This window comes from Melozone crissalis, unplaced genomic scaffold (assembly GCF_028551555.1).
Source record: "Melozone crissalis strain CALT ecotype California unplaced genomic scaffold, PUWL_Pcris_2 ptg000006l_1, whole genome shotgun sequence".
NCBI classification, from domain to species: Eukaryota; Metazoa; Chordata; class Aves; order Passeriformes; family Passerellidae; genus Melozone; species Melozone crissalis.
The window spans coordinates 55,158,282-55,280,177 of NW_026535784.1; the positions used below are offsets into that span (position 1 = coordinate 55,158,282).

The 121,896-nt window shown below is 45.1% G+C and overlaps 5 protein-coding genes and 1 long non-coding RNA gene across 10 annotated transcripts in view; 5 read left to right on the forward strand and 1 right to left on the reverse strand.

The window, feature by feature from the left end:
• The window catches only part of LOC128950917 (uncharacterized), a 3,012-nt gene extending 2,541 nt beyond the window's left edge, over positions 1-471 (forward strand). For all 3 annotated transcript variants that reach the window (XR_008484400.1, XR_008484399.1, XR_008484398.1), the window contains 2 exons: positions 1-16; positions 193-471. The exon at positions 1-16 is cut by the window's left edge and continues 222 nt beyond it. This is a non-coding gene — a long non-coding RNA (uncharacterized LOC128950917). The remainder of the gene's footprint in view (positions 17-192) is intronic.
• A 12,952-nt stretch (positions 472-13,423) lies between these two features.
• On the reverse strand, positions 13,424-23,534 carry LOC128950912 (ras association domain-containing protein 6-like). Its single transcript, XM_054295962.1, has 10 exons — positions 23,464-23,534; positions 19,347-19,425; positions 18,834-18,985; positions 16,954-17,045; positions 16,345-16,529; positions 16,140-16,241; positions 15,042-15,093; positions 14,407-14,525; positions 14,223-14,320; positions 13,424-13,508 (listed from the first exon to the last, which is right to left on the reverse strand). Exons 1-10 carry the CDS (start codon positions 23,532-23,534, stop codon positions 13,433-13,435), a joined length of 1,026 nt encoding a protein of 341 aa, XP_054151937.1. The 3' UTR covers positions 13,424-13,432.
• Positions 23,535-48,775: 25,241 nt separating this feature from the next.
• On the forward strand, positions 48,776-50,641 carry LOC128950613 (interleukin-8-like). The gene is made up of 4 exons (XM_054295479.1): positions 48,776-48,839; positions 49,014-49,149; positions 49,931-50,014; positions 50,611-50,641. The coding sequence occupies exons 1-4, from the start codon at positions 48,776-48,778 to the stop codon at positions 50,639-50,641; spliced, it is 315 nt and encodes a 104-aa protein (XP_054151454.1).
• Positions 50,642-53,636: 2,995 nt separating this feature from the next.
• LOC128950915 (interleukin-8-like) lies at positions 53,637-56,214 on the forward strand. Its single transcript, XM_054295967.1, has 4 exons — positions 53,637-53,700; positions 54,373-54,511; positions 55,459-55,542; positions 56,139-56,214. The coding sequence occupies exons 1-4, from the start codon at positions 53,637-53,639 to the stop codon at positions 56,212-56,214; spliced, it is 363 nt and encodes a 120-aa protein (XP_054151942.1).
• A 6,054-nt stretch (positions 56,215-62,268) lies between these two features.
• On the forward strand, positions 62,269-64,672 carry LOC128950916 (interleukin-8-like). The gene is made up of 4 exons (XM_054295968.1): positions 62,269-62,329; positions 63,114-63,249; positions 63,999-64,082; positions 64,642-64,672. The coding sequence occupies exons 1-4, from the start codon at positions 62,269-62,271 to the stop codon at positions 64,670-64,672; spliced, it is 312 nt and encodes a 103-aa protein (XP_054151943.1).
• Positions 64,673-82,184: 17,512 nt separating this feature from the next.
• On the forward strand, positions 82,185-119,814 carry LOC128950910 (bifunctional methylenetetrahydrofolate dehydrogenase/cyclohydrolase 2, mitochondrial-like). Of its 3 annotated transcripts, XM_054295960.1 has the most exons (11): positions 82,185-82,368; positions 84,641-84,825; positions 85,125-85,247; positions 89,871-90,023; positions 90,737-90,844; positions 94,482-94,574; positions 98,531-98,656; positions 110,260-110,349; positions 114,734-114,854; positions 115,583-115,735; positions 116,019-119,814. In XM_054295960.1, exons 1-11 carry the CDS (start codon positions 82,235-82,237, stop codon positions 116,071-116,073), a joined length of 1,341 nt encoding a protein of 446 aa, XP_054151935.1. In that variant the 5' UTR covers positions 82,185-82,234; the 3' UTR covers positions 116,074-119,814. The 3 variants fall into 3 exon arrangements, with proteins under 3 accessions (XP_054151935.1, XP_054151934.1, XP_054151933.1); XM_054295959.1 differs by lacking the exons at positions 110,260-110,349; positions 114,734-114,854; positions 115,583-115,735; positions 116,019-119,814 and adding an exon at positions 109,466-109,689; XM_054295958.1 differs by lacking the exons at positions 110,260-110,349; positions 114,734-114,854; positions 115,583-115,735; positions 116,019-119,814 and adding an exon at positions 105,971-106,318.
• Positions 119,815-121,896: the final 2,082 nt, after the last annotated feature.

The following is a 121,896-nucleotide window of genomic DNA, read 5'->3' on the forward strand; positions in this document are numbered from 1 at the left end:
CCTGCTGCAGCTGCAGGTGAGCTCAGCTCTCCCTCAGGGACGCCTGTGCCTGTGACAGCTCCAGCTGATGGACACCGGACAAGAGCTGTTCCTGGTGCTCACAGCTCCTGCTGATGGACCCCTGCTGACTTATTGCTCAGGATATCTGAGGGCCCAGGTGATGTCTGTTCCTTCTGCTTGTTTCACTTGCAGGTGTTACCCAGTCCAGCTTGCTGAACCCCCAGCTCTGGCTGTGGCGTGTTCTTCATTCCAGCTCTGGAACTGAGATGCTGCAGTTGATGGCTGCTCCAGTTCCTTCCAGCTCTGCCTTAATAACTGCTGCTTTTTGTTACAAGCCACTTTAAAGCTCCAGCTAATTGCGGTTATCTGGGCTTTTGGCCAAGTTGTACATGACTCACTGTCATCAATTACATATAGCTATTGACTTTGTTATAACTATTAACTATTTATTGTCATAAAGTTATTGTTTAAATAGAAATAGAAGTCATAACTGTTGGTTGTGCACAATAAACAGTTGGACGTGGAAAAGGGGCTGAAAAGTGCTTTTCTTTCCTGAGACTGTCTCAGACCCCTGAAACAGCCTGGGCCCTGCTGGTGTCCCTACGTTTGGGGACCAAGGCGACCGGACCCCTCCTCCAGAGAGGGTCCTCATCCCCAGCCCTCCCCCCAAAGGCCCTCCCCAGCCTCTGCTCTGGGGGCTGAAAGCAGCCAGCTGAGCTGCTGTTTCCAGGTTTCTGGGAAGTGCCCCTTGGTCATTTTTCTGAGTCCCAGAAACACTGGACTAGACCTGCATCCCCCCTCCCCCCGGGACCCCCTCCTAGTGAGGGGGCCCCTGTAACTCGGACCCCCCACTCCAGGACCCCCGCAGTGTGATTGATGTTGGGAAAGCCGGAGCCCCGGCACTGCAATGGGGGGACCCCAGCGAGGGCGGGGGCGCCGGGCTCCGGCCCTCAGGGCTTTATTATTGCCCAGCACCCCGAACCCCACGGCTGCGAGGGAAGGAGAACGAGAATAGGGGAGCAGAGGGGTAGGTCAGGGCAGGTGGGGAGAGGTCGGGGTGTGCAGGGCAGCAGGGGACGGGGCTGGGGGTAAGGCAGGGTGGAGGAAGGAGCAGGACTGAGGGCAGGTGGGGGGGGGGCGAGGGAAAAGGGGCAGGGGGGAGCCCAGAAGGGGAGGGAAGGAAGAGGGAGAGAATAGAGCAGTAGGGTAGGGTAAGGTTAGGGTGCGGTAATAGAGAGGGGGCGGCGGGGGACGGCCGTCGGGGGGGAAGGAGGGGGGGTATTTGGGGAGGAGGGGGTGGGGGAGGAAGGGAGGGTTGAAGGGAGAGGTATAGAGAAAAAGAAACACAAAAGAAAAGAAACGCAGAACAAAAACATAGAGAAAAAGAGCTATAAGGCCCCGGCCGGCAGCATCCCCAACACCCCCCCCCCCCCCTCCCCCCCCGAACGCCGAGGAGCAACCAGCTCTGCCGCGCCCTCCCCGTGCCTTAAATCCCCAAGGCCCCGCCCCGCGCAGCCGCACTGGGCTCCCTCACACCTGTGCCGGCCCGGCCCCGGGGCCCCGCCTCCCCCCGCCCATAAATCCCGGCGGATCCGCGCCTGTCCCGCTCTCTGCGGGGGATGCGCAGCTCGGGATGCAGTGGGAGCCGCGGTCGGAGCGCTGTGCGAAGATCCGGATCGGGGGCTGCTGCTGCGCGGGGTCCAAAGCGCTCAGGTGGCACCCGGGGATTTGGGTCCTGATCCTGCCGGTATTTCCTGTGGGAGCTGGGCCGAGCCACTTCTTCCTCGGCGGGCAGGGTGCGGGTGCTGGGGCTGGAGGATCAAGGTGGGATTGGGGCTGGGATCGGGACCGGCATCGCCGCGTTCGGAAAGAATCACTCCGGGACAGGCGCTGCCGCTCCGGCTGTGGCGAGCGCAGAGCTGGGTCCCGCCGGGGCTCCGGCTCCGGCTGCGGCAACAGGGAGCCCGTGCTGTGCTACTGCCATGCCCGCCAGGAGGACGACGCTTCCTGGGAGCAGCCTCTGGATCGCGGCTGGAAGCGGGAAGGACACGGACACCGCCCGTACCGGCCCCGGGACCCCATCGGTATCGCCGCCCGCCCCGCGTGGCGCCCCCTGGCGGACGCGGCGCCGCCCCGCAGCGCCCCCGGCCCGGTAACCCCGGGGGGACACCGAGCCCCCCCGGCCCGGTAACCCCACGAGCACCGCGCTCCCCTACGAGCCCCAGCGCCCGCAGCCCCTTCTCCGTGTCCGCACCCCCGGGGCTGCAGCGCCCCGGCCGGAGCAGCCGCTCTGGGACGGCCGCTGGGGCCGAGGCGTTGCTGCTCCCGCTCCCATTGTGCCTGGTGTGGGACTGGAGCCCCAGGGAAACACGAGGGAAAAAACCCCAGTGTTAAAAAACCAGTGACAACTGTTTGTTCTTTATTTCCAGAGCCTGGAGGATCATGGAGTCAAATGCTGAGAAGTGACTGGCCCAGCTGCACACTGAACACAGAATTTTGGTGTTCTCAGTACCCTGCTCCAAACACCTGAGCCAATCCCAGGGTTGTTCCAAAGGTCCTATATGGGATGGGGATGACTGCTGCCAGTAAGAGACCTCCTCTACAAATGCAGCTCCTTCCCCTCTGCTAATGCTGCTTTACACACCAGCCCCTGCAATGGCTGTAGGGTACAACTGGCTGGCACTGAACACGTCAGCACCAAACTCTTCCCCATAACCCCGATTCTTCTGCCCTTTCCAGGATTTACCCAGCAGCTGTAAATGTGCTCACGCAATGTCCCTTTGTTTCCCCAGGAAGAAGCGAACAAGACAAGTCCTGAGGGTTACCCTGCTCCGTGGGGAAGTTCCTCTGGAGAGTGGCAGGGGCCGTTTCCTGCAGGTGAGCGCTGCCAGGCCAAAGCGACGGTGGCTGCTGAGGCCGGGGCTGTTTCTGGGCCCAGAGGCCTCGGTGTCTCCTGCTCGCTGCCAGCCGTGCTCCCTCGTGTTCCCTCGGGGTGTCCCAGCTGGCCGGGAGCGCAGGGCAGGAGGAGCAGAAGCTCCTGAAGGCAGCAGCCCCTCGTGTCTGTGGGAGCTGCAGGAGGAGCTGTGCCTGCACCGTGGCTCCTGGGCCAGGGGCTGCTCTGAGCAGGCCCGTGGAAATGCTCCAGCCCACACAGAGCACCAAGAGCCCAGGAGGAGCCCAAGGAGCAGCTGGCATTACCTGGGAATGGAGGCACGGCCCGTTTGCACAGGGGCTCACGCAGCAATTCCCGGTTCAGAGCTCCCACACAGCTGCCAGCCATGTCCCAGCCACCCCAAATCCCTTCCCTCCTGCCCAGCCTGAGGCCACCATCCATCAGCAGCATTGAAGCCAAGGCAATCTTCCCCCACAGGTATTAAATCCCAGGCAGTAGCCCTCAGAGATACCTGAAAATCCAATGGGATGGAGTTTGGAGTTTTTCAGGGATCCAGCTGCAAGTGCACAAGTGGTGGAAAGCTTTCACAGGTAGGTCCCACTGGAGATGTGCTGAAGACAGGGATGTGCATCCCTTTCCTGAGAGAAAGGAATTTGGAGAGGCCACTGCTGAGGCTCTGAAAGGAGCTGAGCTCCTGCAGGGAGAGATGTCCCCCCCTGGGCACAGGGGCTGCCCCAGCACAGGCTGGGAGCACATCTGGCCACTGCCTTCTCCTGCTTTAGACACCAACTGGATGTTCTCCATCCTGGAGCTCAGGGGGGTGAAATCAGCTCAGTTCCAGGCAGCTCTGTCCAGTGACCCCAGGGACACCATTGGGGTGAGGGTTATAAATGCCAGTTCTATGGAATGTAACCCTGTCCTTGTCCCTGTGCTGCTGAGCTTCCTTGGAAGCTCTGCTGGCTCCTGGCACAGCTGCTGTCCAAGGCAGCAGCTCTGCATGGGAATGCCCACACTCCATGGGGCACTGGGAGGTTACTGCAGTGGCAATGGAGCAGGGAATTTGGGGCTCTGGGTGTAATTCATCACAACTAGCACAGCTGACAGGGAACCCCAAATCTGGGCCCCACACAGAGAACAATCTTAGTCCTGCCCTGTCAGCTCAAACCCCTGGGCTGGGAAGTTTTGGGAATTAAATGTATGGAATTATACAAATCACAGCAAGTGGCATCACCCAGAGGGACAATCCAGGTCCCAGACAATTCCTCCACCATCCACTATGAGGGAAAACACCCTGTGCCTGCCAGGAGCTCTGACTCTGCTTTTCCTACCAGCTCCTGAGCAGTGTCAGGGCCACCATGAGAGCTTGAAAATCCAAATAGACCCCATATCCCACACAGTGATATAAATAAATAAATAATCCAAATAAAGAAATGCATTCTTGTCATCAAAGCTCAAAACTGTGTCAGGAGTTCTGACAACAAGTTAATGGGATTCCCAGCAATCTCATCAATGCTCTTGGTTTCATGTTTATGTATTTTTAATCCATCAGTGGGCAGCCTGTACAACTTATCCAGGGATTTAGAGGTTGAGCAGGGCTGGCTTTGGATTGACCTTCACCTCTGGCCCCAGCCTGTGCAAACACACCCTGTGCCAGGGTGGGTGAGCTCCTCACCTCAGCTTTTCCCTCCTAAATATCCCCTACTTATTTCCCTGTAGATTAACTCAGACTTTGCCCCAAACCATCCACTCCTCACCTCCATGTGGCCTCCAAGTGTCCATTCTGCTCCTCACAGGTGCCCTGGTGACACCACGTTGGTCCCTCTGCCCTTCTCCAGCCCGAGGCTGCTCCTCTGCTCGCTCTCTCCAGCCTCATCCCACAGGGATCCTCTTGTCCCTTCCCTGCTGGCTGCTGCCAAGGAAGGAGCACACAGTGAGTCCCAGGGCTGCCCCCTCAGCCCTGGAGAGTCCTGGCTGTGGGCCCTCGGATTTCCCAGGGGAATTGTCTGCTGGGCTCCCTTCAATGACCTCAGCAATTCCCTCACAAATGCCACCTCACTGCCCCTGACATCCCCTCACATTGCATTTTCCTACACAAACAGTTCTTGTATCCCCTCTAGACTACACCAGGTTTTCAGCTACATGAATGGCATCATCTGTGCCCACTGCTCGTTATTCACCCAACCAAAATCAAGAGCAAATGTTGGTTGGGCTTTAAGAACTTGAAATAAATTTAAATCAAAATAAATCACCTTTTTCTTCTGGGTTTTTGGGTTTTTTCCCTTTGGATGCTGGGCTTCCCTCTGAGGATGTGTGCTGAGCTCTGGGTGGAGGGGCCTGTCAGGCTGAATGGCTGAGTTTGTGTTCTTTCACTGGGCATCAGAAATTGCCCCAATCCCTTTCCCAGGCTGTTCCCAGGCTGTGCTCAGGCTGTGGCAGCACAGGCAGACGCAGCTCTCAGCACTCCCTGCTCCAAACACAACTCTGGCCTCCACTGCAATCTGTCTCTGCTGGGAGGTTTTCTCCTAGAGAAATCAAAGAATTGCTCATGGCAATTGGGAGAATGAATTTCCACAAAGGAAGTAAGGAATAAAATCCTGCTCTAGGAGCCCCTGGGATCTGCAGGGCTGCTCAGGGAAGGGGACATTCACTCCCTGCAGTGCCCCCAGCCCACCTGCAGCCCCAGCACAGGCTGCCAGCTGGGCTCTGCCAGCCCCTCTCTGTCACCCTCCCTGTGCTGCTCCCTCTCAGTGCCCTGGGCAATCCAGCCCTGAGCCTGAGCAGCCCAAAGCTCTGGCTGGCAGCCCAGGGACAAAGGGACACTGCCAGGGATGAGGCACATTCCCAGCAAACGCTCCCAACAGAGCACAGAGGCACCCCTGGAGCTCCTGGCTGGGGCTGGCAGGAGGGCACAGCCCCGGGGGGTGGCAGTGGCAGTGACAGCAGCAAAGTGCCACGGTCTGGTGGCACAGCAGAGACACCAAGGCAGCAGTGCCCACGGGAGGGGCACAATCAGTGCTGCTCCCTGTGCTGCCCCATCCCAGCAGGAAAGCTCCAGGGGGGATGGAAACTCCTCCCCTTCCCCCAGCCCCAGGTAAGCACTGCTCAGTTTCACACACCCAGCTCTCACCTCCAGCTGCTCTGGGGCTGCTGCCACATCCCTGCCAAGGTGCCAAAGCCACTTGGGACAGGGCTCCCTCTGTGTCCCAGGGGATGGCAGGGACCAGGGTGCTCCAGCAAGGACAGCCTGAAACCAGAGCAGATGTCTCAGGGTCAGCAACGGGCTGGGGACAGGAGCTCTAAACCCAGATTGCTGAAAACAGCCCCAAAATGTTCTATGATCACACCTTTAAAATGGCTCCAAAGGGCAGCAGCTCCACTGCCAGACCAGCACCTGCACCATTCCCTGTGCCAGCCCTGGCTCACTGAAAAACAAAACAAATCAGCCATCACCCAGGCCTTGTTTGCAGAATTCCTGCTCCAAACCCTCACCTTTCCTGCCCAGCACTGAGGGAAATCTGACACAGCATTATAAGTAACCTTTGCTGAGAGCAGCCATCACCCCAGTCCCCCAGCCTTGGCAAGATTTGCAGTGAATGGACCTAAGTTCTAATCCTGAACCTAAATTCCTGTCAGTTTTTGTTAGAAAGATACTGGACAGTAAATCCTGCAACAGAATTGAAAAATTGCACAAGGAATAACAAGGCCCAGAGCAAACCCAACCACCCCCATCACTGCTGCACCCCAGTTTTGGGAGAAACGCTGATATCATTTCTAAATACTCCCCTTCCCTCCCACTCAGTCTCCAGCCCAAAGCCCACTTCTCACAGACACAAACTGAGCAAGCCTGAGGCATTGTTCCCAGCAGCAGATGCAATTGCTGAACTCCCTTTTCCCTGGACTGCTCTTCTAAGCACTTGCAGGAAACTCACCTGAGCCCAGAGACTGCTCTGCTTTCCCAGAGGGAAACAGAGCCCGATGGGCCCCAGCTCTGGCACCACATTGCCCTTGTCCCTGCTGACCTGGGAGGCCACAGGTGAGCCCAGTCCCTCAGAGCCCATCCCTGGCACCAGGAGAGCTGGAGCTGTTCCCAGATGCCAGTGCCCTGCAGGGCTGTGCTGACAGAGCACAGGCTGAGCACTGTGCCAGCCCCATCCCTCATTCTCCTCCCGCTGCTCCCAAACCCTCCCAGCCCTGCCCCTGCGTCCGTGCCAGGGCCAGGCCCTGCCCCAGCCCCAGCAGGGGCTGTCACCCAGCCCTGCCCCAGCCCCAGCCCTGGCAGAGCTGGGAATGCACCGAGAGCTCCTGACCCCAGAGCAGCCCTGGGGGCACAGGCAGTGCCCAAGCTGCCCCTCGGGGCACGGCCAACACCACAGCTCCCTCAGCCCCAGGAACTCTGGCATTTGTCCCTTCACCTCTGCCCTTGTCCAGCAGACACAGCTGGGGCTGGGCTGTCAGGAATGGCATTCCCATGGCAGACAGTCCCAGCAGAGAGGAAAAGAGGAGCCCTGTGTCCCTCTGACTTACCCCACAGCGTGGGCAGGCCCAGAGCCCTCCAGCGCAGAGCCCGGTGCTGAGGCCTCTTGCCTTTGGCTGCCCAAACACCAAAGCTTTTGGCAAAGATGGGAGGAGTTTGGTGATTTTTCCTGCCCTGAAAGAGAGGAGAAAAAGAAAATTAAGTCCACTGTGGAAGTCAAAGGATCCCAGCTCTCATACTTCTGCCCTGATTGCTCCCTATGGGGTTTTATCCATGAGAGGTGACACCAATTCAAACATCAACGTGTCCTTTCCCAGCATTTTTATTCCTGACTATTTCAGACAATAACAGGATGCTCATTTTCCATATTGCATTCTCTGCCTAATTTGAACAGAACCATTTTTATCCCAGACCCCACGTGTCAGCCATTCCATCCTTTACCACTGGACTTGGCACAAAGGCAGGGACACCCAGGAAGCTGCATCACAAGAAATCCCAGAGAGAATCCCCTCCAAACCTCACAGACAAAGGTTTTTGCGTTTGGGACACAAGAAAGGCCTTTGGCCATTTGCATCCACGTGCAAAGCCCACACTGAGCACTTGGCTTTAAAGATGTTGCACTTGAAGTTACAGACATGGAACTGCTCTGGGATTTGGTATTTCCTGCACCCACACAAACACATTAAAGGAATGAAGTGCAGAGCCCTGAAGTTTGGTTATTCCAATGCTGTTTTGGTAGTGCCACTTGACACACCAAAATCCACAGCAACACTTCAAAAAATGAAAAGCAACTTTCACCCCCACATCCCCCTTCCTTTAGATTTTGCAGGTTTGGGGTCCTCTTAAGAACAGGTTAAAGGAAAGAAGAAGAAAAGCCCAGGACCTGCTACCAGCCAGTGCACCAAGCACCTGTTTCCCACAGATTCCCCTCACAGCTGATGGCTTTTCTAGGAAAGCTTCAGTTCCCCTATCACAATCACCTGGCAGCACTCAGTGCCAGCCCCAAAGGGCAGTGCCCATCTCTGAGCTGTGCCAGGGAGCTCAGTCCCTCTCTGTGGGACAGAACCTGCTCTGGGCCCCAGAGCTGACTCCAATCCCTGCTGGCTGAACTGTCCGGCTGTAGGATCCAGCTGGGGGCTGCAGGGCAGAGTGTGTGACCCTGTGTGACAGCCAGGCTCCAAAGGCAGCCCCTGGTGCCCCAGCACTGCTGCTGGCAGCGCTGGCAGCCCTGGCACGGATGGGATGGAGCCTCCCCACAGCTCTGTGCCCTGGCACCGAGGGTGGCACAGCACAGAGGCTGCTGGAAGTGAAACCAACGCTGCATTTCCACGGGCACTGATGGCACTGAGAGCCCAGCCCAGAGCTGCTCCTGCCCAGCACAGCAGCCCCAAGTGCTGCTGCGGGCCCGGGCTCTGAGGGAGCCCTGCAGCTGCGACAGCAACGCAGCAACAGCAATTCCCAGGCACAGAGAGATCCATCCCCAGCTGCTCCAACAACTGAACCTCTGTGGCTCAGCCCCAGGGCTGTCCCTGCTCCAGGCAGGAGGAGCCACACAGCCCCGAGCCCGGGGCACACCCTGCCCTGCCCCAGGAAACAAGGGGCTCACGAACCTTTGGGGACACTGCTGTCCCCAGAGGGGTTTGACAAAACATCCAGCAGTGTGGATCTGTAATAAAGACAGCTTGTACCTATCCTTGCAACAGACTCACCTATGTTATTTCCTCAAAGTCTCTGTTTTAATGTATTTTGCTATTCCAAGCGTTTAAACGAGATTGACCATGAGCTCTGCACCCTTGCCACGCTCCCAGCCCTAAGGAAGAGCTGGACATCCTCACACCCATCCAGTCTGAGGGAGCTGCTGCAGCATTAAAACATTTAAAAGCCACCCCTGCCCCGAGGGTGTCCAGCCCTGGGAGGTGCCCGGGTGCCAGCCCAGCACTGGATATGGGACACCAGGAGAGCAGCAGCAACAGCCACTGCAGCCTCGGCACTCTCAGCACTCCGGCTGCACCGTCCTCACTGCCCAGCCACTCCCAGCTCTGTTCCCAGGACTCCCAGCAGGAACCTGAGGGCCCTTTCCAGATGCAATCCCCAAAGAACCACTGCTCTCCTCTCTGCCCACCCTCCTGCCCCAGCTCTGACCCCTTTGATCTCCACCACCCACACAGGACACAGAGGAGGCTCTCGGTGCCAGCTGAGACCCAAATCGTTCCAGTGCCTCAGGAAATAAATACAAACAAACTCGTCCCCTCTAGGGTAACAAAATGTCTCCGTGCCCAGCTCCTGTTTCCTAAGGCAAAACACACGGAGCAGGGGAAAATGGCAAGTCCCAAACCCAACAAAACCTGGTTTGCCATCGGTTTCCATCAGGACTGCTCAGGGTTCCCAGTGCCCCTCAGCTGCAGCCACAGGAGCAGCTTCTCTCTGGGACCCAGGGGTGGGCACAGGGACACCCATCCCGCTGCTTCCCGGGACACAGAGCCCAGCCCAGCCCAGAATGAAACACAACAAATGCAGTTATTGTCTCTGCCATTCGTGTATTAGCTCTGGCACATGTTATTGACCACAGAACTCCTGAGAGAGCACAATCTGTAACTACTGCTCCTGATAAAGTATCATCTGTCAGTTCGTGTGTGCACTGCAGAGCTTTTGTAAATAGCAGTGTAAGAGATACTATTTTAGACTGTAGCATAATAGAGACTCTGAAATGTTAAAATGCTTTTACATGTAAGGAACTCAGAAAATGGTGTAAGATAATTAGGTGATTTCCCACATTTGGGGACAATCTTATCTGAAACACAAGATAACAGAAACAGAAAACAGAACACCGAAAAAAGAGGAAAAATTTATTGACCCTCGTTATCAAATAAGGAGGGAGTGAAAATAAAACAGGATGGCACCACAGGAAGAAATAAAGTATATTGGTTTAATCCACAAGATGGCATGAAGGTTAAAACCAAGCAAAAGAACACCTAAACTCCAAGGACTGTTTCAACATGTATAAACTCTAATGAATATGCACACAGCACTGCAATGGAACAGAATCTAGAGAACACGGTTTAAGGTGACCGGGTGCTCCTGGCAAACAGGAGCACCAGCGCTGCCTTTTATCCCTTAACAAACGTGTAAAAATTCTAAAGAGTGAACTTTGTTTCTCACACAATAAAGCGCTGCCCCCGCAGCCGGGACGAGCCCCAGCTTTATTCCACGGAACGCGATCCCAGAGAGCCGCAGGGCCCGGGACAGCCCCGTCCCACCCACAGCGGGTCCCCCGCAGCAGCAGCGCCCAAAGCAGCCCCGTCCCGCTGTGGGCGCCCCGGCCCCGGTGCCCCCGGCCCCGCTCCCTCCGCTCCGGCCGCTCACCTGAGGGCACCGCCCGCCGCCTCCCGGCGCCGCTGCCGAGCCAAGGCCATTGGCCCCGCTCCAGGCTCCGAGGCCGCGTTCTGCGCTGCAGGGCGCGCTCCGGGGGACGCGGGCCCGGGCAGGGACACGGTGACCCGGGCTGAGGCGGCTGTGCCGGCGCTCTGTCCCCTCACGGGGCTCAGGCCGGGGAGCGGGGCCCGGACACCGGCCGCCATTGCACCGCGGAGCAGAGTCAGGGACGGCCGGAGAGCCGAGTGCGGCCGAGCGGAGCCGACAACAGCCGAGTGTGGCCGAGAACAGCCGAGCGTACCCGAAGGGCCGACCCTGGCCGCGATTTGTCGATCCCAGTTTAGCTGAGGTGAACGGAACGGAACGGGACGGAACCGCGGTCAGCCGAACCGAGCTAGATAAGCGGAACCGAACTAGATAAGTGGAACCGAACTAGATAAGCGGAACCATCCTGAACATTACGGGGTCGGTCGAACCGAACCGAGCTGAGCTCCGAATGCAGCGAGCAGCTCCGAGTTCAGCCGAACCGAGCCGAGCTCGGCCGAACCCAGCCTGCTGCTCTCGTGCCCATTAATTAGCGCGAGTGCAGCCCCAGCCTAATGAGCACTGAACGTGTCACAGACACACCAGCCACCCTCCTGACACTGATGCTCCCAGGGATTTTCCTTTTTCCAGGGTCCAGAACTCACCCAAAGGAGTGAGAAAATGCTGTCGGCATAAGGAGCTGCACAGTTCTTGGGAAGGTCCTCGCTGGACAAGTGGCACAAAGGGCACAGGGAGCATTTAAAGCAAACCAAGTGACAAAAAGCCACCTTTAGGTCAGAGAGAGGCTGAATGCCCATAAGGAAATCCACTGAAACAATAAGCTAAGTGATGGAAATTCAGAGTTTGGCTGTGGCCACCACCTTCTGGTAGGAAATGTTATCAGATTATCTGAAATAGTCACAGAACAAGACAAAGAGAGGCATTTTAAATCCTAAGCTTATGAAGTGCAAATGAGATCAAATGCACAAATTCAGGTAAGATATGGACTGTAATCACTGTTTCTGTAGTCAATGACTTCGTGTTCGAACCTGAGTGACCTCCCTCTCCTCTGTCACCTGTGTGTCCTTGCTGTGTTTCCTTGAGTGTCCCAGAATACCCTGGAAGAGATTCTTCCCCTGCTCCTGCCTGTATTTGTCAGAAATGGTTCATTTAGACAGCACAGCACTCACAAAGAACCAGCCCCGCAGGAGTCACAGCACCATTGCCCTCACCCTGAAATCCTGGCCAACAGCACCAGGACTGTGCCCTATCCCCAAACTTCTGTCTGCCCAAAGTTTTCAGTCCCAATTCAGCAAGACAAGAGAATTGAAAAGGATTCAAGCCTTGAACATCAGATGGTGACAAAAACGGCCTATTTAATTCCTACCTCTTAACCATGAGTTATTGTTATTTCTGCCCTCTGTGCTCCCTTGTCCCTACCCATTCTCCTGGGCAGGATTATAAACTGTACTTTGAAATAACACACTTGCTGCAACCTGAGGAGCTTCAATATCAGCACCTTGACCTTTACTTTCTGAATTCTCATCCCAGTGACAGGATTTTGGGCAGTGTAAAGTTTTACAATTTGATTTACTCCATACAATTTCGAGGCCACATGTTCTGCACATCCCTTTCCTCCCTCACAAGCATTTGTTACCTGCACGAGACAAAGGCAGTGAGGTAAGGCACAGACACCAGGTAAGGACAACCAGGTAGTGCAGGAGGACAAAGAGCTGTGCACAGCTTTATTTTATTTACATCTCTGTAACTGGAGCTCTAAGATGGAGCACAGCTCAGGCAGGAAGGACCTGGCAGGGGCTGCAGTGCCCTGTGTGGGGCTGGGCTGGAGCCAAACTGCATCCCTGGGGGGGCCGTGGGCCCAGCCCTCCCTGGCTGTGACACGTGGCCTCTCACTGAGCACCTCCATTCCCCGTCAAACAGAACACTCAGGAAGGAACACAATCAGCAATTCCAACTGCATAAACCACTGAGGTGCCTTCCAGGAGCCCACAGTGTTCAGCCAGTTCTTACTTTGCAGTGCACGAGGTATTTCAGCAATAAATTCCCTGTCATTGCTAAAAGCTCAGCAGCTCCTCAGTGGGAGGGTTTCCAGTTATGTTTCTGTAACAGCAGCTCAAAGCTTAAGCAGTTTCAGCATCCACCAGCCTGAAGCCCGTGGATTTCAGGCATCTTGCATGCATGTTTTATAACTTAAATGGAAATCCTACCTGCAGTCTTAAATACATAAATATCTTCTGCCACTTGGCTCTACTGAAAAGCTTTCTGCTGATATAACACAACATTTCTTTAACAGAGGGATAACCATATTCCTAGTTTGCACATTTTCTATCAGCACATTGGTTATTGCAGCATTTTTCTACGCCAGCCTCTTGGTGCCAGGTCACACATCAGCAGGATTTAAGGCCTTGGGCTTTTCAGGGGAGTTTTTGCCCAAGTTCCAAGTCAGAGCCAGCATCTGCAGTTTGGGCAATGTGCATCTCTGTGGGTGCTTGCAGCCCGCACCCCAGCGCTGCAGGGGTTAATGGTGAGGGGACACTTCTCCCACGGGGCACTGTCACTGCTCAGTCCCAGCCCAGAAGGCAGCAGGACTGTCCTTCAGCAGCCCAGGCGTTCCAGGGGCATTCCCAGTGCTCTCCAGGGCCGTCCCCTCACACCGTGGTCTCTGTTTTCTGAACGCTCCGACTGCGCAGGTGCTGCTGGATCAGCCTCTTCTCTCGTGTGTACCTGAGAGGGGGAAGGCATTGAAATAACCTCTGCAAACCTTCAGCCCAAATTCCAACCAGCTGCGCACATGTGGGTCCATTCCCAACCTTTCTGGCCCTGTCCCACTTCCCCAATGCAGGCAAGTCTGGTATTTTCTAAATGTTTCCTGACACTTGGATTCAAGGTGATTATCAGCCCATCGTGCAGTAACAGATCTGTGGCTGCTGCAGCCTCTTGGTGCTCCTGGACTCAGGAGAGGCTCACAAATATGGCAGCTCCTCTGGCTTGTACCTGTGGGACAATCCCCCTTTTTGCCAGGGGCATTTCCATCACTCACCTCAAGTTTTAAGGGGACATCAGGCACTGATGGGCTGAAATGCTACAGAACCAAAATGGTGCCACGTGTGTTACTGCATTTACCCTTTCCAAGGGAACAGCAGCAAGTACCGACCGAGCCAGTCAAAGGCCCAGAAAGCAAACAGCAAACAAAATAAAGAGAAGTTACCCTGAGGGTCCAAATTTTCTGAAGACCCCACTCTGTGTGTAGTCAGTGTTAATTATGGAATCTTTAAGAGCAGCAGGATAGGGAAAGGATTACAAACCCTCCCAATCCCTCCAGCCTTCCCATCACAGTGTTCCACCTGTACTCTGCTACATTCATATCTTCTCTTCATGAGCCAATTGTACAGATTGCCCTGGACTGACTCTGTGACACCTCATTTTGTGTCTGTTTACCTTGCAGTTGTCTGTTGAATCTCCTGCTTCTCCTCTTCATTTATTCTGTGCAGAATGGATTCCAAGAAGGGAAGATGGAATGAAATGTACTGAGCCACCTACCAAGGAGAAGACAAGAAAGGCACTACTGACTGTGGTCACCGAGGAAAATTCCACGAGCTGTGAGAAGTGAGGATATACATACATCACTGCTGATCTCTTCCACGTCCCTATCCATGAGAAAGAACTTGGCAACCTTCTCAGAGGGCCCCTGCAGCAGCCTGTGCAGCAAGGGAACATCTCTACTCCTCAGCTGCTTCTTTTCTGGAATGTATAAGCAGTGTCACAAAACACAGAACCAACCACAGGGGCTCCATCTACCACCTGCAGTCACGAGCCTTTTTACCTGACGAGGATCCCATACTGACTCGAGTGCAATGACCAGATACCCAACAGGTCCCTGATGTTGTGCCATTTAAAATACCTTCTCCCCCAGTTCCCTCCTATTCTCTCAGGTGTTCCCTTTAATAAAGATCAAATCTCTCTTTTCCTGGAAAAGTAAACTGCTATGGAAGTAACCTTTTTCCACTGACCAGTGAGTACTTTGAACTCAGCATATGCAATGCAAAGCTGTCAGCTGAAATACACACAATTATTCAGCTTTTCCTCTCCAGAGGAGACATCTCTGAAGGGTCCCTGAGAAGGCAAAATGCCACAGCACACACACAGTGCACAAACAAGGACAGAGGCCTGGCACAAGTCCTGTTACTCCAAGGGACACATTCCACACACAGAGACAATGATCAGAGCTGAAGTGCTCAGGCACAGTGGCTGGCTTACCTCCAGATGCATGGATAACGTAAAGTGCAAATTCATGGGGGCTGTTTTCTATCTGTGAAAAAAAAGAAATTCCATTCAGACTCACAGACCTTCCCAGCACTTCCCTCTCAGCACATTTTCCCTGTGTGTCTCAGCTCAGAGATTTGGATCAAAGCCTGAGACAGGGATCCTGTCTGTACAAGAGCTAAAGACAGTGGATCTGGATAAGGCAGAAAGCTGTGCTGCCACGTTCACTGTCCCTGGGCCAGCCCTAACCCTTGTGTTCCCATGTGCCCAAACCAGAAACACACTGCAAACCCAGATCTGTCCTGCCTGCTTTCCTTGCAGCATCCTTAACTGCTTCCTAGAGCTTATTCTCCCCTCACAGGTGGATCTGCTGTTTGTGCTGCCATCAAGGTAAACCTCTGTGACCTACCCTCGTGCCTGACAGCCACATCCTGAAAACAGCACAGCTTTTGAACACTTACTTTGCAATGTATTCCCTACAACTCTACTCCCTGCTCTGTAATTCCCTTCCTTGCTACTCCTAGAAGTTGTTTTCCTTCCAAGACACTCACAAGTCTTACTAACCACACAAAGTAATTCTGTAATAGTGAAGTCTCCAGACAAGTTAAATGGGAAGTTTAAGACCATTAAAGTATAAATTAAACACTAAGCAGCCATGGAAAATCAAGATATTTGAGAAATATGCAGCAGTAAGGGCAAAGCTACTTCTGACCACATACGACATTGTTGGTGGGAGATGGTTCCAAGGAAATTTAAAAAAAATAAGTAGTTTCAGACAGCATGGCACTGGCCTCGAGCAGTACTTGCAGCTGTAACCTTCCCATCTTTCCACACGCCCGGCTCCCAGGGAAAGCGCGTCCCAGAGCGGCGCTGGGATAATCGCTGCTGTTTCAGGCGAGCCGCAGTTCCCGGGCTGTCCGCGGGAGGGCAGCACCGCCAAGGTTAAAATTGTCCATCTGGGTTTTTTACACTCCGCTCCGTGCACTGTCCTCGCCCAGCTATTCCACATCTTTCCCGCAGTGCTGGAGGGAGTGCACATGGGAATGAACGCTTCCAGAACACGGCCACGCTTTCTCCTGCCAGCAGACTTACCTTAAACTTCCGAAGCAACTGCTCTATCACTTGTCTGGTTCTCATCTGGCTGTTGATTCTTATTTTGGTTTCTGACCCAAAAGCCGGAGTGAAAACGGATGTCTGGGAACAAGAACAGCCACACCACGGCCTGAGCCTGAGGCACACCTCACTGGGCAGGGCTCCCTGTCCCTCAGGTGACAAAGCCAAGCCTAAAATTTCCTACCTCGTGGTTGTAGAAGTGGCCATTGATAGAGAACCTGTGAGTTTCTACTTCTGTCCTGGTGATGGTGGGGAGCTTGGTCCTCCTGCGCACGGCCGCGGCATCGCTGCTGCTGCGGGGCAGGGTGGCACAGTCGAGCTCCTGCTCCCTCCTGGACCTGAGAGCGTGACTTTCATAGCATGGATAACCTGGACAGAAGAGAACCACGAGTCCTGTGCAGCTGCCAGCACCCCCAAAAGAGGGAGGCTCTCAGTGAAGGGCTTCATTTACTGTTTACTATTTGTTATTTTTGGGGGGGTGGAGCAGGAAAGGAACAAGGCAGAGGCATAAGATGAAGAATAGGCTGCTTGCAGGGGTTGCAGTTTGCTGATTTGCTCCCTTGGGAATGATTTCTTGGATGAAAGCACAGCTCATTGCCACTGGCTGTTCACCAAGTCACCTGCAGAGCCCTAAGCAGCCCTAGGTGGGTGTTTCCCCAGCTTGCAGGACATGTGGCACACAGCTAAGAGATTTCCCTTGGCTGGCAATGAAGGGCTGATGTGTAAGGGGCCTTTTGCACTGTCACAGAACACAGAATTTTAACCTGGTTAACCTGAGAGCACCGACACTAACTTTGCTCGAGGTCTGGCTGCTCCTCAGTAGATTTCAGTGTATCCCCGCTGATGTGATGAAGGTCATCAAACTCTCCCCAGCGAGTCATTCCCCTGAAAGACAAACATGGAGTTACCACTGACTGCTCCTCAGTAACTCAGTGACTGCAGTTTATCCTGTGCCCACGGGTCATGTCATACATTCCTATTCCTGCTCAACATACAGACTTCAGCATGGTAATTTTAGTTTAAGTCATAACAACTTCATATTAAAATATGGTATTACCAGGGATCCCAAATGTAACACATCCAATGTAAAACCTGTTGAACATCAACCAGGACACAACCTAAACAACTTGCAGTAATTCCTCATCTGTATTACAGCAACATCCTGGATTAATCCCACTCAGACTACCAGGCAGGCAAACAAAACACACATATTGTTGTTTAATAGTTACAGAACAGAGTTACACAGGTTACACTTATGCTGTCCAAACCAGCCATGTATGAGAGCAGGAAGTTCCATCCAGCCTTTCAGATGTCAATATTAAATCATGCTAACTCAAACTTATGCCCAAACTCTTCAGCATAAGGTCTTCATCCAATTATTGCTCTGATTGAGAATAAACCAGATTGTAGTGCAATATTAAAAATTAATTTCATATGCATATGTGTGTATATATATATATATATATATATATGTATGTATTCCCAACAATACTCAGCTAGCCCCAATTTACATGCCAAACAAGATCTTGGTTGTATTGCACACATTTACCAAGTTCCTTTAAGATCAGACAGCCAAGCTGCTCTGCATACCTTAAAGCATGTCAGGGCAGCCCCACGTTTCTGGGATCATGAGTGAATGTTTACTTTAGCATACAGATTTCCACCAGCCAGAAGTTTTTAAAGAACTGCCCTGCAGGCCACGTGCACCCCACACCAGCAGACCTGGTCGAGGTAAACTGAGAGCCAGATTTGCCTAAAACTCAGGTTCTTTCCTAGTTACTCCTGTCAAAATTCATCCCTGAATTTCAGCAGCCAGAGATGGAGAAGAAGACTTTAGTGGAACTCCACAGCTGCAAAGGTGGCAGAATTAAATCCCCAGTTCAGTTCCAACATGCCTCACATGCAACCTAAGACAATAAGTCACTAGAAAAATAAACTCTGCAATACTCAATTTATCAGGGAGTCATCCAGGGTGAACATTGGCTCTGTCTCTGTATCACAAGATTCAGATTCAGCTCATCAAATTCACCAACCAAGGCTGGGGAAACAGCATACAAAACAAGGGAAAAGTACACTGAGTACCTGTATCAGCTGAGCACAACACACTGGGATATAAAATGTCATTTTATGGAACAGCTGGTCTGTGAGTATTTTAAGGCGTTTCTAGACCAAATTTTGCACAGACAAAGCCAGTATCCATTCCCTGACTTGAACTTCACCTGAGCAGCAATGGTTGCAGACCTCACATACCTGTAAGCTGGGACAGACAACCCCTCAGCACTACCCACCAGATTCTGGCTTCATGCTCCAGTGTGTGCACCAACACGAGGCCTCCCAGGGGCTACCAGTATCAGGTGCACATGGAAACACAAGGGGATTGTTTGGCTCTTTTCCTATACATTTAAATACACCAATTTCCCAGTCCTTGTATAGGAATTGTCAGTTCCCATAAAAAAGAGCAGCCTCCTTCCAGCTCCTCAGGCTGAGGGCCAAACAAAGGTGCTACAAACACACACCTTCCTGCCCAGCAGAGGCTGCTCAAAGGCTCTGCTGTCCAGCAACCACCACGGCCTTTGGGGGATCTGGGATATCCAGGGCAGCCAGCCACAGCCATTGAAGCCACAACATGAGCTATCTTGCATGCTAGCCTCCCTAGGGAAGTCCATCCATTACCTTTTACTGGGGAAAAAGCCCACATTCTCTGTTGACTTCAGGGTTACAAAAGAGGGTATTTGCTTCTCATCCTGAATCTTTAATCTGATAGGATGCCGCACGCCCCAGAATATCGACAGGATTCCTTCAATGAAGGGGGTGCTTCCTTCCTGCTGGAGAAAAACAGGGAAATAGTCAGTGCTGCATAATAATGGAGTAAAAATAATCAACTAATAATAATCTGTCTCCCCTCAAAGTAACAGGACTACAATGAAATCTCTGAGGCTGACACAGCCCTGGAACAGATTACCTGGAGAATGTGTAACCTCAGTTTTGAGCAATTTCCAAAACAGCCAAAGCTGCAGGCTGACCTGATCAGTTCAGGAAACCAGTTCTGGTTTATTACATTAGATGGAACCTGTCGTGCAATAACAACACCACAGCGAGTGGAGCTGGAGTCCAGTGCTGTGATGAGAAGGGAGCACTAATTTGTGATGTCCAGATTAGTGGAGTTTCTCACCCCTAAATCCTTACCTGATTATATGTCAGTTGCAGATTCTCTTGATCTGAATAGTAAGAGTTATAATTCTTCAGAAGAGAACTGAGCTGCTCTCTAGAATGAAGATCACAATGAAAAAGAAATGTTTTTAACATCTCTGTAAAATGCAGGTGGTACATGGCAGGGTAACACCCCATAACTGTGCTATCCTCTGCACCCTTGTATAGGTTTATTAATGATCCATACATTATTTTCTGAGAGAAAAGTTTTGCCAGGTTACTGGGTTGCACATAAGTTGCTCCTTTAATGACCCAGAGGAAATAAATTAGTCAGCCTCACATGACATTAATAATGCTGCCCCAGCATAGCTTGTACTTTGCACCTCTGTAGCAGTCATGAGGAGGAAGCAAACAGAACAACATCCCCATGCACCAGTGCTGCAGGTTGCTTTAACTAGGCTGCACTTGGTTTTCCCTGCATGCTGGCTTCCATTCAGTCCTCATACTGCTGCAGATACTTTTCCTATCTCCAAACACCTACAGGGTGTCTAACATTTCTATTTCCCTCTGTCTGAAACAAAACAGCTTTGCACCATGTCTTTGCTGAGAGGAGAAAGGAAGGAGATGAGGAGAACCTCTGCCAAGAACAAGGAGCCGTGGAGACAAAGCCAGCTGCAGCTCAGGCTATGGAGGGCTGAGCAATGACAGAATTATTGAAATGCATTTAGAGGCCATGAGAATGAAACACTCTTCCCCACACCATTTAAAGATGGCTCAGACTGTAATTCAGGTAAGCAATTCCCAGCAGCAGAGGTGGTTAACCATGGGGAACAACTGCATGGAAGTGTACAAATCCTTCCTTGTGGACTAAGGATTACGATGGTTTCATGTCCTGCCTCGCAGTGAGGTGTGAGGACACTGAGTTTGTTTCCAAATACTGCCTGTTATTTCCATGTTTGTGGGAGCTGTTGGAACAGCAGGCCCACAGACAGAACACACAGCACCTGCAAACTCTGCAGCACACATTCCTCAGAGAGCTGCTGGAGCTGTTCACAACTCATGTACCATCAGAAACACTATTACAATTCCTCCACCAGTTTTAAATAAAGAAGTGCCTCAGAGAACTGACAGCCCAGCATGGGGACAGGCCCCAGGAATGTGGCTTTCCCCGAGGCCCAGGTGTGCACACACCAGAGAGGAACCAGGGACAGCCAGGGGGGCAGGTAACACGTCCAGGCTGTGCTTGGGGCACATGGCCAAGCAGAGATGAACGCGGAGAGCTTTCCCTGGCACACCTATCCCTCCCTCTCCACTTAATAAACAGGACAGTGTCCTGTTGCTTCAGACAGCCTTTTCCCATGGTGAGAAGGGAAAAGATCAACTGGGCTTTATCCTAGCACGTAACACGAGGACAGGGGCTGCAGCACTAAACTCAAGGTTCATTGCATTCCCTGCTAATTCTGTGGATGTAAATTATTTATTTTACATTATTGCAATCCCACACATAAAAAATATTTTTAACTAGCTTTATCAACTGGATTCTAAACAAGGATTCTCAACATTAACTTACTTTGTTCTTTAATCCTCATAATACTGGTGGCAAAAGTCCTTCTTTGCACTGGGTTGAGATAGCTCATTCCAGGTTCTTTGTGTCTCTGTGAGGGACCACATTCAGACCATCCACCAAAAGGAAATGCAAGGAGGTTTGGATGTGAACCAGAAGCAAGCCCAGCTCTGATCACAGAACTGGCTACAGACAAATGAAAGCAAGATGAAGCATGCCTTGGCCTCGTACACAGGCAAGCTCCAGATGCAGCTCAGGATTACCAGGCATATAGGAGATAGATCTGCAGTTCTGTCTGACAGATGTTGTGACAGACCTGCTGATCCTGCTCCAGAGGTGCTTCAAACTCAAGTCTTTGCACTTCACAGCATTTGGCAATCATTTATTGACAGCTGTTATCTCACAGGTTTTTTCCAAGTAGGAAGTTGGGAAGGTGAGCTCCCTGAAGATGGATTAGAAATACTTAAGGATTTGGGGCACACTCTGAGGCTCACCAATTACTTTTAGTCCATGTTGACTGCAAAGGCAAATAAAATCATAGACTAACAACAGTTAGTGGTCTGATAAGGGTCATCTCTGAAGCAGATTCGGTTTCTCAGACCAAGCTCTCAAGATTTTCACAGAGTTTCTTGCTTTGTCTAGAAAAACTTGCCATTACCTTCCTCAGGAGTTTGCATAAGTAGATCTTTCAGGTTTCAGCCTTGCATTAGTGCAACCAACAGTGACAAACCACACAAGCAATTACAAAAGCCCTGAGGGAGAGATTACCAGCAGCTCACTCTGACTTGTTTGTCTTTGTGTAGTAGAAACATAAGAGAAAAAAACCATTTTCCTTCTTTTTGCCCCAGAAGAGAATATGTGCACCAGCCCAGTTCCAGGAGTGGCCTTACTGTAACACATCTTCCTGCTGCCCTAACCTAGAGACAGATGCCATCTCTGCTGGGTTTGGTGTCTGGAAAATCAGCAGCTGTTGTGACAACAGCCAAACACAGCCATAAACAGAAACCAAAGCCAAGTAACTGGCAGAACAACTCAGCCCAAAAACATAACATGCACTGCAGATTCACCACTTTATCCAGTAGCAAATGCAGGATACAAAGGAGCTGCAAGGTCAAGTGCCCCAGTGGTGAACCACAACAGAGCCCAGGCTGCTCTCTGGAAACACTAAACCAGGACAGCTCACCTGTGCTCTCTCCTGCCCAAGCCCTACACACAATCCCTGAATATTTATGGCAGTTTTGCTGGAGAGGCAGCAGTTCAGCCAGCCAAATCATCCCACAACCTTTGGTCAGCCTTTTGATGCAGCCATTGTGCAATTCCCAAACAGCAAGCTTGCCCCATCAGCAAGATTGCAGGATAGAACTGGAAGAGAAGCAGTGTAACAGCAGATTCAAGGCAGAGATGAGGGATGACAGCCTGGAAATTGCATTGGAAGCAAGCCTGAGTGCATATGAAATGCCAGTGGTTCTTGAAACACTTATTTCCCTTGATGCAAGGTGAAGAAAGTTTAAACCATGGCTGTCATGCACAAAGGTCTCAACTGGGATGCACATTTCACCACAGGAACAGGCAAGTACATAGAGGAATAAAGCCCCAGAGACTCTGGTTCACCTGGTACATTTCCAAAGGCTTCTGCATGCCAAGTTTACACACATGAATTACCTCTGACACAAAAGCACTGTGTCCCAAACTAACAGCAGCATAAAGGGAACAACTCTTGAAGAGAAAGGGAGTGATGCATCTGCTGCCTGTGTGCTCCGGGCAAAGCCCTGACAGCCTTCCTTGGAAAGGGAGCAACCAGCACTGCCCAGGCCACACAGGAAAGTATCAGGAGTCAGGAACAGATCTCTCCTGCAGCACAATAAATTGCATTGCAGACCCATCCCTGGCTGAGTCCACAGGTAGTTTCTTTCCCATGGGAGGACTAAGAGCCATGGAAATGAAGAGGGGGGAGAGAAGAGAGGCTCCTTCCAGCTCCTGCACTCTTGTCACCCGGCAAAAAACAATTCCCTAAGAAAGTGGATGGAGCTAAAGGCCAGGTGGCTCAGAGTTTGGGGCAGCAGTAGGAAAAACTCCTCCCAGGGAGACTGAACTGTGGAAAAGCATCCCACAAATGACAGTTAGACTGCAATTCTGAGCTTTTTCTACAAGTAGGTGAAAGAGACACTTGCTCTGACCACAGCAGAGAGCTAGCAGCCCAAAAGCCTTTCTGCACAGATACCCTGCCATCCAGGGCTGCCAAACCCCAGGCTGCAGGCAAGCTGAGCTCAACTCTGGAACTTAGGGCCAATTCCAACACATCTCCAAGACAAGAAGGTCTTCTTCCCTAACTTGTAATTTTATTTCAGAATCCTCTAGAGGGGCTGTTCTCCTTAAGGAACAAATCCCACAGACCCTAAGGCTTAATGTTCTGTTCTTTTGATTCCATGTGAAGGCCATCTCCGCTCTGTAGACAGCTTAAACTAAGTGGTAGGGATTGCTGTGGCTACAGACTCAGCTGTGTACAGGATCCCCTGTCAAGGAAGACATGTGGAATCACTTGAAAGAAAGCAGAAAACTCATTAAATATTCAGGGTTTTAATAATTTACCTGGTTACGAACTTCTCTTCATTGATGAAAACAGAAGGCAGATGCTGTGCCTTCATAATCACTTTCTTCATTTACTCAGAAGAGATGAATCTAAGCAAAAGGTGAAAAAAAAGTAAATACATCCACTACTGCTACTACAAAAGATGGAATAGTAATCAGGCACAAAGCTTTAGTTGGCTGAGTGACACAGGCTGGGACAGTCAAGCTGAGGGCTCACTACACCATATTTTGACTACTTTATACTTAGCCTTATTACCCAAGTATTTCCTACTCATAGTAAAAAAAGCCATAAGCCATTCCCATCAAGTGTATAACAGCACCTTAAATCCCAAGCACTACATCTACCAGGACTTTCTCAAGCAGTTTTAGGATTTGTTCCACTCCAGGATTATGCCTGAGTTGTTAGCAGTCTGAGATACTGGCCAGGATCCATGTGTCCACTATGGACAGAGCATGACCCAGGGACAGCAAAACACACTGCGACTCTGACAACCACCCCATCCAGATTCCTAAAACTAGGCAAGGGAAGGAGTGGTGATGGTTAGCAGTGTCCTGCAGCACACAAAGAAAGCAAAGAGAGAACAAGACAGTAATTTCAGGGAGGTAGCAGTACAATTTACAGGTTTCCACACTGGGATTCAAGCCTGTTATGCAGGCAATGAGCCAGAGCCACGAGACTTCAACAATGCATTCCTCAATAAACTTAATTATGGAGTCTAGGCTCTTTCCTTCACCCTCAGGTACTAGAATAAAAGGAAGACTGAGGAGTTAACTGAACAAGTGGCATCACACATGGCTGGGGAAAAAACCTCAGAGAATCCCATGAAAAGCAGTAACATCTCCAAAGACTGCACTGGAAGTTGATCATTCCACTTCCATTTCTCTTATTTGGGTAAGATGACAGAGGAATTCGACTCACAGCACTCGATGTCCATTGTCCCTTATGCCAGGGGATTGACATGAATCTGATTTCAGACTGCATTGGATAGGGCCTGGTCAAAGATGTCTGAAAAGTGGTTGATTGTCTATAGTCCTCATGACAAGCAGCCTTCCAAAAACTGATTTAGGGAACATTCAGCCTTGAACAGATCATGGCTGGGCAAAGAGTAAACACCTCACCTCTGTATACTGCACTACTGAGCTGCTTTTTTAGATGCCACCTATTTTCCAAAATCATAGATAAATAGTTTCCGAAAAACAACATATGTGGACAAGTGAGAAGTTTTGCATATAAAACCCATGACATTCACCCTACAAAATATATAGGAAGTAATTTCATAACCCCTAAAACCAGGGTGCACTACCAAAATGAGCTTTACCTGAGCAGCTGGTGTTTCTAGCAGTGCTCTGTCAGGGGCTCACTAAAAGGAGGAGCAGTCCCTTTGTCCTTTGGGTGACATCCATCAAGACAAAAACATACCTGCAAGCCAAACAAGCCCAGGGACTTCTGTACAGACATGAGTTTGTGTGTGAGGAATACACTGCTGTATACCACTGCTTGGGTTTTCCCTCCGAAATTACTTCAGTAACCACTGGCCACACCTTGAAATCTGATTTTATGGGATTTACTTAAGACCTCTAAGTGAAGCAGCTGCCTGTGTCAGTATAATTTCAAGCCCTTTTTACAAGATGCAGAGGAGTTTATGTACTTTGGCGCCTGAATAACTGAACGTACACCTCAGCACCTGTCAGGAAACAACATGTTAAGAGCAGTAGATGGCCAAGTCACCTCTATTAACGGTAGAGCAGTGACACTGGAGAGCTCCAGCACTGCTTCACTGCTTGTGGCTGCACTCTTTTCTACACTGTTTGGCCTTAAAATGATTCCTCTGAAGGAAAAAGCTGACCTCTGCATATAGAGAGAAGTGACCTTTACACACACACACAAGAGAGATGAACACTGTGTTTTGCTACGCACTGGATGGCTCCTAGTAAATTATTTGCCTTAAACACCCTAAACAGATTTTAAATCAGCCAGGTGCCATTAAAATGCTGAAAATAAAACTAACTGGAAGAGTGGGTGGTGATGGGGACAATTCTTCACCAAAGCCCTTCTCTCCCTCACGGCTGCATTATCCAGGACAGAGCCTTCTCTGCTGTGGCTGGGGGAGAAGCACAACTCCCACTGTTCTCCTCAGTTATGTGACCTGCTGTGCTTATCAGCCTTGCACCAAACACTTCCACAGCACCAGCTCACTGCAGAGGTGAACCTCTTCTCCCTGGACCCTTCCCATGGGCACATTCTGACTTATTTTTAGCCAAGACCCAAACCTATGGGCTGCCATGGCACAGTGCCTTCCCCAGCAGCAGTACCTGACACAACAGATGCCAGGATGTTTGCACTGGCACTCCCTAAACCCACAAAGCTGGGACATTTACCATCACCTCCTGCTATCCTGCTGCTTTCCATGCCATTTCCCTGCAGTCCTTTTTGAGGAAGCAAACTGAAGTGAAATGCCTTTTCCACTGCTCCCTTTGATTTGAACTAACCAAACCATGCTGATTTTCCAGCCACTCCAGCCATATCTGCCTGTGCCGTTTATCCAAAGCCATCTCCTGACTTACTTGGTATCACACAGGTGTCTTTACCATTATGTTAAACTGGATTAGAAGGGCAGAATTTCCTCAGGTAGGTTAGGAAAGTGGGATCTTGGCTGGACTAAACTGCTGGCCTGAGACTTAGCCAAGTAGAAACCTAATGCTTGGAAGAAGACTGACTGAAGCCCGAAATATGTAGTGAAGGACAGAAAGGAAAGCAAAGGAAAAATCAGGAGGACATGAAAACTGGGGGGCCTGCAAACTGAGCATCTCTAGAGGAGGACTGCAACTATTGGAGGAGTCTAGGAAAAGCAAAGGGAACAGACCAGCGCACATTTCAAAGCTGCAAGAGCATCAGCACATCAGGGCACAAGACAAATCTCACAAAGGTAATGAGATGTACTTGCCTGTAAGATTCATATCTTACCTGAAATGGGGTTTTTTTCCCCCCCAAAGAAAAAGTCCAAGTGTCAGTGCAGAGGCAGATAAGAGGACTTACTCCCTTTTATTCAGTACAGTGATATTTAAGTCATTTACTTAAGGGGACAGACCAGGCACAGTAGAGTGCAGGAATGACAAAGCAGAAGTTAAGAGCAAATGGCTACACAGATTTTTAGACAAGGATAAAAAAAGGCAGAAGCAGAGGAGGACAGGAAGGAGAGGGACACCCAGGATCCAGAACTGAGCCAAGCAGGAGCAGCAAGGCAGCAGCTCAGTTTGTGGGGGAACCTGGATGTGCTTTCTGGTGCATCCATATCTGAAGACAGGGCCCGCAGAGTGCAGTGCACTGTGCAGAGCCTCTGCCCCTGCTATAGAAACTGAAACCCCAAAGCTCAGCAAAGACCCCCAGGTATTTTAACCCAGCACTCCCCAAAGCTCTTCCAAACCCACAGGAAGACAGGATAGGGCAAATCTCTTCTATTTCTTTTACAGAAACCACAAGGCTCAGCTGCCTGTTAACTCAGCTATCCACTACACGCACATAAAATATTTTGTACACAGGCACAACACCATGTCCAGCTGAGTCATCTTCTAAACTCACAAGTGGCTGGTATTTAGCAAATTTTTCGATCCTGACTAGTTTCTTTAAAGATGAATTTAAGATTTGTTCTGAGAGATAAACTCAGTATCAGCAGAATAATTTTACTAGTCACATACACTAGTTGTGGGACTTCACATTCCCCTTTTTTGTTCTTTTTGTTTATGTTAGATGTCCCTACCACCAAAGAAAAAAGTGGCAATTTAAAAAAAGTACTTATTCTGAACAACTGTGTTTTCCCCACTAAAAAAAGGGGGCTTTGTTTTTTTTTTCCTCGGGCTTTCAGATTTCTTCACACCTTATTTTAATAATTAGCTGTTCAGTACAGAGCATTAAGGGCACTCCTTGAGTACAATCACAGCATAAGCCCTCTGCTCAGGCAGGCTCGGAATGGGATTTGACAAAACCAGCAGTAAATTGGATTATGTGAATATGGCCCCTTAACTTTCCCAAGCACACCGCAGGACGCGCACACGCTCCCTCCCCTCGGGCATTGCCAGAGCGGGGCTCGCACACATCCCCTTCAAACACTGTGTTCCCCCATTTTAGGAGAAGTTACTTTGTGCCCGCAGCCGAGCGGCACGGGCCGTTTCCAGCCGCCGAAAAGAGCGCACAAGGTCACCGCTGTCGCTCCCCGGTCACTCCCGGAGCGAATGAAGGGCACGGCGGGCTCCTGGCCACGGGCACAGGAGGAGTGGCACTACCTGTGACCGCCCGCCCAGCCTCAGCCGGCTCTCACACGGCCTTTGGGAGCTCCTGTCCTTCGGGCATTTCTCCTTCCCCCCGGGCACCCCCATGCCCCAGAGGAGTGTGCCCGGAGTTCGGGTGGCTGCAAGCACACCTCGCTTCCCCCGAGAGCGCAGCAGAGCTGCCCCAGCCGCCCTCGGCACTCACCTGGCCGGGCGATCCGAGCAGGAGAAGCGCAGCAGGAGTCTCACACGCCTTTCCCTGAGCCGCGAACGGGGCATGGCAGCATGGCCAGCGCGGACAGCCGCCTCCGCTGCTGCTGCTCGGGACCCACCGGGCTGGTAATTATTGTTTTGCTTAACAAACTGGGAATGCTGGAAGCCCAGGACACTCCCCGCACCTCGGTGCACGTCGGGAATATTTACCTACCACTTTCCTTTCTCCAAGCGCTGACAGGAGCCCGCCCTTAGTCACGGTTCCACCTCCAGGAGGCTCCGGTTAACGCTTTAATCACTAACTTGACCAAGGGAGGCAACCTGCCGACTCCCTGGAATCGTCTGGGGACATGCCGTGAAACATCCTGCCCCCAAAACACTTGTTAGGCTTCTTCTGTTTCCTAATCCATCGGATAAAGCAGGCTTTCCCCCACATACATACATGCCCATCCTCAGTGCTTGCGGGAATAACTGGTACAACTCATCAGATCGTGCCCCAGTGTAGATACACAGATTTAGAACGTTATGACAAATTGTGACAGCACAGCTTGATCCCTTAACCCCACACAGCTCTTTTTGCTGAACTGTATAATACCCTTATGAACATTACTGGGCAAGAGCTGCATCTGTAGGAAGGAAAACATGGCCTCTTACTTTAATTGCTCAGCAGTAAATTGTACAAGCAGATGCTTAAGCTAGAAAAAAGAGTTGAACCAAGACACACCTTCACCATTCCTACTGTTTGCCCATCTGTTTCTAGCAAATAATTCATTCACCAGATCAACCCCAAAAGCAGAAGTTATTGGGCCACAGAGAGGAGCATGAAAAATGCCAAACCTGAATTTGCCTTCACACCCATCTTATTGCACTGATTCAAATCAAGTTCCTTTTGCTTTATATAATTTGATGTTAGGGAGAGGCAGATCAGACTCAAATACCGAAATATTTGATTCCTGATCACATCCTGTCCTGTGGCATACTTCTGTCCAGAGACGGACGCACTGCCAAACACACACCACAGCAAGCTTGGTGTTTGGGATTAAAGTTTGTGTTGCAGTTTCTGGCTTTGCACCTTGAAAATGTTGACACAAGGATTTAATTGCTATCTACAACATCGAGAGTCACTGAAAACAGGAGGGAGGCAGCACGTAAGGTTTTTTAACTCGGTTCACAAGAGCATAGAAGCTCTGTGCTGGGGCTTGCAGCTTTGTGCCAAGCTCAGTCTCTGGAGCTGCTCTATCTCAAGTGGACAGTTTAGCACAAACCCACACAGCTTCCCACCTGCTGTAAAACTAGAGGTTTGGGTTTTCCTCTCCCAGCTTCAGGTACTTGAGTATGCTGCCTGACTCTCTGGGATCAGAGAGCTGGAGCAGAGAGCAATAGCAGCCTGACTCCTTCAAGTCTCTAACCCAAGATAATATCAAATACCTGTTTTTGACAAGTCTGCCACCCTGCTGGACACTCACACTGTGAAGCTGTTGGGCACCAGGAGATACCTGGGTATTTTTATGACTGAAGGCCAGACAATTGACTTACAACAGCAAAATGTGATGTTAACCCTCTCCCTCCCCCAAGGATAAATCAGGCTTCATCCTGACCCCAAACTTTTCAACTTAAAAAGCAAAAAAATCTTAAGGTTTCTAGGAATAGCTCTTTTCTTTTTCCTTTTTTTTTTTTTTTTTTTAAGTTTATAACCAAGTTTTGAAAACCCAATGCTTAAAATACTTAGATTCATGCAAAGATGTCTCAGTAAGAAACTAATACTATAAAGCCAAGAAACCTCTAATTGTAATAAAAAACTGCAGTTCCCATTTCCAGTAACACTAGGTGTGTTGGTCCTTACCTTGTCCTGGGCAACGTGGCTCTGCTTTGTTTCTAGCTCTCTCTCACCCTTGAACTCTTCCTACCACTGGGCAAGTTCTGACCTCATCTGAGTCACACAAAATTACCTGGTGAGTACTTGGGAAGCACTGGTCAGTGCAGGCTGGGAGCAGGTGTGGGGAGGGGAAACAAGTCCTCAGGGCCACAGAGCAGGAACTACTTTACTGTCAACTCCAAGAAACAGAAATCCTTGATCTCTTTCATAGAAATTCAATCATCAATGCGCAGAGACAATTAATTTTTCCTCTTTCACAATCAGCATAGTTTGCATGCCCTGGAAATCTATGAACAAGTCACAGCTTGGTAATAATGTTTCACCTCTTGAGTGAAAGGGTAACAATAATTTCTTTAGAGCAGGCAGGGAATGTGATGATCCTGGAGTCTTTACAGACTTCGTTAAACTTCTGCTCCTTGCATGATTAATAACTAAGTAATTTTAGGTTAATAAGTAATTGGAAGTTGCAGTTGAGCTACTTCATGACTTGGCCTCCAACCATCAACAAACACACTGCTGAAGATAGAAGAGAACCTCTAACGGGAAAAACAGAGATTCCTGTTCTATTTTTGTAGCAGACAATCACAATAAGCAGGCTGCCATGGCAGCATCACACACACGTGCTGCACTTCAGTGGAAGGACTTTGATAAACACAAAGTATTCCTTTGTTTCACAGTGAGAAGGAAAATCCCTAATCCTGTTTGCAAACACCTCTTTCTAGACAATTCTTTAGCTTCAAGCACAGAAAATTCTTCCAGGATTTTCTGAGCTAGCTACTCTAATGCAAAAGGAGAGCCTCATCTGAAAAGACATGAATTTAACTCAAAAAACAAATGATCAATCCTTTCATTCTCATTACAAATGCTACCAGAGGGGTGGCATGATCATAGGAACAAATCAAGGAATTAAAACCTGAATTTAGGCTACATAGGGCCTCCCACTCCTTAGCAAGATTATTTTCTGTCATCAGAACCAAGTGGCAACAGCAGTACTTGTGTGCCAGGACATGTTCTGGAGCCACGACTGATAAGCACAGAAAGCAGAAACTGGGTAACAGATGCTAGCTCAGACACTGAAATATATCACAGAAATGAAAATCACACAAAGGCTTGTGCTCTGCCATAGGCCATAATCCCTCACACACACCTTTTGGTGGATTTGAGGGCCATGAGCTTTTAAGGAACAGAAAAGAAGCAGAGCTGAAGTTGGCAGCAGCACACCCACTAAAGTTTATGTTTTTAAATACCACATCAAGAGCTGGAGCTTACCAAACACTGACCTTTGCCTGCATGGAGAGCAGCTTGCAGGTGTCACTGTTATTATCCTCATGAGGCACTGCTGGATGGGCAGGTCTGGCCTAAGCATCTGCAGCACCTTTAGTCATGCCTCGTGGCTGTCACTGCCTACCCACACCCATGAAGTCACCCATTTAATAGCACAGCACTTCATAGAGGTACACCCAGATTCTTACTGCCTGGAGCCACAAAATATCCTAGAGGGCAGACCCAGTCCTGTCCCAAAGAGCTACAGCAATATAGCTTGTCACTCCCACCAGAGCTCAGGCAGGAGTAAAATCACCACATCACACCCAGCCACCTTGCACAGCCCTTAAAAACTGTGACTTAGCCACAATCAAGGTTTGCAGATGTGCATTTTTCTTAAGTCCATAAAACATAATTTGTCCGTTTTTTTTCTGTAGGTCATGCTATATATATATATATGGATTTTTCTGTCTTCAAAATACAAAACCCTTGGTCTCCCTTACTTTTGACAGGTGCTGTCAAGACCCTCCCAATCCTCACACAACAACCACCCACCAATGCATTACAGGATCCTTTTATGCTCAGTCACTCCTCTGACCAGTTGAGGCCATGTGACTGTATCCCCTGACTCCCTTTTCCCATTTACAATGACTTTTCTTCAATTTTTCCTTCAGGCAGGTGAGTCATGATGTGGACTGTCTCCTATTTTCTATTTCTTTTAAAAATGTCTGTCCAGAACTCCCCTCAATTGAGCAGTCACTTCCTAGAGTTCTGGGGAAGATTCAGATCTTAATCCTGAACTGAAATTTTTGCCATCATTCCTGGAAGGGCAGACTCACCTGCTACAGCTGGGACATCCTTCCAAAATAGCCTGTCATTTTTCCTGATACTTCCATTCAGATGAGGTATAAATTTGCATTTTCAATGTGAAAGGTGTTACACATCAAAGCTTCTCCCGTACAGACAAGAGGACAGTTTGTCCCTGCAGCAAAACACGCTGAAATAAGCATCAGTAATCCTTAAATTTGTACCAATTAGTGCAATAAAAGGGTGAGAAACAGCTGTCTCTTGTTGTAGCTCTGCCTGAGCAGCAGGGGATCAGAGGCTGGTGGGCACTGGGCAATGGCAGCAGTGGCAGTGTGCCTGAGCAGCCCACGCTCCTGCCCTCACGGCCCCTGTGCTCTGCAGACATTCTTCACGTTTCTGCAGGGCACACAGCTCTGCACTGTGTGCTGCTGAGCACAAATCTCCCCACTGACACCTCAGACTGCTGGGAAGCTGTGAAACCAGCCACATCTGACACCTAAAAATGTCCCTGCAGTGAATATTGGCAAGCAACAGCCCTGAAGCATTAGAAAAAATATTCACAGCGAGAACTGTGTAATATGTGTGCGTTGGAGATCCATACAGACAGTAGAGCAGATGGCCCAGAAGCATCCATGGCACTTATTTATTAATTTGGTCTTGAAACCATGAGCCCAGAGAGCACTGGGGAGGAGAAAGTGCAAAGCAGAACAGATCAGGCTGACTCACTGAGGTTCTGCCCTGAGCTGGCTGTCTTGAGGGGACCATTGTGACTCCTCTCTGAGCAAGTTCATGCTCTGACACAGACACTCCTTGACTCAGCTCAGTCTTCTCACTGGAAATCACCCTGCAGACACTGCAGTTGCCTGCTCTGTGTCACTCCTGGCCTTCCATAATGCTGCTTTTCCCTTGCAGGATCAAATAACCCCTTGGAGCATTGTGCTGTTGAGCACATTTCACCAAGAATAAATTCATTTATATACTTACTACATCAAATTCTTATCCTTCTCCTAAGTGTCCGATTGTATGGATCACATTTTTCTTCTCATTCAGATACTCAAGGCCCAAATTCTTAGGGTCCTAGAGCTCATGGTGGCATTTATATGTCCCCTCCAGGGCAGAGGCGGTGGCATTTCAGCAGCATTGGAGGCAACAATAGAGTCTCTGATTTGAAGGGCCAAACCCTCTTTCATGCTTGGCTCACACATTTACCAAGCTATGCTAGGCTTAATGGGAATTAAGGGGGCTAAACTTTCATTTGATTGTCGAGGACATCTGAATGTCTTTCTGGCATAGAGGGGCTTTGGAAAAATGAATCCAGATGAGAGGGCCATGGAACGTGATGGAGTATCAAACCACTATCTGATTTGGACTATGAGCTCTGCCTGTGCCTGTGTAAGGCAATATAAACAAGTCAATAGCTGTTTGGGAGATGCTGAAATTCTGGAAAGATTCTTCCCTGTGCAGTTTTTTGGAGGGTGTGTCTTCTAATTTGGAATTTGATCCGTCTGAAACTGTCATTCTCAGCCCCATGGGCAAAACCTTGATCCTAGCCAGTACACATGTCCTTACAAGTGAAGAATCTGAATGCACTGGGAATGCAGAGTCAGCCTCTGAGTTGATGCTGCCCTAGCTTTTAAGAAGCACGCAGGAAACCGCAGGATGCTGGCTGACAGAGGCCATCTCCAACAAGAGGATGGTCAGTCAGCTAAAAAGCTGCAGAGTGTCTGTAGGACTGTTACCTGGTAGCTGTGCTCGCCCTGGTCTGTGCATAGCACACAGGTTCTAACCAGGGCAGGAGCAGACACAGTTTCAGGCATGAAATGTTATGCCTAAGTTGCTGCAGAAACACGAACTGCATTGAGCAGTAAATGTCAGCGGTGGCTCCCAGGTGAGAGCAAAACCTTCACGTACATACACAGCTCTGGTGGCGTGAACTCGGTGGGCGTGACCGGGTCCGGCCAGACACGCAGATTTTGGCTCTGCTGCTGGACTGCCCGTACCACGGCGGGGCGCGGTGCCGTGCCTGACCGCGGCCACGAGAGGGCGCTGCTCCCCCGCAAATCGCGCTGCGGAGCCGTCCCGCTGCGACCGTGGGATGTGCCTGGGTGCTCCCGGGAGAGGGGCGCTCCGAGCGTGGATAGCACTGCTACGAGGGGATGCTGCTCACCCGCCTGACTCTCAGCGGGGCTCTGGACCGCTCCCGCTGTGCCGGCGGGATGAGCCTCGGTGTTCCCGGGAGCAGCGTGTTCCGAATGCGGATAGACACGTAGGGGTGCTGCTCACCCGCGAATCGCTCTGCGGGGCGGCCCCGCAGTTCCTGGGGGATGAGCCTCAGTGTTCCCAGGAGCAGCGTGTTCGGAGGATGGATACCGCTGCCTCACAGCTCTGTCATACACCTCCGCGCTCAAACACACACAGGGATAACTTGCCTTCCCAACTAACCCGCCCTAAGAAGCGCTGCTGTTACATTTTGTTGTGCTGCGCTTTATGCAGCGACCCGCGGCAGAAGAGAGAAGGACGGACGGACGTGCAGCTGCCCTCCGCAGGCTGCGTGGCACATGCTGAACACCCACACCAGGGTTTCCCTGCCCAGGGCTGCCCCTGTAGGCTCTGGGGCTGCAGGAGTGGATGTGGAACTTAAAAAAGGAATCCATCCTCAGGGATACTGGGACATGAAAAAGTCAGTTTTGGTTACAAACTCGACAGTGGGTCAGTGACAGAAAAGATAACTGGTCCTGGACAATACGGCACGACAGGCTCCTGCTTGGCTGAAGGTGTTAAAGAAGCACTTGAAAGAGAAATCCCAATATTCCTAGAAAACCCAAATACTATTAAAGGAAAAAATCTGCACCAAAAGTGCTGAGTCCTGGACAAAACAAGAAATGGACATGACCAGTGTAGCCTGTTGTGTCCTAAGGGCAAGATGCTGCTTCTGCCCTTGTGAACAGGAAAAGATCCTTTCTTTTAGCTTGCAGATTTGAGTTCCTATACAGGAAACAGTGTCTCCTCCCATCAAACACTGCAATCACATAAACAGGGATCCTGTCAACTGGATCTAAATTGTTTGAGATACTGGTACTGGGAGGTGTACCAGCATCGGGTCACCTGCAGGAAGTGTAGGAACTGTTTTTTATCCCAGCTGCTGCTCTGCCTGTCTGCTGGACATTGTTTGCATTGGCTGCTGAATGGCACCTCGTTAAATATTGTAAGCTTCTGACTGGTTATGACCCATCAGGATAACCTGACAATTTCTGGGTTCAGGCTGATGTGTCTGAAACTGACACAGCAAAATGTTACCAGCACAAAACTCAAAACAGACTAACAACACAATGCAGCACTTGTCTTCCAGAGAAAAGGCCCACTTGGGCAGTCAGCAGCTTGCTATTTCCTGGGTGGTTTGTGTGTGCACGCAGGGACGTGCTGCTGCAGGTTACTTCCAGGGTAGCTTCAGAAATTAATCTGCTTCTCATAAAATAAAACATGAGTATCTCTTTGTCATCGTTTCTGAAAGTCATGTGGGCATCAGTTTGTTCTATTTCTGGAAAATGCAATCCTCAAGAACACAATTCAAGTCCATGTTTGGACACTGTTGGAGCAGAACCCGAAAATCAATAAGAAAGCTTTTAAATATGCAGTTCAAAGCCTTTACAAGATGCAACCATTTTATTTTGGGTGTTTTATACACGTCTCATGCATTTCACTGACAACCCTTCTGGTGGTTATCAATGTGCCCTGCCATTGTGTTGTACCTTGTTCAAAATAAAAGCCAGACCAAAATGTATGGGAAAACATTTAATCTCATTGTGTGTGATGTCAGGAGGAACTACTTCATTCTTTTTTTGCTAGAGTAGAAAAAGCAATTTCCCAGGGAAAGAATGTGCAGTAGCCATTAATAGTAAAGAGCTGCCTCTACGTAACACCTTTCACCTGGGAACATGAAGAAATTTAGTCTAAAACTTCCCATTAGTGACTGAAGCATTATTATTAAAAACCTAAAAAATAGTGAAATCCGTAGACAAGGATTTTTCTAAAAGCTGATATGACTTTGAGTAACCCAGATTCAAATATACCTGGTTTACAAAAAGAAGAGAAGGCTCACTCTTAAAATCACCCCACATCCAGGCTTTCAGAAAAACCAAAAGCATTTGCAGCCAACAACTGGACCAGGAAGCACACTAGGTAATTTCTGCCACCACTGCCAAGAGACAGAAGATCCAGCCTAGAGCAAGCACATGTGATTTAAAGTTGTTCAGTTTCTCACTGAGCAAGGAACCTCACATAGGAAAGTAGTAAATACCTGTTTACATTGAGGCATGTATCCAAGACAATTTAAAAAAAATAAAAATCAGAGATATGTGTCTAAAACTCAGCTGTCATTTAAAGATGGAAGGCCAGGAGATCCAGAAAAGGGTTTTCTGGTGTGCTGTAACTTGAAGGAAAGCTTCTGTATTTTACCTTTGCTGTTTCAGAAATGATTAAGATTTGAGTTTTATTTCTGGTCAGAGGACTTAGGAAAAAGTCAGGCATGCAGAAGGGTCACAGAAGGCATCACAAGCTGAAGCTTGTTTGCAGTCTGTAGCTGAAGGAAGTTGAAGGACAAAAGTCCATTGAGTCTTTTCTTCCTGCAGTATTTCCAGCTAAATCTTTTCATGACCCGTCAAGCTCCTCTAGCAAATTACCTTCACAGTCCTGGGACCTCTCCATGCATCCCCTCTTGCCCACAGGCCCAGAGGCTCATTTAAGCTTTGGCAATTTTCCTGCTTTTGAACTTGGTTGGAGGAGTGCTTGCATTGGGCTCAGCCTCAGCTTCGAGTTTTCCTGGCCATGGATGGCACTGATCCGGGTGCCTGCCCTGTCACTTGGTTTCCTGGCTTCACCTGGGACTGGCCTCATTGCCCTGAATTTTGCTGCTGATGTGGGCTTTTTGTTGGACCCAGAACTGCCAAGATCTCCTTGCTCAGGCTCTGTGGGAAGGAGCAGGGCCACTGAGGTGCCTGCCCAGCCTGCTGGGTTTGGGTGCTTGGCTCCCCGTTCCTTAGGGAGCTGCTGGTCCCTCCTGGGCCCCAATATCCACCTGCCAGAACTTGCCCACTTGCTGCAAACCTGAGCACTGACTTTCTGGGTGCTCTCTCACTGAAGGTGTAAAATCAATTGAAAATAAATGTGAAAAAAAATAAATATTGTGATTCATGTAAGAGCAGGGGAGACACATAAAGATGCTTTCAAGTGGATGCTCTGAGTTCAGTTCTGCTGCAAGTAGTAACATTCTCAGTTGGTACCCTGTGATAGCATCCCCTTCTTAGTGGTGTTTGGCCATCTAATGCTTCATCCTGGACCTTTTGAAGTGAAATATTAAATGACCAGATGCTTATTATATTCACCTCTTTCACACCTTCTGAAACAGCCATTAAACCTTTGAAGCCAAAGAGCGGTGAAGGATGCCCACAAGAAAGGAATGCCTCACATACCAACAGGAAGTCTTGGCATTGTTCTTTACTTTAGGGATCTTGTTAATGCATGTTAGATGGGAGGAAAATTATCAGATTACAGAAGAGGAAAGTGGGACAGGGAAATCACCTCAGTGACTTCAGTGGGGTGAATAAGACCCTTGCCATCCCCAACAATGTGTTAGGACAAATAATGCAGAAGAGAAGAGAAATAAATCATGCAAATCCTTCATTAAAGGATTGATACCTGTGTCAGCTACAAGCAGGAAGTTCAGCTTTCAGGTGGTGTCTGTAACAGGCACTACTAGGAAAACAAAATGGGCTGCGTTGAAACCAGTGTGTCACTGGTGGCTGAATTTCCTGGCTCCGAGGTGTGGAATGAAATGATAATCCACCTCAAATCCTTTATCCTGTGATAGTTTATTTGTTTATGAAACATGTTGAGGGTGAAATATATTGCTTGAGTCCTTTCCAAAGGATTATAAGGCAGATCTGTCCCAGAAACAAAGCAAGACATGATGTTTCTGAGTCACAGATTTACACGATTTCTTTTCAAAGGGTTAAAGTGCCCAAAACATTAAAGATAAGATTATGTACCCATGATTTGTATTGTTTCTCACAAAACATACAGAATAAAGTTGATGTTTCTTTCAGAGGTGTTCTAAGTCCACACTTCTAAGTATGCTTGTTAACTCCCATCCTTACTTTTGAAAGAAAGAAAGCCCAGTATCACTTACATTGTCCAAGGTCTGTACTACTTGTGTTTGAGAATTGTGCCAATTCCTTTTCCATGTAATCCATGGCAATCCTCTACTCCTATTTTTTAAAATGCATATATATGTATATAAATATTAAAATACTAATCATGACATTCTCAAGGCCACTAACTTTTCTCCATACTGTGTATTTTAGTGTTTCTTTTTCTGAACCTCTAGCAATTATTCTGAAAGCCTCAGTAACTCAAACTCATCTCCTGGTAGACAGGCACCTTCAATCTTCAATCTGTACAGCCATGTAATTGTGTTGAGGAGAAGTCAGGCACAAAGAAATAAAACTTTGATCTTCAGCAGTAATTAATTTGCTCTGGCAGTACCTTTGAGGATGAGTCTCATCTTTGATGAGGACTTGGCAAATCCTGGCTTAATCAACTATCCCAGAGTCACAAACCTCTGCTCCAAAGCCAAGAGCTGCACTGAAATCTCTGCAGTTCCAGATTAACACTTTAGGCACGTGGTTGTCGTTTCTCTGAATCTATCCGTCTTCCAAATCATGTGCATGCAATAAATATAATTTACTTGCTGAATTTGTCTTGGATAGTCTTTATAATTTTCTTTCACCACAGACTTGCCTAAAGCTGAAAATTCCTAATGGGTCCATGCAGTACATTGCATTGCAAGGACTGCATCCACTGCAGTGTCCTTTCACAGGCGCACTTGGAAAGCAAAATACTGATGTTCTCTTGATTATTGCTTTCCCAGATACCCAAAGACTTCAACTGTAATTAAAATGTGAAAATCAGGCCATTTATTCAATGGTACAGCTTTAAACATGAAAGGCCAGCCTGTTAACTTGCCTGAGAAAATTAGCCTCACATTCCACACATCCAGAAAATAGGCACATCACAAAGTGATTTCATATCCTTGGCTTGAGCCTTAGGGAAAATTCCTGCTCCCGGCAAGATGGTGCCCTGCTCTCCTGAGAGTGGGACCACCACATCTCTTCCAAAATGGCACTGTCCTCGTGTGTGTGCCACCACGGCAGAGGTGACACCGCACACAGGGCTCCCAGGATGACACTGCAGTACCAGGACATTGCAACATGATGTGGGGAGGATTTGATTGTCTTGCTGGAACTCATTACCAAGTTCCTGCCTCTAAGAACAGGAATGACATGAAAATGCCCTTTGGATGTCCCAGCAATGAATCACTTTGAAATGGGTGATGGCTGCCTCACAGGTTTGAGGATGAGGCCCTGAAAAGCAGCAAAGGTGCAATGTAGTGGCCTTTTGCAATTCCCCTGGGAGGCAACTGCTCCTGTGCCTCCAGCCTGCTTGTTCTCCCTCTGTCCCATCACAGTCACATGCAGCTCCAGCTGCAGAGCTCCGGCTGGGATAGAAGATGTGCACTGCAGGTCATCCCGGTATGGTCTGATGGCTTCCTGAGCAGCACTGAGTGCTCCATGCCCTTACTGGCTGCTGCTGAGGCTCAGGGATCCAGCATGCTGTCAGAGATATCCAGCACTTATTTAATTTACACCCACTTCTCCTAGCAGGAAGAGCAAACGTGACCCAACTTGTCATGAAATGAAGTGACCTTTATGTTAGTAAGGCTAGTTCTGTGATAAAATGGCATTATGCCTTGAAGTTCCATTGTGTTGTATAATTGAAATTCATGGTGCCTAGGTTCATAAGGGCTGTAGAGCCATTGCCACTAATCCCTCAGGTATTTTCTGTCAGCTAATACAGTGTCTAGTGTCTCTGGTGCTTCATGCTATGGATCACAATAAATAATTTTTCAGGCTGTACTGTTACACTGAGACACACAGTTTTGAGGAAGCCACTCAGATGTTTTTATTTCTTTTCCAGTCCTGGCCTCTTCTTTCCACCTTTGCAGCGCAGCTTTTGCACCACCTACTCAGTTATTTCACCACCGGTGTCCTAGAATCAGATTATAAAATGGACCCCCTCAAATAAGAATCACACAAAAAGCAAAATGACCAGCCCTGAAATGAAAGAAATCTGTCTACAATGACAAGCACCCCAGAAATCTCAGCCCATCCCATTCCCACGTCTCAAAGTCAGTTCCAAAAGTCCTCCACTGAAAATCCACTGTGTCTGCATATTAAGGAGAACCACTATTCCTTTCTGGATTAATCTGTAGAAAACATAGTAAAAGAGCACAATTGATGTATATTGGGAACTATCTTTGATTCAGAGAAGAAATAAAGACAAGCAAATAAAGGAGGACTCCAAGGAGCTCTCAATGTGTAACACAATTTCCCTTAATGCTCTGCTTAAAGAATAAAATGTCATTTTTGGTATCTTCAGAAGGGAGGCAACTAGTTGTCTGAACTTCTGCCACTTGGCTTATGTTTCCTACTGTCAAAAAATCACATAACTACTCAAAAAATGTGTTTAAAAATCAAATTGCTTTGCTCTTATGCCTTCTGCCCCAGACACATGCTTTCCATCTGCAATTTCTTTTGGTAAATGATTACCATTATGTTTGGCATTTCCTTTTGGAATAGGCTGTGAAAAGGATAGGACATGCAGTGGCTTATAAAGGATTGCAAGGATTATTTTCAGAGTGCTCTGGGATGAGTTCAGACCATGACACACAACTTTGTAAACAGGGATCACAAAACACCCAATCCAGAAAGTGCATGATAAAAAATTCTACTGTGACAGAGAGCTTTGGACAGGATCTGACTGTCCATCATGGCAAGATTGTTTACACCAGGACAAAAAGGAATACAGCAGCTTTTTCATTCTGAGTGTGCCTTTCAGGGTTTTGAAGGTGGATAAATGGAGCCTATCTTGAAAGTGGACATAAAAGACAAAAAATTTTAATGAGGATGCACAAACACACTCCAGAATTCATTTTCTGCTTCCTGTCAAATTCTGTACCTTGAAACTGAAACTTTATTACTTGAAGTTTATAATAAGTTTACTGCAAGTAAACTTTAAGTAAACTTTATTACTTGGAGTTTATAATAAGTTTACTGTGATTTGTAGCTATTTCCCATACCTCTATAATGTACTTCAGGGACTTGTGTGAAAGGTGAACAGTGACGTTCAAGCTAACAAGTGAACATCCTGCTCATCTTGCAACATAACTGGAAGGAAATTGTTTTCAAACTTTAGTTAAGTAACTGTTCTTTGATCAAAACCACTGTCACATAGCTCTCACTAAAGTGCAAACCAAATCCTGATGTACCAATAATTATGCACCACCACTGCTACAGGCCTGGTAATTGCTGTTTATGACACTATTGCCTGAAAACTCTTTGTGTCCCAGTTGTAGGAGCTTCCTAGACCTGCTATGCTCCTGCCGACTTTTGTCACTTGTCACACTCCACATGCAATCAGCAACCAAGGTGCACCCACCTATTGTTACAAGAGTAACAATAAAGCTCCTGTGCAGTAGGAGAAGAGTTGGAGCCACCGTGTCAATGTGCTGTGAGAGTCTTAGTGGATTTGATGGGACAGAACTTGGCTAAGTGGCTCAAGTAGAACAGTAAAACTAGAATTCATGGGGAAAACCTTTTCAGGAGAGAATCTTTAAAACCTTACATAAGCCAAAAAGTAGATGAAGCATGAAATCTAACCAAGAAGAACTGCTTCTAGGTGTCATGAATTTCATATTTACTCTCTGACAGTCTGTGAGAAACTCTTCTGGAGGATATCTTACCAGCTAAGGAGTTTCTGTCCTCTAAGGCTGCTGAAATAATGGGGGTTTTTCAGGAGATACAGAAATGTCCTCTGAAGAATATGTGTGATTGGTGGCATGAACCTTATGAAAGGCTGCCAGCTGGCATGCAGTCACACATGCCACTTCAGAAATGAAAATGATAAAACAGTGGCTGGCATCAAAGCCCATAATGACTCCTAGCAGTTTCCAAGCTCTCTGGTGGTTATTGCACTTCAGAGGAATGGGGAAGGGATACGGTTTTCTGTGGGTGATTAAACATTCGGCTCTGTGCCCTGTGCTCATAATGGATAGTTTCCTGATTAATTGTGCTGGGATTGGATACCTCAGCTGGTTGGACCTAACAAACAGGTATTGTCAGACCTCCGGGAAAAAGGTGCTGGGGAAAATCAAACTGCCTGCTGCGGGTTGATATCCGTGATCTACATTAGATATTCAGATGTCTGAGTTTGGTATCGACCACTGATGTTCTGTGTCATACAGCAATGCAGGTCTTCCTGCTAAATAAAAGTGGGTTAATTCCTGACTTCTAATCACATTCTTTCATCTAAGGAAATTAGCTCAGGCCTGAAAGTAGGAGAAACAGCGGCATACAAGAGTAATTTCCACATTTCATTGAATCAAAATGACAAATAGTTTTCCTAAAATGAAGAGGAGGATATGCCTTTAGTGCAAAGAGAATCCAAGCCCAGAAATAACAAACACGGAGCCCCAATACTGAAGAGAGGGTAGGGTGGGAATAGCAGAAGGACAGTAGAACTTTTCCAAGTTCACAACACACCTTAGGAATTGCTAAAGGTATAAACACATTTGGAGTTCTAACATTGAGTGTCCAAGCCAGCTGAGATCTTGGCTGATGGTGGTTAGGCAAACATCAGGTCCAGGGACATGAGTCAGACATACAGAGAAAGGATCTTCCTCTGAGGAAGAAGATTGATCTGGGTGGGAAGTGATTACAAATCACTACTTCAAAATGTCCAGTCACTTTCTTCTGAAGAGTTAAAGATTAGCTTCATCCTTTTCTCCCAAAGCACCAGGGTGAATTGCAAGCGCACTAGGAAGTTAGTGTGCAGAGGAGATATGATTCAGTGTATAAATACCAAGAGAGTTAGGCAGAGATTTACACTCCTGAACAATGGTATTTTAAATATTAAGTCCACAAAATCCAAGATGCTTTATACCCGTATAGTGTTGCTTTCCAAAAGTGTTGTAATTCTTTAGGCAAGCTACAGAGGCTTAAAACAATATGAATTCTGTCTTTGTACCACAGAGTCTTTAAAAATCTGGAGAGCTACTTGTGAGTGCTTGGAAAAATCCAAGGTGCAAGTTCTCAAACTCTCCCTGTCACACAAGTATTCTGGTTTGCTGTTACATATCTGTGAGGAATGGGAGAGGGCAAACAGGTCATACCTGAAGCATTTGTTTGACCAGCTGCTAACTCATGATCAGTGTTACAAAATTCACTGGAGTTAAAGGAAGTTCTCTATGGCAGGAATTCCCAACAAATCAATATAATGTAAATTATTCCCTTTCCATTTCACATGGGAATGAAACAATGAAGGAAAGAAGAGGAAAATCCAGTGACAAGAAAAATCAGTTTGATTTCCCTATAAATCATTACCTTCCAGCACAGTGTTCCCAAGCAGGGAAAGTAGATGCTGGAATTTGAGGCCAATGCACCCACTTTGTCTCCTCATAGCTGTTGTGCTTTGCACCATCTCAGTGCCTCTGAGTTCAGGACCTTGTTCTCTTTAGATCTACATCCAGTGCTGAGGTGTGACTCCATTGATTTTAATTTATTCCTGATTTACACCAGTAGGGGAGTGATTAGAACTGCAATGCCCATGGAGTGTGCCATAGGGTTGCTAATTCTTCTTCACTTCAATTCTTGAAAAGACGATATCTTTGGAAAAGCTGTCATTATTTTATCCTTCCCTCCCAAGCAGGTAAACCCTAGAACACAAGCTTCTAGATTTGGGACAACTGAGGGGATACAGGCTGCTAAAGAGAAGGCTGGGGGGTAAGGAAGGGAGCATAAGCATGTGCTATTCCCAAAGATCTTGCCCAGTCCTTTCCCTATTCTCAACTACTCTTCCTGCTCAGTCCTGGAAGTCTTGGCTTTGTCACACTGAATAAAATATTTTTCTGAGTAACTCTTGTTCATGCATTGTAATAGGTTTTCAGTTACGTATGATGATTAATGAAAAAAGGTATCTATCTAATAGGAAAGACAATACATGGTGATACCATATATTGCAATACTGCAATACTGGAAAGTCCCTGAGTAATCATACTGCAATTAGTTTTTTCCTTAAAAATGCAGTTAATGCAATTGAAATGGTCTCGTCTGCTCTTTGAAAAAGTTGCTGAGTAGCCCGAATACCCTGACAGTGTTTCAGGCACCATCCTGTCCATTTCTTCTTTTTCTTTTTCTTTTTTTTCCCCAGTACTACTTCCCCTTCTGGAGATGATTTCATTTCCTATGCAGTTACTACATACATGGGGAAAACCCAGGAATACACAAAGACAGATATTTTCCATCAAACTTGATCAGTAAATGGCTTTTGTTGTATTGTGAATCTGCCAAAGGGCACAGAAAGGAAGAACTGCAATTTTGGAGTCCTTCAAAGTGCTGAAAAATGTGAATCAAGTTCTGAGTAAACCACAAATACTCTGCTGGAAGCTCAGGGAGTGCTGAAACAGGGCTCAGCGTCTCCATTAGTGAATTTTAGATGTGCAGCTGCAAGCATGGAGTATTATATGCATAGCACCAGGACCTAGAAGAGCCAGCAGGATTAACACTGGGAAATCAAGCTGGCTGACAGAAAATTCAAGAGAGAGAGAGAGAGAAGTGCTAGCAATGACTTTAAGTGTGTGATATGATTGTGTATTCCTGGAGCAGCTGCGTGTGCTGCAGGGATATCCACGTTCCGTGTGCTCTCGAGACAGAGATCTCATCAGCAGGGCAGGTGGAAAAAACCATTCACCAGCTGAGATGTTGCAACTGTGCTTCTCTGCAGCAAGAATCACGGGCTGCACGGAAAATACAGGAATAGGGATCATCATCTCCTGTGCTCTGAGGAAGTAGTGCTGTGGTCCAGCAGAGCTCTGCCTCTCATCCTTGTTCTCAGAAGTCTGTGCAATTTTATGACTAATTAATACTCCTTCCTTAAATCACTTGCACAGTGACCTTTGTAACACCTGCCCAGTGCAGGACTGATTTGGCAAAGACCCTTCACTCCATACCCAGCACTTCTAGAAGTGAACAATTGCTATTTCCATTTTTTAAAAATGAAGGTAAATATCAAACACAAGCAGTTTCAGGAAGTGGGGAGGCAGCCACACAAATTTCAGCGAGCGTCTCCTGAGATGGAGGGCTCAGCAAAACAAATTGGGCTTGCAGAATTGCACATTAACTAAACAAAAGAGAATTAATATTTTTGCACAGGACTGATCAGACATTGCAGAAGCTCATAGAAGACAGATACTAAAAGTGAATCTCATGGTTACATTTCTAATTAGCCCTTTATTCTATATTTTTCATGTAAAAGTCATTCAGTGAGAAAGCTGGCAAACTTAAAATCTTGTGGAGTTTGCTGATATCTAATTAAGGAATAGTAGTGGGGAAAGACATAGAGTTATGGTATTTGTAACTATAATTAATTCTTTGTTTGGCCCTCTCAAGTCTGTCAAGGAAAGGTTCACAGTAGAGATCATGTCACTGCTAAAACAAAGATGAAACTAAAGATCCCAAATGCCAGGAAAAAAACCACAAAGATGTTGAAGTCTTTTCCTATTGCAGATCAAAAATATGAGGAGATTTTGCATGCAGGATCACAGAAGCATAAGAAATTAAGAGGAAGAGTTTGCCTAAAGGAAATGTAAAGCAAAAGAGGACTACCCTTTCCTGTGGAACCTAACACTCTTTCAAAAAACCCCATCAGGTCACAGGGACTGACTCAGCTGCTCACAATTTTAAAATCATCTTTTACATGTTTGGATGTAAAATTCCAGGCATGAGGCAGAATTACTAAAGATAGTAGTGAACAGTCATTAAGGGAAATGAGGACAGGGCACTGCAAGGATCCCCCCAGGGGAAAGAAATTCCTCACTGTTCATGTGGGCATAAGGAAATGCAAATTTCCTGGGCACTCAACACACAGAAAATTATCTGAGAACTGCAGTATTTTCACTTGGGTATCTCAGCCTCTCTCCTGCCTTTGTTTTCTATAGTATAACTGATGTGGAAGCCTTGATTAGTGGAATTACTGAATCCTATGCCTACTGTAGCACCTCCAGGTTGATCTGAACTAACCCTACACATACCAGTTTGCCATGTGATTTGGACAGGGACTGTTGGACCACACACCAGTGTCAGAAGTTGACACAGAACAGCCTGTGTGTCATATACTGCTGATAAGCATCAGTACTCAGAAATCTTATCACTTGGTAGCTGTTAAGGCACTCTCCTGACAGGAAAGTGGAAGCTTGTAAATAACTGTATTCATGACCCTTATGACAAAAAGGTGTTTATACAGCTGGAGGATATCAGATATCATTTATGACACCCTTATTTAAGGCTTAGCAATGGCTCTTTTCAGTCAGAGTGTCTGTGAACTAGATTCCAGCAGCTCTTAATTCACCCACCTCACGTCTCCAAAACAAGATCGTTTTAAATCAATTGGAACAGCAGCCTCTTTCTTTGGCCCAAATCACATGGTTTACAATAAAACATGTAACCTTTTCATTCAGAGTTCATCTCTTCTGACTTCTCTCTGTAATCACAAGAGAGATTTTATCTTTGTGGACTGTGAGTTTTTGCAGGCCACTCCTGAGCACTCTGCTCCCTACATCATAGCTTACAAGTCAAAGCACAGCCTCCAGTGCTCAGTTGTCCCACTGCTCCATATCAAGATTTGTTATGCTGTAATCATGATGTTGTCTCTGATAGATGTAAAACACCTAAGCCCTTTCTTTATATTTAAGTAAAATACACACAGCCACAAACATCTGCTCTGTCTGGACCAAGAAAGCAGAAATGGCATTTCCTTAAAACCAAACGGGCAGAAGGTTTTGCACAAAGAGGACAAAGGATAAAAGCTTCATTGCATATAGAGTCCAGAAAGAATATCTTCTTACTTGGGATACAGAAAATAATTTGTGAAATTAAAGAGGAATAACAGTTTGTTGGAAATATTTGAGAAAAAAAATCCACACTCTTTAGGCCCTGCAATTCATCCTCCCATTTTCTCCTCGTATGCAGGCTAGAAGACTTTTCCATTGATGCTTTAGCTTGCATTTCTGTAAACAGCTTGCTCTGCATGGAAATGGAGCGTGAGAGGAAAATAAAAAGTCCAGAGATAGGAACAAACGATCCAGTCTGTTGGACAGGACAACACTTGGTAAAAAGAGGTTAACCTGGAGACATGATAAAGCTTACAGAAGTATGAAGCTAGTGGAAATCAAGGATAAGGATCAATATCTACTTCTTGTAATCCTGTAAAAGAATCAGGAGGCAGCAAACGAAACCAGAATCAGACTGCTAGGGATAAGTCTCAAAGACACTTAGTCCTTTCTTACACAAGACACCTGCTGATTGCCATGGTTGAAGGGGACAATCCCCAGGCAGACCTCAGGTCAGACAAGCAAGGGCTGTGATGAGGGGTTTTTCTGTTTATCTCTTAACTAATCCAGCTGTATTCTGCACGCTGTAAAGTGACTAGGAAACCAGGTGCTTAATTCCATAGCTTTTGGAATAGCTACTCTTCAGATCATGTGCTCTAAGGCAATTTATAAACTACAGACAGTGATAGATATGGTAATAGGAACTGGAATTCAGTCTGGCATATGTAAATCTCTGAGACCTTCATGATCAGTCAGAGAAAAATAACCTGCATTCATTCATATTTGGCCCTATGTTTTGTTCCTTTGACTTCTCCATTACCTGGCAGAGGAACAGTAATGAGAGTCCTTATTGTTTAACCCAAATAAGGCTTAGTTGTATTTTAGTATTTATGTCTACTGTTGAAAAAAGTGGTTGAACACCTCTGACATTGTCAGAATAATCCTTCTTCATGATCCCATCTTCAGTTTTCTTTATTTCCATCATAATCAGAAGAAATCTTCTCTTTACAGGGTCAAATTTAAATTCACAAAAGTGCCTCACTTTTTTTCAGAAGCAGAATCCTACAGCAGCTTTTAGAATTTTCCTTTGCCCAAATTCAAAGCAGCAAATAACTAAGAACTTTTTGCTTCAGAAGAAGCAGTCATTCTCAAAAAACAAAATCTACCTTAGGTTAGACAAAGGAATTCATTGCATCATATTTACATATTCTGTGTGTTCTCAATGGTTCTACAGAGTCTCAGTGGTACTATTGCTTATTTCAGTGAAACTAGATTTGAATTCATCAAAAGAATACTGTAAATATTTCTGGTAAAGTTATTTCAGCATATAAAACAGTTTTTTAAAAGGTACATGAATACAAGGACATGGAGAGCTAGTATCTATAATTTCTAGAATTATTGGCTCCTACTTCTGTCATGTCTTACAACAGAAAAAAATAAAATTGAAGTCCAAAGACACAGAGATGGAAAATCACAGAGCAAATGCCTTTGAGCTGTGGTAGAAAGTCACAAGGAGGACACCAGTACGCATAAAAATTATTCCAAGAAATTACAAACTCTCTACGGACTCCACACAGGTCACTGCAGGGCAACTCTACATGTCTTTACTTCATAAAGTGCTTTCTATGAGTGAGAAGCAGCTTTGTGGTCACCAAGGGAAAGGGGCTTACCCACTCACCTGTGACTCAGAGCTCAGCAGCATCTCGCAGGTTCGGAGTTTCCCAGGTATGACCCCCCCTCCCCGTGATGCCGGAGTGCCCCGGCTGGCCGGGCAGGATATAAACACAGCCTGCCCCAGAACACAGGCACTTGCCACCCTGGGATCTGCCAGAGCTCACTCCACCACACAACCAGGCCCAGGCCACACCAGGAAGACACTCTCTTGCATCATGATTGGCAAGACTGCGGCTGCTGTGCTGATCCTGCTCCTCATCTCAGCACTTGGAGCACAAGGTAAAGAAACTTTTCCTCGAGCTCTGCTGACTAATGGCCAGAGCAAATGCTGGAGGGGAGACACTGTGCTGTCTTACCAGTGCAGCAAAGGGCTCTCCCAGTGCTGTCAGCAAAAACCCCCAAGCTGTGCTTCCTGTGAAAATAGCGAACCACTCCACTGCTTTTGTTTTCCAGGTGAGGCGGTGCCACGCTCAGCCATCGAACTCCGGTGCCAGTGCATAAGCACCCATTCCAAGTTCATCCATCCCAAGTTCATCCAAAACGTGAACCTCACCCCCAGCGGACCCCACTGCAAGAATGTTGAAGTCATGTAAGTGTTTTGCAAAACCTTCCTGATTACTTAACAAGAAGGAAGCAGATTTTGCTCTTGATAGGGTGCAAGTGTTCTGTGAGCAGTGTGAGCAGCCTGTAGAAGCAGCTGCTCAGAAAGCAGGACAGCAACATTCCCTGCTCCTACAATGTGCTTCGTGTTGGGAACTGAGTGTTGTTTTGCCAATCTCTACTTGTTGAACACATGCAATATTTTGACCTAAATTCGCAGTCATCAGGCACCAAATAACTTTCTAAAACTCTGGATTCCACTGGCTTGTGAAAATGCATACAGCCATGCTGAGCAAGAGATAAAAACATACTTTTTAAGGACTAGGTCAAAAAAATGATCACACTTCTGCTCAAGTCAATGAAAAAAACTACCATTAGCATACAAATCTTTCCAGTTACATTCCAGAACTTTTTCTGTAAGTAACCAAGTTCCTATGGACTGGTAGCTCCTCTGGACTGGGCAGTACAATTTCTGAATCAAGATGGAAAGATTTAACTCTTCAGTGAAAGACTGACACCAAGCCAGTTGGGGGAAAAAAGCAGTTTTGAAGAGAGGGAGAGCCCTGCAGAAGGTTTAATGCATCAAATAGATATGAGAAAATACTAAACCAGTGAAAATGATCCCTTTATGTTAGGCTACAGCCTCAGTTTATACAGCTTAAAGTGGAACATGTCAGTGTATGCCTGGAATGATGTTATTATGAGAGAAAGGTGACATTGCCTTGGATTTCACTAACAGCCCTTTTCCTTTCCTTTCTTCCCTGTTGCAGAGCTACCCTGAGAAATGGCAGAGAAGTGTGCCTGGAGCCCAGTGCTCCCTGGGTGAAGCTGATCATCAAGGCAATTCTGGACAAGTGAGTAATTTCTCCTCAATAAGCACAGCTTATTGAAAACCGGTATTTTAACTGAACTACCAAACACAGACGGGTGTGAAGAGCTCCAAAATTCTGTCTCCTCAGGCAGTTATTACCTTTGTGTTCACTAATTGTGACAAACACTGTGATTGCTTTGAGCCTTAATTACAGCATTAGCTATTGAAGCCTTACTGTGCCACACATCTCTGGGAAGGTTACCTTCCTCTCCCTTAAGGCAGAAGCATTTTGGAAACCTGCAGCACAAGTGCTCAGAGAATCTGAGCATTAACTGACTGGTTTTCTCATGCTTGCAGTGGCAGAAAGCAGCAATCAGTTTTTCAAACTACTGGCACATAGATAAGTGGAGGGGAAAACAGGCTCCAGTTGACAAGTGAAGAATCAAATGATGGAAGTGCACTGCTGTTGAATCATTTTGGGAATGTTATGACGTACCAGTGTCCACTGGGTTCTGCCACAGCTTTTCAGGGTCTTGGGTACAGAAGCAGAGAGTGGTGGATTTCAGCTGACAACAGCAAGTCTTACCTGTTGTATGGTTGATTTTTAATAGCTTCCTTTTCCATCTTCTTTCTTTCTAGGGCCAACACCAAACCTGAGACAGAGTCCTAAAACAAAGAAGAAAAATGTCCTGACTTCCCCAGCAAGGCAAAAATAGGGAAGACACTCACCCAGCTTCTGACAGTTCACCTCCTCCAGCCTCCTACATTCACAATGTCACATCATTTAGAATATTAACCCTGGTCTGTAGTTAGTTGACAACCATACTTTTAGTCTTTTAAACTGGTCTCATTATGCAGGAAAGAAACCACTGCCACCTCAACAAAAGGGCAGGGAAAATGGCTCGTGAAGGAATATGGAGATGATTCTGGAATGATTTTTGCTAAACACAGCTGGAAGAGTGCACTGCATGCCCAGTGGAACTTCCACTAAATGACTCATTTCCTTTGTGCTAACAGTTTAGGAAAAGACCAGCAACAATTTCTCCCCAGCAAAGCATGGACAAGTAACTTCATCTGCACCTGGGTCACTGGCACTCGCAGTGGGCCATTGGCTGAAGAGGGGAGTTCCACAATTAACACGTCAAAATTCTTGTACATCAGGTTTTGTGTCATAATTTTCAAGATATTATTTATTGTGAATGAGTGTTGTAAAGGTATAAACATATATTTTAATGCCATCTTTTGGCCAGAAAAAATCTATTTATTTATTTATTTATAGAATAATATTTATTTATTTATTTATTTATTTATCTATCTAAGATTTTTATGTTTACCTACCTAATAAATACTTGTTGAAATGTTTTCCCTTCAATTTTGTTTGTTATTAATTTCCTTGTTGGAAAAGAGATCTGAAAAAAAGAGGAAGCCTTTTCTTTCAGTTTGTATCACATAAGGGGTTCCAAGAAGGGCAAGGGGAGGATCTGATTTGTGGGAGCCAGCAAACTGAAATAGCCTGTTGCTGCCTCTGGAAGGTGTAGATAATGAGAGGAATTATGAAAGTTATCTACTGTCTTCCTCTTTCCTGTCAGTGTTTTCAGAAGTCTGGACAATAAAATACTCAGATAGTAATGACCACATACTGGTTAGTCACAGAAATCACAAGGCCATAGTAGTGTGGTGCTCTGACAGCACAGCACCTGAGAACATGGCAGTGAACAAGGGTTTCACTAGCTTAAAGAAACAGGGAAATCTGATAAACATTAAGGAAATCACTGAGCATCCTCCCTAACTCCAGTTAGGGGGGAGGACTACATCAGGGGAAATCCTAAGAAACAGAGCTCCAATTATATGGCCCTATATCTACCTGTAGCAGAGCAATTTACAGAGGAATGTTGAAATTCAAGCAGCAAACACTTGTGAAGCAGGAAAGCTGAGCAAATATTTTGATATTTGTTTAGGTTTAGTCTTTTCCAACAAGGAGCCACTCCATATTCTGCACAATCATCTCATGTTTGCTCATGGTGCAAGACATAAAAGGAGTTTTTGGCAGTGTTTGAGCAAGTTCTTGTGCAAGAGGACAACTATTCTGACCACATTTTCCTCCCTGTCCCCATATTTGCCCCTGTCCCACTGCACGGCATTGTACAGGCTGCTAGTCCTCAGAATGCGAAGGAGTCAAGGTTTCTCAAGGAGACAGGTTTTGCTCAGACTTGTCTTACAAGTCTAAGCCTTCCTGTAAATAATCCTGAGGGATTTTTATAAGATATCTCCTTTCAGAGATGTAATTTGGAGATAAGGATGTTGCAAGTATCAGCCAAGAATGGGGAGAGGTTGGGAAAGACCACTTGATCTGCACAGCCATAAAAATCTGGGTGTATCCTAAAGGATTGACATCAGTTTTAGTGCAATGCAGATAGGCATAACCTCTACCACCAGCAAAATCCCAGTCAGGTTTCTGGAAGTTGAACCACAGCTGAGAAAGGGCTTTTCTCATCAGTTCTTCTGTCCAAAATGTCAGCAATGGCTGCACTTGTAGGACCGTGGGCAGAGCATCTGCACCTTCCTCCGTAGGCTCATTGGTGAGACGCTATTCCAAGGGTAAAGATTCCAACATATCACATCTCTGTTCTGTGTGCAGTCCCAGAATACCTTCCTTGGAAGCACAACAACCACTCTCATGCTTCCAAAAATGTGTTTTGGTGCTCTTGGAGACTGCTAAGTGAAGCACTGTGGCTCTTCTGACTTGGTGTCTACCTTCACCAGACTGGGCTGCTCTTCCTTGTCAGTAGAAGTCACTTATGACATGTGTTTATCTGCTGTCTTAAACACCTGTGATTATTCTAATTCTAAAAGCATGAGGTTAGAAAGAAAAACAAGCAACTTCCAAAGTGTTTATTTTAACCAAGTATCATTACAGCCCTTACTGCCAGATACTTTCTCCTTTCATATTATGAACAGATTAAAGTTTCAGAAGAGCTTAAGTGACTTTGGTGATGATGCCTCAGTCATTTTAAGCTCATCATTTCCTCCTTAATGACTAGAGAGACTTCTCAGTACAGAATAACTAAATCCCTTTAGCCAAACTGAAAAAGACAAAATCCTTTCAGAGAGCAGGAGAAACTAATTGAGTCTTGTCTTCATAAAACACTGACCAAATAACTTCATCCAATTCATATCAAAATATAGTGTGCAAGATTGGGATGAAAAGTTCTTGTAATTATGCTGGGTAAATGTTTGTGCACAAGGCACTTCAGCATGATGCAAAGAGCTGAACAGAAGTTCTATATGCACAGAGGAGGGGAAAAGTCTCTTTATTTTGGCTTGGAGAGATGTCTGGTAATGTTGCATTGATTTCCAAGTGCAAGCTTAGCATTATTGGCTAATGTCAATATTCCATAAAGTGCAAACAGAAAGTGATGGATAACAACAATTTAAAGAATAATTGAAAATATACAGCAGCAAAAGGCAGGAAAGTTTGAAGTGCCACTGAATGGACTGTACAGAAGTTTGGGTTTCTTATGCAACGCTCTCCTGTGTTAGGAAACCTGCATGTGCAGATCCCACCTCTCAGCACTCAGGCTGCTGGGAGTGCACCTTTCAGGTATAAAACCTGATGGAAACAGCACCAGAGCAGGGCCTCTGTCAAGAAGAAAATCTGCACAGCAATGGATGGCAAATCTGTTGCTGTCACTTTGGTTCTCTACTTGGTCTCAATGGCAGGGTCAGAAGGTAAGAAAACTATTTATTAAAAATCATGTAAGCAATTAATCAGTATACACATGCAAATGCAAGTGGTCTTATGCTATGTCCATGATGACTTTTTGCAAGAGAAGTGCATCTTCAGTAAACTGTCATTCAGAAGCAAAAAGGATCATTTGTACCTCTTAGGATGCTGTGGATGTTTCCAGGAGTAAAATACGCTTCTGTCTGCAAATGGATTTATTCCTATGCTACAATATATGCTTGTCTCTAGATTTTAGTAAGTGCTTGAATTAAAATAGGACCTTTTCCCCTAAATATGTCAATAAAGATCTTCCTTTACAATTGACAATTCTATCCTTTTTGCAATTTTATTCTTAGTAGGCAGGTTGATGACAGAGCAAGAATTATCCTGTTTGGAAGAAAGAATAAGGAATATCTTATTCTTATCTGCCATGATCAGATGATCATGGCAGAACCTTAGCAATCCAAGTTCAAATTCAAATGCACCTGCACATCAACAGCTCTGAAAACGCAGCTGCTGTGTTGTGCAGATGCAATTACTTTTATCTTAGCATGCAGCAAATCTGAGTGCCTGAGAAACAAGAATGAGGCTACAGGAGAGAATGCAGTTTGCTTTACAGGGGGGGCAAATAAAAACACTGTTCATGTACCCAGAGATAACAGAATTTTGTTCCACAGGTAAGGCCCTGGAGAAGACAGATGAAAGAGGCTCCCAATGCCAGTGCGTAAGCACTCATTCCAAGTTCATCCCTCCCAAGACTATTCAGGATGTGAGATTAAGCCAAAGAGGACCTCACTGCAAACATGTGGAAATCATGTGAGCACTTTTCCTCAACAGCACCTTGCTTCCTACAGGAGGAACCAACCCGGCATTTCTCATCCTTTTTACTCAAGTACTTTGAGTGGCAGGATGTTTCCCTAGCAAGCCTCAGAAACATCAAGTATCAGGAATGAGGCCCTATGTCCAAATGAATAAGCTATTTCCTAGCCAGTGTTACAAGCAGCTTCCAGACAGTATTTTAATTCTCTTTCTGTCATCTTACTTATGAAGAACATCAGAAGGGAGAATCAGATTCCCACAACACAGAGCACAATTAATAACTTAGACATTGAAGAATCAAAGATACAAGCTTGATCCTCTTGACATGAATTAAAATGGTTTCCTCTGCATGTGGCAAAGTTTGAAAGGCCCCAAGTTATTTCTTGTGTCAGAATTTCACATGGAACATTTCCCTGTTTGAGGAGTGGGGAATTTGGATTATACTTCATGTGGGTACGAAACAAAAGATATAGTAAGCTTCATTTAAAACCACTCCTGGAACTATTCACAGGAACCAGAGCAGTGCAGTCAGCAAACAGAAAGGCTCTGTCAGGCTTTTATGCTTTCACTACGATTTCTTAAGCAAATAATCGTTATACAATTATACCCTCTGTGCAGCACTGCATGACATCCTGTTCCACCTCACTAGACATTGTTAATTTAAGCCAGGCTTGGTTAAAAGAAATACTTTTAAAGATAATTAAGTTCCCGAAAGATCTGCTAAAGAGTGGCCAGATAGAGAACTGAAACCAAATAGAAAATTCATTAGGTTCATCATAAGATTATAGCATAAACACCTGTACTGACATCATTCATAAAAAACCCCCAAACACATAAGACAAAACCAAACAGTCTTTCATCTACTGGCTAAGAGAAATTTGCAGCCATTAGCAGAAGTGTGAGGGACACACCTGGCCCTAACTCCCGTGCTCCTTTCCTGGCAGAGCTACGCTGAGAGATGGCAGGGAAGTGTGCGTGGAGCCCGCTGCGCCCTGGATCCAGCTCGCTGTAAAGACTCTGCTGGCCAGGTGAGCTGTTCCCTTTCCTGGAACACCTGCACCTAAAAGCTCATTTTAGAAGGCTACTTAAATTCTTGGCATGCAAATGTTCACCCTCTTCAGGCATAGGTAATTCTTTCCATCAGTTCTCTCTAAAGCAATATTTTTACATGCCTGAGGAGTTTAACAGTTTCCTTTGATATCTTCCTGGTGTGTTAAACAACCCAAAAGGCCATGGCTATGATGGCCCTAAACATCTGCTGACAGACAGCACATTTTGTGTGTTTGACACCTCCAAAAACCAAGGTCTCAAAAACTCACTTCCTCTTTCTGGGTATAATTCAGACAGGCAGCTGGCATTTCCAAGATCTGTCACTGCTGAAGACAGGGATAATCAAATCCCTACTTTGCACACAGGCAGATGAAAATTCTTTCTGTGGGAGCAGTTCATGCAGGAACAGTTTTGGTTTTGTTTTTTTTTTTTTCTTTGCACAAATGTCCATTGGTTGGCACAGTAAAAATTAGTAATTAATGACTGGTGAGCACTTACTGCTCTCCCTTAGCTTGTATTAATATTAATTGTTTCTTTAATTTCTGAATTTACTTTATACTTAATCTAATTACAGGGCCAGGGACAATGTTGAGTCACCAGTCAAAGAAAAGTCAAGGAAGAATAAACCTGGGATTTCTCCAAGGATGTGAAATGAGAGAAAGCATTGCTGCTGAGAATGCCATAATTTCTTGAATGAGAATGCCCCCTCTGCTACATCACTACCATTGATTATTTTTCTTTCCCTGAGATGGTTGCTGATTCATGCTATTTTCTTTGCTGTGATCACTCTTAACTTCTGTCTGTGATAGATCAAGAAGCTCAAGGTTAATGAAAGTGTTTAAGTGTTGTAAGGATGAGAATAAACAAGATGAAGTTAGTTACCCCTAAATGGTCTGACTGAAACAGAAACAGAATGGATACAATTAGCAAACACATGAATAAACACATAATAAAGAAGCATCTGTGTAGCTTTGAAGGAAATCATCTCTCACACACTTGTTGCAGTTGTTTGAAGATGAAAACAAGACAGTATGGACAGATGTGACAGGTCTCACAGGCAGAGCCAAGCTGTCTTTCTGAAATGCTTTCACAGCCCTCACTAAACATTGGAAATAATGAGGCAAAAAACATGACTTGGAAATGGATAAGTAACAGGTGAATACATGGAGATGAAGGGCAGAATGAAAAGATCAATTTATCAATTTTCATTGATGAAGGGACATCACCCATGGATTCTTACACCACCTTGTGTGGGGTCCTGCTAGGTTTGGCCATCCCACACAGGATCTGGGAAGGTCATTTGCCATGAGCTGAAGCACTCTGGTGATGCTAAATGATGATGTGAAAACAAGGCTTATCTATGAAGAACTGCAGAAGGACCTTGGGAGAGTCACTGATTAGGCAACAAACTACTAGGAGAAATTCCCTGCAGGAAGTAGCCAAAGTGATTGACACAGGAAAAAAATTAGAGCTCCTACAGAAGTAAAACATTCTAGGCTGACCTTCAGCACACAGGAGAGAGATCTCAGGGGGATGCTGGGTGCATGATAGGAATACCAGATCAGGAATGAAGAGTGTTTGTAAGTGACTAAATGGGATATGACTGGGTGTAAGGAAGGTGCAAGCAAGCATGGGCTGATACCTGAAATACCTCCTGTCTCATCAACAGTTCCAAGCCACTGTAGGCCTCGGGGTAAAGACTGGGAGCTCAGGGCTTTCAGAAGGGAGCAGCAAAAAATGGAGACACTACATCACCCTTGTTACTTCTGTTTGTTGTGCTGCAGTTTTCACTCACAGACAGGAAGATGCAGGCAGAAAGACGCACATAGACATATATACCAAGAGAAGTTTAGAAGTCATCTTTCCAAAGAAAAAACCCACATTATTTACTTCAATATAACAGAAAATATTAGGTCAATATTTTTCTCTTATGTTAGTTCACACAGATTAGTCTGAGTTGGAAGGGACCCAGAAGGATCATCAAGTCCAACTCTCATGTGAAAGTCCAATATGGGGATTGAACCTGTGACCTTGGCATTATGAGCACCATGTTCTATCTGACACCCTAACAGACCACATTTTTTGTTATATAAAAGGATTTTGCAGCTTACATATTTATTCTGTGGTGCTTTTCCAGCATCATGGTGAATGGTTATATGGCTTAACATTAATGTTGATGTGTCAATTCCCATTGATTTATTGTTAATTTTTTCTACAGTAAAAAGATGTTTTGTCTTAGTGACTTGCTTCACACTGTTTATGGCTGGCCATATAAATCTGATTTCTGAGGTAGAAAGTGCTGAAGTGCAGATTCTAGCAGCATTCATCAGACTGGGCCCACATGGTGAGAGTGATGGAGGACTCAAAAATGCCATGAGTGCCCTGTGGGGGTCAGTTTTGTGAGCCCCAGGGTGGGCGGTGGGGTTTGAAGTTTGACCTCCAGCAGCCCCCTTGTGGAAGCAGCTTAGGACTCAGATGTGAATCCATGAGCTGACTGAACACCTCCACTGTTCCTTCCTGCAGCTGCACCACCAGGCTTTGGTGAGCAGCAAGGTTTTACCTGTCCATCAGCCTGAGATCCATTGGATCATCAAAGTTACATATTACAGCTTTTACACCAAACAGATCTCAGTTATGAGAGTCAGAGATGAGGGTGTGATGTGTGTTATGGCCACTGACCACCTCTAATTTAATCAAAAGTTCCCGGCACAAACTTCTTCAAGCTCACCATGTGTTTCCTCCTGCCACTTCCAGGTCCTACTTGCATAGTCAGAAAATGCCTCTGGCCAAGCTGATGAGGGGCAGATGCAAGAGAAGCAATAAATGCAGCCTTATAGGGCAAGTAAAGCCAGGTGCTGGTGCCTAACAATTCTCTAGGTGGACTTAGTATCTCTTCTGTTCATAGCACATAGATAAATTTTATTTGTAGTAGGTATATTTGTTAATATTTTCTAGTATTTTATGTTAACACTACAGGTGATACTAATGCATCCTTTTCTTGTATTACTTTACACCTTATATTAATATTTTAAATGCATTTTCATGTTCAGTTAGAGCAAATGAAGCATTTCATGGAATGCACAACAATTTTTTAAGTGGAAGCTACGATACAGAATTGAATCTTTTCAAGCAGAGCTGAAACACATATCAAAAATGAATATGCAGTAACATACTACTGTTTTTATAAATACATACATTAAAAGGCAAATCAACCTAAAAGCTGTGCTGCTACTTTGTGATTCCAGAGGGATTCAGGAAAGTCCAGCACTTGCTGTGATCTGACTAAGGCTACATAACCATCTATATTTAAACACTGAAGTTTGAAAAAATTCCACAAGCTGTCCTAAACCTTTCTCCTTTCCTTGCTATCACTTCCCCCTATAGCAATTCTGATGTCTAGCAGATATTTTGCTTTCTGCGTGTCTGTTCCCTAACCATTGCCTCATTGCAGACTTCCACAAGTGTTTGCACAACACTGGGCACAGCTTCTGAGCAGCAGAAGCGATTGTTTCCCTGCTCCTGTATTTGTCCCTTCAGCCCTCTGCAGCTCAAGTAGAATGGCAGCTGAACGCCAAGACCCTTGTGGGCAAAAGGAGGTGGTTTCAGAGGCCAGAGTGAGATTTTCCCTGGGTACAAGTGTAGCTGGAACAGAGGACACACAGGAGGCAGGAGTTGACAGACCAGCTGAAACCTCATTCCAGCAAAAGCTTGGCCTCCTGGGCCTCTGGGTCTGTTTGCACAACTTCTCAAGGGAGAGGATGGAATTTGCCTAAAACAAGACAGACTCTTAATTTTCTCAGGGTAAATTTATCAGCTCAGGAGCTGGAACATTCCTCTGGACCTGGAGCGACTCAAACAGTTATGGACTGAAGCTCAGCCTCAGTACACCAGAATCCCCCTTAGTGTGTCCCTTGTGCAGGGGCATCCTTTGCTACATGCAAAGACTAACGGGTCCCAGTCAAGATCCTAAAGATGCCCTTTTGACTTTTGTGCTTATTAGACAAGCTGATGAGTCACAACAAACCACTAGTTTCCATCCTGCAACATGGGGAACACAAGCTATATCCTGCCTTAGAACATAGGCACGGGAGGTATTTGCTTCCTTTTCAGTAGTCTTTCAGTAGTCAGACTGTTGTGTAAGCGCTGTTTTGTTCCCTGCCAGCGTGGTTTTTACAGGGTTTAGCCTGGAAGGAAGGTCTCTGCTCGAGGCAGTATCAGCTCACTCAGTGACATCATCCTTCCAAAGGAGCAGCAATTCCATTTGCACAAGTCATCTCTGATGGCTGGCAGGGAAACGAGCTGCCACAATCCCATAATGGATTTGCAGTTGCCATGACAAAAGCCTGGATGAGATCCTGGGCACAGTGCTGAAGGGATGTAGGGAGAGCTTGGGCAAAACATGGCACTCCCAGAAACACAGCCTAGGAGTGCCTGGCCTTTGGGCTTGATCTCATGCCTCAACGTTTTCACACCTCAGATTGTCTCTCTCACTCCCCCTTCACACAGTCCCAGTGAAACTGCAACTTTGGTGAAAAAGTGCAGGGATTTATATTCCATTACAAACATCCTGCTCTTTTAGACAGATACTCACTCTTAGTTCAGGGCAGGGCTCATCACAGGAGGAGCAGGCTCTTGGCTTCAGTTCTGCCCTGGGGATTTCTGCAGATCCATTACTGCCACATGCAGGAAATAGTTGAGCCTGGTGGTCAGGAGCACAAGCACTCACTGATTTCACTTGGGGATTTGAAGGGGAATTCTCTTTCATTTCCTCAGATATTGATAACATTTCAGCACACATCAAAATTATATAATAAGGCTGCAAGTAGTAGCTAAGAAAAGTGTGATCTCTAATCAAATGTTAATTTAACCTCAGTGTGTGTGCATACATATGTGGAGACACAGAGAGAACTCAAAAGAATAAAACAGCAAAACCTTCCAAGAAAACTGGTTAAAACTCCAACATCTACAATCTGGCACCAGTGAAACCACACAACATATACATCATAACAGAACATTAGCAATAAAATATAACCCTAAGCCCTAAGTTCCTAGCAAAACGCTCTCCTGATTCACATCTTCAGAGAAGTAAATGTATTTTTCATTGAAGTTGTCTAAGAGACACAGCTAAGGAGCAGCACTATCAGGAGTCAGTATCTTTTGTCAACTTAATAGTCAGTAAGAGTTAGGAGAGACAAAGCTGCTGGATCTTTTTCTGGCATAGCCCACACAGTGATCGGAAACAAATTAATTTTTATCACAAAGTTCCTCTTATCAAGTTAATGATAAGTGGTACACTGGAAACTACAATAAATTATGGGCAAACAAACATTCTTACTGTAAATAAACTACAATGCTTTACATGCTAAAGACGATTGAGTTTTTATGAAGGCCCCAGATTTAGGGAGAAGTGCCTCATTCGATCCAAAATGCCTCAAAACCACAAAGCTTTGAGTCTGAAGACTACAAGCAGAAAAGTCATCATGTCAAAAGGACGGTGTTTTTACTGCACTGAAACAGAAGGCTTTCTCCCAATCACACACATGCCAGCTGGGTTTGAAAATATAGATCTTAATTTAAGCAAAAATTCAGCATTTGACCCCATCCTCCCTTGGAATTGTCTCCCTTGCAAGCTATTATCCCCAGCCACAGCAAAGAGAAGCTCAGCATTCATACAACAAGGATCCCCAACAGAAAACTCTGTACAGTGCCATAGCTCTCACTCTTGTGCCCCTTTGCTAGGACCTAGGGTTGCTGTGACTGAAAAGATTTCAGAAAATACTTATTAAATATGTCTGTAATTATGGAGGAAACAAAATCAGCTGTGTTCAGCAGGTCATGCTTTTTAGCTTGCATATAAAGCTTCCTCTGTTTATCATCCATTAACACGTGTAACAGGAAAAGTAGAGGCATGATTTTCAAATCCATTCAGAATTGAGCATCTGCTTCCAGCAGAAAGCTTTGAATACTGCAGCGTTTATTAGACACAAAGAATTAGTGATGAATTTACTTTGAAGTATGCCCCTTCAACAGAGGAAGAAAATAACAAAAATGAAAATATTTTATGTCAAAATAGTGCTGAGGTAAAATCATGACCCAGTAAGGAGCTTCTCAGTAATTTCAGCACTGCCTGAATTCCACTCTGGTGGCTTGTATCAGGTAAGCAGAAGCTGTCACCATAAGTGGGAATAAGAAATTCAGTATCTCAAGTATAGACCTGATACATCTACAAAGAACAGTTATAACCCTGAAGAAAATAATATTAAGTGACAGTCTATTATTATTATATTATATATTAACTTACTATATTATTTTGATAAATGTAACTGAAATCATTCTAAAGTTGCATTATTAAATAAGGATAAGCTTTAGAAAAAGCACAAAGTTTACAAGTCTACCAAAATAATTGGAATGTGTGACTATCACAGACATATTTTAATAAATTAATTCATTGTATTAATTGTATTTGCAGAATAATTCCTCGTCATCTAGGAAGAAGTTTCACAATAGTCATGTGACTCATTTTTACTGCATCTGGGAAATTCCTCTAACGCAACCTCTGTGCCAGCAGAGTACAGAGGCTGGGCACAAAACGGTATATAAGCAGGAATCAACAGTCCTCACACACAGCAGGAATCAACAACCCTTTGGGACTCCAGCTCACAGAACCAGATCTAAACAGGCCAGCAAAAAGCTCCTGTCCAACCATGAACAGCAAACTCGTAGCTGTCCTGGCTCTTTTCCTGATCTCAGCAGCTGTGTCTCAAGGTAAGTAAAGCTTCCCAAAGTTCCCCTGGCTGCAGTTTTGCCGAGGCATCAACTGAGATGCTTGTCCTTGCAGGGTACCTTTCTATTTGTCTCACTAAGTTAGTCTCTTTTGAGAGATTTTCAGCACCTCTCTTCAGTCAGAAATCTACCATGTAGACCTCAGACTGAAGAGTTACTGACATCTGGTGGGAAATATTTTAAGGGTGCAACTTCCATTTGCTTTATTTCTGTTTCTATTGAAGTGTATAACCTAGAGACAGGTTCTTCTGGGGCTAGAGACAGATTTTTGTTCTGGAGTGCTTTAATTTTTCTCTCCCTTCCCACACAAATAACAGTTTATCATCTCATATTTGTTGCTTAGTGACCATGCCGCCTCAAGCAAGTAATACATAGTTGGAAAGGGAAAGCAAACTATTTGAACATAGAACATGGGCAAACCTCCAATTAATGAACAAATCTAGGGCTCTGTCTTCTGCAGAGTGGCCAAGATTTTTTATCCAGATATTAAAACAATGCAATTAACCATACTGTGTAGTCAGTATGCTTAGTAACTGCAAAATATGTGGGTTCATTTTTAAAAGATTTATTAATTTAGTTTCCAATGTAGTTGGGCATCAGTTCCCCTGGAACCCAAGTAACCCTCCCCATAAGATGAGGATTTAGACAGCTTGGACAAATGCAGTGTTTTAACTGAGAATGTTGTTACAATAGAGCAGCTGTGCTTTACGTCTACATGGACCATAGGAGCACCTGCCAAACCCCAATGTGCCTTTTGTGCTCACAGGCAGGACCCTGGCAAGGATGGGAACGGAGCTGCGGTGCCAGTGCATAGCCACTCATTCCGGGCTCATTCCCCCGAAGTCCATTCAGGATGTGAAGCTGACACAGAGTGGCCCCCACTGCAAGAATGTTGAAGTCATGTAAGTAGCTCTGCAAGAGGTTCCCTCCCCTTCCCCTTCTGCTGCCACTGCTGCTGGGCTTTCAGGCTTCACAAGCACCACAGTCAGTATGCTGACCTCATGCAGCCAGACTTGGCTTTTATTTTGGGAGGGATAGTTTTAAGTGAAACACCCTGTTTTTCACCATCGCTATGACCTTACATATTGCTGAACTGACCATTGTTCAGCTGTCAGGAGACATATGAAACATTTCTAGTAGTAGAATGTGAATTTCATGGACTTGTCAGCTCTTAGTATACAAGATAATTATGTAGTTTGAATCCTGCATTCATTAGGCAGGCAGACTTAAGGAGAAAAACTGAATTCCAGTAAGCAGATTTGGGGAAACAGTGAACCAACCTAACCTGGTCTGAACAGTGCAAAGGAACTAAAATGTTAAAGTTTTTATTATGCTCAAACAAACCTTTTCACCACTGGAGGTTTCAATAATCGTGTAAGAAAGCTTTAGTAACATAAATACATCTGAAACAGGTATTCATATATAGAGGGAAAGATTTTTGGGAATGTGTCTGCTTTGAGAGCAGACACAGAGACTCACAGTTCTGGATGGTTCTGGTCTCTTCAGTTGCATAAAGCAAAACAGCCAAATCTAACCTGGAGTAGCTGGGATTAATTGATACTGTCTGATCTAAAAATGCAAGATAACATTCTGTGAGTAAAACAAATCCATGTAGTAATTTTCTGACTTTTCTTTATTCCCTGTCTTGCAGAGCTACTCTGAAGAATGGCAAAGAGGTGTGCTTGGAGCCCACTGCTCCCTGGGTGCAGCTGATTGTAAAGGCAATTATGGCCAGGTAAGTCCCATTACCTTTCTCTCTGGGCAGCTGAGTGGCAAACCTCCCAGAAAATGCCAGTTTGTAGGATTCTATGGTGATACTTCCCATTCTTTCTTAACCAGATTTAAAGAACAGGGAAGCTTCCTGCTTAACTATAGATTCAGTCTTAGTTTTTCTGGCTGTGCTTCAGGGTCCTTGCTCAAGCTGATATGTCAGTACTAAACCTCTGACTACCAGCAACTCTGTCTGCAGGGAAGCACACAAGCGTTTTTCTCCCTTTGAAAAATAAGGCTTTAAAAAAATCATCTTCCCCTTACTTAGTTCCTATTTTTGAGCTAGTGAGGTTCTTGCTGTGAGGAACTGTAGAAGCTTATGCTGCAGAGCTTTCCCAGCTGGACACCAGGCATGCACACAGTGGGATTTCAGCAGTTTTGAAACATCAGCTTTATTCTCCCTGTGCTTCAAGATAGCACAAAGAATGGGAAAGAGACCCCGTACCCTAAACTGTTTGTGCTATGCTAAGCAGTGGTAACTTGAACCTTCTTTTAAATTATCCTCTTCTCTCACCTCTTAACAGGGCTCAAAAAAATTCTGATTCTCCTCTCTAAGAAACGCCAGGACAGAAAAAATCTGGGAACTGCTTCTGCTCCTCAGTCAAGAGAAATATATGGGAAGAGCGTCATTGAAGCAGTGCATAATCTTCCACATGCTGCACCCGTGTTATGATGTTAATGCTGGATGGTTTTATTTATTTATCTATTTATTTAACTGTGTGTATTTAAGGAAGTCTCACTTTGGTCAGTGTTGTCCACGGGACATGCTGCCCTGACACTGAAGGAAAAGTGGTTTGCTGAAGGACGTGGAGAACCCTCGGCAGCCACTTGAGCCAAACATTTGCAGTGAGGTGCAATGCACCTGCAGCACAGCTTACTCACACTAAGCCTGATCATTTTGCTATTTCACCAGCAAACTGATGAATCCTCCTGCTCCCCTGGAGCGCGCCAGTATGTTGTGTCAACAACAGCTTCCTGAACCATAGTCAGCCTGTGACCAGACTGTGAACTGTAATGTCTCACTTGAAAAACCTACGCTCTATTTGGTATTTATGGATTGTGATTTCTGTGGTATTTATAAAAGTATTTATTGAGCAGTTTCTATGTAAGGAAGAAAAGTTATAATTTATTTAATTTTTACTGGTTTTTTCATTCCTGCTATCTGTTTGTGGAGAAATATTCACAATCTCATTACTCTGTACTTGATTATATATCTAATTAGCTACTCCATCAGCTAACGGAAAAAACTGTATTTTTCATACCTAGAGTTTGATTATGAGAGTGTAATTATTCCTAAAAATGTACTATTAAAAGTTTTAAATAAAAAAAATTGGTTTTCTGCTTGATCTTTTAAATCTTCATTTGCTTTATTTGAAAATTCTACTTTATTTTTGCCAGCCTGATTTCTGAAACTGAAATGAAAATTTTTAAGTCCATGGTGCCATAACTTTCCCTGTTATGGAAGCCTAGCACTCCTGACTACACTAACACAGACTCTTAAGGTGGGCTAAGTAGCTCACTCTCCTCTCTTCGGCTGTTCCCAATCCATGGGGACTGGTGGGCTCTAGGGCAAGGCCCCTTCTTTAATTCCCTTGCAGATAAAAGTTTTACTCCCAGATGCCTAAACACCACTAAGTGTCCACTTCAGCCTCACACTTGTAACTACTACAACAAAAGGCCACTATCTGACCATCAAAACAGGGATTTGCCACCTTTACTTTGGGTATCCAAAGAGCAAGCACTTGTCCTGGTGTAACAACTGCTTCCTGTTCTGGTCCCTGATATGCAGTGTGCTGAGCACATGATTCTTCCCTCTCTTAAAAACTTCCCAGAAGGAAACAGGGAATAAGAGAGAAAGGGCATAAGTTTAAAGACTATTGTTTATAACTAAAGTATAACTGTTTTTTTTTGAGGGATGCACACTCTTATTTCACTTTTATCTACAATCTAGATAGTAATAAAACAGCAGAGAGATTTTTGCTGGGTAACTTTGTGATCATAAAATAAGACAGCTGTCTCTGGCTTGTTTTTTCTTGAAGACTCTTCTCAGTAAGCTTGACACCAGTCCTCTCCTTCACCATTTTTACTTTGGCATCAGCCAGAAGAGTTCTGCCACTTTAAACAATGTGTCCTGTGGCCCTCCAGCTATCAGGACATGCAGAAGCCACGGGGGAGAAGTGCACACTTTGGAGACAAGCAGAGCCTGCAGTCTGTGTCTGTCTGGGTACATGTGCATGTCTGTGTAACACAGCAGGCAGCTGGCCAGCAGGTGATTAAGGGTCAGATGTTTGCACCACAGGGAAAGGATGGACCCTGAGATTTCCCTGCAGCTAACTACATGCTCTTGTCCATCTCCTCCTTTTCCTAATCCCATGAAAGTTTCTGCTCCCCTCAGTCACTTCATTTCGCATCTAAACTGTCTTTCTACAAGACTGTCAGAAGACCGTTCCACTTTACAGCCGCTGTGTGCATTCATCACCTCCCTGACATTTCAGTGCCTTCCAAGTCATGAAATGCAGCAGAGGTGTTTACATATCCTTTCTGTCCTCTGCTATTCTCTTGGCCCCTTTACTTCACCTTCCCTTCAAACCACTTTTATTTTCTTCTTGCACCAACAGGTTAATTTGGGGGGCAAGAGAAGTGGCAACTATCAACTGACCAAGCCATGACCTCCTGTCATTTCTCTTTCCTCAAACTCCCCTTCCCATGCCTGGTTGCTGGAGCTCTGCTCTCGTATGAAGAAGCACAATTTGTCTCCTCAAGTGTCTATGATTGCTGTCCTTGCAATAATGAAAGTGTATTTCTCTCAAATGTATAAACACTGCAAACTATAGAGGAAGTCATGAGAAGAAATACTGGAAAGTCCCTGAAAAATACTCCTAACTCTTCCTTAGAAGTACAGAGAATGCAAACATGAGTTTCTCGGCCCCAATTTCTCTGTCTGTGCTGAATATTGGCTAACATAAACATAATGATGGCTAACATAAACATCCTGGTTTTGTGTTAGGTGACAAACGTGCTTAACTTGCTTTTGGTTATGGACTGCTTCCCATTCTAAAATGATTGTTTTTCTTATGCTCTTATCACTTAACAAGGGAAAAACCCATTTTTCCAGGAAAATTATGCATAGGATGGACTTAAATTGCAGATTTGTTTCAGGAATTTATTCTTGTTTATAACAAGATATCATGAGCAACTCTACAGGAAATGGATCCTTTGGAAATTACACAAACTGCCATGGAAACTTTGGGATCAGCAAATAGGCATTTTGTTTCTGAGTGCACAGGTGAAACAAGAATTTTGCCACCTATAAAAATAAGCGTGAGATCTCTGCTGTTGGAAAATGTCATGAAAATTGACTTTTATATTACCTGCAGTTAAATTACTCTTAGTAACAATCATTGGTGTCAGTCAGTGCAAAGACTACTTCACAATCCCTGTGGAATTCTGGAGAGGGAGATACTGTGGAAGAATCTGGAAGGTTATAGGTATAACCAGGCTCACTGATCCTGTTTCCTGTGCCCTTTCATGAAACAGGCAGCAGCGTGACGTCTCTACAAGCTTCTGTGGGCAGATTTCAACATAGCTATGCTGAATAACTTTTCATCACTAACAAATGTCATTTATTTTAACAAGAATCAACCTCTGATACACCCAATTATCTTATTCCATGGAAGCTCAAATTCATGAGGTACGTGATCAACATTTTTTTGAAAGAAAAGGGTTGCACTAGGTTTCCCAGAACCCATCTCCACTGACTCAGCCAAGAACACTAGCAGAAAAGTGAAGCTAAGACTGCACCACCCAAAGTGCACATTGGCAACTCCAGTATCAGTCTGTCCATTTCTCCTATTCCTTACTAGAGGACAGGAGAACTCGGGAAAATTCTAATATTTTTTATCTTTTGCAGAAAACTTTTTGATACATAGACACCTTATAAAAATCTGTGGAAATAAGAAGTTGTTAGGCAAGTGGCTTGAGAACATATTCGAATCAACTTACCTCCAGTGAATCAATTTACCTCCAAAAGAGCCTTCAGTTTTTGAGAAGGAGAGTTAAGCATTTTTCTGACTCAGCTAAATACAAAAATAATTTTTAAGCATGAAGTAACATTCTTGCTGCACTCCTAAGATTCACAATTTCTAGCTTTTTCCTTGAAATAATTTTCCAGAATGATGAAAGTTTCATAGCTTATAAGAGAAACAAATTAATAAGTCCACTCTCTTAGCCTGATTGTTTTATTAAAGACATATATAACGCTTGCACTGAGATAAGGAGACTTCTAAAATACTGACAATTCTTCTTTTCCTCTTCTGTTTTCAAGATAACACTTTTTACAAGTTTGCAAGCAGACAGGAGAATCAGAATTTAGCTGTTGTGCTAAAGCCAAAATGTTAATAAAATTGCAAAAGCTTAAAACACCATTTCTGTGTGAAGTGTGTCTAAAGCATCACTGGCAGATTTTATGAAGAGTGAGACAGGACATGTGAATGAAAGCATGGACCACACGGGCTTCTTTTTTACTTGATGCAGAACTTCTTGAAGGAATGAGAATGTGTGCAAAAAGTACAGGAGAAGCAAGATATACTAAGCCCAGAAAAGGACCAAAGAGCTGAACTTGGAACACTCCCTGCATTTTCTTGCTATTACGGAAAAGTAAGAGTTTGTCCATGCAGGTGTCAGACCTTTGTGTGAAAGGAACTTAGTCACTCAATACAAACAGTGAAGAGCAAATGACTTGTCAAAAACCCTGACTCTTTGAAAGCTTTGTGTTTGACTTATCAATAACCAATGAAGGAATGCACAGCCACCCAGCTCGTTCATTGCTGAGCCAGACATTGCCAGCAGCAGACCAGTAATAAAGCAAATAAATCTAGATTTGCTGACTTACTGCACCCCTGTAGTCAAAAATTCCATCAGTTCCTAATTTTCTGCTTTCTTCTCTGTTTGGTGCTTCACCTCTGAGAGCAAAGCCCATGATCCTGCAAAAGAGAAGCAATTGACGTAAGCACTGCTCACCCTGAGCACAATCTCAACGAGAAGAGCCAAAAAAAATAGGCTCTGCTGTAGCTGCTTCGTGTTGAACGCTGCAGCTTCACCCACTCCTTGTTACCACCAAGGAAAACCCAAGAGGTTTTTGCATACACCAATCTTTCACCAAGGTCAGCAGGAGACTTAGTTGAGGAAGGAACACGGGAAAGAGCTGTCAATCCACCTGCACACACCTGACCTGTTGGCAGGCCAAATGCTGGAGTCATTTCCATGTTGAAAAGTTCTCACAATGTTATTCCTGCTTAGAGGAAAGGATGAGGGAGAGCATGCAAGGTCTTCTGATACTAAAATGACCATTAAAAAAAGAAGAAAATGCATGAAAAGTACCCTGTGCAGTTTGTTTCAAATGGTGTGTGCCAGGAATACAAGCCAGAGCCATCCAGATGGAAAGGCTGCTGGTGGAACAGTGCTCCCTTAGAAAAATGAAGATTTGAACAAACCAAAAAAACCTCATTAGAAAGCAATGATTTTGCAAATTCAAGCTTGTTTTCAAGAGCTAAGGGCAAAGTTCATCTAAATTAAACTAATCTTAGCTCACATCAAAATAATATTTGGAGCTAAGTGAAATTAGTATTTTCAGTCAATGTCCTGATCAATTTCATTTTATGGGGACTTTCACTGTCTAGAAGAAAACCAAAGGTAAAAATGCTGCATTTCAATGAAATCAAATGTTGCTTTTTTTCAGTAGCCAGTTTTTCATGGAATGCTCCTAGCTTGCTTATTCTCTTGCCACCTCAGTTTACTCCTGACAGCAGCACTCACTAGCAATTTTAATTTCTTACTTGTTAAGAAAGAAAAAATGCTTTCCTCATGTTTGTTGCCACAGCTTTTAGCACAATGTCTTGACATAGTCCTGTACCCTGCATGTACTGAAGCAATTCGGAATCACACTATCTGGAAATTTTAAAAAATGAAGGGAAAACAGAAAGAAAGACAAGATAATGGGGAAGAAAACCATTGACAGTAAACTCAGTGGTGATCACATTTACCAAGAATGTTACCTGTGTGTTTCCTCCAAACATCTCCTTCTCTAAACACCTCTCTATAACAAGCTGAAAGGATGCATGTCCCTCTTGCTGCTTTGTAGGCCATTTTGGATAATTCAGTAACAATTAAGCACATTCATTGGTATTATTTTTCCTTCCTTCCAACAAATAGCAGCCATTTTTTGTTGCCAGGAACAATCTAATTCATTTTACTACAGAGTCCAAGTACTCTGGAGACTAAACCTGCACATGGCACCCAAAGGGCTGTAAGGAAGCATTCCCTGAGATGGCAGCTTCAGTGTCACCTAGGGTGTAAGTCAAGTATGACTTCTTCATTTTTCCTTCATTGCAACACAAGCAATGAAAGTAACAGGCAGGACTGAAGTCTGGGGGTCATGAGAGAAGACTTCAAATATTTTGTGATGATTCCAAAGAGTGTTCCCATTTTCTTGTGGTCAGATGTCTCGTGTCACTGTTTTCCCAAGTGATGCCATCACTTTAACCAAAAGACCACAACTATTCAAAGCACACTCCCAAAAATTACTCAGCTCCACTGAGTCCAAAAACTGAAATTGTCTCAAGCCATGTTGGGGGGAATGTTGATTCTGAGACCATGGATTGGGGTTTTTTGGGTTGAATAGCTCATTTTTTAAGCGACTCATACTTTCTTTACTTGCAACTCTCTGCAGATGGAACAAATTTTATTGTATTTATTTCCAAACAGATAATTTCTAAGTTGACTGAAATCTTTGTTATGAAGTTCACACAGATCCAAGGACAAAAGCCTGCAGGCAATTTGTAAGATGAAAAGCATTTTCTGCTCCTGGTAAGGCCAAGAGGAGCTCTTTCTGCCTTTCAGAAGCTGTGATGACCTCAAAGGCTTATCAATTGAACAACTCTGTGGGGGTGGAAGGAGTCACACAGTTGTAATCTTTGTCCAGGATCATGTCTGCCACTAAAAAGCCAGGAGATTTTTCCCCCTCAGCAGAAGTAAGATCAAATTTCTTAATGAGTTGGGTCTCAAACTCAAAATAAAGCCCCTCTTGTCTCCTTATATGTTAGGTGTAAAATACCAGAACCAGTGAATCCACCACCAGTCACTCAGTTTTTGGGAATTGTTGTGTGTCCAGGAGTCCCAGTTAGTAAGGTGGCAGTGAAACCACAGTCTCTGCAGTCCCATCAATGGTCTCAGGAAAGGTCAGCTGGCACCTGAAACTGAAAAACAGAAATGATGGCCAAACACATGGATTTCAGAGCCAACAGGTTCTGTTTGCCAAGGTAATGCCTGAGTAATACAAACACATTCCTTTCAGCTAGCAACAGTGCGTGTGTGTATGTTCACGCTCTGATTCCCAGCAGTGGGCACAGGTGAAAAACCTCTAACTCTGGTGAAGGGAAAAAACCCCCTGGGGGCTCCTGAATGTTAAATTTAGGTGAAGATGCAGGAAGGCAGGCAGGAAGATACTGAACATCATTTGCTATAGATCATTTTTTTAAATGTGAATTTTCACATCTCAAAAGATATTACAGAAAGGAGCACACAACAACATGTGATGTGTGCCCCAATGCAGTTGGCAAAATGGAGCTGGGGTTCTCCATGACACAAGGTGAACACCAGGACACTTCTATCTCTTACATCTTCTGGTATTATTTTCAAGGGCCTATGGACTGGAAACATTTCAAAACTTGAGAAAACACACAGGGAAATTGAAGGAAATAAAACATCTGATAGATATAAAACTTACCTTGCACAAAACTGTAGCTTGAAATTTGGTTTTTGCCTCCAGCAAATATGTTTGTACTTCATGACAGAGCTGGATCCACAGGAGGAGTTATAGGTGCTAGGGAGCAGCACCTCATATAGACAGGGAATACTATGAAACATACTGCTATAGGTAAAAAAGGTAACATAATGAAGATGAGAGGATATCAGCAGTCCATACCCTCTGACTTCAGTCTGTACTAGGTAGCAGTGACTCGACATTTTACAGATCAGAACATAAATCATTCCTAATAAAAACCTTGGAGGAAATAAGACTGCTCCTTCAGAGATTGGCCATGTTAAATGGTTTCTAGGCCATGATCAAAGTTCACCTTACTCTTATATCTGGGACACCTCCTCCAAGGTAATTCTCGTGTACTTAGGAGAAGTCCTCACTTGTTGAAGTGAGACATCTCTTGTTTAATTGTCTTGTAGCTCTCCTGGGTCTGCTGCCAGTGAATGGCTCCCATCAGGTGCCAAGCCAAATAAATACCTGCTATGGAAAGGCACACAGCCAAAGTCTGAAACAAAGGAGCCAAATCATTTCCTGCATGTAATGAATTAAGGACTGGATAATGTGAAGGCAATTGAGCCATAAGGTTTATTGTCTTTATGTACCTATTCAGGGCCTGCCTGAGCTGGGAATGCTTTCAGTGTCCCAGTAACCCCAAGACCCAGGCTAAGGACACTGAGAGATTTCACAGAATCACAGAATCCTGGCCTATCTTTACACAGCAGCTTCTGCTAAAGAGCTGGATGAGTTGAACGGGAACTTCAGTGAGGCAAATACAAACCTTTTGGTGAGCTCTGTCTCAGCTGCACTGACACCACAACTTAAAATAACTAATTTAAACTTAATCCAAAATTACCTTCAAGGTCTCTTTCCAATTCAAGCCATTTCATGATTCTATTTGTTCCACCTGCGCTCAGTGCATGGCAAATTTATCTATAATGAAAGAGGGCAGCAGACAGGGAAAAACCTCAGCTTTCTAAAGTGATGCTGTCTGTTCCCTATCTTTTCTGTACTTGCTAAAGGCATTTTGTCAAAGGTGGTGAAGGGAAACAGGGCAAAGATTACAACTGAAGAGAATTACTCTGCAGCTCAGCCTTGTTGCTCCTGTCATCTAGACTGAAGAGACCTTACTCACATTTCCCCACAGAAGGGAGCTAGAAGCAATCTGAAGTCTGCAGGTACAAAGCCTTGGTCAGGCAGATGGTCTTGCATGTTGAAATAGCCCCAGAGACGCCCATTTCCCTTGTTCCAGGCCTGTTTGTGCAAGCCCTGAGTCAGAGGACCAGGCTCTGTACCATCTGCTGCACCGCAGCATGTCCATGACTTGACTGCTGCTCTCAGGGAGAGCTGGCCGCAGAGTTTCACACATTGCTGCTCCGTGTCTAAAAACAGCTTCACACTCCAGACCCCAGGAGACATCTGGAATTTCCTCAGCAGTAACCACTGTGGAATGAGGCTGATGGGTCAGTTCTTGTTAGCAGTCATGCAAGCATAAAGCCAAGTGCTGTCACGTAAGCTGTCCTTACTCATGTGTACTGTCCAAGAGCAGTGTGTAATCTGACTGCGCACGAGTGACAATGAGGGATCTGCTCCCCACATCACTCTGAGCTGGATCTGCCAACAATAATTGCACTGACCCGGAGCAGATTGTGCACCATCCTACCTGCTTGTTGCCTCAGTTTGCTGCAGCTGGGCAAATCCTTCTTGCTGCAAAGAACATGGCACTTCCTTGGGACAACCATATGGGGAACTCCCAGTCCAAGGCTTGTGTGGCTATAACCTGGAGGGAATGGTGATTCCACCTCCAACATCTCAAGGGATCTCAGTGAAGGTTTCTAATTAGTGGCTGCCCCTAAGCTGACCATGTAGCTTCCTTTTAAGACCAAGCTAAAAGCCAGATGCTCCCAAGGATATCGTTACCAAACTGCATCTGGATAGGGGTCCAAACTAGTCATTAGATATTTCCTGATAACATGGGTCAATCACCATTTGCTTGTGACATAAAATCTTCCTGCAGAGCTGATCTCCTGAGGGACTAAGCCAGTAGCTGTATCAAACAGCTGAGCTGCAGATGATGGAGCCCAGGAATGAGAGTCTTTGTGTCCCATCAGTTTGCTATCTCCTTAACCCCTTTTCAGGACTGCTTTATACACTCTATCTTATCTGGTTTGGGTCCTGACTTGGTTTTGTTCTCAGACAGTTCATCTAATCTAAGGCATTTAGGCAAATGGGGCGAGACACACGGCTGCCTGATCCTGGAACAAATTGATTTGCTGAATTCCACTCATGTTCACAAAAGTTTGTGCAAGAAAACAGATTTGCTATAAAAAAACCACCCAAAACCAAACCAACCCAAACCAAGACAAATAAAGCGCAATATTCTATTTTGTACTAAGACTTATTACAAAAGAAAGTGTGCTGACCATAACTGATCTAAACCTATGTGTAAATAGAATGTAGAAAACCTGCATCTCGTTTTCATTAAAAGCTCACAGGAAACTGTCTTTTTGCTTCTTTATAACTGAACTCAGCAAAATGCCTTGACAGGAATGAAGATAGAGAGTGACCTCTGTATGCGAAGGAGTGGAACAAAAGGCTGTCAGTAGTAGAGTGTACATATGGAAATCCGAGGAAAAAAAAGGTTTTCAAAAACTAGGTGAATGAAGGGGTGCTCAGGAGAACAATGCCCACTGAGTAAGAGTGCGTGGTTGCACATGGTTCGGCAGCAAGGCAACATCCAGAACCCAAATTCCCCTTTGGCGCAGCACCCTGCACCCTGCAAGCTAACGGAGAGCCCCCACAAAAAGCCGCCGCTCCTTTCGGAGAATGGGGTCCCAGCAGACGCTGGGCGGTTCTCGGGACGGTGCAGTGCCACACTTCCCTCGCTCCCGGCCCTAAAGCAGCCTCTGTGCCGGGGACGGCCGCTCTTCTCTCTCCGCCCTGCTCCTTTAGCGGCATACACCCACCGGTGGAAAGGGGCCAACGGGGCACTGCCCTCTGGCTACGCTCCGGGAAATTCCCCGGCAGCTCCCGGCCGGGAATAAAAGCACGGGAGGGAAAGGGGGCCGCCTCGTCGGCTCCTGCACCCTCTCCGCCGCCAGCACCAGCCATGAACCCGTACCTCTCTCTCCTCCTCCTCCTGGCCGCCGCCGCTCTGTGCCAGGGTAAGCGACCGAGCCGCGGTTACCCATCCGTCCGCGGCCGGGCCTCGGCAGGGGTGCGCGGGGGGCCGGGCCCGTCCTGGGGCCGGGGGGTTTCGGGGTACCCCGGAGCCGAGGCTCAGAAGGCTCCTCTCGCCTGCCAGGTGCTCCGCTGGCCGGGGAGCTGCGCTGCCGCTGCGTGCGGACCGTGTCCGAGATGATCCCGCCGCGGCGCCTGGCCCGCCTGGAGTACCTCGCCGAGGGGCCGCACTGCGCCGTGCCCGAGGTCATGTAAGTGCCCGGCCTCGGCCCGGACCCCGGCCCCGACCCCGGCCCCGGCCTCACCCCCTCCCTGTCTCGCCCGCAGAGCCACGACGAAGAAGGGACTGACCATCTGTCTGGACCCCGTCGCTCCCTGGGTCAAGCTCCTGGTCACCAGGATCCTCCGTAGGTACGTGCCGGGCCAGCTGTCACCAGAGCTTGGGACCAAACTTACCTTCTTAAACCCAAGAATAACGAGCCACATTCTGATATTGATTCCTGTAAGGAAATCTGGTTAGTTACTCCAAAAATGTGTCCAGAAAGTGGCTTCTGTGCTGGGGAAGAGACAACCAGCAGGCTGTCAGGGAGAGTATCCACAATAAATGCCTGATTAATTGCAAATCTAGCCACAGTACGTTCCATCATCACCATCAGGCATCTTTTACACACATCCTATGGGATTTATTATCTGGTGTATGCAAAAAAACTTATGGAAAAACTTCCTGGCGGGTTTTACAATTTGAATTCTGCCTATTGCAGTTCAGCCAACAAGCTGTGAGTGAGGGAAGGAACACCTCGGAATGAAGTTACCTGTTTGCCACAAGATCCCAGGAAACAGATGCTGTGAGGACACAATAGCTCAACTCTCTAGTTTTGATGGATTTGTAGATCAGATGTTCTATGTTTCATTCCCTCTCCTCATAGTTGTTATTGCCTAATCCTCTGTATGGTTTTATTGACTGAGACAAAATTATTGAATCCATTTGATAAGACAGTGGAAGCTTTGCTGGACACCTCTCAGCAGCCTTCTCAGAACTTGCTCCACCTTTGTGCAAACTCCTTCTTGCCAAATTCTGTTTGCCAATAAGTTCCTATAAAATATTAATATCTGAAAAGAAGATGAATGCATCATGAAGATGATTTTGTAAACGTCTGCAGAGAGTGTGACAGGAGAGGTTTGAATGGATTGTGCCGATATCCTTGCACCAGGAATAACAAGAGTGCTGGCAGGCACTTAACATTGCAGTGCCTGTCCAGGATTACATGGGAATAAAACCTGGTTCAGGCAAGAATGTTTTGCTGAATCTCTTTTTCCTACTCTAACTCTCCAGCCTCTAATACAGAATGCCTTGAACCTTTTTGCACAATGTGCTGTCTAATGAAATCACAAATTTTGCCCCTGAAGTCTTTTTCCCCTATTCAATACTTAGAAGGATTTAATAATTTCTATGAAATTGTGGGGGTTTGTGCCATGACTGGTTTGGGTTTTAACCAGATAATGTTGAGGTTGGTTAGCTGGTTTGTTTTTAAATGAGTTTACATTACAATATTTGGTATTTATGCACAAGATCTAAAGGAACAGTAAATGTTCTGGAGAGACTTAGACATTTTATGTCTACTTGTATGACATAGTGTCATAACTCATAAAGAATAACTAATATTCATTATTCTGCTTTGGAAAATTGTATGTAAAGAGGTGGATTTCTCATGATAATGTAATGAAATATATAATGCAATAAAAATGTTTTCCTGTTGAAAAACATCCCAGGTTTTTGTGAATTCCATGTAAACTGGAGCTGTGTACCTGTGTCAGTTGGGCCAGTGGGATGCAGGGAAGCAGCGACCTCTGTGTACCCCGGGATTCCTGGACACACCTGCAGACCAGCTCTCTCTGAAGTGTCAGGGGCACTTTGTGCCAAGCAAACGTGTTTCTATATTCAGAGGCACATTACTTGAACCCTCTGATGTGAAGCTGATCTGAGCTGCTGGTATGAAGAGAGATTAACCCCAGGACAGATGACTGGAACCCAGGCACACCCCTGCAATCTGCAGGAATTTCCATTCTTGCTGTTCTCCAGCCCACCTTGAAGCAGGCTGTGTTTAAAGTTAAATGCATTTTGCTGGGTGGGAAGGAGTTAACAGTGTTTGCTATGGTAGGAAACAGTAAAAGTTTGCAACAGTAAATTTGTTTCCAGAAGAAAAATGGTTTGGGTTCCAGCTGTAACAGGGATCTCTGGCATTTCTGAAAGCCAAGAATCCCCTTGTCTGGATTCCTCAGTGCACATTTCCAGGACAAACAATCTCTTCTGTCACTAGGTACATGGTACTTGTTTTGTGACAAATCTACTGAAATGAAATGAAATGCACATGAAATCCACATGAAATCCGACAAAACCTTATCTGAAAGTACTCCCACATCGTGGCCTTGCTGACATGGGGCAGTCATGAGTGTTCTCCTGTGACACCTGAGGAAAGCTGGTTCATCCCCAGAACACGGGACAGACAAATGAAGGTAATATGGAAATCTGTCTCCTTTACACCCCCATGAGTAGAGAGCATGAAATGTTCTTCTGTTTCCTTGTGAATTTCCTTGCACATTTTTTTCCTTGTAAAAATAAAAAGGTGATTTTTTTCCCCTGCCATTTAAAGGTGACCTGAGACTGTTGCTCCCTCTTCAGAACCTTGAGAAAGTCCTGCCTGCCCTGGCCACCTCTCAGCAAACTCCAGTGTGTCTGCACACATGATGGCTTTCCCCCTGGGAATGGTGTCTGTCTGAAATGACCACATTGCCCTGTTACACCATGTCTGTCTCAGGAACAGCCCAGACAGAGCTACACACAGCTTCACTTTACCAGAGCAGCAGACATTTGACAAAATCCCAAGGCAGATTTTTCACTTTCCCTGCCTAGTACACACCAAAGGCCGTGACTAAAACACTAACAATAACCAGATTCTTTCAAAACCTGAAAAGTATTATTTACCAGCAGCATTAGATGCCTATTTAATATGCTCTTTTTGAAAGCCATGGCTCAGTAAAAACTTCTATACTTCTTCCCTTGTGCTCTGTGTCATATGTTTTTCTTCAGATGCAAGTTAATCAACTAAAACAGCAATGGAAGTATCTTGTGCAACTCTGGATTTTTGCCTCCCACCCAGTTTTCAGCAGGAAAGTACATTGCCCAAGAAAAATGCTGGTAAAACAGGACACATCAAAAGCCTCCCAGGTTTTTAAAGTCCTCATGAGGTCCAAGAATTGTTATCATCTGTTCTTTGAAATTGTCAAGATGGTAAGCATGAATAAAATTAATCTTCACAGCACCCTAAGGGATTCACATAAGTGCCTGTAGATAAGTCAAATGTACATAGTCACAGTAAGCCTATCATTGCAACTTAAAACTACGTTTTACACTTGAAATTGTTTGGGTTTTTTGTTTTGTTTTTGTTTTGCTTGGCTGGTTTGGGTTTTTTGGTTATTTGTGTGGTTTTTGTCCTGGAATTGAAAAGAGAGTTTGGTTTCCATGTAAATGTCCAGCTTTGAGTAAATAGCATATTTTGTACTAACTGGTAATGAGCTTGATGAACTGAAAACACTTATAAAATATTTGAAGGAATGACTAGGAAATTGCTTAGTTCTCAATAACTGGAGCCAAATGCTTTCTTGGAGAAAATAAGCATGCTTACTCTGCAAGGGTAAAATTATGACAATCAAAAATTATGATTGTCACCATCTGAATAACATGTCAGTCGTTTGTAAAGACCTAAGAAGGCAGGAAAAGTCCTTGAAAAATATATTCCATTTAACATCAAAAATAGAAGAACACTTCTGCAAAAACCCAGCCAAACACCTTGTTCCGTGGACCTGAGCTCACTATTCTCTTCCATACAAAAAGAGCACACTCAGAAGCTATCACCCTCCAAGACAGCAACAATTATTATAGAGCTTGGGGGTTTTCACCACTACTATTTGATTAAAGCGGCTGAACACATTTCAAATGAAGGCGCTACACTTAAAGGGTTTCAACAGAAATAAAAAGCAGATTCTTCTGCCCTCTGCAGAAACGGCTTGTCACGAAAAAGAAATAGCAGACAAGTTTTCTCAAAGGTCCCCTACGGACTGTGGAGATTTACCTTAAGGATGAGCTTCTCCCGCCCTCAGCTCCGCCCACCCCTCAGCCCCGCCCGTCCCTCAGCATCTCCCGTCCCTCAGCCGCCACCTGGATCTCTCTGTCTGTCCCCAAGCGACGTGGCTTCCACCTGTGGGGTCCGGCCGACATGGCTGCGGCCTCCTCAGGGCTCTTCTCCCTCTGCTCCACGCTGCTGCTCCCGACCTGGGCGCCGCTGAGGGGCTGGCGAACCTTCCTTCGCCTTCCTCCCGGCGCCCCGGGCCGGCTGCAGCGCCAGCAGCGCCCCTCGCAGCGCCGCCAGCTACGCGGCGCCCACCGGGGAGGTTTCCTCCTCGCTCCTTCCTCCTCACCCTCCTCACCCTCCTCGTCCCCCTCACGTTGAGGCGGGAAGCGCGCGGGGGGCAAAAAGGGCGGGAAACGCCTGAGGGGACGGCGAGGGGCATTTGATCAGTGTTTGGTGAGGGACCGAACGCGGCACAGAGGTTCTGGTACTGCTTTTACAAAGTAATAATAGTGAAAATAGCATTAGAAAAGCAATAATTTTAGAAAGTAATAACAGAAAAAAAACAGCGATAAACATTTATAATGCCATTCACAAATATTACTGGATCATTTAGACCCATTTTTCATGCAGGTTTTCAAGTAGAAACAATCTGATTTATCTGAAATAGCAGTTTCCATATTACAAAATAAGTGATAGACAATAATAACTATTCCTACTAGAAGTAGTAACAATTCTTTCTATATAGTGACAGTCTCCAAATTCTGTCAGATATTTCCAGAAGTGTGTGCTATTTTGACTTTTTCACTGGTTTTCATCATTAGGCAAGAGAACAGGGATTTTCAGCTTCTCTTAAGCTGGATTGACATATCTTAACTTGGTTTAACTTGTCTTTTGGGTTATTCTATAAGAATGATTAAGAATTACAGATGTTGCCAAGAATTCTAGTGTGTAGTCTAAGCACGCATTACAAATTCTGTGTGGTAAGGGGATCTTCATGAGGATCTCACCTTAAAGCTTATTCTATTAAAGGGGGGGAGGGGGAAGAAAATCACACATTAAAGTTCTTTTTCTCTGATAACAAATCATCAAAACAAACCCAGCACTTTATGTTTCTTTTACTTGGGTATGCAGATGAAATTAGCTCTGCTACTGAAGTCAACAAAAGATGTCTTTGTGAATTTAAAACAAATCAAACCCACACCGAAGTTCCCAGCAATCCCCATACCTGTTATGTCTGTCCTCTTGTCACTTGCCAAACCGTTCTTCAGCTGACTTTGGTTCTGATAGATCACTCACCAGATGATTTAAAGATTTGGGATAACACTCATTTGTAGACAATCCCAGAAACTAACTTCTCTCCACTTCAGTCACGTAACTAAAAAAAGCCCCAGAAAATTTATGTCAGGTCACAATTTTCAATGTGCTTTTCATATTAAAAGTTCGGCAAACGTGTTGCATTGCTGATGTCATCACCTATATAAGCCTCTCTAAGATCGTGGCATTTTCCTTATTGAAAGTGTGTGCATTTTTCCAAAGCCTCTTGAAAGTTGCATAAACTCCAAAGAGTTATGCACATATTGTTGGTATTCCCTTCTATACCTTCGCAATAGTACCATATTCTTCGTGGGAATTAGACACGCTGTAGCATTAATGTCCCACAGCTGTAGAGTTCCCGACTCTTATCTGATTGGTTTTTTCGTTTTTGGTTTTGGGGTTTTTTTTAACAGCACAAAGTTTGTGCCTGAAATTTGAAAGTCTCTACTTTTCCCCGGCTGAACTTTTGCGTCTTCTGAAAGTAAAACCAGGACATTTGTGCCGCGTTCGGTCCCTCACCAAACTGATCAAATGCCCCTCGCCGTCCCCTCAGGCGTTTCCCACCCTTTTTGCCCCCCCGCTCGCTTCCCGCCTCAGCGTGAGGGGGACGAGGAGGGTGAGGGGGGTGAGGAGGAAGGAGCGAGGAGGAAACCTCCCCGGTGGGCGCCGCGTAGCTGGCGGCGCTGCGAGGGGCGCTGCTGGCGCTGCAGCCGGCCCGGGGCGCCGGGAGGAAAGCGAAGGAAGGTTCGCCAGCCCCTCAGCGGCGCCCAGGCCGGGAGCAGCAACGTGGCGCAGGATGAGGAGCCCTGAGGAGGCCGCAGCCATGTCGGCCGGACCCCACAGGTGGAAGCGGGGTCGCAACCGCGGGACGAGGGGAAGGGCCGGGACAAGCAGCCGAAGCGGGTGAGCGGTGGACGGGAGATGCTGAGGGACGGGCGGTGCTGAGGGGTGAGCGGACAATGGCGTGTTTTTATCCAGGGTATAATGTGATAAGAATAATATTTTAGAAAGGGCAAGCCATTAAAACCCAGCATGCACGTTGACTGTGGAAGCACCTGAGCCACATTGCTTTTGGAAACATTTAACTTGTCAGAATCCTTGCCAGGACCATAGCAGAACATGAAGCCTCACTAAGTTGACACATCCTTTCAAAGCTTTTCCCAGCTTTATAAAGGAATTTTCCCGTTGTCAGTAGGCTGGTGAGAGTGCTGTTATTTTGGCATGCTTTTTAAATGCTATTTCAGATCTTGGTTTGTTTACTCCTTCCGCTCCGCACAGGCGATTTTTTACTATAAAATCTGCCATTGAACATGACAGAAGTCACCAATATGCAAGCTGCAAGCGATTCCCTGAGTTTTCCCCTCAGAAAACACGGGGGTGCGGGGAATAACTATGAGGGGCAGCAGCGATGCTTGTTCGTGGAGCTCTGTGTCTACCCACCCCGAATTGCGACGGGAACAGCAGCTCACGGGAGCCAAAGGCTGCAACCAAGCCCATGTTTGGGGCACCTTTTGCGCGGCTCCTGCTGTACCCTGAGGCTCCAAATCCCTGTCACGCAGATTCCTCAGCTCCTGCCGTCCCCGAGCTCCGCCCGCTCTGGCCGCGATCCCGGTGCCGGCGGTGGCCCCGCCTGCCGTCGCTTGGTTGCGGCGCCGCTTCCGTCGGTGGGGACCGACCGAAATGGCGGCGGCCGCCACAGCCTTGTCCGTCTCCTCCGCCTCCTCTGCCGCGCTGCTGCGCCCGGGCTGGGCGCCCCTGAGGCGGTGGCGAACCCTCGCTCGCAGCGCCAGCAGCTTCCCCCGCAGCGCCGCCAGGTACCTTGCGCCGATCGGGTCTTTTTCCTCGTCATTCTCCTTCCTCCTTCCTCCCTCCTCATCCTCCTCATCCTCGTACCCCTCATGGCGCGGCGGGTCCAAAGGGCGGGAAACGCCTGAGGGATCAGCGGGCTCGGGCCCCCCGCCATCGCCCTTCGGGACGGATGCCCTCCAATCCCCGCTGAGTTCCGCGGTTCTTCCCGGGGAAACGGGGAAGAAGCAGCGGGAGAGCGGGGGGCGAGCCGGCCGTGGCCCTGGCCTTGGTGATACATTGGGGATTTAAGCGGTGCCCTTGAAATTGAAGAAACCCCTCGCGATGTGACCTTCCTGCCCCCTCCGTGAGGGGAGTCTGCGAGTATGCTTGCTCCTGATACCTTAAAGAGCCTGTCAGGGGATTTATACAGAATTGCCGTGTATATTCATCATTTAGTGGCAAACAGGGCATGCTTTGTAGCGCTGGGGATCAGTGTCCTGACAATAATCGCCCCCTGCATTTAATTTATTGTGCTGTCTGCAAATGGATTCTGGTGTTGGTTTTGCAGCACTGCAGCTCTGAGCTCCTGCCTGAGTCTGCATGGGAGGGTCTGTTTGAGCTCCTGCTTATGAACCTTTTCATGAACATGTAATTGTGTTAAGACCTGTCTGAAAACTGACTATGCTGAGAGCACTGTCTTTGCGATTTCAAGAATGAAAAGATCAGTGAGCTGAGCAGCCATTGAAATAAGCATCTGACCCCTTGGATGTTCTGTGTATTGAGTATTGATTCTGTCAGTTTTGGGAGAAACAGCTGTATTTCTGGACCAGTGCATATCCTACTTCTGTGCTAGGTTGCTAGTAACTGTTTTTTCCAGTTCTGCAAAACGCAGATGTCCCTGCACGAATAATTTTCCAGAGGTTTTTATGGGGTGTGGGACATGTCCTGTTGTGATGCTGGGTGTGATCTCGGGCTTCTGGAGTACAAATTGATCTAAAATAGCAGTGCAGATCTTAGTTTGTGTCATGGCCTGCAAGTCACTGGGTTCATAAACAAGAAGGATTTTCTGTGGTAAATCCATGGTGGGTTCAGAGTAAGAGCATCTCTGGGTGGGTGGGATAACAGTGGGACAGGATGGTGCAGTGACACATATTAAGTCTGTCATTTTAACTTGGTCATGAAATCTGTCACAAATCTATAATTAAACCTGTCATTTACCAACACCTGGTCAATGTTTTAATGTGTGTAAAATTTATGATAATAATTATTCATGACTTAATTTCAATGTCTTGAATAGCCTGCTGCAGTGTAAGCTTTCTGCACAGGCAGTGATTTATTTGTTCATGCTGTTCTTGTGTGATATAGCCATCAAAGGACTTATCTAGGACTTATTCTAAACCTAAGAAGCATCAACATGTTTCAGTACTTGCTATTTTTATATTTTACAGATTGAGAAGTGCTATGTACTGACTCCTTTCCCATCAGCTATGAAATATGAGAAATATATCTTTGAAGCTTGGACAGAAAATAGTGTAAATAATGCTACGTCAAATCAATTTTTAGGGAAATTTGAGGAGGGAAACGGGTAAAGTGAAACTTAAGGGAGTAAGACCATCCTCATATTTTATTCCAAAATGCAGGAGTTCATGTACATTTACATGGCTGGCTGTGTGTGTTGGGAAATGAGTTGTGGCTGGTGAGCTTCTCTTCCAAGTGCGCTGATGGCACATCCACACTCTTCAGGTAAGAGAGTGGATGTGGGCACACAGTTTGTGGAATTGGGAGTGGGGCTGTGGCTGAGCCTCACCCCCAGTGGGCTCCAGCTGTGAGCAGCAGGTGACCCCTGTTGAAGGTAACAGCCATGGAGTGTCCAGGGGCACTGGCCAATCACCACAGGGAGCAGAGGGCACACAGGTGCAGTGCATGAACAAGAGGGTGTAAAAGGTTGAACAAGAAAGAGCAGAGGCTTGCAGCCTTCTGGAGTTGTGTGCTGTGTAGGTAAGGGTATGGAGTCATCTGAAGAGCTGTGGTGTCACTGTGTATGGATGAGTGCTGAAAGCCTGAAATTGTATGGTGATACTTTGTGTATTGTGGCCATCTCAACTGTGGCAAGTGGGAAAGCGCTTCTTTTTCCGGGTAGGTTTGTAGTGTTTTAGTGTTTTTGAAGTAATAATTGAAGTACCACTACATGAATCAAAACATTTGGGAGTGTTGAAAATGGTAGAGTACACGCTTGAAGGTGCCTTCTTCCTGTTGCAATTTCAGCCCTAAGTACTGTGTACCTTTTTACCTTTGTAGTGATGAAGCAGCTGTTATCTCAGGGACGAGGCTTGCACACCAGGTTTTGAAAGAAGTTCGAAGGGATGTGGAATCGTGGATATCTGCTGGCAACCAGAGGCCTCACCTCACTGTCATATTGGTAGGAGACAATCCAGCCAGTCACATCTATGTCAGGAACAAGATAAAGGCAGCTGCAGCTGTGGGTATGTCATATGAGTGTTCCTTTAGTAAGCTTTAAAGAGAAAAAAATAAAGCAGGAGGAATACCCTTAGTGTCTTAATTTAATTTTGCACCAATTTCTTCTACATGTTCTCTGATGCACCTAAGGAATTGCATGGATGTATGGAGACAGCAGTTTTAATGTGATTTGAATGGGTGCTGCAAGTTTCATTTTGTGTTTGGAAACAGTTCTTAATAATCAGACTGATTTTTGGACTAAATGACTAAGCTGATCACTCTGTATTCTTATTCTGACATGTCCTCTGTCTTTTGTTTTTATCAGGCATTTCTAGTGAGATCATACTGAGGCCTGAAGACATTTCACAGGAAGAGCTTTTGGATATGACAGCAAAACTCAACAAGGATTCCAGAGTTAGTGGCTTATTAGTTCAGCTGCCTCTCCCAGGTGTGTGACATCTTTGTCCCACTCCTCATGTCACATGGTCCATATAAGAGGAAAGAGTTGAATAGTTTTGGGTTGCAAGTGTACCTTAGGGCCATAAGAAAGTCTTGAAAGAGGATCTGCATAAGGAAGGGTTGGATGAGGTGTTTTTTGTTGAGTATGCCGTTCATTTTAAAGAAAATAATTTCATATGTAAGACTTGCCTTTTTTAATGATCTGTCACAGTGGTGTTTCAAGGCATTTCACTTAATTTATCCAGTTTAATCTTCTTTATTTTTTTGCAGTTGTTGCACTGGTTTGCCTTGAGTTTTATGCTTTCATTCTCTATATCATGCAGCATTATGATATGTAGCAGGTGATGCTGTAGTCTTTCTCATAGCGATTCCATGTTTTGCCTTAAACATTCAACATTTGTTTTCATTGTTGGCCCTAATGTTCCAGGTGAGCATTGTGCTAAAAAGCCTTGACTAAATTTTTGGGGTTTTATTTACCTTCTCTTAATTTATAATAAAATCTCACTGAAATATCACTGGGGAGTAGTTGGCCAAGTGGTATTTTTGCAGGGATAAAACTTGCAGAGAAATAAAGAACTAAACTGAAGATGTTTTTTATCTATAAAACAGCCAAACTGAGTGTTATGAAGGAAAAAATGCTTTGGTTGTATTTGTAATAAACAGCAGTGCTCATGGTGAGGAGGGTTTGCACTTGGTGGTACACGAAAGCCGCCCAAAATGCGCCATGTAGTGAAACAAGTTCGCCACAAGGTGGGAGAATAACACAAGTCAGGAGCCACGTCCTGGCCTTCAAGGTAGGAGCTGATGGAAAGTGGACAGTTTCCTTTGGAGGAGCATCTCTCCCAGTGACAGAGATTTGCAGCAGCAGGTGATGTAATGAACAGAGTTTAATTGCAGCCATGAGAACTGTAGGAGATAAAGCACCAGCAGCTTGGGGATGGGAATCATCCTGTCTGACGCCTGTAGCAAAGGAAGCAGGCTTGTACACTGGACTCCCAGTGCTCCCTAAAAATGAGATGTCTCATGTGTCTTGCTGGTGAGGGTACTCAGGGGATTGGTTAGGTACCACTCATAGAAACGCATTTATCAGGAGAATATCAGGTTGCTAAAGTCTGCTTTCATCAGTGCAAAGTTCAGAACTTCTTTTAGTTTCAAAATGTAGTGAGTTTAAACCTGGTCAACGTGAGGAAAGAAAGAAAGCATGATAATAATTCTAGCTGTGTCAGTTGAACTGTTTGATGCTTCTGTGCTGAAATGCTCAAGTCCTTAAGTAAGGATTAGTCCTAAAATTGTTTGGAGATTCCTCCCAAGAAGTGACACAATAACTACATGAAGACTAATTAGCCTCCCTCCAACCTATCAGACAGGCATAGCTGTTGCTTGTGGTAGGAAAAGCTTTAGAACAATTTAATCCATAGCAGAACTTTGTTAATATTGCAGTATCTGTATAGTAAAGTAAAATGTGCAGTTTCTCATGAACTGGAAATATTCAGTAAGCTCTTGCTGTGTTAAGTATTTTTTTTTTCTCGAAGAAACTTAATAAATGAAAGGGTTAAAAGCTAAGTTAGGTTGTTTTCCAAATTTTATCTTTATAGTGACTAAGATGTAATGGAAGGAGACAAAGCTCAGAAGTTGTGAAAACTCTGTCAGTGGAGGCTGCTTATTCCAGAACTGAGGTTGTGGTGTGGGGTTTGGGACTTTTTTGCAGTAAACTACATAAGGTGTGGCTTTTGATCAATTTTGGGTTAAAAAGGGAATCAGAAATAGCTTTGTTCTGTTGCACTATTGTAAGCTGGGGCAACATAACTTTGAGGATTGTAATCTTTGCCTCAGGAGAAATTCTTTTCTGTGCACTTTTGAGTGCATTTCTTGTGATAGTTTTCTAGAAATTTTCCTTTTTTATTGGTTTGAGTTGCCTGGGAGAGGGCCACAAAATATTAATATATTTGGGACAGAAGATGAAAATCCATGCAGTATTTTTTTCAAATGCCTTTTGTGCTATGTTATTATTTTCAGTACTCTTCCCATTTGAAAAGCAGCCTTTATTTTCCATGTCCTAGCACCAGAGGCAGTTGTTGTGTAAGTAGGAGTTTCTCTGTGGGCAAATGCTTGGCCAGTGATGCCCAGTGTAGTCCTGCAAGTTCAGCCAAAAAGGGAGAGGAGGAGTGTAGGGAGTAACTTGGCCAGGGGAGTGGCTTGTAGTGACAGCAAGGAAATTTGTATGGGTATCAGCTCATGTTTTATGAGACTGACAGTAAGATAATTAAAAAATTTTGTTCCTCTGGAAATTAAGAAGGCATGTGGGAGCTTCTTCTCTGGCTCACAGGTCACTTGTCCCCAGCTGTGCAGCAGCATTTCCTCCCAGTACTGTAAACCCTGTTCTGGAATTCTGCAAATCAATTTTGAATGTTGAAAATATCCATGTAAAGCATGATTTTTTTTTTTCCTTTAACATAATTGTGTCCATTATCTGTCAGGTTTTGGGAAGCTAAAGACAGACAGTGTGGAGGAGGTGTTTTTCAGAGCAGTGTTCTGCTCATCCTAGGCACAAGGAAAAGCATGGCTGCCAAGTTTGTGTTGGAAGAACAACTGACTTGCCTAAGGGTAATAAGTTCTTTTGCAAAAGCCATTTAGTAGGTTACTCCAAATTTCTTCCTTGGTTTTGTTTTCCTTTTTAATTCCCAAGTTGACATGAAAACAGGGTTATGGTTGCTTTCAGTCTCTGTGAGGCAAGTTTCAGTTCTGAGAGACTCTTTCATCAATGTACTTAATATCTTAATTTCCTCAGTCTTTTCTCATTAGGATTCAAAAGCAAACTTGCTCTCATCATAAAGTGGAGAATTAAACTGTAAATCTTAGCAGCCTGGTTTATCTGTAGGGGTTTTCTAATTGGAAATCTTTTAACAGGAGATTAGCATGGTTTAAGTTCTACAGCATGCTTATCTTTTAATTATCTACCTCCTTTTAATGGAAAACCACAAAAAACTACTAAATTAAAACATCCTGTTTATGTCTCTAAAATATTTTACTGGCAGCATCTGAATTTCCTTGTTGATGCTTATTTTCCTTTATTTGGTTTTTTTAAAGCTCCTGTAGTGCTGTCTGACTTGGACACTGGGACATTTTGCCACACAGTTGCAGGATTCTGTTCAGGTTGTGAGTCATGTAAGGGATGCAAAAAGCAATTGCTCTGAGATGGAAATGATAAACCCTCAGCCTACTTGTCAGGTTTAGGGGAAAGTACTTTGGTTCACTCTTGCTGGTGCTGGGGAGGAACAACCAAATTCCCAGGAGGTTCAGTAACAAACAGGTCATTAACCCACAGAAGGTCAGCAGCTCTCTCCCCATCTACCTGCTCTGGGGGTCAGCTTGCCTTTCTCCCAGACAAAACCTTTCAACAGGTCAGGGTTGCTGCAGGCCCTGGGTCAGTCAGTGCCATTATGGGGCTCTCAGCAGGCCGTGGGTCAGTCATTAAGCACAGTTTGCTTTTTGGGTTAGTATGGGAAGTTTTATGGAGCTGTTCCTCTGTGGTGTTATGTATTCCAGGTTTATGCTTGGGTTTGTAACTCTGCAGGGAGAGCTCTGGCAAACACTTTTTTTTTCATAATCAGTACTAATGTTTATGCTGTGTAAGCTTTAAGCAGTTACAGAACTGTCTTGTATCAGTGCAAATGAAAAATATTTAGTATGAGTACATATGAATACAAAATTTGTGCAGGCAATGCCATTTAAGCCATATTTAGTGTTTTGAGATCACCAATGTCAAACAGTTTGGTGTCTTCTTGGTTTTTTTCATGAAGTACACTATGTTTTGGTCCTACTGATGAACAGTTGACTAAAAAAACCGTTGTTGGAAAAGGAAAGCTAGACCTTCGAAGTTACTTCGGCTTGAGATTTCCATTAATTTGTTTAAAAATTAGCTCGTGTGTCCTCTGTGGGCTTAGAAACCAGAAAAATGCATCTAACTGTTCTCCTGTGGTTTGTTGGGTATTGTACTCATATAGCTGTTATATATTGCATTCATATTGCTGTTATTATATTTCTAGAGTCCCATGCCCTATGAGCAGTTCTTCTCAGCAGTGTTGTTTGTTGCTTCACAGTCAGGGCTCCTCCAAGGCTCTCCCTGACTGGAAAGCCCACCCCCTTTTATCCCAGTTGCCTTCATGAACCACAGCTGCTGCCCAGTTAAGGACTTCACAGCTGTAGCTCATTTACAACAACTAGGATTGGGGCACAGCCACTTACATAATACATATATTTTACAAGGATTCCTACTACAGTTGGACTTTTTGAGTCATTCCATGTTTTAAGAATTCTACTTTGCAGAAATGACTTCCTTAAATATTTCCTCTAATAGTTACTGTCCTCATTCTCAGCTGCATACTGGGCTCTCATATTTTGACAGGGTCTGTTTTATCAACACTGTAACAAATGGCTTAACCTAATCTTCAGTAAAGTGTTTGTTTGAAAAGGTAAAGCTGCCTTTAGGGGCAGTGTAGCTGGTTCAATCAAGAGCAGTGATTGATTATCCTGGCCAGGTCTGGGCTGTGATGATGCCTTGATGGCACCTGACAAGGGAAGGAGCTGTAGCTGAGGGCTGTGTGTCTCCTAGGTCACATAGATGAGCGGACAGTGTGCAATGCCATCGCCCCTGAGAAGGATGTGGATGGGTTCCACATCATGAACATTGGGCGGCTGTGTCTGGATCAGCCTTCCATAATCCCTGCCACCGCTGCTGCTGTCTGGGAGATCATCAAACGGACAGGTAAGAGACTCTCCTCTCCTGGAACTCTTCTTGTCCTGGGAGGTGAACAAAGGATCAACTCAGGTGTGAGCTAAAAGGTCAGGGTTCTATAAATGCATTGGGCTGATTGAAGAATGAACATTTAGAGTATAAATCTGAATAAGGAGCTGCCAAGTAGATTGCCACTTGTGCCATTAGCACAGCTATTATTTAAGTGTAGACAGTAGTGTTTGGTGGAGCACTTCAGTAGCTTTCTGGGTTTTGTAGTTTTGCAGGAAATTTTTGGTGCTGTTGTTGTTCTATTTGTCAAATAAAAGATGGGATGTGTAAGCCCTTGTAGAGAAGGGAGAAAAACAAGAACAAAAAATGGGAGCACTTAATTCAGTACTGGAAGGGAGAAAAATGCATATGTTTTCAATAGTTGTAATTTTTTATTTACAATGTACGTGTCCTTACTGGTAGGCATAAGTACTTCCTGTTGTGGCTGGACTGAGGAAATTAAGTCCTTGCTAAGGGTGATTCAGGTACCCTGAATGAGCTCTCAGTTTTCTTTCTCTGGGGTGAGAGCTGAAAGTTTTGTGGATTCATCCCTCAAATTCAGCCTTGTGGATTTTCAAGTCGTGTTGATGTCAGCAATCCACAACCATAAATAATTCTGTTGTGGGGATTGAGAAGAAGGGTTTAGATATATCAAAATACTGGAATATAATTTTTTACTTTTTTTTCCCTGCAAGGAATACAAACATTTGGAAAAAATGTTCTTGTAGCCGGAAGATCCAAAAATGTTGGAATGCCTATTTCAATGCTTTTACATACTGATGGAGAGCATGAAAGGCCTGGAGGTAAGTCCAGGAATGTTATCCCAATGTTTCTATTTGTGAAGTCCTGAAAATAAAGCTGGCTAGAGGACTCAGATTTAAGAGCAAGCTTTCCACACTTTTGAATACTTTCGACCAGACCAAGAAAATAAATTTGCTCACATATTTCCTGCCTTATTCTCAGGAGAGCAGTTTCTGGACTTGACTTTTTCTGGTGTTAAGTCATCACTTCTTCCTCCATTTGAAACAGCTACTATTTCAAGTGATCCTTGAGGGTAGCCTTGAAGAGCTGCAGAGGCTCCCGTGATGTTTTTACAATGTAGCTGTTTATATGCCTTACCCTCATGCTTGTTCAATATTGATTTTGTTGGTCATGCGCCAGTGAGCACACATGTACACGTATGTATACATGTACACACACAGATTTAAGTATGAATAAACAAAGTGTGGCATGACCCTTGAGTTGTGCTATGTCAGTGAGGTGTTGCTTATAAAAGTACCTGAATGACCAACCAAGGAACTCTACAGCGTGAGTACCATGATTACTTGTTGGCCTGGGGAGTGTTTCTATCTATAAGTGCAGTTTATATCCCCCTGGAAATTGAGTGCTGTGGTGGAAATATTTTTAAGGAATCCTTATTATGGAAGCCTACATGTGCTGCTATAATGGTGCTGTAGAAATTAAAACAAATATAGCTTAGATAGACTGCTGCCCTTTGGCTGCTTCATTTTGATGTTAGAAAGTGCTGTGGTGGTATCCACAAATGAGGTGAACATGGACATTTAATTCCAGGCCTGTTTAATTGGAGCAGAGTGAAATCTGTTATTAATATAATAAAACACTAAAAGCTTTTTACTAATCATAGAGTTGTTTTTTCCATTCAGCCTCTGTGGGAAAGTTGTTATTTGGAACTTCTCTCAGTGCCTGGATTGTAATTACCATTGCTGCATAGTTCTGGTCTCATCCTCATTCCCACGGAAATTAGTAGCATTTTTGCCACTTGCTGCAAATATTGGGTGACATTTGTTATTGGCAGTGCAGCTGATGTTTGAAGTAGGCTTGGTAGAACACAAGGTCATGTTACAAACTACTTACACATTTCCCACCTGGAAATGAGGGGACCTAGCAGCAGCTTGTTGCAAAACCCTCAGCAGCTGCATGGGCAGTTTGTAGCTGTAACTAAATACTGTTGGCAGCTTCCAGCTTTTGAGTGGATTGGATCCACGGCTCAGTTTTGTTGTCTTGTATCCTGGCTTTCTAGTTCCTGTTTGACTGTCTGGTAGTGCAGCTTGGCTTGGGGAGTCAGTCCATGAGATTTTTGTGGTGCTTCATGGTCTTCTGCCAAAGTTGTGGTTCCTGACATGTCAGAAGACTTTGATTGAAGCCCTGTTTGCGGGCATTGCCAGTGGTTCTAGGTATGTCACATATTTGGTGCAGGGGCAGAAGAATCTTCATAGTCCCTTGCTGACACTGGAGCCTGGATACAGAAAGAGTTAACTCATGGAAGTTCTTTGCCTAATCTGAAGAAATGGATTTATTTCTCAGGTAGTTTCATAGTTTTCCAGTCTGCTGAGTGCTGGCACACAGTATAAAATAGCTGGCAATGAGAAAACAAAAGAATGTGTACTCCTGATAATCAGCTGGCATTAAGTGTCTATGTGCTGTGCATATGATGGTAAATAATTCTGTATTTGGGGTAATCTGGTGGAGTTTTCCTCCCTGACTCACAGATGGGGCTCTCCTTGAAGTTCATCTTTTGCATTTGGGTTTAATTTCTGCTTTGAGCAGTGAGAGATTGGCCTGGATGGCATGTGAAAAGGAAGGGGGGCCAGCCATGGTTTCAGCTTTTTTTCCTTTTTGGAAACTCAGGAGGATAGGGACCAGAGAAGAACTACAGTAAGATGCTGAAAAAACTTTCTCAGGTTATCAGTCAAGAAAGAGGTTTTTTCATCAACTGGGCTGATTTGATTAATTTTTTTACAATTGAGAAATGATGCAAGGGGTGGGTATACATGGTACTACTTTTTCTTGTGCATTTTGGTTGGTTTTCTTTCTAGATTATGAACGAAAACTATAAGTTGGGGACTGTCATAATTTGTGATGTTTCATATGTAGATGCACTCATGTCCTGCAGGTGGCAATATCTGATCAGATGGAAAAGCTATGTGAACCCCTTCCAAAATAAATACTGTTCTGTGTAGGCAGGTCAAGAGACTATCTCTGTTTTGTAAGCTAGGGAATTGGCTTGGGAGTATGATGTGGAATCTTAATTGTTAAATATATTCCTCTTCTTTCAGCAGAAGTAGCAGTGTAAAAGTAGTTGTTAATTTTCTGTTTGGGCATGATCACAAATAAATGGAAAACCTCCCCTTTCTGAGGTGTCTGTAAGCTTCTGGACTGCTATTCTCAAGGTAGGGGCTTTTTTTTTTTCCCTTTTTTTTTCTCCTTTCATTTTTGGTAGTGAAGGCAGTTGCTTGGTTTCAGGAGCTGACTACAGACACATTAAAACTTTACAGACAAATTAGCACCAATTTTATTCCTCAGAGATAACCTTGTAACTTTGGCTTTTATCCATTGGTTTTTCTCAACCTTTATGCTGAGTCATGATTGTGGTTTTGGGTGAGACATACTTCTTTTGCTTAAAGCAGGTATTGGAAGACTCCCCTATTTTTTTCAGCCTGTACTTTTCTGTTTTTGTCATCTGCAAATATTTTGATCTGCTTGTCTTTGGGGAGATAATGTGCACTGTAGAGCCTGAAGAAGAGGCATAAAAAATGAGGGGAGAGAGCAGTGAAGCCAGGGCACAGAAAGGTTGAAGATGAGATGCCTGAGAGAGTTAATGAGAGGCACAGATTAGACCAGTCAGACACATTCCAAAGGAAGCAGATGTGATGGTCATGTCTGAGAAGGCAAAAGGTTTCAGTTTAATTGCAAATAACACAACCTAGGTGTCTGTGATGAGTGGAAGGCAGAGTTGGGGGTATGTAACACCTGAACACTGTGCAGTGAAAATAATTACAGAAAGGGTTGGCAGCAGTCTTCTTGGAGAGCTGTTCTCTCTGCTGCTTGCTTGGGCAGCCTTCAAGGGAATACCACACTGCTATTGGATGCAGTATGAGGCTTTGGACCCGCTCCCTGTGACTGCTCATGTTGTGGTCTCTCCTCAGTGTCTCCATCAAACATCACAAGGGTTTTCATGTCTTAGCAGGAGAGTTTATTATGTGTGCTTCTTGTACTTCTGCTGGTGGTCTTGTATTGAAGTTTTTGTGTGTGGCAAACAGCTGAGTCATGTGGCACCCTCTACACACTGACCTTGGTAAAACACACTGGCTTCTGTGCTGGGTTTGTTTTGTGGAGTTCCACTGAATGTAACAAAGCTATGGAAGGTTTTCCCTTCCCATGGAAGGGAGTTGAGCCCACAGTATATAAATGAATTCATCCTGTGAGAGCTTTTAAGAACAAATGTTTTTTCATATGTGTGAGCAGCAAGTCTTGTGAGTGTTCTGCCTATGCTGATTTACAAGTCACATCCCAAGACAAATCTGATCATCTGTTCTGTTGTTAATGTACCAAAGTAAGTAATTTGCACCTGAGGGTAAATGCTGTGCTTTTTATAGTATTTTACGTCTGACAATTCATTGTTTTTCTCTTCTGTTTCAGGTGATGCTACAGTGACCATTACTCACAGATACACCCCAAAAGAGCAGCTCAAGATCCATGCACAGCTTGCTGACATAGTAATAGTTGCTGCAGGTAATGCTGGTTGGTGTTGATGCTCCAATTGCAGTATTTCAGACCTTCTGAAAAGAGGACTTTGCAGTCTGTGTCTGTGGCACTGGCTGTTTCACACTTCACTGAATAATCAGTGCTTGCTGAGGGTGTTGCAGTAGGTAGGATTTCTCCCTGTAGGAAGGGCAAGTGATTTGGCTCTTTGTTCTTGCCCTTCACATCTGCAGACTCATAAACTGTTTCTTGTCACCTTTCCCTTAGGGAGACTTTGGAGTGAACTCAAGATTGGGAACCAGTCAGTGCATAGTTTATACAGGTGTAATTATGTAAATTAAAACATTCTCTGTGCCATGGAAAAATCATGAGTCATTTAAATTTTGACAGGAGGGTTTCTTTAAATCAGCTGGAGCCTGCATTCATATACCCACAGTATCATTCCACCACTGTTAGAATTAAGGCCAACCTTGCCAAATTAACTGGAGGTTTGGGTAAATGTTAGTAATGGCTGAGGCTTTTTTTCTTTTACAATTATCATGTCAAGAGAAAGACAATAGTAATTGCCTAGAGGAAGGGGACTGAAAGAGCAGTGTCTGTACTCTTAAAGCAACATAAACTGAAATACTTGGGGTTTAACTAATCTGTCCCAAAGAAACAAAAGGAACTCTGCTTCTAAGTAGCCTTTTTTTATTTGTTTACAGGTATTTGAAGTAGAATACAAATTAATTTTAAAAAATCAAGTGACCCAACTTAGTATGACCTTGGTAAAATTCTGGGTCCCTTTGCAGCTCAGGGGTATCATCCTTCTCTTGTACTGTTTTGTTGGACTACAAGAGGATTGTCCTTCCTCTTTTCTGCTCCCTTTCCCCCTCTTTCTCATCCTGAAGATCCAAGACTTCCTTATGTATTTTCTAGATGAAGACAGACAGGTACCTGTCTAAAACTTGTCACTTCGTGTTGAAGTGAGATGCCCTTGCCTTCAGGGTTTAACTTTGCTGGCAGACCAGGATCAAGAAACAACTTATTTATCCCACATCTAATTGTTCAACTGTGGGCCTGACCAGAATTCACCACTGTGAATAAAAGACAGCAATGGTGTGCTAACTGGAAATAAACCAGTGGCATTTCATCCAAATTCACTGCTTCCAGTTTAATCATTGCTTCTTATTTCTGTGCTGAACATGGTTTGTCATTGTTTATACTTGGAGTTAAATGGTCTGGTAGCCATTCAGCCATGTTTACCTTTCACATTATTTTCCTTCTATAATTTGTAACAGGAGCATGATACAACACTCATTACACAACTTGAGATATACTTGGAATGATGAAAAAACCTGGGGCTAGGTTGTGCAAACAGGACTCAGCCCTGCCCTGGTGTATGCTCTGGGGAAAGTTGTGTTTTAGAAAGGTGGAATCACTTCAAGCTTCCTTTTATTACATGAGAACTGTGCACATTTTACCTCTGGGTTCACACACTCCCCGGAAATGGGTGGTCTCTTGAGTAAGTGTCACCTTTCTTGCAACTTGTACCTTGCCAGGTTGGAACAGCTGCTTTTACAGGCCACTGCAGAATATGTGCAGAAGAAGAGAGCTTTTTTTGTGTGTACCTGCATTGGAAGACCAAGGTTCCTTTTCCTGTGTGGTACTTTTGCAAGAGCCATCTGCATCCTGGCTCCTGGTTGGTGACTTGTTGCAGTGAGTCCCTTCTGATCTGATGCTCCTCCTCTGAGTGCTTTCCTGTTCACTTGCTTTCATGGTTTTGGTGGTACTTCAAATCAGGTGCTTCTTTTCTCTTACTCCTGAAAGTAAGAAGATCTGGCTCTATGTGCTGTCTCTCATTTGCCCCCAGGCTTGGGGCACCGATTTTCCTGATTTGGATTGTAACTATCCATGCAGTTGATTCCTTCTTATTCCTACCCAACTCCTTGCATCTTAAATTCCAACAGGCTGCTTTTGTCCAGCCTACCCCTCCCTAAAATTTCTTTCAATACCACACAGCTTTTGGATTTCTATCTAAGGCATTGTTTCCTGTTAAGCACACCTGACACTTTGTATCTTGCCACAGGGGTTCCCCCTCTTGGCCTGCACTCCCTGCCTGTACAGACATCCCATGGAGTCTGTTCTTTCTGCCATCAGCCCAGCCCCGTGGCAGCAGTGCAAGTGCAGCTTTACCCAGCAGTGCTCCTAGAGCCACCTCAGGACAGGCAAGGCTGTGATGGAAGCAGCAGGACTCTGGAGCCAGTCAGCTTGCTGCTCCTGCTCTCTGGGCTTTCCAGTCTGCTGAGAGAAACAGGGCCCATCTGCCTGCCACGTTTTGGAGCAGGGATAAACAGGAAAAGTAGTGACTGTGTCAAATTCCAGATGAACTTCTGCTTGGACTGCTTGTGCTGTCCCTCAGGACATGATCTGTGGTCTTGTGTCAGAAGTGCTGGTTGATCAGACCTTTTATTCTGGTTAGCTTCCTTGGAAATTCACGGTTCTTGCACCTAAACTCAGATTAGGTAGGGCCTTGTTTTTCCTTTGTTTAAAATGTGATTCGTCATTTTCTGCAAAAATTGCCAATGAAAAGTTTTTCCATATTCTTCAGTCAGTGCATTTTAGGAAAACCTACCCTAATGTTTATCCCTTCCTACTTGGTATGTAAAGCAGGCTTAAGTAGCTAGATATGCTCATTTGGTTTGGGGGTTAGTTCATTTGTTGCTACTAAGTATTTGGCTTATTATCAAACCATTTTACAAAGCATGTAACTGTGCAGCTTCCATTAATATACTTGCAGCCCTATCACACACAGATCATTTACCCCCATAAGGCTGAAGCATTATCCAATTACCAGCCAGGTTACCATGGATTACATCAGATTGGGAGGAAGGAGATGCAGTCAGATGTTATCAAACAGGGTAGGAAAGAGTTTGAGATCTTGGCTTGCTCAACATGAGAAGCAGAGTTTCAAGCAAGTATCTTATAGGGGAGTGAGAAATGGAGAGCAAGGAGTGTCCTGGTACTGTCTGTATCCAAATGGCTGTGTCAGTGCTTCAGCACTGCACATGGAGCCAGAGCCTTGTACACCAGCCCTTCCCTCCAAAAAACTGCAGTTTCAACCCGTATGGATTTGGTTTCTTTTCCTTTTTGCCTTCTCCCCACCTGAGAGAAAGCTGCTTTGATGGGGAGAGGGGAGTTCAGACTCTCTTTTTGGAGGTAGCTTAACATTGCTTTCAGAACAAAAAGCTGATGGCATTGCTCAAGAAGGAAGCTGTGTTGTAATATTTAGTTTGGAAATTCCCACTACTGAAAGTTGGAGGTTGCGCGGTAGGGAAGAAATTCCTGACAGGAGTCATAGGGCCATGGATACATTTCATTAGCTAGACTTTGAAGTGACCTTTTAGGTTTTCTGGGTCCCCACTGAAGCACATATTTGTGATGAGTATCAAGAAGCTTCACATTTAAATGTGCTGGAGAAACATGGGGCATAGGAAAAAAGATGAGGTGGCTCTTTCAGGTGGAATTTTTTAATAGCCAAATACTCGTACTCCAGGACCCCAGACAGAGATGAAGAAGCCCATAAAGTTTGCAGTGCCCAGGGTGGGTCTCCCAGGACAAGTGCAGAAGTCTCCCAAATTGCTGTAAAGAGCAAGAAATGGTCTGTTGTCCCTGTGGAAGATCAGTGTTGTCTGCTGGGATTACTGTAACAGTTGAAATTTTCTACTGGTTGAGTGTGTTTCTTGACCCAAAACCAATCCCATGGCACAACTTCTGGTGGGATGTTTTTTGTGGGTTTTTTTTCCTCGTTTCTCTAGTAGTAGTTACAAACAGTGTGCAATTGATGAATAGTTGTGTTCAGTGTGGGGTGTACCAAGAAATATTTAGTGTTGTAGATTTCTATTCTGTGCATGCATAGCTGTGCATGCACACCCCTTGATATCATTCAAAAGTGATAACTTCAGGTTGCCTGGCCGGGGTAGTGAAATGTGTGTTTATGATTCCAGGTATCCCGAAGTTGATTACAGCTGATATGGTCAAAGAAGGTGCAACTGTGATTGATGTAGGCATCAACCATATCCATGATCCTCTTACAGGAAAAACCAAATTAGTTGGTGATGTGGACTTTGAAGGTTAGTGAAACACACTTTATATAAATCCATTGGATAAATATATTGAAGTTGATAGCATTCATTCATGGTAAGTTTTTGGACTAGGCAGTGTCTCAAATAAGACTAGGTTTTCAGGAATTTTTTATAATGTGTTTACTTAAATAAGAACAAAAATTTATCTGCTATTAAGAAATTGCTTGTTAGTTAGGAGACAAAGTGTCACTTTAATTACAGGTACCAGCAACCCCTAAGAGACACAGATGAGCTCTTTGACACTGGTGTAGAAGGTGCTTGTGTCCAGTTCCTTTAATCTTTTGAGTTTGTGGAATGTTTGAAAAGTAATCAATGAAAACAATTTCTGCTCTTTCTCAAGCATAGAGTCTCCTGCTGTTCATAGCAACTATTATTAAACCACAGCTTCTCAAAGCCTCTTTTTGTTCTCCTCCTCTACACTTGTCTGTGAAAATGATAACTTGGCTTTAGAAATGTGCTTTATGCTAAAGTTTAATGTGTGCTCGTCTAAAGTGCTTAACACCTTAGTCCAGGCAAGCCTAACAGATAAAAATTGTTGTTACATATTGATCTTTTTATGTTTAACTTGTTGCAGAGCAAGTTCACAATGTAACTTGATTAAATATCTCTGCTCTGGAGGAGCTCCAGACTGGAATAGCAGGATTGTTGCACTTATTGGCAGGGTTGAGTGTGGGAAGCTTAGACAGCATTTACCCACATTATTAATGGTTCTCAACAGTTCCTTGTTTTGATAAGTATGAAAATCACCCACAGGTTTTTTTCCACAGTTATTAACATCTTGGCTGGCATAATGTTTCAAAGCTTAATTATATTCAGAATGGTTTTAGCCAGCTGTGTGTATTTCTAATTACATCACTCCCTTAGTTCCCTGCTGCTTTTATTCATCATGCATGTTACCTGTCTGTTAAAGTCTGTGAAATTACCTGCATGAATATAGCTGAGCGACTGTCTTGGAATGTGTTTGGAAATGTGTAACTGGATGTGTGCAACAGGGCTCCAGGAAAAGAAACCTTTTGGAGGACAGCTTGAAAAAAAAAAATTCCCCCTTATCCTGCCTGGATTTGTGGTATCACAAAGAAAAGGTTCTATTTTCTGTTTTCAGAGCTGAACTGAAGTACAGACAGTTTCCAGGTATTTGGTTATCTTTAGCAGGTAGGGGAGTACAAAAGCTGTAACTTTGGGAACGTTTCACGTGAACCTGCATCCTTCTTGTTTATTTCTCTTCAAACACGGGACCTTGTGCCTGCAATAAAGGTGACGATTCAGTGGCAAGGCCATGATTCAGAGTTTCAGCAATGTGCTGTATCTGTCTCATCATGTCTGCTGTGGGTTGTTCTCGAGATTTCACCTGGGGGGAGGGAAGATCCAAAAAAGAGGGAGGAACTTCAGCTTGGATTATGCCACTGCAGTTACAAGTAGCATTTCTCTGTGCATTGCCAAAGGGAAGCTGTTGTTGGTTCATTGGTATCGGTGAAAGTTTCACTGAATCTTTAACAACAACAAAAATCATCCCAGTGTATACAGTTCTGAAGACTAGCAAGTAAACCACCCTTGGCAAGTACTTGATCTGGCAGTTAGGAAATGGAACAAGCCAGCAAGTTTGTGTAGCAAATAATTTTATCCTTTTCCCCTCTTTGATCACTTGGCTGGAACTCTATTTAAGCCTGAGTGGAAATGGATTTTGCAGGTTGAGGCTAGGCACATAAATGGCTGTCTTGACATGTGGCACCTGTGTAACATCACATAGCCCACCAGTATGTATTGTCTCTTCATCCACTTCAGGAGAAAAATCTGGCTGTGGAGAGAGAGGTTTAAGTGGGCAATCAGTTCAAACTTCGTTTACAAAAACTAGAGGGAAATGTCTTCCTTCACCAGGTCATCTGGCTGAAATGTTCCTGTAGTGGAAATTAGTTTTATTAGGTGGGTGGAAGGTGTTTTGATTCAGTTGCTTATCTTGCAAGTACTTGGATCCCATCTTCTAATCTCTGCAAGGTAGGTGAGAGAGTTAAGTTTATTTTTATCTCTTTAACAACAAAAGGATGCATTTAATTTCTTTTTTGTCTGTCATTGTTAAATTCAATGTACACATTTGTGAAATTAACAGAATGCCTTTAGTAAGCAGTATTTGTGATTTCCCATTTCCCCACGTGTCCTCTTTATTTTGACACTCCAAACTGCGTGCACATCAAAAACCAGTAGTTGCTTGGTCCAGAATAGTTTACTGTGCAGTTCCCAGGTATCTAAAAGAGCAAGACAGGAGAACACTGTCCATGTGGAGGTCAGCTGCAAAGCACTGAGATATCCAGCCTGATACTGCAGGGATAAATGGAACTGCATGTGCTACTCTTCATGTAAAACTACCACAGCGTATGGAGAATCCCTGCTTATGTTAAGAATTCTATGCTCTGGGAAGTGGCTGTCCTCCCTTGTGGAGGCATCAGGAGGAAGAGTGAAGTGCCAGGAATGAGGAGAAGCAGTGGCATCCCTGTGTGATCCCCAGTGCCATTTTAGCTGCTTTTGGGCAGCAAGTTTCAGTTACAGAAGGGAGATCTGTTTCTCTGAGCAGCCCAGTGCGTGTGTGGGTGCACTTGGCCCTGTTTTATACGCTTTTGTTGCCACAACTATAATGCCAAGGGAGGAGGAGGGCTACAAGAACCAGGAACATGAAATAAAGCAACAACTTACCCAGAAGATTTAGCTGAAACAGCTCTTTTGGGTGGAGCATCATTTCCAGGAGTAACTGGTAGAGCAGGCTACTAATACGCTGCAGTAGTGGTTCATCTTTGCAAGTGGAACTGGAAATAGCAATGAAACCGAAGTTGCTTGTATTTCTTTACACTTCCTTCCAGATTTTTGACAAACAGCAGTGCTGATTGTTAGGTCTTGATTAGATGCCTATGTAGAAAAGGTATCCTTTGTGTGAGATTTTTTTTAGGTGATGCAGTTGTGATGTGAGTGGAGGGCTTTACACATGAGAACTGTTTTTTCTGACTGGACAGTGTGAAAGATTGTGGAGAATTGGTGCCACCATGAGCAGGGAGGGATTGCCAGCGCTGAAGAGCAGAAGAGAGAGCTCCAACAGGTGATTGATGTGGCCTGAGGTGATGGGCCTATATTATGCATTTTCTCTGCATAGGATTACCCACCATAGTCTTCAATTCCAATTAATTAGTGGAAGTGGTGGTCCTCAGGTGTGCCTTGGCAGCAGTATGCAGGAAACCTGGCCTCTGTGACAGCCACTGTATGTGACGGTGTTTGCTGCCTCTCTGCGTTCTTTGCGGTACCTGCCTGGCTACAGGCTGCTCCTCACTCCTTGAATCTTTTCCAAACTAGCTCCCTGTGCAGCTTTCCCAAACAGTGGTCACAGAAACAGAATGTGCATGTTCCAGATGCTTTTGCTATAACTTTAGTTAGTTCCTTTCTCAGTTGATTTCAAAGATCTGGCGTTTATTTTGCCATGGAGAAGAGCCCAGTCTGTGTGATCAGATCACCACATCACTGCCCTGCAGACCTTAGGGGAACCATTGCCTGTTGTGCTCCATGACTGCAAGGAATGAATCAGAAGGTTGGTGTTAGGCTGTGACAAAAGCCAGTAGGCTGCTGGCTAACTGGGGTCAGTGAGCCGCTGCATGGCCTGTCAAGGTTCTCCTGCACAGAAGAGGGTCTTGTTCAGCAGTGTCACTGATACACACTGTTGGAATTACAGCTCTGCACCAGAATTCCTTAGTTTTCCTTTATATTGCAGTTAAAATAGCTACAATAAGAGAAACAAGGATGAGAAGAAGCAGGAACTCTGAGAAATGGGGTAGATGCTTGCTGGTTGGCGTCCCACAGTGCATAGTGAGAAGAATCCCAGAACATGTGGAGCAGAACATGGGATATCTAGTGTGGCTGCTGAGCACTTGATTTCACACTTGGACAGTGCTGCAGGGATCTGGTGTAGCTTTACAGGGACTCGTAAAGCCGTGTGGAAACAGTGCTTAGGCAGGAATTACTCTGCATCACTTAATGCAGATGCACAGGACCCAGAACTGCCTTCAGGTTGAGACTTGCCATTGGTTTGTGTGATTAACCCTATTAGGTGTCTGATGTCCTCAGCTTTAAAGGAACCTAGGAATGAAGGGCTGTCTCCAAAGCAGTGGATCCTGTTTTTCAAGGAAACAATCTACATTTCATTTCTTCTGAAGAATCAAAGGAAGATTTCAAGGTTCTACAGAAGCTGCAAAACAGCAGCTCCTCCCCCATAGGTGTCTGATTTGCATTTTCCAGATTGTCAGGGGAAGGCCTGGGAGACCAGGGCCCATCTGGAGAAAGCAGGAGAAAAGCTGTGGACTTATTTACTTTGAAGTAACTGAAAGTTACTTCATTCCTGAGAAGCAGAAGCAGGACCTGATGGAACTGACAGCACACCAGCTCACCTGCCTACATGAGATCAGTCACACATTTACGTGGTGTCTGAGAACTGTGCTTGGGCCTATTTCACTTGACCAGGAAAGTCTATTGACGTTTTTGAGGCCGAGCTATCTTCCCCCTTTGGTTGCTGGCATTCATCTTGGAAAATTGCATTCACCATATCTGTATTTACTCTTACCAATGGAAACTTATCAGATGGCAATTTCCCCAGCACAGACACCTGTGTGTTCCAAAATCTGGATCAGCTTTTGTGCATGAGCTATCTGGGTGGTTTTATGCTAACTGACAAGAAATTTGGCTTCTGCCACGCCCCTCCACAGGGATTTCCATAATGGTATAATATGGGCAGAGGAATTCCCCAAAAACTTGGGAAACAGTGCACTGTGTGTTTCCTGCTGGGTAGGGTTACTAACACCACAGGCAATGCATGCTGTACCTGATAGTGACCTGACAGGCATTGAAAACCTTTCCTGAGGAAAGACAAGGTCTGGTTGTGGGTTGTCCTCTTTGTAGGTCAGGTGGGAGTAGTTTGAATAACACCATGAAACGAGGTAGGTAACATTGCCATGAAAACTATCATATTTCAGTTTAAAGTGCCTACAGTATTTTCTGTGTGAATGGCTGTGTTTTCTTCAGATGTGGGTATGTTTCAATAATTATGACATTAATCTGAAAACTCATAGTAACTGTATTAACTCTAAGCACCATTCTGAAATGGTAGGTACTTCAAAATAGTATTACTATTAAAAAGGTTAATTGTTTGTGTTTGAGAATATTGAGAAGTAATTGTCATATGATATCTTAATTAAATTTGTTGAATTTTACATCTGAAGAAAAACCACATTGTAGCCTGATTTCCTTTCCATATGTTTTAAGAGTATATCTGGTGGTGCCAGTCAACAGGGCAATTAAAACCTTCCTGGTTGTATTTACCGGCTCTCCTCAATGAGGGTTGATCTTCTGTTCTTTAATTCAGTGAGATATTTGCTGTTAACTTTGCAAATGCTCTCATGAGTTCCCTGCCATGGGGGATGTTCAGACAGCATTTTATTAATTTCATTTATATCTGGCTCTTCAAATCTAGTGAATATCATTTCCCAAAACCCCCAGTGTCCAATTTTTCAAATTCTGTTGTAATATTTTTTTGAGACCTTATTCCTGACAGTTGAGCACCACATAGATTCCAGAGATTCAAGATAAATACACTAAAAGGAGTAGCAAGTGATCTTGTTTGTTCCAAAGCCAGGTGCCTAGTTTTCAGTCTCTTAATCTCTTCTGATAGGCAGGCAGAGTCTGCTTTGTAGGGACTGCAGTAAAATTGAATGTTTCTGTCAGTTATGCTTGCTTAGGTGTCTCCTGTGTGTGAGTCTTTGAAAAAGCAAAGCTGCTCTAAGTGGGGAATGATTTACCAAGAACTTATTACTAAGCAAGCCAAAAAAAGCCCCAAACTAACAAAAAAAATCCTCTCATGGTGGTGCCCTAAAAAAACCTTGACTCTCAGTTTTAACAAGGTGAATTCCTACAAAGTTGAGCAGAATTCCTTTGCCAACAGCCTATAATTCTGATCAATGGCATTTTGTACAGTAGATAAGATGATCAAGCCAGGATTTATTGCTGTGTTGTATTAATTCCTCATACAAACAGGTTAACTTAAATGCACTCAAAGTGTACATTGAATTTCAATAGTCTAACATGACTAATGTTTGGAGCTACTTCAGTAAGATTTTCCTTTGTGATACTTCACAAAGAACCCGCCCCTTTGCATCCTGGTTTAACCTAGGCACCCTAGTAAAACTGATCTTAAAAAATGTCTTTTCTGGAGGAACTGAGTGTTTATGGCTGAAATTGCAATGGGAATTCTGCCACTAGAATTGTTTTTTTTCCTTGAAGAAAACTCTTGTCCTTGTCTCTAGTGTGAATCAGAAAAACAAATCAAACAGAAAATTGTACTCTCTCTCTCCAGCTTCAAGTTTCTTTCCATGATCTCAGGGTGTCTTTATAGCTTGTGGTGTAGGAGAACAGATTATGTGGCTGAGCCTCATCCCTAATGGGGTGCAGCTGTGTAAAACAGGTGACCATCATTAAAGGAAAATGAGCAGGGAATGCTGAGGTGCATTGACCAATCAAAAAGGAGTAAAAGGCCACACAGGTGTTGTACATGTGAGAAGCAGGGTAGAAAAGGTTGTACTGGGGAGTTTAAAAATGCTGATGCTTGAAACCATTCGTGATGTTGGTTGTGTGCCCTCTGTCACGTGGGGGACAGAGGCTGACTAGGTGACTTGGCTGCTGCTCTGCTGTGGATGGCAGTAGTTCCAGCAATCTCATGCTCTGCGTGCTGCTCCTCAGGAACAGAGTTGGGGGGGGGGGGTCACCTCCTTACCTACAGAATGGCATCCCCAGCTTCCATAGCCCTCCTGGATATTGGAGGTGTGGTGTCCCAGCTGACAGATGGGGGTGATGCACATCCATGCTGCTCTCCTGGGCTCATCCTGACCACCAGTCACACAGATGTTCCTGGGACAGCTGGTCAGCTGTGTCACATGGGCAGAAATTGCCCCTTACCAAAAGAATTCCTTGGGATTAACGTTCCATCTGTCTGAGCACAGGCCTGTGCTGCCATGGGGAGAGGGCAAGGTGCTGCAGGTAGATCAGCTGGAACAGGTTGTGCAGCCCTGGCCCAGAACTAGCCCTGGGTGATACATTCACATTAGGAGAAGAACCTTGCAGCCCCGATGCTGGCCCTGTTCCATCCCTGCCCTGGCTGCAGTCAAGCTTCTGCCCTGGCTGGTCCCTTCCCTGCAGTACCTGCCAGTCACAGTCTTTCCTGCATATGTGGGAAAAAAGGTTTGGAAGTGTTCTTAGTCAATGCCTTTTTCTCTTTTCTCTTAGAAGTGAAGAAGAAGGCTGCCTTTATCACTCCGGTGCCGGGAGGGGTAGGACCTATGACTGTTGCAATGCTTCTGAAGAACACACTCCTGGTCGCTAAAAAGCTCATTTACTAGAGCAAATGGGTTACCTTGGAAGAAGAATCTGGGTTGTTCTATTTATTGATACACAAAACACTTATTTTTTACTATAAATATATTTATTTCTACCTTGTATTTATTTTTACATGTCAGGTATGTTAAATCTGATGGTTTATAAAATGTTCAGATACTTTGTCTTTCCTCCTACTGACTTATTGTGAGCAAAATCGACTTGGAGAATGCAGCCTACACGGGTATGTTGGTGGTGTTGGAGAATGAAGAATAAAGCATAAATTACAACTTATGTATTGGGGCAGTTATCAAGGTCCTGTAAACACTTGGGACCTGTTCAAACAATATAAAAACTAAGACATGCTAAATATCTTTCAAATACATGGTTTGGGTTCTGAGGTCACTAAGCACTCTGGATGTAGTTCAGGGTCTTTAAATACTTTTTTTGAACGAGTAGAGCCAGCAGTGGCCAGGCAGTAATGCTGACATGAATGCAAATGTTCAGTAAATGCTTTAAAAGAGTCAAGCTTGAATGCTGGTGAAATTCTGACTTGAAACATCTGCAAGAGGTAAGTGTGAATAAGTAGCTAGAATTGAGACTGGAGTAATTTTTTTTCTATGTCTGGGCAAGTTGCTTTGGTGCCTAATAGTGCCATCTCATAAAAACCCCTCAAACTTGGCCAGTTGATTGGGCTGAATTTGATTGAAATTGGACAGAATGGAATGAAATTGATTGGAATTGAATGGAATGTATTTAAAACTTCTCTACATGTACAACATATATGTGTGGCAGGAGATCAAGAGGAGGAGAAAACCAAAGCTTTATCCCTCATGAAATATTTGTGTTAGAACTTTAAGCCATTTAATTATTCTCTTATTTTTCAAAACTGCATAAAGAGGGCTTTTTTTAATCCATGTTTTAAGCCTTGCCTTCAATGGCCACAGTATTTTGCTGGTTAGAGAAGAGCACGTGAGATGAGATCAGTGTGCCTCTATTCCCAAAGCTGTTTCTTGGATGGATCTAGAACAGTTACTGCTGAGATGCCAGTTCAGCTGAATGTGTGCATGGTGACATTCCCACTGAAGGCACTGGTAGACAGTTAGGATGTCTACATCTGCACCAGGATTACTGATTTATTTTCATCAGGAGCCATAGGTGTTTGCTATTGGGCTATAGTTAACTTGGAAGGGGAAGGAAGAAGACTGTGGTTAAGTTCCCTTGCTGTTAAAGGGGAAAATGCCTTTACTGTGATAAGTCAAGGTGGAGCATCCTTTCCATGCTCACTGTTCTTGTGATGGATTTTGAGTTTGCTCTAGCACAGTGTTTGCACAAGTTTGACAGGATTATTGCTAAATATACAATGCCAATGGTGCAGATGCTTGTCTTTTTAAATGTAGGTGGTAATATAAATTTATGTGGTAATGTAAGTGGTAGGAGGATGAAGGCACCTATGGAGACTGTACTTGGACTCATCAACCCATGTCTGAAAGATGGAATAAAACTTGTTTGCTGTTACCTTGGTCTTGCTGGAGGCTGTTGATGTGGTTTGGGGCATGGTTGTGTTCTTCCTTTGTTTGTGTTCAATCATTGCTGTGTCCATCTGTTTGCACTGATGTTTGTTTTCTTCGGTTTAACTGTGATCATCTCTGTGATTTTTGTCAGAGTAGCCATTTAAGGCACTGTGCTTGTATTCCTTGAGTGAGCCTGCCTGTGTCATGCCCTCCAAGCAGGTCACTGTGCATGGTAAGCCTTTCCCTTGATCCTGTGGGAGCTGGGTTAGCATTACAGCACAGCCTGTGGGGCCTGGGCTTGGCTCCACTACATGCTGTCTGCAGAGCTGCTGGAGGCTCCCATGAGAGTGCTCTCTGCTGGGAGAACATCCAGAGGGAGCATCCAGAGGGAAGGGCCCATTAGACAACCCAGAAAGCAGGCTGGTGTGCCTGACCTGGTCAAGGTTTGTCCAAGGACAAACGCCCTGCGGCAGACAGAGCACAGCCTTGCCCATTGCAGCCTTGTCCCAGGCCTACCGCACCCGCTGTGCTGCCTCATGACAAAGCCAGCCCTCGGATTCAGGCCAGATTAAGCTGCCATTGTGCAGCTGAATGTTGAAAGCAAGGCTCACCAACCTCATCCCTGCTTGGGACTGATAGCAGAGGTTATCCGGGTAGGCATAAACACTCCTGTCCGTCCAGGGAGTGTGCAAGTCGCACTCAATCAGTGTGCAGGCATGCAGTAATTTAGGATAGCAAAGGAAGGGAAAAACCTCCTGGAATGCAGTCCATGAGCAGGAAAGGGCATAATTAAAATATGCATAACTAGCTTGTGTTTTTCCCTGAACACGTGAAGTGGTTGGATGTAGTCCTACGGATCACTGAGGAGAATGCCATGGAGAGGGAGGATGTGAGCTGATTGGAGTTACCAAGGCACTTATTAAAAGGCTTTGGGTTTTAAAATCTAAAAATTGTGAAATGTCTTTGCTGCTTGGAGCTCACAGTTGAGGAAGTGAGAGTTGTTGCTGAGGTGAGCCATGTACTGCTCCTTTGGTCCGTCAGGTTGTGGATGTCTCAGTGTGTTACTGAACTGGGATTTTCCAATTAACTGCTCTAGTCCGGGCACATCAGTACCCTTCACAGAGACCAGTCCTACTTGTCCCAATCTGCCTGTGACCAAGGAAGCTGTACAGTGTTTGGAGTTGTGGAGAGTGGTTTAGTACAAGAAGCATGTTTGACAGGTCAGTTCTAGAGACCCTGCAAACACTGTGTAACAAGTATGAGTGTTTGCATTAAGCATAGTCACTTCTTGGAGAGGCGGAGATGGGCTTTTCTGGCAGAAATGAAGGGCTCTGCTGCTATGGGAGGCAGCAGTTTACCTGCTCTTTCAGCCTGTGTCACTGCTTGTGCCTGGCCAGGTCTGGACTTGTGCCCCGCAGCTCTAGCCAGCAATCCCAGGCCTGGCACTGGCTGGTGGGCTGCCTGGTTTCCCGGGCTGTGCCCAGCCAGGCTGAGTGGAAAGTGATTAGCACAGCCCTCGGGCTTGCAGGGCCTGGGATCAAAGGCCTCCCGCTGGCAGCCACTGATGAAGAACACCATCCATTATCTTTGTGCCTCATCGCTTCCTAATCTTGGCACTAGCTGTTCCCGCAGTTCCTCTTCTGGATGGCAGGGACTGAGAGATGGGAGGAACAGGGGAGCAGAGCAGGGACTGGTGTCTGCACTTGAACTCCAGTGTAGCATCCTGAGGGTGAATATCCTTCTGGAAGTAATACAAGACCTGTATTATGAGGAGAAAAAAACACCACACTTTCAGTCGTGTTTTGTTTGGCTCACCTTTGTTTGGCTGTTTTTTTGTTCTTCTGCACTGTCAGATTCTGGGTCTCGCTCTAAAACTGCACCTTTATGCCCACAGGTAATAGGAAACCAGGGTTTCAAAAGAAAATCTGATGCCATTGCAAGATAATAGCAGTTTCCTAAATAAATGTGTGGTTGCCCCGGGGGTTAGGTTGTTACCAGATGCACCTTTTCTTGATTGGTGAGAACAGGAGATGACGCTTCCTGGAGTATAAGTGCAAGAGAAAACACGGGAGCACAGATAAGCACAGCAAGCAAGCCACCTGGAAAGAAGACCTGAGAAGGTGTTAAAGCAGCTGCCATGGCGTTTGGAATGCTAATCTATATTTTGCTGAAAGGTAGGTTTGGAAGAGGCTTTTCTGTGTTGTGAGGTGCCAGGGTTTGTTAAACAGAAACAAAGCCTTTCTCCTTCTGAAATAGGTGGTGGGGTGAGAGGTGTGCAGAGATGTAGGAAGCAGAGCTACTTCAGCCATTTGAAACCTGGATGAAATTTTAACTGATGGGGTGTAATTTAGACTCTGAAAATAAGCTACTTGAACTGGTAAATAGGTGTAAGGTTGTACTATGCTACATGTATCTGTGCTGTAAATTGTGCAGGATAATAGAATGGAAAATAGGATGGATTTGTATTTTGGGACACTTGCAAGCCATCGTTTGTTGTCCCACAATCATAATTATGCTGTGTTGAAAGGAAGTTTGAGGCTAGAATGTTTTAAATGAGTTGTTATTGTATTGCTGCCTTCTCTGGGGTTTGTTTGAAGTGCATCTTGTATGAAGTGCTTTCTGGGTGAAATGAACCTTGAATAGATACAGAGTTTTCTGTTCCAGTAAGCATCTATTTGCATTACACAGCAATGGGGGCACTGAGTGAAGAGTCCGCTATTACCGCTTCATCCCTCAGCACGGACTTACGGATTAATTGGACAAAAAACAATGCTGAAGGTATTGGTTTTTTGTTCTGTTTGTCTCTGTTAATCTGTCAACTGGGGGAAAAACCCAACCAACAAAATAAAACTTCCAGCAAAATCTGTGATGCTCCATCCCTTGGACACTGTGGGATTTGTGAGACAAGCTGATTTCTTCATGGAGCCTTTGAAGCCTCTCTGGAGTAAGGGCTGCCACCCAGCTGGGATAGGCTCAGCAATGAGCAGCTGAAGGATCATTGAACTCAAGTTCAGTCATGATTTGAAGGATACATTTTAAGGCTGATGTCCAATTTCTGTTACTTTCACCTGGTGCTTGGTTTCTGTCTGTCCTCAGCACGCACCTGAATGAGCGGAAGTGAGAAGGAACAGGCACAAAGTCAAGCAATGCCTGTCATGAGTTGTTACTCAGTAGTTTCTGTCTTTTGTTGCAGTTTTGCTTTTGGCTGTCTGGGCTTTCACAGCTCTCATCTGAGTGCTGGCTCTCTCTTCTTCCTTTCTCTTTCCTGATTGAAATGTGAACTCAGGCTCTTTTACCTGCCAACCTCTGAGAGCAGAGCAGTGTTTATCCTGCCAGCTGCATTGATGTTACCTGAGATGCTGGTGATGTCATTGCTTTTGGAGAGCTGTGCCATCTGGGAATGAGGTTTTGGCAGGTCAGTAAAGGAGGAGAGGAATCTAACTGCGATACTTTTTAGTGTCTCTGTACTTTGAAAGGTGTATAAACCTGCATACAAATAATCCTCTGTCAATTCTAAGTCATCACAGGACGTCTTCCAAGCCTTTTTTAGTAGATCCATAAGCTTTTTATTATTTTCTCATAACAAGTCCAGCTGTTTTGTTTTCATTTCTGATCTCTTGTAGTGGCAGAGTGTTACATATACATTCATCCACACACATACTGTATGTGTGGGTTCCTTATACATATACACATAAAATGTGGATACACACACTTGTATGCATGTGAAATTGGTAAGGTGTTGGTTTTTGACCACAATACTTTGGTTTATCAGTGCAGCACTGTGGTCTGGTTTAGTCTGTGACATGATTCTTGCTGAGCTGCATACAGCAAACAGGAGGATAATGAAGTGGAAATACCCTGTGGCTTGTTAAGTGCCCTGTTAGTGTTGTTTCTAGAAAGCAGGAGCAATGGGTCATGTTTCAACAAAGAGGAGACTTATTTACAGGGTCACAGCCATGTCCGCAGTAGTCTGTGAACTTTTGTTGCACCTGGAGCTGTGGTAGTCAACTGGACACCAGCATTTTCCTTTAAGAGAATTCCACTCAAAGGTAGTAAAGGAGGCTCTGGAGCTGGGACTGAGCCCTTCCCTGCCTCCTCCTTCCCACTGCCTTTCCTCCCTGATGCACCATACTTGTGGACTGAGCTGTCATGGTCTTACTGGCTGACTCCTTTTGTTGCCAGTCTGTTAGTTTTGGCAAGCCCAGGCTTCCAAGTACCTGTAACCCTGATTTCGTGTCAGGTCTTGCCAGGTGCATCTCTTTGAATGACTCAGTTGCAGGCAGCTGTCAAGTGCTTACATGGCATGTTTCTCTCTCCTCATGTGACATGAAAGGGCACATGGACCTGTTTATTCAACAGCTTGTTTAGGATCTAGGCGGGCAGTATGATAGGAATTAACATAATGCTCTGGGGTGGGCTAGGAAATCATCCTTTTTGTTTTTGAGACTCATTCTTTCAGAGGTAATTTGTACTTTTGCAATGTCAAAATAATTGGCTCACGGAATTTTTGTGTGTAGACTTAATAGGTGATGTTACCCACAATGGACCAAGCTGTTCCTCCTGACAGCGAAGGAGGAATGTGCTGGTCTGTCTCAAGTGCTTTCTAGGCAGGCTGCTGCTCCGGGCTGACCTGGGTTTCTAATGACACTGGCACTCAGGGAAAGGGGTTCCTGTGCCTGCGCAAAGCCAGGTTTCCTGCAGTGTGGGTAGGTGGAAGTCTGCCACCTCTCGGCAGAGCTAGCATGAGCAAGGAGAGATTTTGGGATGTGGCAATCCATCTGGTCAAAGTTGGGGTAGAGGTGGCTGGGGATTTTGTGCCTCTGGGATGTGAATTTGTACCTTCCTCATGTTTATTTTCTTTCTTCCCCTCGTGGAAGAAATGGAAATGAAAGGCTAAACCTGTGCAATAGACACCTTCTCAGGGCCTAGGAGAAGAGCAGTACTTTGGGTAGTGGGAAATGCTGGCTGAAGTCTCCCATTGAAGGATATTTTTAGTGGTTTTCCAGTGCACTTTGTGCTGAAATGGTGATTCAAAACAGTTAGTGCCTGAATGTTTGAGGAGGCTCCTGGGAAAAGTGTGCATGTGCCATTGTCTGTTTTCTGAAACTCTTCCCTGTGGAGCTTAGGTAGCTCTTCTGCAGGTACTTTAGACCTAACCAGAGTGGGCTGTTGAGAGTCTCTGGCACCCTGGATCTCCTTGGCATGCTGAGCCCTGCAGCTCTGCTGCCCACATGCTTTCCTTTGTGCTTTCCTCATCAGAGAGCAGTGTACAGTTCTCCTGTGAAGCCAGTAGGGTCATCCATCTCTTGCCCCAAAATCTGTCTTTTCATCCTGAAAACTGCCCTTTCTTAACTCCTTCCTGAAGTCTGTCCCACTAAGGCCTGGTCCTTGGCTGACTGTACTCTTAGCCAACAAGCCTGTATCCAGAGATTGTCAGCAGCCTTCCCAGAAGTAGCCCAAAAAGAGCCAGAGCTGGACACTAAACTCCTGTTTAGCCAGCACCAACTTCCTCACTTGCATTGTGTTTCTAGGCCCCATAGTGTGAAGAGAAACTTGGGGGTAACTTTTTCTCTGTGGAAGGATGGCTAAGATGCCCTTTTCTCAGCCATTAGAAGTTAATTCTGAAACAAGACATGCTTCTCCCACCTCTGTAGCTTTTCTGAGGAAGTGCAGTAAGCCAAGGTGTCATTTTTTCAAGCAGACCTGAATTGTCACTTGTTCTCTCTAGGTCTCATGCTAAGCTGGGAGTCTGGTTACTCTGTCAGGTTTGAGAGACACTGTTCTCAAAGGAATTGTTTGATCTGAGTGTCAGTGATAGCATCATGCCTTTTGGGTGTCCAAACCACATCATTCACAGCTCAAGCTGAGAGCTGCTCTAGTGAGAACAGCTGTTTGCCATTGCTTGTCGCCTCAGATAAAGCTGCAGAGAGGAGGAAGGAAAAAACCTCAAAAACTACTTAGAAGAGCACACAATGGAGGTTCCTGCAGTTAGATGGTTCAGACTGGAATTTGATTGGGAATTTAGGGGATTGGTGCTGTTAATCCTGACAAGTGTGTGGTGGGCTCACAAGTTGCCCTCAAGGAGGCTTGAGGCTTGTGTGTGTGGCAATGATTCCATGATTGTACCATCTCCAGACCTTGATTCAGCACTTAGTCAGAAAGGAAGGGTTCTGCTTGCTGTACCTTTGAGTCACCTTTGTTGGGTAGACCTTGTCACCTTGCTGCAAGATGTTATTTTTGTTGTGGTCATAACTGAAAGCTGCTGTTGACATGCCCTCTATTAGGAAATCACCTTCAGCTGTCACTGATGCAGTCCCCTGAAATAGCAAGTCATTGCTTGGATACCCCACCCCACCAGTGATTCCTGGAACTGGGTAGAGAGACCAGTTGGAACAGATGCCTGCAGTGATGGCAAAGCTTTGGAGCTTTCTCCTCACCTGCTGCACCCCTGTTCCTGTGACTTCTTTATTCCCATTTGAACCACCGTGAATAAGGGAATAAGGTAGTGTTTTCTGTGTGAGAAGTGTGCTTGCTGACTCAGTTGTGTAGAATTCAGCGCAAGTTCACAACCTTGCTGGCCATGGACTGTGCTTTTGCACAGCAGAACCAACCAGGCAGTCTTGGCAGCTTAAAACTATCCTGGGACACTCAGCTAACATTGAACCACGGAGAAGGGAGAGGAGGGAGGAGTCCCACCATTCATCTTCACCCAGATCTGATAGGCAGGAGCACCAGAAGTGCAATAGTTTGTCTTGGGACAAGGAAAAATTTGCTATTAATTGAATCCCACCTGGGAAGGATACTGAGAGTAATTCAGTGCTCTCCTTGTGTCCTAAACCCCTGCTATTACTGGGGAAGTTTTTCTGATTGCATTGCAGATTGGATAGTGCTGATGTTACCCTGTGTGAATCTCCCATAGTAATTTCTGTACATGTTGCTCAGGAGCGGATGGTTTATTTGCAGTTAGTGCTTTCTCAAAGCTGTGCTGGACTGTCTGGAAACTTGCTCTGTTCAGTGCTTGACTGAACCAGCTCACGGGACACCACACAGTAAATTGACATACGGAGTGTTTGCTGCACATTGTCTGTTCTGCTCCGAGTGTGAAAATATGTTCAAACAATATTCTGTCCTAAAAGTAACATGACTTTGTTCTGTTTCACAGTAGATTATTCAGAGCAGCCAAAGCTCTTGAAGCTGATGCAGACCTGCCTTGAGGAGCACCACAGCTATTGTATCAATGGGCTGTGCGCCTTCCACAGTGAGCTGAGGAAGCCCATATGCAAGTAAGGAATGCTGCCTGTTATACCCTGCTTCAAAAATGGCACTGGCATTGATTATTCATGTGCTGCATGTGCAGCTTCACAGTGTCAGTCAGATATTTGCAGGATTAAACTTTGTCACAGACCTGAGTGCTGTGGTGTTTCAAGACCGCAAACAAGGCTGCAGTACTGTGCTAGTGGAAAACTGAGGAATGGAGAGGGGGAATTCACAGCTTTGTAGGTCACTGCCATGGTGGCATCTCAAATCACAGCTGGTACTGGAATTAGTAGTAGAGGAATCAATAGATGTTCACAGTGAGTATTAAGAAGGGAACAGCACCTTCCAACATATCAGCTCTAACTGCCTTATTCCACAGCTCCATACCAACCAGAACCATGGTGTCCTTATAGTTCTCTAGGATGCTTAGTGCACAGCCTTGGCCTCTGGAGACATAACAGCAGCTGAGGATCTGCAGAGCACAGTGCTCTTGGTCCACACCCTGCACAACCAGGGGATGTTTAGACTGTGTTGCTGCTGTGACTGCAGTACTCAAGCCAGCTTTAACCTAGATAAACTGGGACAACTGGTAGTCTTGGTGGAGGGAAGAGGTTCTGAGTGAGCAGCAGGTTCAGCCCCTCCTTGATTAGACTTCTTGTGATCTGTTTGAAACTGATGTAAACTAATATGTATTTGAAATAGAAAATGAAACAAGCTCTGAATGATTTTTGCGTGATGTGTATTTATTTTGTAGGTGCCTTGCAGGTTATAATGGAGAGAGGTGTGAACATTTAACACTAAATTCATATGCACATAATTCTTATGAGCGCTACATTGCTGTGGGGATTGGGATTGGAATACTGACCAGTGGAATACTCGCCATCATCTACTGCTATGTAAGAAAGAGGTATGGGAAATCTGGAGTCTTCTGATTACATTGATCTGAATTTCAGTGGGCAGAGTTTTAGGGGCACTGGGATTGTGTCTTCACCTGCCACTAACCTGTGGTGTGATTTTCAAGGAACTAACTCTCTATACTTCTGATTTCTGATCTACCAGTGGTGCAGTTGTCTGAACTGTGGGGCTCCTCTGGGCTACCCAAGTGAGTTAGGGGACTAGATTTTGGTTCTGTGAGGCTGCTGCAGTTTCAGGTTTGGCTGATGCAAATCACATGCTGGTATCTGCTTCAGATGCAGGAAACTGCAATCCCCCTACAAGGTGTGTGTGGGTGAGACGGCACTGTGAAGCCCTGTGCTGGAACTCTCACCGGTTTGCCTGCTGAGGAGGAAGGCCCCCGCGCCATGGGACAGGTGCCCCGGCCCTGCCGAGGAGATGAGCCCGAGGGAACGGCGAAGGAGCGTGCCAAGGGAACTCCTGCAGCACTGACAGGCTCTGGGTGTGGTTGAAGAAAGACTTCCTCTCTTGGGTGAGGGTGGATGGTCCCCAGGCCCAAGCAGCTGAGGACACTGCAGGCATCTCAGCACTGTCCTGTGCCTAGTGTTTGCTCTGGGGGAAGGACTGGTTGGTTTTAGCTGTTTTCAGTCATTTCAAGCACTCATACAGTGTTCTGCTTTGGTCTTGTGTGTTCTGTTTGGTTTTTTCTTTTTTTTATCTCCTCTGGAGGATAAGCACCACCTCCCTCATAGTGGAGCTGTATTCTGGACATCATGTGCTGACCACTAACCATTTGGGTTCTGATTTTGTTGTCTGCTGGCTGTGTGTGGATAAACAGTCCTCTCCCAACCCAATGGTTACCCTTGGTGGGCTGGGCCATGTATGGGCTTCTGGTGCCATAAAGGACAACAAATGTTTTGGACTGAGCAAAGTGTCTGGTTCTCAAAACCATCCTTAAATTAAAATATAGAGACTAGGCAATTCTCCTGGAAAATCAGACCATGACACCTCTGGGCATGGCATGTTCTTATTGTTTTCATAAGCAAAGCAACAGGACACCTTTCTCAAAATGGATTGTGGAGTGTGATTGTGACAAAGAACTGTCTGCTTCCCAAACATCCTACAGCAGGTCCTCAGTTCTGTGGAATTTCAGGCAGAACATTGCCTTGCTGCACCCTGATTCCTGCACAAGACTTGAATTGCTAGAGAAGCTGGAATTTTGATATGAAACTTCACTACAGTTTTTCCCAGGAAACAGACTTTCTCTATTCCATTTGCACATTATGGGGACAATGTAACCACTCAAATAAGAAATTATTTTAGGGATTCAGTTCCACCCTGGACTAACAGATTGCATATCGGATGCTTGGTTCCATTCATCTTATCTACAAAGAGTTGGTAAGGTACAAAGATTTGGTTCAAGGAAAAGGGAAGAAAATTGGTTCTGAAGATGATGGCACTAACTGGGACGTCTCACAGACAGCTGGAGTGTTTGCCATGCTGATGTGACTAGAGATGGCTTTCAGACATTTTCATTTCAGCTGTTGCACATTGTAGACTCATCTGCTGTGCTCAGCCATCTACCAGCGAAAGGCAATTGGTACTTTGAAGTCTTGTGGAGTCATATTGGCTCCAAAATTCAGGTGCCCTGCTGAAAGTTCAGTTTTTTGGTTATGTGAGTTAATTTTGACAAGAGGGATGCATGTTTTTGGTTGAAAAAACCTGTGTATTTGTGAGACTACAGTGACAATGCTGAAATGTGTATGAAAGGTGGGGTTTGAAAGGGTAAAGGTGCATGTGGCATGTCAACGGTCTGAAGTTCAGGGGCTTCTTATGTGGGCATCCTTATCAGTAGCTGAGCCATCTTGGCTCTGTGATACCAGTAAATAAAACAGCACATCACACACTGCTTGGAATCCCGTGTAACAGAGGGAGCAAGCAGCATATGCACACACAAAAAGGATTGCTGGTGAGAAGTGGATGGACACCACTCCTCTGCACATTGACACCATTGTATTCATCCCTCAGCCTTTTTGTCTTCTTCATCTCCAGTCAAATCTTCAAATCTTTGCACTGCTTGCTTTTTTCCATTCTTCTGACCTTTTCTTAAGTTCCACTGCTGGGTAACTTGTGCTTGTGACTATCTTCAAGTCAGCTTTTGGTAGTGGCCCTATCATTTTGTGTCACACATATGTGGTGAGAGGACAATTAGGTATAAATTACAGTCTGCACATCCTCACAAATGCAAAACACCCTTCACCCATCTCACATGGAAATGGAAGATGTGCATGTCATTAGGAAAACACAGGTGAGAGATCCTGCTTGTTGGTCTCAGGAGAAAATGGTGGAGCTGAACATTTAAAGGACAAAAAGCCTCAGGGTTTTTGTCACATGAGTGAATCTGCCTCTCCCCAGTGAGTTGTCTCTTGTGCTCACACTGCTGGTGTTGGATTCACTTCCCAAGGACCAACCCCTCTCCTTTGCAGAGGCTGTCTTGGAGCAGACACGCACCCTACACAACTGCCTCAGGGGGTCTGTGCACTTGGCACACAAGTTCTTAAGGGCATGAGTTGGAACATCTGGACTTCACCTTGCCCAAAGAGTACTGTTGGAGAGATGCATTTTGATTGCACGTTCTCTTACTGATGTTTGTTACACCCCTTGTGTACCAGAGGCCATGCAGGTGCCCTGCAGGATGTGCAAGTGCCTTTTCACTGGTTTTACTCATTGCAGTGAGCCATTTTGTACCTACAGCAACATACTCTGATTTTTTTCAAGTTTGGTTACTCGTAAGTGAAAAGGAAGGTCTACTTAAGGGCCACAATTCAGCAGGAGACTACATAGTGAAATGTTTTTCTAGTTGTCTTTCAGGCCCAAGGAGGCTTTGGAAGTGAGAGTTTGCTGGTATTTTTTTGCCAGTGGAAGTGGAAGGTGAAGCACCAGGTAAGCCTGTGCTATGCAAAATGAGACTTGGTGTCAGGACAGCATGAGAATAAAATAGAAAGATGACGATGGGAAGAAGGCAAGGCAGGAAGGAAAAGAAGGTGCTTGCTTTATTTTAATTCTCTTTTTTCCGAGTGGAGTCATGGCTTCCAGCACAGTGTTTCTCATCCCCTGGGTGCTGTGTGCCCACCCTGCAGAAGCACAGCCTCAGAGCAGGCCCCAGCTGTGTGTGAGGCATGGCTGCCTGACTGACTCACGGTGCACTTGGGCTGAGGGAATCTGCATGGCCTCACATTGCTGCAGGGAGTCAGGCCTGCTGAGCCCTTCCTTGATAAGTGACAGATGCTGCCAGCCTGGAATGGTGTGCTGCTGCTTACGATGCTGAATTTCCTGCAGAACTGGCCTGTCAGAGGATCAGGATCATCTTTCCTAGCTCATTTATCAGGCTCACTACTCTTTGTGTAGTGGCATAATTAAGAGAGTCATAAGCTTCTTCTTCCCTTTCCAGCTGCACGTGCCAAAAACTATCATTTCAAGAGGAGCCTCTGCTTTATGTGACTTTTAGGTAGGGCTGCTTCAGCTGTGGGAGGCAGCAGCTTGGCAGGGGCGGCAAACCAGAGACATCAAAGACCAGGATATTCCTTTCTCAAGGACAGAGCACTTCCCCTGTGAATGATCCAGGCTGGTGGAACCACACTGGCTTTTGCTGCAGCACATCTCTCATGCTGGGTTGCCCTTAAGCTACCCAGTCCTGAACCTGCTCCACTGGCATCTGCAGCCATTGTGCGGGTGTGCTGGGCTGCCACTGGAACATCTTCCCTGTATTCAGCTCCCATTTTCTGCTCAGCTGTGTGGGTGGCCTACAAGTTTCCCTGATCCCAGCAAGGTCTGTTGCAAACACTGGGATGTAAGCCTGGGGACAAGATGGCTTTAAAGACATTTGATTTGGTTTTGGAGGGAAGTGTAAGGAGTTGAATTGATGCTCTGAGTGCACAGTGTCCCTGTCCCTCCTGCTGGCTGGGGCACTGGTGGCTGGCACACAGGTAAGAGACAGTTTTTCCTTGGAGGTTTTCTGTTATTCTTAGTAGCCCACAGTATATTTGGAAAATGACACACCAGGGTTTGTTCTCCATCCCACTTACAGTAAAAGTACAAATCTCATTGGTGCTGCTGCAGCAGTGCAACCCTGCCTTGTGTTTGTGTGCTAAGAACCAGCTGTGAAACTAATCACTTCTAAGTGACTCTGAACTTCATGCAAAAAAAACCCAAAACAAGACTGAACCCCCCCCCCCAAAGAACCCACTCCAACTCTCCCCTCCACCTCCAACAAAACCCCAAAACCAAAATCAAACCCAAAAAATCATATTCCTCTTGGCAGAAGAGCTTTGTAATTCTTTGTACCTGTTATATGTTTTGTTTCATTTCTGGTCCATGAAATACACTGTAGCATCCCACAAGGAGAAGGCTAATTTGGTAATGCCATTGATTTCATAATTAAGTTCAGAATAACTCCTGTTGCCCCTGAAGGTTGCAGTTCTTAATGGATTGCCTTTAGACCATCCCTAGGAAGCAAGGCTTTGAGAATGATGTTCGTTATTCTTCTGCGAGTTCTTTTAAGAAATGGTGCTTGGGTAGATCAGTAACACAGTAAGTGTTAAGAGACAGGAAAGATGGGTCAGATTTGGTAACATGCAAGTTTGAGGGCAAACAGCTAGAATTTCTTTCTGAATATTCATGTCAGTTTTCTCTTGTGTGATAGGAGTGCAGATTTACTATTTGTGTTTTAACTTTTAGAGCTGTCCTGAAAAGTATCATAGCAAAGTGTAAGTACTAGAGAGCAGACAATGTGCACGATAAATAATCTGAAGGATTCCGATTCAGTCAGAGCTGGATTCAGTCAGCTCCAGCCTTGTCAGAGGCAGGGTCTTCATAGCCCTGCTGATTTCAGTGAATGCTAGCACGGAACCCAGTGCTGGCTGCTCCCTGGTCTGTGTGTCACAGAGCTCTGGTGTGGCTGCTCTTACCTGTCCTGAGCCTTGCTTGGAGAAGGGAAACGCCTGTAGAGGTCCCTATTGTACTGCAAATCCAGGAAACCGCTTGGGACTCCTCCTTTATGACCCAGTTGAAGAACAAAGGCAAAAAAGTGCAGGTACTCATTAAAATCTCAGTGTAAGTAGTCATTAATTATCATGACAGCAATAAAATCTTGTACTGTGACTAGACTTGGGGCTGCTCCTACTCTCGCTGAACTGAGTGGAAGGGAGAGCAGGTTCTGTGAGCAGCAGACCTGGCTGAGCTGGAGGAGGTGTGCATGAGAGGGGACTGTTCACTGGGCTGCTCTGCGAGCTCTGCTACTCCGGGCCCTTTGGCTCTTGGCTGTGCAGGGAAGAGCTCCCTCCCTCCCTGTGGCTGCCAGGGTTGGGAGCTGGGGCACAGGCTGGGTTTGGTTGAGAGCAGGGTTTGACTTGGTATGAAGCCCATGGCCTGTGGTTAAGCAAACCTCTAAATGAGAGGTTGCTTGAGTCAAATTAAGATTCTAATTCCATTTTTCATAAGTATAAACATAAAAATAGCCCATGAGACACAGTTTCAACAGACAAATTAGGGTTAAAACTGCTCTAAATGCTTATTCTCTGGAGCAGTTTGGGATGAGCTGAACTTGGTAGTTGAGGTATGTCTTGCATAGCCATTCTGGGGGAATTTTCCATTTGATGGTTTGGGGGTTTTGCCCCATTATGGAATTAGGGCCATCTGTGAATGGTCACCTGCCTTAGCTCTGGGCTCAGTTTTCTAGTTCATAAAAAGGTTAAAGGTATCCAAAGGCGAGGTTTTGATTCCGTGTCTAAGGCCAAGTCACTTAAATGCTAATTTTTAATCAAAACTTCTTGTTGAATTTATCTGGTTAGTATTGGCAAGGAAGTTTCCTTGTATAGATTCCCCAGTGCCATTTCTTTGCCTTTCTATGAAGGTGTTTTGTCCTTTAATAAGCAGAAACACAGTTTACTGCATTTTCAATACCTGATATTCAAATGCCAGCTGTGTTTCCTGGCTAGGACTGAGCAAAATGTGGCATGGCAGCATTTCCCCTGTTATGCTCTTTGCATAAATCTGTTATGCTCTTTGCCCTTTTTATAATTGTTATTCAGGTTTTTTTGGGGGGCACAGGGAATGCAAGAACCTTCCTTTTTCCTCCTTCTCCAAGGCTGTTGTGCAGAGAGGCCTCTCCACAGC

What these genes read in the sequence shown, in the direction of transcription:
- LOC128950916 (XM_054295968.1), top strand. Translation starts at nt 62,269, where the DNA reads ATGAACAGCAAACTCGTAGCTGTCCTGGCTCTTTTCCTGATCTCAGCA. An exon ending in CTCAGCAGCTGTGTCTCAAG is followed by an intron (nt 62,330 to 63,113) that starts GTAAGTAAAGCT and finishes TTGTGCTCACAG; the next exon opens with GCAGGACCCTGGCAAGGATG. An exon ending in GTAAAGGCAATTATGGCCAG is followed by an intron (nt 64,083 to 64,641) that starts GTAAGTCCCATT and finishes ACCTCTTAACAG; the next exon opens with GGCTCAAAAAAATTCTGATT.
- LOC128950910 (XM_054295960.1), top strand. Translation starts at nt 82,235, where the DNA reads ATGGCGGCGGCCGCCACAGCCTTGTCCGTCTCCTCCGCCTCCTCTGCC. An exon ending in AAAGGCAGCTGCAGCTGTGG is followed by an intron (nt 84,826 to 85,124) that starts GTATGTCATATG and finishes TGTTTTTATCAG; the next exon opens with GCATTTCTAGTGAGATCATA. An exon ending in TACTGCTATGTAAGAAAGAG is followed by an intron (nt 115,736 to 116,018) that starts GTATGGGAAATC and finishes TATCTGCTTCAG; the next exon opens with ATGCAGGAAACTGCAATCCC.
- LOC128950912 (XM_054295962.1), bottom strand. Translation starts at nt 23,534, where the DNA reads ATGAAGAAAGTGATTATGAAGGCACAGCATCTGCCTTCTGTTTTCATC. An exon ending in GAAGAGAAGTTCGTAACCAG is followed by an intron (nt 19,426 to 23,463) that starts GTAAATTATTAA and finishes TCTTCATTCTAG; the next exon opens with AGAGCAGCTCAGTTCTCTTC. An exon ending in TGCAACTGACATATAATCAG is followed by an intron (nt 18,986 to 19,346) that starts GTAAGGATTTAG and finishes GTTTTTCTCCAG; the next exon opens with CAGGAAGGAAGCACCCCCTT.
- LOC128950613 (XM_054295479.1), top strand. Translation starts at nt 48,776, where the DNA reads ATGATTGGCAAGACTGCGGCTGCTGTGCTGATCCTGCTCCTCATCTCA. An exon ending in TGCAAGAATGTTGAAGTCAT is followed by an intron (nt 49,150 to 49,930) that starts GTAAGTGTTTTG and finishes TCCCTGTTGCAG; the next exon opens with AGCTACCCTGAGAAATGGCA. An exon ending in ATCAAGGCAATTCTGGACAA is followed by an intron (nt 50,015 to 50,610) that starts GTGAGTAATTTC and finishes CTTTCTTTCTAG; the next exon opens with GGCCAACACCAAACCTGAGA.
- LOC128950915 (XM_054295967.1), top strand. Translation starts at nt 53,637, where the DNA reads ATGGATGGCAAATCTGTTGCTGTCACTTTGGTTCTCTACTTGGTCTCA. An exon ending in TGCAAACATGTGGAAATCAT is followed by an intron (nt 54,512 to 55,458) that starts GTGAGCACTTTT and finishes CTTTCCTGGCAG; the next exon opens with AGCTACGCTGAGAGATGGCA. An exon ending in GTAAAGACTCTGCTGGCCAG is followed by an intron (nt 55,543 to 56,138) that starts GTGAGCTGTTCC and finishes ATCTAATTACAG; the next exon opens with GGCCAGGGACAATGTTGAGT.